We start from the raw sequence: 144,179 nt of genomic DNA, 5'->3' as shown, positions 1-144,179 counted from the left end.
TTCTATTTGTGATGCTTGATGCGCTGCAACTCTCGGCTCTCCCATCTCCTCATTGGTTTTTAGGAGCATATACCCACATGGGTGATTGAAAGATGAACTGAGGTCCACACTCCAGTTCAGTAGCTAGCTAAATTGCCACGAATGTTTAATGCTTTTCGACCTGTCCCCAAATTAATATAGTTGGTTCAGAGTTCGTTTTGATATTTCAACCTGTGTGTCCTGATCGTGTCTAATGTGGATGGACAAAATCAACTTGCGCGCGATCACAGATGCACGCGCACGTCCGGTCTAGTTTTTCTACTTGCACGAACGCACGCACACGCACAAACACACACACAGAAATCAGAACCATGCAAAGCCACATCATATTTAACTTACGTTGATTGGACTTAATAATTTTTGGTATCTTTTAGTTGTCACTATATTAGACTAAGCAGAGGTGATTTGATGATGTTGAAGTTGAAATGGTGCTGGAATAGTGGAGGCAGCTGTCACGTTGTATAAAGGATTGGAGACAGGCGCAGGAATACGTAATAAGGGGGGTTTAATACTCCACCCAAAAATACAACATGTCATGAAAGGCAAAGGGACGAAGCCCAAAACAAACACGTATACAAAAACACAGGGATGTAACCCAAACAAAAGATCGAGGTTAAACCTCTAATAAATACACGGGTCAGGTCCAATTAGCAATGGCCGACCAATCAGCTGCTTGGGGGAATTCAGGAAACCATCCTGAAACACACACATACATACAAATACACAAACCACAACACAGAAACTGGGGAACGTAACAAAGAACTTGACTGGCCTGCACAAAGGCCTGACCTCAACCCCATCGAACACCTTTGAGATGAATTGGAACGCCGACTACGAGCCAGGCTTAATCGCCCAACCTCACTAATGCTCTTGTGTTTGAATGGAAGCAAGTCCCCGCAGCAATTTTCCAACATCTAGTGTAAGGACTTCCCAGAAGAGTGGAGGCTGTTAAAGGAGCAAAGGGGGGACAAACTCAATATTAACGCCTAAATCTCTTAAAAAGCACTTGAATGCACGCATGTTGTATAAACGACTTCACCAACTGGGAAATACGAGATTCCGAAGAGCATTTGAAGGCAGCATATGACTGCCATTGATGACATGTTTTTAATGATATACGATGATATTGTAGTGGCAACCTTGTGTTGTGTAATTGTAAATTGGAGCTAGAGTTTTGTTAATGTCCTGTATTGAAGAGAGAGCTTGTTCTACTTCTGCAATTTGATAACACACACACACACGTGAGATGTATGCAGACTCCTACTTTGCAGAGAGCTCCACCCATGTATTATCTGTCAACCAGGAAGTAGTAGAGTTCACAACGGAACCACACTGTAGCATGTAGCTATTCAGTAATGCTCGCAACATTCGGTCTAAATGATTTATTTGCCTTATCTATGGATTTATAATTGTTGGAAATAATCAACATTCAAATAACCATTAAAGATGGTTGAAGAAACAGCATAATCTACTATACATTGTGATTTCCAAGTTCTACTGACCTCACTGCTGTAAGTTTCCAAAAGTGAAAGTAAACCTCAATTCCAGAAGCCATCACAGAAGAGAGATGGTGGTGGTGAGAAAATGGCATCTAAACCTTCCCTCCCAGAGGAGGATCTCTGCTGTACTGTGTGCTGTGACATCTTCAGGGATCCGGTTTTCCTGTCATGTACCCACAGCGTCTGCAAAGCCTGTCTGAAGGAATTCTGGAAACAGAAGGGATCTCGAGAATGTCCAATGTGCCGGAAAAGATTGTCAATGGATAACCCCCCATGTAACCTAGCTTTAAAGAACCTGTGTGATGCCTACTTACAGGAGAAAGGTCAGAGATATTCAACAGGGTCAGAGGTGTATTGCAGTCTGCACAGTGAGAAACTCAAACTGTTCTGTCTGGATGATAAGCAGTCAATTTGTGTAGTGTGCCGGGATTCAAAGAACCATAAAAAGCATGACTGCATCCCCATAGATGAAGCTGCACTGGATCATAGGGAGGAAGTTAAGACTGCACTGAAGCCCCTAAAGGAGATGCTGGAGGTCTTAAATGAAGTTAAACTGACCTGTGATCAAACAGCAGAGCACATTAAGACACAGGCCCAGCACACAGAGAAGCAGATTAAGGAGGAGTTTGGGAAGCTTCACCAATTTCTACAGGATGAAGAGGAAGCCAGGATTGCTGCACTGAGGAAGGAAGAGAAGCAAAAGAGTCAGACGATGACAGAAAAGATTGAAGAGATGAGCAGGGAGATATCATCACTTTCAGACACAGTCAGAGCCATAGAGAAAGAGCTGGGAGTCGACGATATCTCATTCCTGCAGAACTTCAAGGCGACAGTCAAAAAAGCAAAGTGCACCCTGTCAAATCCACAGAAGGTTTCAGGATCACTGATCCACGTGGCAAAGTACCTAGGCAACCTGCAGTTCAGAGTCTGGGAGAAGATGCAGGAAATAGTTAAATACACTCCAGTGATTCTGGACCCCAACACGGCCCATCCGCATCTCATCCTGTCCGAGGATCTGATGAGTGTGACATACAGCAAAGACGCACTGCAGCTTCCTGATAACCCAGAGAGGTATGACGACCTCTTTGTGGTCCTGGGCTCTAAGGGCTTTAACTCGGGGACACATAGTTGGGACATTGAGGTTGGAGGAAATAAAGCCTGGGCTCTGGGTATAGCTTCAGAGTCTGTCCAGAGGAAGCAAACGATTGGCTTCAGACATGGATCCTCTGGTGTGCAGTGTAAAGACGGGGAATATACTACACATTCCTTGTCGGACGAATGTACTCCGTGCACTCCCCTCAAAGTGAGAAAGCCCCAGAGAATCCGAATGCAGCTGAACTGGAAAAAGGGAGAGCTTTCGTTTGTTGACCCAGTTGATAACGCGGAACTTCACAAATTCACGCATCCTTTCAAAGAGAGAGTTTTTCCGTACATGTCTACTTTACGTTTTAATCCTCTGAGGATCTTGCCAGGGAAGGTCTCTATATCAATTGGTTCAGCCTCTGTCTAAACCAGGTGTTAACATGCTGTAAATGAGTCAGTAAAATATCATCTTATTCGGTAATGGACAGCACTTCTAGCGACTTAAGTCTTTATGAATACAGGCCTTGATAGTATAGTTTTCTTCGACATGAGTGTGTTTTTTTTTTAAATTGTGAGTGACATGGGTTCATGGTTTGCCTGTCAAATCATTGAATTTTAAAGGGAAAGAAACAAGTACCATTATCCCATGGGGAAATGTGGGACTTAAGAATGCTATAGCATCCAGAGACCCAATAGCTGAAGAAATACGAACAACATCATGATTTACCTCCCGTAAGGGTGGGGTCCTGCTAGTGTAAATATGTTGCATTACATTTGCCGTTATCATGGGGATTTACATTGGCTGTGTGTTTTTGTATTTTTTTGTATTTTTTTAAATTCACCTTTATTTAACCAGGTAGGCCAGTTGAGAACAAGTTCTCATTTACAACTGCGACCTGGCCAAGATAAAGCAAAGCAGTGCGACAAAAACAACAACACAGAGTGATAGGACATACATTGTAGATTTGACATCATGACATTGTGACAGTGTGAGGCATTGTTCAAGCCTCATTGATCTATTCACAGTAATACCTATTTGTATGTTGGTATTAATATATCCTTAATCGTTTTTTATTCATTATTTTCTTCTTATATATACATATATAACAAATCTGTCCACACTTTATTTAGCACCTGATGTTCATGTCCCAATAAACAGTGCCTTCCTAATACATTTAAAATAATAAACAAAGCTCTGTGTTTTCATTCTCTTGCAAGAGGCAGTAAGAGGTGGCAATGGTTTTTAAGAGATTCATGTTGATGGGAAATGTCGAGATTAATGAGTGATCAGTGGCAACCCGTCATTCAGGGCAGATGGGGCACAGCTTTTAAGCTGTTTTGCATGTTTTCTTTTACATTAATACATGTCACATATCAGTTTGCAAACCATGTAGAAAATGCATAAAATAATCATTGCTTTCTTGAGTAAGGCGGCTCCAAAACACAGGTGTTTCAGCCTAGCTCAGTACTTTCTGTGTTGATGGGGTAGCCAGCAGAAAATACGGAGTGTAGGGGTTGGTAATGTTCTCTAGTTGCACCGTGATTGGGTAATGTTCTCTAGTTGCGCCGTGATTGGCTCAGTGTTCTGTCACTCATAGGGACACTACATCACCGCCAAATCTAAGGGTAGAGCAAAAAAATTCAAGCCCCTTGGGTGCTGACATGGAGTTATATTAGAAGTGCCCATCCAAGAAAGCTTAAGGTCATTGGCCACAGATAAAATTACGTCAAATCACATTATACAGTGCCTTCGGAAAGTATTCAGACCCCTTGACTTTTTCCACATTTTGTTATGTTACAGCCTTATTCTTAAATGGATAAAATAATTTAAAAATACTCAGCAATTTGCAAACAATACCCCATAATGACGAAGCAAAAACAGTTTTTTCGATTTTTTTGACAATTTATAAAAATAAAAAACAGAAATACCTTAAGTATTCAGACCCTATGCTAAGAGACTCAAAATGGAGCTCAAGTGCATCCTGTGTCCATTGATCATCCTTGAGATGTTTCTACAATTTTATTGGAGTCCACCTGTGGTAAATTCAATTGATTGGTCATGATTTGGAAAGGCACACTTTTTATTTATTTAACCTTTATTTAACTAGGCAAGTCAGTTAAGAACAAATTCTTATTTACAGTGACGGCCTACACCGGCCAAACCCTAACCAGGACGACGCTGGGCCAATTGTGCTCTGCCCTATGGGACTCCCGATCATGGCCGGTTGTGATACAGCCCGGGATTGAACCAGGGTCTGTAGTGACGCCTTTAGCACTGTGATACAGTGCATTAGACTGCTGCGCCACTCGGGAGCCCACCGGGATCCCACATGTCTATATAAGGTCCCACAGTTGACAGTGCATGTCAGAGCAGAAACCAAGCCATGAGGTTGAAGGAGTTGTCCGTAGAGCTCCGAGACAGGATTGCATCGAGGCACAGATCTGGGGAAGGGTACCAAAAGAAATTCTGCAGCATTGAAGATCCCCAAGAACACAGTGGCCTCCAAACGACCACCCCTCATCACTGTCAAACGCTCCCTAAAACACTTCAGCAAGCAGGCCTTTCTAATCGACCTGGCCCGAGTATCCTGGAAGGATATTGACCTCATCCCATCAGTAGAGGATGCTTTGTTATTCTTAAATAAGCATGCCCCATTCAAAAAATGTAGAACCCGGAACAGAGCCCTTGGTTCACTCCAGACCTGACTGCCCTTGACCAGCACAAAAACATCCTGTGGAGTATTGCATTAGCATCAAATAGCCCCCGTGATATGCAACTTTTCAGGGAAGTTAGGAACCAATATACACAAGCAGTTAGGAAAGCTAAGGCTAGCTTTCTCAAACAGAAATTTGCATCCTGTAGCACAAACTCAAAAAAAAGTTCTGGGACACTGTAAAGTCCATGGAGAATAAGAGCACCTCCTCCCAGCTGCCCACTGCACTGAGGCTAGGAAACACTGCCACCACCGATAAATCCACGATAATTGCAAATTTCAATAAGAATTTTTCCATGGCTGGCCATGGTTTCCACCTGGCTACCCCTACCCCGGTCAACTGCCCTGCACCCTCCACAGCAACTCGCCCAAGCATCCCCCAATTCTCCTTCACGCAAATCCAGAAAGCTGATGTTCTGAAAGAGCTGCAAAATCTGGACCCCTACAAATCAACCGGGCTAGACAATCTGGACCCTCTCTTTCTAAAATGATCTGCCGAAATTGTTGCAACCCCTGTTACAAGCCTGTTCAACCTCTCTTTCGTATCATCTGAGATCCCTAAAGATTGGAAAGCTGCCGCGGTCATCCCCCTCTTCAAAGGGGGAGACACTCTAGACCCAAACTGCTACAGACCTATATCTATCCTACCCTGCCTTTCTAAGGTCTTCGAAAGCCAAATTAACAAGCAGATCACCGATCATTTCCAATCCCACCGTAACTTCTCCGCTATGCAATCTGGCTTCCGAGCTGGTCATGGGTGCACCTCAGCCACGCTCAAGGTCCTAAACGATATCATAACTGCCATCGATTCATCAACCTGGCCAAGGCTTTCGACTCTGTCAATCACCACATTCTTATTGGCAGACTCAACAGCCTTGGTTTCTCAAATGATTGTCTCGCCTGGTTCACCAACTACTTCTCTGATAGAGTTCAGTGTGTCAAATCGGAGGGCCTGTTGTCCAGACCTCTGGCAGTCTCTATCGGGGTGTCACAGGGTTCAATTCTCGGTCCGACTCTCTCGCTCTTGCTGCTGGTGATTCTCTGATCCACCTCTACGCAGACGACACCATTATGTATACTTCTGGCCCTTCTTTGGACACTGTGCTAACTAACCTCCAGACGAGCTTCAATGCCATACAACTCTCCTTCTGTGGCCTCCAACTGCTCTTAAATGCAAGTAAAACTAAATGCATGCTCTTCAACCGATCGCTGCCCACACCTGCCCGCCATCCAGCATCACCACTCTGGACGGTTCTGACCTAGAATATGTGGACAACTACAAATACCTAGGTGTCTGGTTAGACTGTAAACTCTCCTTCCAGACCCACATTAAGCATCTCCAATCCAAAATTAAATCTAGAATCGGATTCCTAATTCACAAACAAAGCATCCTTCACTCATGCTGCCAAACATACCCTCGTAAAACTGACTATCCTACCGATCCTCGACTTTGGCAATGTCATTTACAAAATAGCCTCCAACACTCTACTCCAAAATTGGATGCAGTCTATCACAGCGCCATCCGTTTTGTCACCAAAGCCCCATATACTACCCACCACTGTGACCTGTACGCTCTCGTTGGCTGGCCCTCGCTTCATACTCGTCGCCAAACCCACTGGCTCCAGGTCATCTACAAGTCTTTGCTAGGTTCACTGGTCACTCAGTTCACTGGTCACCATAGCAGCACCCACCCGCAGCACGTAGGTATATCTCCAGCAGGTATATTTCACTGGTCAACCCCAAAGCCAATTCCTCCTTTGGCCGCCTTTCCTTCCAGTTGTCTGCTGCCAATGACTGGAACGAACTGCAAAAATCGCTGAAGCTGGAGACTCTTATCTCCTTCACTAACTTCAAGCACCAGCTGTCAGAGCAGCTCACAGATCATTGCACCTGTACATAGCCTATCTGTAAATAGCCCATCCAACTACCTCATCCCCATACTGTATTTATTTATTTATTTTGCTCCTTTGCAGCCCAGTATCTCTACTTGCACATTCATCTTCTGCACCTCTATCACTCCAGTGTTTAATTGCTATATCATAATTACCTCGCCACTATGGCCTATTTTATTGCCTTACCTCCCATATCTTACCTCATTTGCACACACTGTATATATACTTTTTTTCCTACTGTATTATTGACTGTATGTTTGTTTATTCCATGTGTAACTCTTGTAACTCTGTATTGTTGTATGTGTTGAGCTGCTTTGCTTTATCTTGGCCAGGTCGCAGTTGTAAATGAGAACTTGTTCTCAACTAGCCTACCTGGTTAAATAAAGGTGAAATAAAAAAATATATAAAAAATTCTTAAATGGAAGAAGTTTGGAAACACCAAGACTCTTCCTAGAGCTGGCCACCTTGCCAAACTGAGCAATTTGGGGAGAAGGGCCTTGGTCAGGGAGGTGACCAAGAACCCGATTTTCACTCTGTCTCTAGAGTTCCTCTGTGGAGATCGGAGAACCTTAAAGAAAGGACAACCATCTCTGCAGCACTCCACCAATCAGGCCTTTATGGTAGAGTGGCCAGACAGAAACCACTCCTCTGTAAAATGCACATGACAGCCCTCTTGGCGTTTGCCAAAAGGCACCTAAAGACTCTCAGACCATGAGAAACAAGATTCTCTGGTCTGATGAAACCAAGATTGAACTCTTTGTCCTGAATGCCAAGTGTCACGTGTGGAGGAAACCTGGCACCATCCCTACGGTGAAGCATGGTGGTGGCAGCATCATGCTGTGGAGATGTTTTTCAGCGGCAGGTACTGGGAGACTAGTCAGGATCGAGGGAAAGATAAACAGAGCAAAGTACTGTCGTGGAAATTTCCTGTATTACTCAATAAAGAGAGAGAGAGAGCCAACCACACACAAGTCAGAGTTAAATTATATATTCCATCTTTAATATATATATACAAGCTTCACCAAAGCCCTTTAATGACTCTCAGATCAATTCAGTGTCTATAAATGAATTCTCTGAGAGTCCTTATGAAACAATTCTTAGTTTCATTTATAGCCAAGATACTCCCCTCTCAACTTACAAAGAATCCTTTACCCGAAAGAGGAGTATCCTATCGCTAGACAGCATCAGCTATAAATCATCGTTCAGTTTGATCTCCCAAGACAAGGTTTAAATCTCATGCTTGATACTTCACTGTCTACCAAAACATTACCTCATCCAATGGCATATATCAATTGTCATTTCTAGATACTCCCAAACCTGGACAAACTCAAAATCAGACAGTGAGCCCCTTAGGTCAAATACTAGGTCAAGATAAGGGCAACCTCAGAGGGGACATACAATGGTTCCAAACACGGCCAAACTCCTTCCCCCTATGAGAAAAGTAGGGAGTGACTGGCGTACAGACATTGTATGAGATAACTAACTGGTTTCCCAATTAATAACTCCATCCCATGGTTTAGGAATAGTTACAAACAACGTTCCCATAAGAAACCAACATTCCACTCTGTCCTCCTCCCCTTCTAATATTCTACTTAGCACCACATGGTTTAACAGATACATTGACATATGAAGACAAGCCTGACCTCTCCCCTCTCTGGCCCCAAGTTACCAATCCCTAGCTCAGAAGATTCTAATGACAAGTATCTCACAAGCATATGATGAAAATAACATCTTATCTATCTATGTTACTGAGCTAAATCTGATTCTGCCACGACAGTACCGAGAGATCCTTGATGAAAACCTGCTCCAGGGCGCTCAGGACCTCAGACTGGGGCTAAGGTTTACCTTCCAACAGGACAGTGACCCTAAGCACACAGCCAAGACAACGCATGAGTGGCTTCAGGACAAGTCTCTGAATGTCCTTGAGTGGCCCAGCCAGAGCCTGGACTTGAACCCGATCGAACATCTCTGGAGAGACCTGAAAATAGCTGTGCAACATCGCTCCCCATCCAACCTGACAGAGCTTGAGAGGATCTGCAGATAATATTGGGAAAAAACTCCTCAAATACAGGTGTATTTGAATGCACTGTATCTACAGTAGCTCTGATTGGACATCATACTTTCAAAATCTTAGCTAGCAAGCTAGCAGTCATCATCATGAATCAAGTCGACAATCTACTGGCAAATGCTTTTTAATCCCTGTCATATGAAGAGAAATAATGAAGAGGAATTATAGATAGAATGTATCGGTGATCATCGGCCATTGGACAAACATTGCACAAAATCGCAAATTCAACAATGAGTGGTTTGGAAGGAATCAGTGGTTAACTGCAAGCATTGCATAGAAATCACTAGCCTGCTATTCAGTGGACTGGGTGTGTGGTACCAAGTCTGGGTTTCTTTTTTCCAAATTTAATAGGATAAACATTCAACATTAGCCGTGCTCTCAATCCAGCATGACTTCTGCCACACTCAAAACAACTGGAAACTCAGAACTGGGAAATCTGACTTCAGTAAGTTCAAGACAACTGGGAACTCTGGAAAAAAACGTGCTCCGACTGGGAAAATACATTTGGAATGGTCATCCAACTCGGAATTGTAAGTCGGGAACTCTAGGCTCTTTCTAGACCTCCAACCTGAAGATCACTGACGTCATCATGATTCAACCTTGTTTTTTTCAGAGTTCCCAGTTAACTTGAAAGCACCATAAATCCTGAGAATGCCAGACTTTTGATCTTCCTGTTCAAGTGAGCACAGCACAACAAGTTGGGTCCAAAAATGTCTTGTATGCTGCTGCATAAATGATATGCCAGGAAGATATGTATACTGTAGTTTAGAAAGTAATACTAAGTGTATGTTGTGTAGTAAGCTGTTAGTAGCCCATGTGCCTCACCCTAATAATTTGGTTCCTTTACAGCTCTTAATTTCGCCTACTGTTCTGACTTGATGGTGCACTTGTAGCCTATAGCCTGTTTTAGAGAAATGTAATCATTGAATATTGTAAGAGCTTTCGTTGTCTGCTTATATGCCCCCTTTATTTATGCTACGATTCTGACTTACTGTAAGAACAGCCCATGTTCTGAATTCTGTCTCTGTACATTTCAAAAGTGCTGAACAAATATTCCTAGCACACTCATTAATGTCTTAATCGAAATTACGGCTTGCCTCTTATCCGCTTGTCGTCCCCTTATGCCACAGTTTTTGCATCTCAATTGTCCGTAGAAACAACATTTGTTTAAGCAAGTCAGCCATATCAGCTATGTTTTTTTAAAGGCGGTAAATGAATGAACTGTTTCGCTGCCAGACAAGGCTCCGCTGATAACCAGGTGTTGCAGTGGTAAGGTGTTGGGACTGCTGTTGGGACAGCTTTATGTAGACCCGAACAGTTTGTGGGAAGAGTTTGTCATCATTATAGTGCAATTAATGTATTGTTTAGTGTTGTGTTGTGTAGTGGCTTTTGCTGGCATGCATCTAAAAAAAAAGAAGTACTTTGCCCCACCAATATTTACATGCTAAAATCACTGTAAGTGATGAATTCCATGTCGTTACAGACCGAATTGAAAGTTACCTCATTATAGAAATAAATTGAAATTCCTGAGCACAGGTTACCTCTGCTAGTTTATTGTCAACATTTCAGTCTGAGACTTTTTTAAAGACCTGAGTGTTGGCAGGGTTCACCATAATTTATTTTCAGAAGAGTTGTCCATGCACTGACACTGTCATTCATTGTCTATTGTCAGGTTTCAGCGTCTGTCTCTCTTCCGACCCAACCCCTCCCCATGTTTAACTAATGAATGACCAATGACCAGAGGCCACTGAGAGGCGGGAAACAGTTGCCAGGCAGCCACCTCATGGCCTCATAAGTGTATGACCTACAGCAGCCCTCTCATTAGATATCTGAGAGCAGAGCACTATACAGTATATAATCATCCAAACAGAATGCCAAAATGAATTTGGTTATGAATGTGGGTTTTGAGTTTCTCAATTTAGTACAGCATCTGTTTGTTCTTCAGTGTGTGTGTGCCACTGAGCCAAATTGACCTGTATTTGTTAAGGTAAATGAGCTCTAAAATCATCTCAGATTGTCCGGATCAAGAGAATGTGCATTTAGGTAGAGACTTTAGTACTGGAGGTTGACTTGATTACAGTTTATCTCAGTCTCCTGTTTGTCTTGGCCTGAGCACTGCTGGCTGATGAGCCAGACCTGTTCCCCCACCCTCTCTCTCTGGTCGGACTACTGACGATCTCTGTTCGGAGGCATCTCTCTTCCTAATAAAGACTGAAGCAATCTTTGCACTGATGTGTTTACCTAGTGTACTGTACGGTGTTAGCTGTTACGTCTTCTCTATTGTCGGCAAGGTAGATTTATGATTCAGTGTTTGAAAACACTTAGGGACGGTTTCCTGGATACAGGTTAAGCCTAGTCCTGGATTTAAAAGTGCTGTCAATGGAAAATCTCCATTGAAAATGATTTTTAGTCCAGGATTAGGCATAATTTATGTCTGGGATACCAGCCCTGTAAATTGACCATGTGTACTGTATCTTTCAATAGATTGTTTTCCGATTTGATTATAATTCCTTCAGATAGAGGTAGGGCTTCAAAAACAATGCAGTTAACTCTCATTACTCTCCAGAAAATGCTGTCCTGAAACAAACATATGCTTCATGTCAAATAGTCTTAGACTGTGTTCAGACTGGTCACGAATTATCACATCCAGTTCTTAAAATGACATCTTAGCTGACCTCTTGTGGACACTTGGGGTCAGGAAATTAGTCTGTTTATTGCACTACTGTAAGAGGAAGAAATGTAGGTGTTTTACGATCTGGTTGTACCCTTGGGTTTTGTCTGGAAACTCACTCAAATCTCTTTGTAGGCTTAATTTCAGGAGGTTGTCATCGAACCACAACTGTATATATATAGAGAGAGAGAGAGAGAGAGAGAGAGAGAGAGAGAGAGAGAGAGAGAGAGAGAGAGAGAGAGAGAGAGAGAGAGAGAGAGAGAGAGAGAGAGAGAGAGAGAGAGAGAGAGAGAGAGAGAGAGAGAGAGAGAGAGAGAGAGAGAGAGAGAGAGAGAGAGAGAGAGAGAGAGAGAGAGAGAGAGAGAGAGAGAGAGAGAGAGAGAGAGAGAGAGAGAGAGAGAGAGATCTGAGTCTGTTAACTGAATTCCAATCTTCTCTACAGCCGGGCAATATAAATGGGAGTGTTCTGAGTGTCTCTTAAATCAGTCCTCAGGGCGATATACAATGGAGGACTCCCTGGAAGTGTTTTGTGGCCTTGGTGTTGTTCTGCATGCTCCAATGATGCAGCTTGGATTAGCATACTGTATGTCTTGTTCTTCTTTCTTTCAACCAGTCCTGGAGGACACATTTAGCTGTCGCACAAGGGACTCGTTTGATGTGTTCCCTTGCATTGAGTATCAATAGCAGCACTGTCTACAGTGGTAGTACGCATCACTGTAGTATTGTTTGTGTACTTAATCATACCGCTGCTGACTAATGAGGTGAACCCCCTCTATGTGATGAACACATACCTTCCTTGGCTGCTCATTGTTCTGTGAGAATTGGATATGCAGTTTCACATGTGAAAATCTCACTTTCACATGTGGAATTGCAAGTATATGTATAGCCTAAAAACATGGTTAAAACTATAATATTGATATCATGGATGGTCAGTCCTGGCATCCATAGCGAATCGATGGATTTGAGAGTGGTTGTATCTCCAGCCCCTTCCCTCAGCTTTTTACCGAAACTGTGGCGGGGAATACTTTCTTAATGTTTCAATTAAGGATTCCGGCTTTAAATACCTTTTAATAGAGTCATAGAGTTAATATATGGTGCAATCCTCTCGCGAGTGAGTTACTTTCGTGCCATCGAGAACAGCATTCTTAGTATTGCAAACAAAAATAATGATATTGAAAGCAAAACATGATCCCAAAAGTATTGATAGCATAACAAAATATTTCTAGGAAATATTTTTTTCTTTGTGAAAATAGTTTTCAGTGATTTTTGTTTATGATAATGCAGTTTAATACAAATGCTTTCCTCTTTCCTGCAAGTTTCCCTATCTTTGGATTCGTTACCCTGGCCTTTGCGTTCTCTGCCTTTTTTTCATTTGCAAGTTTTGGCATATTCCTTCCAGCAACATAGCACCCTGCATCGCACTCTCTGCCTGGCCTTTGCTTTCTCTGCCTTTTTTTCATTTGCAAGTTTTGGCATATTCATTCTATCAACATAGCACCCTGCATCGCACTTCTGGTTTGCTTCTGAAGCTAAGCAGGGTCTGTCCTGATCGTTCCCCGAATGGGAGACCAGACGTAGCTGGAAGTGGTGAAAAATAAACGTGTAATTTTTTTTGTTGCGTGACACGTCACACGTGTCTGAAAACCACGTGTCTGACTCATGTGAAAATGTTACATTTATATTATATTGTATGCATCAGTACCAGCAGCACATATTGACCTACAGTTCATCATGTTAAAGTGATTAATTCAAATAATTAAATAAGTATGATCACTTTCTCCATCCATGTAGGCCTATACAATGTTTGCAAGTGTTTTTTTCCTTCATCTTCAAATGCATTAATGCTTGTTCCCACCATACCCCAGCCTATTCCTGCCAATAAATAAAATGCTGCTCAGACTTCCTGCACTCTCACGATGACCCTAAAAGAGCTGACCACTATGCTGTAAATTAATACATTTTTTCTCAAATCTGCTTTGCTTTACAATAACTCTCTCCCTCTGGCTTTCTTTTGTTCCAGGGCTGTCCAACAGAGGGCAGTGTGAGATTTGACCAATCCCACAGTAAGTTTCATCCACTTCTTTTCCTCATACTGTATCTCTCATTGTACTGCATAGCTCCGTTCTGCTTCCAGGAAGTGCACTGTAAGGATGAAGGAGATCGAAATAGCAAGAATCAGGGCTGTCCAGCAGGTCTCCTATATGGAAGCAGTGCAAATGGTTGAAGGAGGGAGTGGAAATGAAGAAGAAATGGCAATGGATGCCCCGCAGCCTGCAGAAACTCTTGTTCATCTGTTAACAGATCCAGAAATACTATAGTGAAGGAGGTAGATTGGTTGCGTTTATTACACAGGTGATACTGCACAGGCCAACAAACAAACAAGAAGTCAAAGACAATGGACATAGTTGTGAATGCAGCCTAAATGTTTTTGGATCTCCAGGGCTTCGAAGCTGAAACATTCCAGGGAATATTGTCTGAAGATGTTTTTCCCTTTCAGGCCCCAGAGCCTGTAAGGATCTGAGTAGACATTTGAATCTTACTAAAGGAGTAAAAACATATTATTATTTTAAAAAATTGGGGGGGGGGGTGAATAATATGAGTATGTTTTTTCACCCATTCCTTATTTTCCCGTGTTGTTTTCTGCGTTAAAGTTTCCCAGTTTTCACCGCAGACAGTAGGTGGCGGCATGCACCTCTAACATGTGTTTGCGGACCTCCATAATACCATAGAAGAGAAGAATAAGCTCTGCTGTTGCAGAAGGCTCTAGTGATGTTTAGGGTATTTGATTGTTGAGTGTCATTTTTTCATTTAACCTTTATTTAACTAGGCAAGTCGGTTAAGAACAAATTCTTATTTACAATGACAGCCTACCCTGGCCAAACCCTAATGACGCAGGGCCAATTGTGCACCGCCCTATGGGACTCCCAAACACGGCCGGTTGTGATACAGCCTGGAATCGAACCAGGGTCTTTAGTGATGCCTCTAGCAATGAGTTGCAGTGCGTTAGACCGCTGCGCCACTCGGGAGCCCTCAATGATTAAGTTAATTTGTATCATTGCAGCAGCTTACTCATACAAGAAATAGGCCAATCAAATGGTACACCACTCTAACCATACATTCCAGTCAATCAGCTAAGCATTGAGAAACAATCAAAAGCAGTGAACAACAACGAAAGTGCTTATTTATGATGGAGGGCTGACATACAGTAGGCTACATGTTAGCATGGGCAGAGTTTGTGATTGCATGCGTTTGCGGCATTGACAGCTTAGGTGGAGGGGACACAAATACTGTATTCACCCACTATTCATCATCAGAGGGAAAGTTGCATGGCAACATGCAAGATTTCATCACAATTCTGTATGTGATGTAGCTACGTAGTTGATATTCCAGTAAAGTAATCAGCGACAGCATCTGTTACTGTACACTTGTAGTTCTGTTCTCTGTCGGGAAAAGGACAGTGGCCCACTGTCTTTTTATGTTTCCAAAGGTCATTGTTGCAGCAGTGTGTCCCTATCTGCCACTATCATCTCCTCCCTGCAATCTGTCTTCCAGCTCCACTTTCCTCACTGTGTCAACACTTCTCCTCGCTGCTATCTGTCAACTCACGGGTGTTATTTATTTCATCAGGACGCTGCGTATGTCGTAACATACAATGTTAAGTAGTACAGTGTTCATCAGCTAATGTCCCAAAATATGTTGTAATAGAAAAAGACACAGGTGTACTATAGCTCTATTTTGCTGACCATTCCTTGCTGAGGTTCACTTACACCCAGGGGTTCAGTTCAAGTGTTAACACAAAGACATCCGCTTTGTTTTGCCCCTTAATGCCAATGCAACTACCATTGCTAATGTTCACTTTGGAGAATTTGCCCCCAGCTTACACTTGTACACTGTGTCTGTCTGTTGTTTTGGCAGCTCCTCCGGTCCCCTCAGGTCCTCGCTGTGTGTCTGCAGTCAGAATCACCCCTCTGACAAGCATGAAAGGCTCTCCTGATCTGATTCCGTCTGCAGGTGAACACACTCATTAACTCCTCTGCCACCTCCTCCTCTTCTCTCATCTATCTTTCATCAGCCTGAACTCTAGGTCACCTTCGACGCACTGGATATGCAGAGGAGGATCACTTGTTAACCATCTGCATCCATGTTAAACAACAATAAGCTACTATAGTGTCTCTGCCAGTGTTAAAACACAGTTGTACTAATTGGATGTAGTGACTGACTCAAATCAAATAAATTTTTTGGGGGTCACATGCACATGGTTAGCAGATGTTATTGCGAGTGTAGAGAAATGCTTAGGCTTCTAGTTCCAACAGTGCAGTAATATCTAGCAAGTAATATCTAACAATTCCACAACAAGTACCTAATACACACCAATCTAAGTAAAGGAATGGAATAAGAATATATAAATATAAATATATGGATGAGCAATGTCAGCAATGTCAGAGCTGCATAGGCTAAGATGCAACAGATAGTATAGAATACTGTATATACATTAACGTTCCAAACTTTGGGGTCACTTAGAAATGGCCTTGTTTTTGAAAGAAAAGCAAATTTTTTTGTCCATTGATATAACATCAAATTGATCGGAAACATCTGTGTAGACATTGTTAATGTTGTAAATGACTATTGTAGCTGGAAACGGCAGATTGTTTTATGGAATGTCTGCATAGGCGTGCAGAGGCCCATTATCAGCAACCATCACTCCTGTGTTCCAATGGCACGTTGTGTTAGCTAATCCAAGTTTATAATTTTAAAAGGCTAAATGATCATTAGAAAACACTTTTGCAATTATGTTAGCACAGCTGAAAACTAGAAGGCTAGCATCCCGGAGTCGCCTCCTCACTGTTGACGTTGAGACTGATGTTTTGCGTGTACTATTTAATGAAGCTGCCAGTTGAAGACTTGTGAGGTGTCTGTTTCTCAAACTAGACACTCTAATGTACTTGTCCTCTTGCTCAGTTGTGCACCGGGGCCTCCCACTCCTCTTTCTATTCTGGTTAGAGACAGTTTGCGCAGGGTTTTCTAATGATCATTTAGCCTTTTAAGATGATACATTTGGATTAGCTAACACAACATGCCATTGGAACACAGAAGTGATGGTTGCTGATAATGGGCCTCTGTACGCCTATGTAGATATTCCATAAAAAATCAGCCGTTTCCAGCTACAATTGTCATTTACAACATTAACAATGTCTACACTGTATTTTATTTTTTTATTTTTTATTTTTTTTACATTTTATCCCCTTTTCTCCCCAATTTTCGTGGTATCCAATCGCTAGTAATTACTATCTTGTCTCATCGCTACAACTCCCGTACGGGCTCGGGAGAGACGAAGGTCGAAAGCCATGCGTCCTCCGAAGCACAACCCAACCAAGCCGCACTGCTTCTTTAACACAGCGCGCCTCCAACCCGGAAGCCAGCCGCACCAATGTGTCGGAGGAAACACCGTGCACCTGGCCCCCTTGGTTAGCGCGCACTGCGCCCGGCCCGCCACAGGAGTCGCTGGAGCGCGATGAGACAAGGATATCCCTACCAGCCAAACCCACCCTAACCCGGGCGACGCACACGACGCTAGCCCAATTGTGCGTCGCCCCACGGACCTCCCGGTCGCGGCCGGCTGCGACAGAGCCTGGGCGCGAACCCAGAGACTCTGGTGGCGCAGTTAGCACTGCGATGCAGTGCCCTAGACCACTGCGCCACCCGGGAGGCCCTTCTACACTGTATTTCTGATCAATTTGATGTTATTTTAATGGACAAAAAATTTGCTTTTTTTTCTCCAAAAACAAAGACATTTCTAAGTGACCCCAAAATGTTGAACGGTAGTGTACATATGAGATGAGTAATGCAAGATATGTAAACATGATTAAAGTGCCATTATTAAAGTGACTAGTGTTCCATTTATTAAAGTGGCCAATGATTTCAGGTCTGTATGTAGGCAGCAGCCTCTCTGTGCTAGTGATGCCTTTTTAACAGTCTGATGGCCTTGAGATAGAAGCTGTTTTTCAGTCTCTTGGTCCCAGCTTTGATGCACCTGTACTGACCTCGCCTTCTGGATGGTAGCGGGGTGAACAGGCAGTGGCTCGGGTGGTTGTTGTCCTTGATGATCTTTATGGCCTTCCTGTGACATCGGGGAGTGTAGGTGTCCTGGAGGGCAGATAGTTTGCCCCCGGTGATGCGTTGTGCAGACCGCACCACCCTCTGGAGGACCCTGCGGTTGTGGGCGGTGCAGTTGCCGTACCAGGCGGAGATACAGCTCGACAGGATGCTCTCAATTGTGCATCTGCAGACATTTGTGAGGGTTTTAGGTGACAAGCCAAATTTCTTCAGCCTCCTGAGGTTGAAGAGGCACTGTTGCGCCTTCTTCACCACACTGTCTGTGTGGGTGGACCATTTCAGTTTGTCTAATGGTGTTAGCGCGTAATTAATTATATGGATGAGGGGAGTATTAAAGTGTTGGCCTGGATTTGACATTTACATTCTATTTTTATAATTTGGGGCGTGAAGTAACATGGATTCCCTCAGGACCTGAGGCAATGGAACTGTGTCTCATGGCGATTACTGAAGCTCACTCTGAGAATAGAGTCAAACAATGCGTGTCTGTGAGGATGTTTCACACATCTTTTTGCCTCTGAACAATGAGTGACTGTGAAGATCCAATGAAAGTCTGGTGCTAACATCATTGTGTGTACCTGTCCTATCTATCTATAGGGCTGGACCCTACAAGGGTGTGTAAAGGGAAGGGGGTCGTGACTCTGAGGGCCACTCTGGTCCACATAGACGACGAGGACTGCGTCAGTGAAGAATCAAACGTTGACACGGCACCAAGTAAGTCAAAGAGAACGCTGAAGCTGCTCTCTAAACTCGTAGATGTTACAGAGCATGTACATATGTACAGTATATCTAATATCTCTGGTATTGTGTGGAGTTCTCCTTCGAATACAGAGTCGAGGGAAACGCCAGCATAGCTCGGTGAAAGGGACAAGTTGGAGGCCAGATGTATAGCTGGAGTAATATAGCTGATGAGGCAAACTGGAAGGAAATGTTCCCGTTAACAAAATAGCACATTGTAATATCTTGATTATGTCATAGTATGACTCACTAGCAATAATGACTATTTTGTCATTTGTTTTGCTATCTTAATGCATATGGAGGGAAATTGCCTGTATTGCCAAGCTTTTCTGTTCACAGAAGTCTTAACATTCTTGAGATACTGTACTTCAAGTACAGCTGGACTCACTTATGCACATATTTCTGTTGTTTTGATATTAAAGTGAGATAACTTGTCACATTTGAAAGTGTATTTATATTTGGTTGCCCAGCACAACAGAGAATCGTTGACAATGATTGCTCATATTTTCCAGTGTTTTGTCAAAAAAAACTTTCGTTCGGACCTGCCCACACTGCACTTTGGAAACAGGGCCTTAATTGTGGACTTGTTTGTTGAATTCAGCACGTTACAACTGGGCTTTAAACTGGCCAAGGCTTTTGGGGAGATGCTTTAATTGTTGTTGAGACTGAATATAAAGGCCATTGGAACAAACAGCCTTTATAGACCACTGAATAGGCGCCTTGTTCTGATAACAAAGTCCACAGATTGTGGGAGAATCATTGGGTTTCTTTCTCCATGGAGATATTAGCATCTCTGTCCGGGAAAAGCGCTATAGGAAGCGTTTGGTCACCGCAGGATCAGCGGGAGATTGATTTAATTGAGGATTAATTGTTTCCTGTTTGTTGTTTGGTGTTAATCTCTGAAACGTGTTAATTGCCAAGAGACAAAGATTGCCAAGAGTACAGTGGTTTGTTTGTGTATCTTTCAGTATTGTTAGGTTTCTGGTCGTCTTGCACTGTTATTCACTGGCCAAACTGAGATTCTTTTGGGATCATTTCAGGTGGTTGGATTGGCCAGATCAATGGAGACGGCTCTCAAACGGGATTGGCTGATGGACGCTTCCACGACATCACAGCTGATTTACCTACAGTCAACAGAACTCAAGCCCAGGTGCGTTATCATCTAAGATTTGTGTTAATTCCCCCTATTTTGGGCATTTATGGGATAATACATTTGATAATTGCATGCTTGTTTTAATGTGAATAAAATCACATTTCAGCATGATATAAATAGCCGTATTTGGTGTATTTTTGTTGTTTATCATGTGTCAATTGAAGTTATTGCCTAAAAGCTGTGTTTTTCTTAGCTAACCAGAATATGTTCCTGCTCAACTACTCTCAACAACTCCAGTTTATTATTATTATTATCAAAAACGTGTATATAAGAGAGGAACAAGCATCGCTCACAAGTGTTCTTCACTCATTACCAGGGAAGTTCACCTGTGAAGACAGAAGAGCCCCAGATTCCTGCCTCGTTTGACATTCAGAACTATATTTTGTCCACAAAGGCCACCTCTGCCTACCCATCCACCACTAACACTGTCAACCCAACCATAGTTCTGCTACAACACAACAGAGGTAAGCACCCCTGATTCTGGGTAGTTCTGTATGTGGGTTACGGATGAAATTGCCATGAAATCTGTTGAGTGTGGACTAAATTCTGAATGTAGGTGCCTGGAATAGAGAGTCAAGTGAGACTGTCTGGAAGGCTGATTGGTCTTTTACTGTATGTTTCCCAGCATGGATTGACCAGCTCAAAGCAGCAGACTTGACCCCTTTGATTAGCATTGTTACATTGTCCTTTGTCCATCTCGGTCCTCTCCTCACAACAGAGCAACAGAAGCAGCTTTCTAATATGGAAGGTATGCACTGGAGCGTCTTGTGTCTTGTCCACTGCTTCCTCTTCTCGATCTTAGTTCCTGCTGGCCGGCTTCAGTTTCATTACCTGATAATATGGTCGATTTTAGCTCGTTTGTTGGTTCAAAATCGCCCCTACCTGTTTCAGTCCATCTTCTTCCGTGTAGTCAGGATCCATCTACTACCTTCACCCCTTGCTGCCTGAACAGTGCCTAAATATGTTTGCTGTCAGCCTCGTGTCGGCCCAATGTGATACGTTTTCATGCTCCTGCTCTGAGATATTGGATCATTTTTCATACTTACATAAGAAGAGTACTTCATAACAATACCAAGCTATCTTATAAATTGCTGCACTTATTATATTTTTTGGGGGGGGTTACATTTTTCATTGTAAAGCATTTTGTAATTCGTTATCTCAATTGCTGTGTGTATTTTCGTGTCATCTGTTCATAATCATGTTTTACCATTGAAATGACTGTATATCGTTTGCATAGTATGCTTGTGGATCGTATGGGGTATGTAGAGCTATTTGCCAGGGCAGATTTTGACTGGTAGGACCCACTGTAGCACTTCTCTTCCCTTTGACACAGCAATGTTGGCTTTTTCAGACCCCACCCCAGAGAGGGACAAATCGCCTGATCCGGGACCTGTAGTTGGAACAGAGAGAGAACTGAGCCAACATCCAGATATGGACGGCAAGAGGATGAGGTACTCTCAATCGCGTGTCTTGGTCCCACTGAACCAGCCCATCGTGCCAGTACGGGTAAGAAAACAATATGAAGTTACTGTATAAAGAGAGGACAGTAGCATGCCTGGTCCCAGATCTGTTTGAGCTGTATAGCCAACTCCTATGGTCGTATACAGCACAAACAGATCTGGAATCAGGCTAAGAAGACACACCTATGAGTGTACAGTCCAGATGTTATGAGTTGTGTGTAAAGTGTAAGTCCCTTTTTTTTCCTTGTGCCTTTTTTAAATAATCTGTAGCCTTTTAATATTTTTTTTATTTAACCTTTATTTAACGAGGCAAGTCAGGTAAGAACAAATTCTTATTTACAATGACGGCCTATCCCGGCCAAACCCTAACCCGGATGATGTTGGGCCAATTGTGCAGCGCCCTATGGGACTCCCAATCACGGCCGGTTGTGATACAGCCTGAAATCAAACCAGGGTCTGTAGTGACGCCTCCAGCACTGAACTGCAGTGCCTTAGACCGCTGCGCCACTCGGAAGCCCCCTTCACAGGGCATTTTTCATTTAATGCTTAGGTAGGGAGTACAGTGGTGAAAAAACGATATGCCTCACTGCCAAATGCCAATCCATTTATATATTTTTGTCAGAACCCCTGTTTGTTTTTAAATATGATAAATAACATGAATATGTTTTTTTCCAGAACACAGATAAGTCCAAGGACTGGTACAAGAACATGTTTAAACAGATACACAGAATTCCAGGTAAGGGGATCATAACAAAAATCGGACTCCCTGTTCTCATGTGTGTGTTTTGATTTGATGTTGACCCCACGTGTCTGTTGTTTCTGTCAAGCCCGTTGTCTTTGTGAGTCTGCGAGTGTGTTCGTTGTTGTCACGTTGTGTGTGTTTTTTGTCTCCGTCGCCTCGCTCAGAACCTGTTGAGGAAAACCCATATCGCCCCACCTACATATTCCCTGAATCCTATGATCCTAGGCAGATGAAAACAACAGGTACCCGATAGCAATCATGGCTCCACTTCCTGACTTTACTAATCATGTATAATCCCTTCATTATAATGCCCTTATGACTGTGTTGACTCTCCTTTTGTTTGATAGAATTGAAAACGGGTCAGTAATTGGACCACTGGTTTGCTCAGTAAAACTAAGAGTGAGATTAATACAAGACTACGCCATGAATACACTTGAACTAATGTTTAACATGAATACCGTTTTGCACGACCTAATTCACGGACCATATATTGTGAGCTCTGCTCATCTTTTCATATGAATATATTCATGAACAGACATTTCCTGGCATTTCAATTCTTCCCGATCAAAAGACGCAGTACTGGAGATAGATTGGGAACGTTTGAGACACTAGATCAGGGATGGGCAACTGGCAGCCCTTTTTGTAGGCCCGTGGATCAATTTAAAATGGAACTCAATCAGGGTCCCGACTTACTGTTGAGAGTTAGAATCGTAGAATACGCAAGGTGCAATTTCAAAATGTGGTTGTGCATCAGCAGTTGTTCTCGTGGTTTGTTAGTCAATGACAGACATTCAATAAGCCCATGCCATCGATTGTTTTATGTATTGGTAAGCTAGTCTTTAGTCTAGCCAGCTATCTAAACTTGTAGTAATCATGGTCAAATTATGGACCTGGTGGGGGGGGGGGGGGCATTGGTTTGTATGTCACTTTCACTCAGATATCATATTAACATGTTATAAGTCAAGGCAAAATGTGTAGAATTGCAGGAAATTAGCTGTAAAACTGCAATTTTTCTCTCTGCCCCATGGAAAAATCTGTAGAATCGCAAAATTGCTAAATTTTCTCTAAGCCCCATTGCAAAATGTGTAGAATTGCAGGAAAGTAATTCTAAAACGTTATATTTTTCTCTCCACTGTCAAGAGAAGAGAAAAACCAAAATGTGCTTAGGGCCCCCAAAAGCCTAAGGCAGGCTCTGACTGCATGTGTAGGTAAGGATGTGGGTACGCAGAACCGCGAGCCACTGCGGCCCCTCATGATGAGTTCAGATTTTATGTGGCCCCTACCCCCAATAAAGTTGCCCATCCTTGCACTAGATGGTGCTCAAGTGCTATGTATTACAACAACCAAGCATGACAGAGAGGCTCTGTATGTACTATCCAGGCGGTAGTAGATCACACTGTCTGTGTTCCATGTACAGTATATCAGCATTTTTACACTATACTAAGTTGTAAACCGGTCTAGTTGGTGCAAAGCCCTCTATTTGTGTGTGCATGTGTATTCACTTATTCTGTATTGACCCACTGAAATAATAGTTATTAACCTGTTTGTACTATCTAACAGTTGACAGTTGTTTTTAAATCATGAATGCCAAGCATGTCTAATGTAGGCCTACATCACCTTGCATGCAGTTTTGTACAGTATACACTGAGCATACAAAACATTAGGAACGGCTCTATCCATGACATAGACTGACCAGGTGAAAGCTATGATAACTTGTTAAATCCACATCAATCGGTGTCGATGAAGTGGAGACATGGATTGTGTACGTTTGCCATTCCGTGGGTGAATGGGTAAGACAAAAAAAATGTATGTGCCTTTGAACGATGTATGGAAGTAGGTGCCAGGCGCACCGGTTTGTGTAAAGAACTGCAACGCTGCTGGGTTTTTCATGCTCAACAGTTTCCCATGTGTATCAAGAATGGTCCACCACCCAAAGGACATTCAGCTAACTTGACACAACTGTGGGAAGCGTTGGAGTCAACATAGGCCGGCATCCCAACTCAGTATTAGGAAAGTGTTCCTAATGTTTGGTGTACTCAGTGTATGTGCTGTGTGCAGATCTACTTATTTTCCCTTTGTTTCTGCTCATGTCTGCTTCCAAGCAACCTGATGTCTGGTTATTTACTGAGTCAATCAATTTATCAATCGAATAATTGATCAAAGAAAGTGTGTACGAAAATTGGACGCTATTCCAAGATTTCCAAGAACAGCATTACTTATTCATGAAGATATGTTATGCGTCTTCCAAAGTGCTTTGTCTGACAGCCTCTGAAAAGCACTCTGTTTACAGTGTGTTTGAAGAAGTGTAATAGCTGACCTGATGGAGTAAAGGGCGTACTGTACTGTGCACCAACAGAGGAGGAAGAGACGCGTACTGTGCCCTTTGAAGAGCTGTACCCGGCCTTACAGCCTTATATTTGGATGTATTATATACGGCTCTGGCTGTACCCTGCGTTACAGCAGAAATGTATGGAATACATACAGTTGAAGTCGGAAGTTTACATACACTTAGGTTTGAGTGATTAAAACTCGTTTGACAACCACTCCACAAATTTCTTGTCAACAAACTATAGTATGTCAGCATAATGTATTTGAATTAACAATGAATATTGATTTTCAGGTATCGTGATTAGAGGTTTTTAAAAACTATACCGCCCCCCCCCCCCGGAAAGCTATTGTTGTAGATGTCTTTTTGGTCTACATTTAAAAACATTTAATTGCTATTATTAATCTCACTTCTGTTTTAGATATCTTCGACGATGCGTTAAGGAGTCCGTCTTGAGCAGTTGATTAACGTAGTAAACACATACTTGACTTTGCCGTTCCACAAGTGCACTGCTTGTAACATTGCTATAGTAAGCAGTTCACAGAATTCTGTCATTTATAGTGTGGCACTGCTGCTATCAAAGCGACCTCTACTGGTTGTACTGAGGATCTTAATATGTAGCACCACTATATCAAGCCTATTAACAGACAATAGATGGGGTCACCCACCCTTGGTTAACAATGCATAGCATAGACGTGTACAAGTGGAACTGCCAGTGGAGCAGGCTAGTATGTGCATGTTTATAGTCTATCTATAATAATGGTGTTTCTCTCTGTTGCAGATGAGGGTCACTCGCCCTGTGGTTATGTGGAAGATGGTGCGTTTTGTCATCCCCTTAGATTCAGAAATGAATCATAAGAATTGATTTAACTTGTATAGCGCTTTTTATTACAGAAAATAATCTCAAAGTGCATTAATAAGCCAAAACACAGACAAACGACACGTTTAAATTGAGATGGTAGAGATTGAGATTGAATGTCTCTATATGACTTTGGATGAAAGACTGGGAGTCGAGGCAATTTGGATTGGATATTCTATTATATATACTGTGTATATATATATATATATATATATATATATATATAACAGAATATCTATAATGTGATCTCAATAGCGTGGTTTTTGGATCTTGTTTAAATTTGGCTGTACAATCAAATTGTGAGGACGAGCCCCTACACGAACACTTTAGACACTGAGAAAGATTTCCATTAATTTCGGTTTAAGCAAAACATTACAAGCCGCTGTCATAGCAGGGTCTGGTGTTCTTGTGTGTTTATTTTTCAGTGAAAGCGGTCCCACGGTCAAAAGGTGCTGCCGAAGTTGACCATAGGTCGTCTATGCCTGTGCCAACACGGTCCTCTTCCCTCAAACCTGCCAAAAGGTAAGTCCTTTCCTATTGCCGCTCCTTTAAATATGGACAGGAGTATAGTGTGTCCTCGAAGACCTCTTAACCCAATGAACGTACTCTTCGTTATAAATGAATTGCCTTTGCCGAGCTGTTCACAAGGGGATGCGTTTTTGGTAGCACTTTTAGACGAGGGACTGTAATGAGATCCAATAAGAGGTATACGATTATATTCATTTTAGCTAACGTGTCTGGTATGGTACTGTATATTTAATAACGTAAAATGTAACTGACACACTTGACTACACACTTGTCATGGATTCAAGAATTCTACTTTTCTGGTTATATTAGATGTTTTTCAGGAATCAGAAGGGCATCTACAGTAGATGAGTACAAGAGCAGTAGGAACAGTACTTTGTTCCTCACCTTTGACATTGACTCATGCTAACCTCATGGTTACCTTGTCCCCAGTTAGGTCTTAACCTCTACTACCTCCTGTGCTTGTCACACTAGATGTGATTAGACAACCTCCTCGCCCCTCCCCTTAAATGCTAGTTCTGGCAAAGAAAATCCACTCTCTAAGGCAGGGATCATCAATTAGATTGAGCCGCGGGCCGATTTCTTCTTCAGCAGATGGCCAGGGGGCCGGAACATAATTACAAATCATTTGTAGACTGCACATTGAACACAAGAAGACAAACAGATATAATATTTGACTGAAACATAATCACTTCAAAACCTATTTTCATTTGTATACGATCACATATATGTCTCTATTATACGTGGTAATATTTTGGAACAGATTTCCAAAATTAAAATCACTTGGAGCTGATTTGCTGGTGTTTTAAATATATATATTATTTTTATATTGTAACGGTGTAACGGTATTCCTCCTCCTCTACAACCGAAGAGGAGGAGTAGTGATTGAACCAAGGCGCAGCGGGTTGTGATGACATAATTTTAATAAAACAAGACGGGAAAAACACGAAACGAAACCACATAACCCCCCCCCCCCAAGGTGCGAACTCCGGGCGCACCAGCACAAAGTTTAGGGGAGGGTCTGGGTGGGCATCTGACCACGGTGGTGGCTCAGGCTCAGGACGAGGTCCCCACCCCACCATAGTCAATCCCAGCTTGCTAATCCCCCTCAGAATGACCACCCCTCTCTTCCACCCACCTAATATAGGCAACACAAAATAAAGGTACAGCTCCGGGACAAGGTAGCTCAGGACATAGAGGTAGGTGAGAATAGAGAGGTAGATAGAGAGGTAGCTCAGGATAGAGGGGCAACTCCGGACTGAAAGGCAGCTCCGGACAGAGAGACAGCTCTGGACTGAGGGGCAGTTCTGGATTAATGGCCGCTCTGGGCTGAGGGGCAGCTCATGACTGGCTGACGGCTCTGGACGCTCATGGCTCGCTGACAGCTCTGGACGCTCATGGCTGGCTGACGGCTCTGGACGCTCATGGCTGGCTGACGGCTCTGGACGCTCATGGCTAGCTGACGGCTCTGGACGCTCATGGCTCGCTGGCGGCTCTGGACGCTCATGGCTCGCTGGCGGCTCTGGCAGATCCTGTCTGGTTGGCGGCTCTGGCAGATCCTGTCTGGTTGGCGGCTCTGGCAGATCCTGTCTGGTTGGCGGCTCTGGCAGATCCTGTCTGGTTGGCGGCTCTGGCAGATCCTGTCTGGTTGGCGGCTCTGGCAGATCCTGTCTGGCGAATGGCTCTAGCGGCTCCTGACTGACTAACGGCTCTGACGGCTCGGGACAGACGGGCGGCTCTAATGGCTCGGGACAGACGGATGGCTCAGACGGCGCTGGGGAGACGGATGGCTCAGATGGCGCTGAGGAGACGGATGGCTCAGATGGCGCTGAGGAGACGGATGGCTCAGACGGCGCTGGGGAGACGGATGGCTCAGACTGATCCTGTCTAGCGGAAGGCTTTGGCTGCTCCTGTCTGGCGGAAGGCTCTAGCGGCTCCAGTCTGGCGGAAGGCTCTGTAGGCTCATGGCAGACGAGCGGCTTTGCAGGCTCATGGCAGACGGGCAGTTCATGCGGCGCTTGGCAGACGGACAGTTCAGGCGCCGTTGGGCAGACGGCAGACTCTGGCCGGCTGAGACGCACTGAAGGCCTGGTGCGTGGTGCCGGAACTGGAGGCACCGGACTGGAGACACGCACTTCAAGCCTAGTGCGGGGAGCAGGGACAGGGCACACTGGACTCTCAAAACGTACTATTTGCCTGGTGCGTGGTACCGGCACTGGTGGCACCGGGCTGAGGGCACGCACATCAGGACGAGTACGGGGAGAAGGAACAGTGTGTACAGGGCTCTGGAGACGCACAGGTGGCTTAGTGCGTGGTGCCCGAACTGGAGGCACTGGGCTGGAGACACGCACCATAGGGAGAGTGCGTGGAGGAGGAACAGGCTCTGGAGACGCACTGGAAGCCTGGTGCGTAGTGTAGGCACTGGTGGTACTGGGCTGGGGCGGGGAGGTAGTGCCGGAAATACCGGACCGTGCAAGCGTACTGGCTCCCCTGAGCATTGAGCCTGCCCAACCTTACCTGGTTGAATGCTCCCCGTCGCCCGACCAGTGCGGGGAGGTGGAATAACCCGCACCGGGCTATGTAGGCGAACCGGGGACACCATGCGTAAGGCTGGTGCCATGTAAGCCGGCCCGAGGAGACGTACTGGTGGCCAGATATGAAGGGCCGGCTTCATGACATTTGGCTCAATGCCCAATCTAGCCCTACCAGTGCGGGGAGGTGGAATAGCAAGCACTGGGCTATGCACACGTACAGGAGACACCGTGCGCTCTACTGCGTAACACGGTGTCTGCCCGTACTCCCGCTCTCCACGGTTAGCCTGGGAAGTGGGCGCAGGTCTCCTACCTGCCCTTGGCCCACTACCTCTTAGCCCCCCCCCAAGAAATTTTTGGGTAGTACTCACGGGCTTTTCGGGCTTCCGTGCCAGACGCGTCCCCTCATAATGCCGGTTCCTCTCTCCCGTTTCCTCCGCTCTCCGAGCTGCCTCCAGCTGTTCCCATGGGCGGCGATTCACCTCCACTTTAGCCCATGGTCCTTTTCCTTCCATGATCTCCTCCCAAGACCATAAATCCTGCTTCGTGCGCTGTCCGTTCCTCCCGTTACACCGCTGCTTGGTTCTGGTTATTTGGTGGGTGGTTCTGTAACGGTATTCCTCCTCCTCTACAACCGAAGAGGAGGAGTAGTGATTGAACCAAGGCGCAGCGGGTTGTGATGACATAATTTTAATAAAACAAGACGGGAAAAACACGAAACGAAACCACTTGAAATAATTAACAAAATAACAAAACAAATGTAGACAAACCTGAACTATACGAACTTACATATAACACTAAGAACGCACGAACAGGGAAAATAGACTACACAAAAGGAACGATGTACAAACAAACCGAACAGTCCCGTATGGTGCGACAAACACTGAAACAGGAGACAACCACCCACAACGAACACTGTGAAACAACCTACCTAAATATGACTCTCAATTAGAGGAAACGCCAAACACCTGCCTCTAATTGAGAGCCATACCAGGCAACCCTTAAACCAACATAGAAACAGAAAACATAGAATGCCCACCCAAACTCACGTCCTGACCAACTAACACATACAACAAACTAACAGAAATAGGTCAGGAACGTGACAAACGGCTTTCTTCCATAGGTGAAGGAGAGGACCAAAGTGCAGCGCGGCTAGTGTTCAACATGTTTAATAAAAGAACAAGTGAAACACTACAAACAACATACAAAATAACAAAATGTGCAAAAACCGAGACAGACCTATCTGGTGCAGACAACCACAGAGACAGGAAACAAACACCCACAAAATCCCAACACAAAACAAGCCTCCTATATATGATTCTCAATCAGGGACAACGATTACCATCTGCCTCTGATTGAGAACCATATTAGGCTGGACATAGAAACAGACAAACTAGACACACAACATAGAATTCCCACCCAGCTCATGTCCTGACCAACACTAAACAAGCAAAACACATAATAACTCTGGTCAGGACGTTACAGTACCCCCCTCCTGAGGTGCGGACTCCGAACGCACCCCTACAACTCAAGAGGAGGGTCTGGGTGGGCATCTGTCCGCGGTGGCGGCTCCGGCGGTGGACGAGGACACCACTCCACCACTGTCTTTGTCCCCCTCCTTAGCGTCCTTTGAGTGGCGACCCTCGCCCACGACCTTAGCCTAAGAATCCTCCCCAAGGCCCCCACATGATTTTGGAGGTAGCTCAGGACAGAGAGGTAGCTCAGGACAGAGAGGTAGCTCAGGACAGAGAGGTAGCTCAGGACAGAGAGGTAGCTCAGGACAGAGAGGTAGCTCAGGACAGAGAGGTAGCTCAGGACAGAGAGGTAGCTCAGGACAGAGGGGCAACTCCGGACTAGTGGCAGCTCCGGACTGAGTGGCAGCTCCGGACTGAGTGGCAGCTCCGGACTGAGTGGCAGCTCCGGACTGAGTGGCAGCTCCGGACTGAGTGGCAGCTCATGACTGTAGGGCAGCTCATGACTGTAGGGCAGCTCATGACTGTAGGGCAGCTCATGACTGTAGGGCAGCTCATGACTGTAGGGCAGCTCATGACTGTAAGGCAGCTCATGACTGTAGGGCAGCTCATGACTGTAAGGCAGCTCATGACTGTAGGACAGCTCATGACTGTAGGGCAGCTCATGACCGTAGGGCAGCTCATGACCGTAGGGCAGCTCATGACCGTAGGGCAGCTCATGACTGTAGGGCAGCTCATGACTGGCTGACGGCTCTGGACGCTCATGGCTGACTGACGGCTCCGGCAGATCCTGTCTGGTTGGCGGCTCTGGCAGATCCTGTCTGGTTGGCGGCTCTGGCAGATCCTGTCTGGTTGGCGGCCCTGGCAGATCCTGTCTGGTTGGCGGCCCTGGCAGATCCTGTCTGGTTGGCGGCCCTGGCAGATCCTGACTGACGAATGGCTCTAGCGGCTCCTGACTGACGAACGGCTCTGACGGCTCGGGACAGACGGGCGGCTCTAACGGCTCGGGACAGACGGATGGCTCAGACGGCGCTGGGGAGACGGATGGCTCAGATGGCGCTGGGGAGACGGATGGCTCAGATGGCGCTGGGGAGACGGATGGCTCAGATGGCGCTGGGGAGACGGATGGCTCAGATGGCGCTGGGGAGACGGATGGCTCCGATGGCGCTTGGCAGACGGCCAGCTCTGACGGCGTTGGGCAGACGGACAGTTCAGACGGCGTTGGGCAGACGGACAGTTCAGACGGCGTTGGGCAGACGGGCAGTTCAGGCGCCGCTGGGCAGACGGGCAGTTCAGGCACCGCTGGGCAGACGGCAGACTCTGGCCGGCTGAGACGCACTATAGGCCTGATGCGTGGTGCCGGAACTGGAGGTACCGGGCTGAGGGCACGCACCTCAGGGCGAGTGCGGGGAGGAGGAACAGGGCTCTGGAGATGCACTGGAAGCCTGGTGCGTGGTGTAGGCACTGGTGGTACTGGGCTGGGGCGGGAAGGTGGCGCCGGATATACCGGACCGTGAAGGAGGACACGCGCTCTTGAGCACCGAGCCTCTCTAACCTTACCAGGTTGAATGGTCCCCGTAGCCCTGCCAGTGCGGCGAGGTGGAATAGCCCGCACTGGGCTATGCAGGCGAACCGGGGACACCACCTGTAAGGCTGGTGCCATGTACGCCGGCCCGAGGAGACGTACTGGAGGCCAGATATGTTGGGCCGGCTTCATGGCACCCGGCTCGATGCCCAACCTAGCCCTACCAGTGCGGCAAGGTGGAATAGCCCGCACTGGGCTAAGCACGCGTACTGGGGACACCGTGCGCTTTACCGCATAACACGGTGTCTGACCAGTACGACGCCCTCTCACACCACGGTAAGCCCGGGGAGTTGGCTCAGGTATCCAACCCGGCTTCGCCACACTCCCCTTTAGCCCCCCCCCCCCCCCCCCCCCAAGAAATTTTTGGGTGAGCCTCTCGGGTTTCCAGCCACTCTGCCTTGCAAGCGCCTCATAATGCCGCCTCTCCGCTTTTGATGCCTCCAGCTCCGCTTTGGGACGGCGACACTCCTCTGGCTCTGCCCAGGGTCCTTCTCCGTCCAGAATCTCCTCCCATGTCCATTCCTCCTTGTACCACTGCTGCTGTCGCTGCTGCCCGTTGCCACGCTGCTTGGTCCGGGTTAGGTGGGTGTTTCTGTAACGGCTTTCTTCCATAGGTGAAGGAGAGGACCAAAGTGCAGCGCGGCTAGTGTTCAACATGTTTAATAAAAGAACAAGTGAAACACTACAAACAACATACAAAATAACAAAATGTGCAAAAACCGAGACAGACCTATCTGGTGCAGACAACCACAGAGACAGGAAACAAACACCCACAAAATCCCAACACAAAACAAGCCTCCTATATATGATTCTCAATCAGGGACAACGATTACCATCTGCCTCTGATTGAGAACCATATTAGGCTGGACATAGAAACAGACAAACTAGACACACAACATAGAATTCCCACCCAGCTCACGTCCTGACCAACACTAAACAAGCAAAACACATAATAACTCTGGTCAGGACGTTACATATATTCATTTTCTTTGCTCCGAAAACTTGCGGGGTCAAATTTGGGGAACCCTGCTCTAAGGCGTTTGGAGGAATGAGTGATGGAGAGAAAGAAGGAAGACAGGTGATGGAGGATAAACTGCTGCTCACGGAAGCTGCAGATGGCATGCCATATTAACTCAAGCCCTTTCCTTGGTGTATACAGTGCAATGACTTTTTCCACATTTTTTTACGTTCCAGACTTATTTTAAAATGGACCCCCCCCTAAAAAAATCTCATCAATCTACACACAATACTCTATAATGACAAGTCAAAAACTGGTTTTTAGACAGTTTTGCAAATATATTACAAATAAAAAACGGAAATATAACATTTACATAAGTATCCAGAGCCTTTACTCAGTACTTTGTGTGAAGCACCTTTGACAGCGATTACACGATTACAGCCTTGAGTCTTCTTGGATATGACGCTACAGGCTTGGCATACCTGTATTTCGGGAGTTTCTCCCATTCTTATCTGCAGATCCTCTCAAGCTCTGTCAGTTTGGATGGGGAGAGTCGCTGGACAGCTATTTTCAGGTCTCTCCAGAGATGTTCAATCGGGTTCAAGTCCGGGCTCTGGCTGGGCCACTCAAGGACATTCAGAGACTTATCCCGAAGCCACTCCTGCGTTGTCTTAGCTGTGTGCTTAGGGTTGTTGTACTGTTGGAAGGTGAACCTTCGTCCCAGTCTGAGGTCCTGTGCGCTCTGGAGCAGGTTTTCATCAAGGTTCTCTCTGTACTTTCATGAAGGTTCTCTCTGTACTCTCTGTTCTTTCTGTACTTTTCTTCGTTCGTCTTTCCCTCGATTCTGACTAGTCTCCCAGTCCCTGCCGCTGAAAAACATCCCCACAGCATGATGCTGCCACCACAATGCTTCACCGTAGGGATGGTACCAGGTTTCTTCCAGACGTGACACTTAGCATTCAGGACAAAGAGTTCAATCTTGGTTTCATCAGACCAGAGAATCTTGTTTCTCATGGTCTGAGTCCTTTAGGTACCCATTGGCAAACTCCAAGCAGGCTGTCATGTGCCTTTTACTGAGGATTGGCTTTCGTCTGGCCACTCTACCATAAAGAGATGGTTATCCTTCTGTAAGGTTCTCCCATCTCCACAGAGGAATTCTAGAGCTCTGTCAGAGTGACCATCAGGTTCTTGGTCACCTCCCTGACTAAGGCCCTTCTCCCCCGATTGCTCAGTTTGTTCAGGCGGCCAGCTCTAGGAAGAGACACAATCCTGTCTCGGAGCTCTACGGACAATTCCTTCGACCTCATGGCTTGGTTTTTGCTCTGACATGTACTGTCAACTGTGGGACCTTATGTAGACAGGTGTGTGCCTTTCCAAATCAATACATTCCGAATGCACTGTACATGTTACCTCTAGTTACCGCTAGCGTGTAACCCTGCTGAGACTGCATTTGTGATGGCTATCCATTTGTGGAACACTCTGCTCTTTGACAATGACGTTTGTAACATTTTTGTCACTACGATAAGCAGTTTGATCCATAAGTAATGGGGGTAACAGCCTCCTGAGGCCCCCCCCAAAAAGTGTAGATTCATTTTATTTATTTTATTACATTGTTACATAACATACAGTAAGTGTTTGGGGTATAAAAATATAATTTAACCAAGAAAACAGTGTGAAAAAATATTGTTATTTCTCTTTTATTGTAAGTGCAAAATTAGGACGTAAATATGAAAACCGTGACATTACAGTCAATGGGTACAGGAGATGAAACATAGTGAGTCCTCCACAGAGGACATTTCTTGATAAGCTCTTATTTAGCTCTTATTTAATGTGATCAAAATTATTACACAGTCCTGACAACTCACTTAACAATTCCTGAGATATTCACTTACTAGAAACCATTTGAATATCAAAAAAGTATCATTAATAATTACACACACTTCTTTTCAAATGTCCATAAAATGTGCTAATTTTGACGGCAGACATTTCTTTTAACAACCAGGACGATAAAGTTGTCCCTCTCAAAGGGACAACAGGACTTAACACAGTGGCTTGCATGGCCTCAGAGATACGGACCAAGAACTGATGTCCACTAGACAGGAAAACATTTTATTGCTGGGTCTCAGTGTGATAGAAAGCATTTGTTTCCGTAAAAGTATTTAATGCAACACCAGGGCCAGTTGTTTTAATCTGAAACACAACCAGAAAAATCTGCAAATGCATCCAACAAGTTTGTAGAGTCACAAACTTGATGTAATCATTGCAAACTAGGATTATGGGACCAAATAGTAAACTTTTGACTACTTTAATCCACATATAAGTGAATTCCTCCCAATACTTTTGGTCCCCTAAATTGCGGGGACTATGTACAAAAAGTGCTGTAATTTCTAAGCAGTTCACCCGGTATGGATGAAAATACCCTCAAATTAAAGCTGACAGTCTGCACTTTAACCTCATAGTCATTGTATCATTTCAAATCCAGAGTACAGAGCTAAAACCCACAACAAAATTGTCACTATCCCAGTACTTTTGGAGCTCACTGTATATTCTGAAGCAAATTCATTAACCACACTTTTTATATACACTGCTCAAAAAAATAAAGGGAACACTTAAACAACACAATGTAACTCCAAGTCAATCATACTTCTGTGAAATCAAACTGTCCACTTAGGAAGCATCACTGATTGACAATAAATTTCACATGCTGTTGTGCAAATGGAATAGACAAAAGGTGGAAATTATAGGCAATTAGCAAGACACCCCCAATAAAGGACTGATTCTGCAGGTGGTGACCACAGACCACTTCTCAGTTCCTATGCTTCCTGGCTGATGTTTTGGTCACTTTTGAATGCTGGCGGTGCTCTCACTCTAGTGGTAGCATGAGACGGAGTCTACAACCCACACAAGTGGCTCAGGTAGTGCAGCTCATCCAGGATGGCACATCAATGCGAGCTGTGGCAAGAAGGTTTGCTGTGTCTGTCAGCGTAGTGTCCAGAGCATGGAGGCGCTACCAGGAGACAGGCCAGTACATCAGGAGACGTGGAGGAGGCCGTAGGAGGGCAACAACCCAGCAGCAGGACCGCTACCTCCGCCTTTGTGCAAGGTGGAGCACTGCCTGAGCCCTGCAAAATGACCTCCAGCAGGCCGCAAATGTGCATGTGTCAGCATATGGTCTCACAAGGGCTCTGAGGATCTCATCTCGGTACCTAATGGCAGTCAGGCTACCTCTGGCGAGCACATGGAGGGCTGTGCGGCCCCACAAAGAAATGCCACCCCACACCATGACTGACCCACCGCCAAACCGGTCATGCTGGAGGATGTTGCAGGCAGCAGAACGTTCTCCACGGCGTCTCCAGACTCTGTCACGTCTGTCACATGTGCTCATGTGCTCAGTGTGAACCTGCTTTCATCTGTGAAGAGCACAGGGCGCCAGTGGCGAATTTGCCAATCTTGGTGTTCTTTGGAAAATGCCAAACGTCCTGCACGGTGTTGGGCTGTAAGCACAACCCCCACCTGTGGACGTCGGGCCCTCATACCACCCTCATGGAGTCTGTTTCTGACCGTTTGAGCAGACACATGCACATTTGTGGCCTGCTGGAGGTCATTTTGCAGGGCTCAGGCAGTGCTCCACCTTGCACAAAGGCGGAGGTAGCGGTCCTGCTGCTGGGTTGTTGCGCTCCTACGGCCTCCTCCACGTCTCCTGATGTACTGGCCTGTCTCCTGGTAGCGCCTCCATGCTCTGGACACTACGCTGACAGACACAGCAATCCTTCTTGCCACAGCTCGCATTGATGTGCCATCCTGGATGAGCTGCACTACCTGAGCCACTTGTGTGGGTTGTAGACTCCGTCTCATGCTACCACTAGAGTGAGAGCACCGCCAGCATTCAAAAGTGACCAAAACATCAGCCAGGAAGCATAGGAACTGAGAAGTGGTCTGTGGTCACCACCTGCAGAATCCGTCCTTTATTGGGCGTGTCTTGCTAATTGCCTAAAATGTCCACCTTTTGTCTATTCCATTTGCACAACAGCATGTGAAATTTATTGTCAATCAGTGTTGCTTCCTAAGTGGACAGTTTGATTTCACAGAAGTGTGATTGACTTGGAGTTACATTGTGTTGTTTAAGTGTTCCCTTTATTTTTTTGAGCAGTGTATATATATTTAATTTTTTTTAAATATTTATTTAACTAGAACAAGAACAAATTCTTATTTACAATGATGGCCTACCGGGGAACAGTGGGTTACCTGCCTTGTTCAGGAGCAAAACAACAGATTTTTACCTTGTCCGCTCAGGGATTCGATCCAGCAACCTTTCAGTTACTGGCCCAACACTCTAACCACTAGGCTATCTGCCACCCCTACCTTGTGGTCTATTCTCTCAGGAAATGCAGCTAGGGTCTTTGGTTCAATCTAGTTAGCTAGCATGATTTGATTCGTGCCTTGACATGACCGTACATTTTATTCTTTATTAAATAATCTCTTAAAACAGCTCTGATGGAGAGAGCGCGAGAGAGAGAAAGAGAGAGAGGGAGACTAAAAGAGATGGAGAGTGGGAGGGGCACGAGCTTTACTGTACAGGAAAACACTGTTGATGATGGAGCTGTCACCCAAAAAACTAGCCCCAGCTAGTTGCCATGGAGACTGCTTGACTTGATAGGGATTTGCTCTCCCCTCCCCCCTACAGGAACGACTGGGAGCCCCCTGACAAAAAGGTAGACACCAGGAAGTACCGTGCCGAGCCCAAGAGCATCTTCGAGTACGAGCCAGGAAAATCGTCGGTGCTGAAACTGGAGAGAAAGGTACGACAGCCATGCTCCCAATGCCACGCGTGTGATTCTGTGTTTGCCTCTGCAGTCTCTATTCTACGCATGTTGTGTAAGCTGTTTCCCTCTAAGAGCTTAGGTGGCTGCTTCACTAACTAGGGCAGCTCTAGTAGGTAACGTATGTGTAGACTGAATTGCCATGTGTACAACATTCCTAAAGGAGGATACTATTACAATGACAGATGACCTAGCTGGTGGTGTGGACAAGCCTTGGCCATTGTCTTGCAGTGTTTCAACAGCAAAAATTGGCTTGAATCTTCTTGAAAAGAAGTCTGACACAGTACACAGTTTATGGACAAAAAATGCTATGGATATTTTTCATTATCTTTGACAGTATGAATACCTGTAGATCAGTGTCCCAATACAGTGTATGCCACCCGGGTTCAACTGAAAGGACTGAATCCGGGCGGCATTAAAGACCCACTGTGATAGGGGCATTAATGGCCCACTGTGATAGGGGCATTAAAGACCCACTGTGATAGGGGCATTAAAGACCCAATGTGATAGGGGCATTAAAGGCCCACTGAGGTAGGGGCATTAATGGCCCACTGTGATAGGGGCATTAAAGACCCACTGTGATAGGGGCATTAATGGCCCACTGTGATAGGGGCATTAAAGGCCCACTGTGGTAGGGGCATTAAAGGCCCACTGTGATAGGGGCATTAAAGGCCCACTGTGATAGGGGCATTAATGGCCCACTGTGATAGCGGCATTAATGGCCCACTGTGATAGGGGCATTATAGACCCACTGTGATAGGGGCATTAAAGGCCCACTGTGATAGGGGCATTAATGGCCCACTGTGATAGGGGCATTAATGACCCACTGTGATAGGGGCATTAATGACCCACTGTGATAGGGGCATTAATGGCCCACTGTGATAGGGGCATTAATGACCCACTGTGATAGGGGCATTAATGGCCCACTGTGATAGGGGCATTAATGGCCCACTGTGATAGGGGCATTAAAGGCCCACTGTGATAGGGACATTAAAGGCCCACTGATATTTACAGTCAATTTTTTTCCGATGACATACACCCATTGATTCTTAAACAGTATCACTTATTAATGTCTCATGAGATTCATTAGTGAGCGGGCCTTTAAACAAATGCTGCATATGGGTTTTAGCTGACAGTTGGTTTAGTTGATAGCCTCTTTGTGTGGCTCATACAGAAGAGAATAGAGATGCTTCTCTACAGTACAATAGTTATTTGATTATATCATAATGTAATCATTGTTTGTCTGGAGCTCAGTTATGGTGAGCTGTTATGCGTTAGGACCCATCCCAGTGGCACCACATACTGAACAGTAGAGATCAAGGCCTTGCTAATGCTTTCCACCATTGTCAGACAGACACTGTCTGTGACGTGACAATTTCTTTAATTACAGGACACGGTCTGTGGTTCTGTGTCAGGTTCCTGGCAGCATTAGCAGAATGCTATTCGGTCTCTTATTTTCATCTAGCCTAGTATATCTGTTGTTCTGTGAATTATGGTCTTCCTTATTGCCATTGTGGCTCGATGGTTGAAATATACTATACATAAACATGTTAGGAGATACATTCACATTCAAAGAAGTAGAATAATACGATTTCAGTAGGGATACAATCATAAGAAGCAGATGGGACCTATGAAAGCACACGTCTGTGTTTTCTCTTACACATGTGCACAGACTGCACACTGTAGTCGAGTACGATTCTGACGACTGCTTAATATTATTTGCTGATGTCACACGTAATATGCGTTCTACGTCTTTATACATTTGAGAAATGTCCATTTGTTTTTTCGCCTTGGATAACTCACCTGTCATAAAGACCAATCTCCAGGAATTCCTTTGGATTAGGAAATGTTTTGTTTAGAAATTCAGCATGTCGGGAATGTGGGAGTGTTGTCTGGATCACGTCAAGAATGTGTCAAAGCCTCACTGCCTGTGTCTGTAAATTCTGTGCTGTCTGAACTGTATTCTCTGTGTCTTTCTCCTCCTTTCCTTTTTGCCATGCCCCTGTAGACTCAGCACATTAGCCCAGAAGATGTAGATATAGAGAATGAGCCTTGGTATAGATTCTTTTCAGAGATGGAGTTTGATAAAGCGGTAAGTGGTCGCTGTCTTAAAGTGACAGTGTATTTAAACGATGCATGTGGTAATAACATCCATGTTTAAATGCCTAAACAAACTACTGAACAAAAATATAAAAGCAACATGCAACAATTTCAACGATTTTACTGAGTTACAGTTCATATAAGGAAATCAATCAATTGAAAATAAATTAATAAGGACCCAATCTATGGATTTCACTTGACTGGACAGGGGTGCAGCCATGGGTGCGCCTGGGAGGGCATAAGCCCACCCACAGGGGAGCCAGGCCCAGCCAATCAGAATGATTTTTTTTCCGACAAAAGGGCTTTATTACGGACAGAAATGCTCCTCAATTTCATCAGCTGTCCGGGTGGCTGGTCTCAGATGATCCCGCAGGTGAAGAAGCCGGATGTGAAGGTCCTGGGCTGGCATGGTTACACATGGTCTGCGGTTGGACGCACTGCAAAATTCTCAAAAATGATGTTGGAGGCGGCTTATGGTAGAGAAATTAGCATTAAATTATCTGGCAATAGCTCTGTTGGACATTCCTGCAGTCAACATGCTAATTGTACACTCCCTCAACACTTGAGACATCTGTGGCATTGTGTTGTGTGACAAAACTGCACATTTTAGAGTGGCCTTTTATTGTCCCCAGCACAAGATGGAAAAATGCTCACTAACAGGGATGTAAGCAAATTTGTGCACAAAATTGAAGAGAAATAAGCTTTTTGTGCATTTGAAAGATTTCTGGGATCTCTTATTTCAGCTCGTGAAACATGGGACCAACACTTTACATGTTGCGTTTATATTTTTGTTCAGCATATGTCTGTCTGTAAGGACTACTCCAACAACTTTACCTCACATCTGCAAACCTTTACTGAATATAAACAAACTGTTATCCCCTCCTAAAAATCTCGCAATGCGACCTTACCTTGAGTAATTTGCCTGCGATCACTTTTCCCAGCTCTATAGTTACTCAATGAACTCTAGATATAGCTCTGTCATTGTATATACAACCCATTTTTACATTTTTCTTTCTACTCTCAGTCAGAAGTGTGAAAGACAAGTGGGTCTGTGGCAAAGCAACGCAGTTCATGGCTATTAGGTTGTTTGCAATGCTCATGCCATCATCGCTATCATTGCTTGTTATTTTATTTTGCACGTTCTATACGTTCTGGAACAACTCCCATCTTTTGACTTCAGTAACACCCGAAAGTGGGCTGTCTTTTTAAAACGCTGTTCTACTTTCATCCTGATAATATTGCCACCTGCTCTTCATCTGTGAGGCTTGCTGAGTTTGGATTGTAACTTAGCTATATCAACTATGTTGGCAGCTGAACATTGTATGACGACCTAACAGTAGCAATGGGCCTTATCCGGTGATTTGATGATTTGCAATTTTACACATTGTCCATTTGCGAGGCTAATTATATATCCAATACAATTCGGGTTAGGTGTCCTACTGCCACTGTATATGATAAGGAAGAATACATGTAAGTTATAAATCCCACAGCTGTTATGGCTGTATCAGGCAGAAAGCCATCTTTGCATTTTGTCCCTTACAACAGGATCCTCTTGGCTATGCCAACACTTGCACCATGCCCTCTGTACCATGTCATTAACTCAGCACCCATGTGGAACTTTTGTGTTTGCATTGATGGGAAGCCTACAAATGGGTACACATAGCAAACGCCAGAGTCCTGGGCATGGTGATTCAACTGTGGTAACACCCTCAGATCAAAACTGTTATAACCTTTTCATACTTACATGCTGATCCGAACTGTATTGTGCTGGCTCTGATATTTTCCTTTCACATGGTCCTTTCCAGTACAGTGTCTGACAACTATACAGTCGTAGTATATAAAACCAGGCCAGCACAAAATGGCTTGGCTCAGCCCTATAGCCTGAAAAGGGTCCAACAGTACCCATGCAAGCATTACACGACAGCCCCTATTGAATCAGGAGTGCTGTCTAGACTGGTAAATTCACTATAGTATCTTTTCCAAGGGAGGGCATGTTGTCAAGGTTGATTCAGAAGTTTGAGATACGGTGGGTGGCTTTGATAAATACCGGTAGGCTACATGCCTCAGGCATCAGTTGGCACCAGACAAGTATTCAGACTCACTGGCTGCCCACAAACAGATGTTCCGTCTCCTTGCCGTCTGCTCAGTCAGTCAGTCAGTCAGTCAGGGCCAACCTCCACCTTGGAGTCTGCCTGGAAACCACACCTTCTCCTCTTCCCAACCTTCTCTTTGAGTCACAGTGGCATCCATGGAAAGTCTTGTCCGTCTGAGACTCCAGCAACTCCTGTCCGGCGACTCCTGGTTGGTTATATGAGGGTTAGGAGTGGGTAGTACTAGAAACTTTGGCCTCCAAGCGAGATGTCTCAGGGTGCGTGGATGGTTGCCAGATTAGCTCAATTTGATGATCTACTGACTCAACGCTCCAGATACACCTGGTATGTGTAGTATTTGACCCTCAAGGGGTGGGCTAGACACCTTGGCACATTGGGTTTAAATTGGCATATCTCGTCTGGATTATGGCGACTCAATCTATGAGTTCTTAGCGTGCTCATGGGATGATGGCTCCTTCTTGGAAGGTCTAGCTAGTCTAGACTCCATGTAACACATGATGATCAACCTAAGGAGGAAACCTGAGTATTCTTTCACAATATTTGTTCTTAATATTTTTCCCAAAGTTAAGTCCAAGAGCTGAATGGTTTCTTGACAGCATAATGATCTAACAATAGATAAAGTGATTTTCTGACCTCTTATACTTGTAGGACATTGTCTTATAATCACAATCCCTGTTGCTCCAAAAACCTGGTCATAACCAGTATGGCTGGGAATTGCCAGGGACCTAATGAGCCGACATTATCACGATACTTAGGTGCCGATACGATATGTATTGCGATTCTCGTGATTCTATACTGAACAAATATATAAAACGCGACGTGAAACAATTTTTTGTGTGTATAAAAAATGTCAGGGATGTTTTATTTCAGCTCATGAAACATGGGGCCAACACTTTACATGTTACGTTTATATTTTTGTTCAGTTTATATGTATTGTGATTCGATACTGTGATTTTATTGCGATTCGATGTTCCAAACAAACGTTGAAAACAAATTGGCTCCCTATTTAAAAAGAAGATGGAGAACAAGCTATGACGGAAAAATACTGGAATTTTGGTACAGGTTACAGCAAACTAGCGCAAAAAGAATATTGAAATATTGTCAAAACGACACGATATACCGTCAAAAATATTATCCCGATATGTATCTGTATCGATTTCTTCCCCCCCATCACTAAAACCAGATAGATGCAGTGATATTATTGTTTAATCACATTAACCATTAATACATCTCAAAGGTCACAACTTATGTATGAGGTCACAGTCAGAGGTCTGGCCATTCGTATGATCACAGTTACGTTCAATCACAGCTCTGTGGATATACAAGGCGGAACGGAAGCCAAAATGCCATACATATTTACGGTTAGGAAGAACATTTTGGCCTTCTGTGTTCCGACTGAGTGACTCCGTCAGTGACTAGTCTGTCTAGTGAACGCTGTCACTGAGGGGGCAGCTGCATGTGGGACCACTGATAAAGTGTCTGACTCTAACCACAGTCTTTGCACTGAGTCATACCCTGACTGATGGGTGCATCCCAAATGACACCCTATTCCCCATATAGTGCACTACTTTGGACCAGGGCCCTATAGACCCAGGTGGAAAGTAGTGCACAATAATGGGAATAGGGTGCCATTCCATTATGATAATCCATCACAACCTTAATGTTCGCCCGGAAGTAACCCATAATCCCATCAGCTCATTGTGTTTTCATATATGACCTCTGTTATATACCTAAGCAATAAGGCACGAGGGGGTGTGGTATATGGCCAATATACCACGGCTAAGGGCTATTCTTAGGCTCAACGGCTGGATACAGAGGTGCCTTATTGCTATTATAAACTGGTTACCAACGTAATTAGAACAGTAAAAATAATTGTTTGGGCATACCTGTGGTATACGGTCTGATATACCACGGCTTTCAGCCAATCAGCATTCAGGGTTCGAGCCACCCGGTTCATAATGAACCTTTATCTCTAAGCACTTTATGTAGGAGAGGGTTAAGGATACAGCTGTAACAACATGCTAGGGGAGCCAGTGTTTTTATAAGAACTTGTCTAAATGAGGATTCACGGTACCTTCATCCGCCCAGATTGGTAAACCGCTTCTAAAATGATGTGTCCCATAATTTCCATTGAAACCACACATTACACAAAGAGACGTCAGATGTCTGCAATATCTGTCCGAAATCAATGTTTGACTTCAGGGATCTTGGCATGCTAGTGACAGTTGTTCATGCACATGAACTTTCCATCTTCAGTGGCGTTCTTTTGTAGTCCACTTTTTATGGAATGTTTCTGATTGAAGGGTTAATCATATTTGGCATCCAACATATGGGTGAACCTTTGCAAAGCATGTCTGTTTCTGTTCAACGTTTTATTGTTCTGTCAACCTGCCATAGACTATACTGTATCAGTGCCGTTTTAGATGAGGGAGGACGATAATATTTTTAATGAGCATGGCCTTATTTCTATTACAGCATATTGGATGACTGTCATTCATAATCCATTTACCCATCTAAATGTAACGTCGATAGGTTTAGGCTACTACATTATACTCTAATTTTCCCTATACCCATCATGACATTGCTACAACCTAGCCTATGAATGAAAGATCCATTATTTTGTAATCAAGGTGACAGACAGTGACACATTCAATACTGCCTTGCACACTCTTGCCTGCATCTAGCTGATCTAGGGTGTAATCATTAGTCCAACAGTTGCAAACAAGAGTTTCTATTGGACATATTCTGCTATATTTATTCCCGCTTCGTTCCGTTTGCTTCCATTTAAGAAAAGTTTTTCAACAGAATCGGCAGAATGAATACACCCCTGAACACACATAAACACAGTTCACTTTCATAGCAGCCACATACAAATAGCATGATCACTTTGCTTGTTAATTCCTTCTCGCATCTACGCGCTCTCCTCCTCTCACCTTCTCTCTTCGCTTGTGGACTTCAGTGTACAACACATCAGCTGTCTGTGACCAGGCGGAAAAAAACATTCAAAGCCAAACCTTCAAATCATAACCGCTAACCGCTATACACAGCCTACATCATTGTCACCATATTAGCTAACATCATAGTCAACATAGCTGCTAGAACTAATGCATTAGTAAACCCGCTACAATCATGCAGTACTGTGTACAGTCAGCAAGCAGTTTAGCAGTTACACAGGCAGGTCCCGGTGGCAATGAATTAATAAAAACAAAAGCTTACCTTGACTTGGAAAAGTTCCAGTGCTGGATAGCCAGAGCCAGCTAGTTAACATGGAATCTCTCTCTGTTTGAGCCGGGTGTTTGAGTAGGGTAAACTAGCTAGCTGTATTCACTAGCTAAAACGTGAAAGAGAAAGTGAAATATAGCTATCTCTCTCTCTCTCTCTCTTGTTTCTCCTTCATTTCTGAAGAAATTAATTTGTTTAAAACTGTTCAACTATTGTCTTTCTCTCTCTTTGAGTCAACTACTCACCATATTTTATGTGCTGCAGTGCTAGCTAGCTGTAGCTTATGCTTTCAGTACTAGGTGGACAAAATGTCAGTTCATGCTGCAAGAGCCCTCTAGGTTGGAGGACATCCTCTGGAAGTTGTCAAAATTACTGTGGAAGTCTATGGATGGGGTTGAGAACCATGAGCCTCCTATGTTTTGTATTGAAGTCAATGTACCCACAGGAGGACGGAAACTATAGCTGTCCTCAGGCTTCACCCGGTGCTACTCCACAGAGTGCTGTTGAGGCTACTGTAGACTTTCATTGCAAAACAGTGTGTTTTATTCAATTATTTGGTTCGTGAATATATTTACTATAGATTTATCTAAAAAGGATAACTTTTTAAAAGTTGTTCTATGCAGAAATCTCTACACCATTTCCTGGTTGCTATAACTCGAATAGTTTGCCTAATTTCAGTTTATGTGACAAAATAAGCTAGTATAGTGTAGAGAATCACTGCTGTGAAATATATTTCCCATAACGAAAAATATTGTTTCAGCTGTTTGAAGCTGGTGTAACACCGAAAGTAGAAGACCCAAAAACCAAGCATATAAATAGCACATATTGAACAGATCTACCGCTTCTTAGACTTACTTTCACATAGAAATGTGAGTTACAGATCTATAATTCTATGTGAATTTGGTCGGGTTGCCCAAAAAGTTACATATTGCACTTTAATGTTTCAATATTTACATTTTTCTGAAATTCACTGAGGAGGATGGTCTTCCCCTTGCTCCTCTGAGGAGCCTCCACTGGTATCTATACATCTAACGTACATTGCTGAGAATCCCCAGGCTTGTAAATCTCTTGTAAATAATCCGAATGAGATCTACTTCTTTTAGTTCAGATAAGCCTCTCACCTCTATTTCCTGTTTATTTTCCATCAGAGCAGCGTAGTGTCAGCTCAATTAACCACAAGTAGCACGAGAAACCATTCATTTCATCCCGTGTTGAGAGGGACTTGGAGTTCAGTCAGCAGACCTGGGTTCAATTTGAGCGCTTACTTTAGCCTGCTTGGAGTGCCAGATGGGTGTGGTATGCAGTTTTGCAGCTATTCTATTGGCTCCATTGTGCCAGGCAAGCTTAATCAAGTCCAGCTAAAGTATTTGAAATGATTATCAATACTGTTTGAACCCAATTCTGTCAGACAGAGAGGGATATAAGGACAAGAAAGTGAGAAGACAGACAATTCTGTGGCAGTGGCATGTTCTCGAAGAGGGGGTGAAGTGCCCGTGGAACATTTGGCTTTATAAATAGATTAGTCTATAGACCTTCCAGGCTGAATGCTGGTCTTATAAAGATAGGCATTCATTTTGAAAGGTTATTAATGATCCTCCTCCCCTGGCAACCAGAGGGAATGAATGTTGTGGGAAATAAGCCTGTGCCGTATGCTACTGGTCTGGTCGTCTGTTTGAGATGGGGCGGGTGTGAAGACGTGTGGTGTTACGAGAAGGACCAGGCTGGCGCTTGGGATTGTGCAATCTCATTTGCAAACAACACTTGTGCTTTTATTCATAGCCCGCATGTCATGTCTGTTATTTTGACACTCTGTGACGTCGCATGGAGAAAAGCAACAGAAACAGTGGGCTAAAATTAGAGAGCTCTAAACCATTCAAAATGCTAGCGGGTGCTACCCCCCCCCCCGTCAAATACGATAACGTGTGTTGTTAGCTCGCACGGCGCAGTCCTATAGACACCCCTTCCTTGTTTGTTTATGTATGTATGCTTGTGCTTATACTATATGTCATTGTGTTGGTTTTACTTTATTTGTTTGTTATTGTAAATGTCTGACACCGTTTCTAATTGCTTTTACTGTATTCAGGAATTGTTGTTATTTGCATTATACTGTGACGATATTTGTGTGTTTCTATGTGTATGTGTGTGCACGTGTGCGCGCAAGTGTGTGTAATTTGGCCTGCTTGCACCACCAGCTGGTTAATTGTCCCCCGGTCTGGTCCAGTGGTAATGAGAGTGACTCAATACCAGACAAAAGAGAGGCCCTCTGTGAGAGACACCAGCCTATTGGCTGAGCCTAGTAAGAGCCCCCTCCACGCATGGGCCCCCTCCCCTGACCGATGCACGCCCACCCCCCTGCACCCCTCCTCACTGCCGCTTGTTCTCCAACTTGCATGCCGGCCAAAACACACGCTTGCTCCTCCATGTAAAAGCTTCGTCCAGCAGAGCTAAGAATCGCAGGCGTTGGAGAGACTACAGACAGACACAGGAGAGCGAGAGAAGAGAACCTCACGACAGCTAATGCTCCTGCATCTGTTCTAGCTGGAAGAGACCTTCCTGTGGATTTATCAATGACTTCTTTGTTTGGTCTGTTGCAGAGTGCCCCCTCTTTCAGCCCTCTGGAAACACCCTCCGACCTACAGAAGTAGTAAGTCCATGCTTATCTTACCTCTATGCTTCTGTCTTATTGCTTATCCATTCCCAAACGTGTGTTTGTCTGTGTTTAGGGTACGTTTTTAGGAGTGCTGTCAGCAGGGATTTTTTTGTGTGCATTTGAACACTCTGTGAAGAGTTCCCCTGAGAGAGAGAGAGAGAGAGAGAGAGAGAGAGAGAGAGAGAGAGAGAGAGAGAGAGAGAGAGAGAGAGAGAGAGAGAGAGAGAGAGAGAGAGAGAGAGAGAGAGAGAGAGAGAGAGAGAGAGAGAGAGAGAGAGAGAGAGAGAGAGAGAGAGAGAGAGAGGCTCCTATTAACGAGGGTAAAAGCTGCCAGTACAGTGTGTCCTCTGTCTGCTTTGGAGAAAATTTGGGGGTGGGTGGGGGGGGGGGGGGGCATGGTTACTATGTGGCAATTTATTTAAAGCTGAAAGGAAACAGCCCCTGAGTCAAACCTGGATGTCATTTGTGAGTGGAGAGAGACAGGGAACTGCGCTCTACTCCACCCCTACAGCTACGTAACTTTACAGAAAACGTTATCCCCCCCAGAGTGGGTGTGTGAAGCGCCTGTATCGTATAACAAGAATAACTTTTATATGAAAGCGGGTGTTTGGTCATTAAGCAAACCAGCAGCGTTACGACTTGGATCACTTTGTTTTTGTCAGCAGAGGTTTATGTGCTCTATTTTTGTTTCCGCAATAAAATGTAAGGAATTCTAGCCCTCGCCATGGTGACTTTCTTGAGGTCCATTGGCTGAAAGTTGTCCCTCCATTTCAACATGGAATTTTCCATCTCTCTCCAAACTTAAAGTGCATTCGGAAAGTATTCAGACCCCTTGACTTTTTCCACATTTTGTTATGTTACAGCCTTATTCTAAAATTGATTAAATCGTTTTTTCTCCCTCATCAATCTACACACAATACCCCATAATGACAAAGTAAAAACAAGTTTTTAGACATTTTTGCTAATTTATTACAAATAAAAAACAGAAATATAACATTTACATAAGTATTCAGACCCTTTACTCAGTACTTTATTGAAGCACCTTTGGCAGCGATTACAGCCTCGAGTCTTCTTGGGTATGATGCTACAAGCTTGGCACTCCTGTATTTGGGGAGTTTCTCCAATTCTTCTCTGCAGATCCTATCATGCTCTGTCAGGTTGGATGGGGAACGTTGCTGCACAGCTATTTCCAGGTCTCTCCAGAGATGTTCGATTGGGTTCAAGTCCGGGCTCTGGCTGGGCCACTCAAGGACATTCAGAGACTTGTCTCGAAGTCACTCCTGCGTTGTCTTGGTTGTGTGCTTAGGGTCGTTGTCCGGTTAGAAGGTGAACCTTCGCCCCCAGTCTGAGGTCCTGAGCACTCTGGAGCAGGTTTTCATCAAGGATCTCTCTGTACTTTGCTCCGTTCATCTTTCCCTCGATCCTGACTGATCTCCCAGTCCCTGCCGCTGAAAAACATCCCCACAGCATGATTCTGCAACCACCATGCTTCACCACAGGGATGGTGCCAGGTTTCCTTCAGATGTGACGCTTGGTATTCAGGACAAAGAGTTCAATCTTGGTTTCATCAGACCAGAGAATTTCATTTCTTATGGTCTGAGAGTCCGTTAGGTGCCTTTTGACAAACTCCAAGTGGCCTGTGAAGTGCCTTTTACTGAGGAGTGGCTTCCGTCTGGCCACTCTACCATAAAGGTATGATTGGTGGAGTACTGCAAAGATGGTTGTCTTTCTGTAAGGTTCTCCCATCTCCACAGAGGAACTCTGGAGCTCTGTCAGAGTGACCATCAGGTTCATGGTCACCTCCCTGACCAAGGTCCTTCTCCCCTGGTTGCTCAGTTTGGCCGGGCGGCCAGCTCTAGGAAGAGTCTTGGTGGTTCCAAACTTCTTCCATTTAAGAGTGAAGTAGGCCACTGTGTTCTTGGGGACCTTCAATACTGCAGAAATGTTTTGGTACCTTTCCCCAGATCTGTGCCTCGACACAATCCTATCTCGGAACTCTACGGACAATTCCTTCGACATCACGGCTTTTTTGCTTTGACATGCACTGTCAACTGTAGGACCTTATATAGACAGGTGTGTGCCTTTCCAAATCAAGTTGTAGAAACGTCTCAAGGACGATCAATGGAAACAGAATGCACCTGAGCTCAATTTCGAGTCTCATAGCAAGAACCTGTTTTCGCATTGTCATTATGGGGTTGATTAATGAGGAATTATGTTATGCATTTTTGAATAATGCACTATCGTAAAAAAAAAAGAGAAAAGTCTAGGGGTCTGAATACTTTCCGAATGCACTGTATATTAGGATTTCACTGCATGATATTCCCTAACTCTTTTGAACAGTTTATTGTCATCCTAAATCTTTGACGTCATTCATTGTCGTCAGCTCGTTGGATATGAAGTATTCAGTATTCATTTGTAAAGCTTATTGATATTGCCATGCACTGTATTGCAGTAAGTTAATTTACAGAGACATCTGTTTGTACTTATTATATTATATGTAATTTTATGAATACTACATGCTTTAACTCATGCCCACAGTCTAGATGGATTGCTTAATGCATTGGTTCAGTCTAAAGCCTTTCTTTGTCAATAAATAAACATGTATTTGTAGAGGTCTAACAAATATGTATAGTAACTTGTTGCATCAACTGTCTACTCCCAAGTTCTGAAAATTCCCATTTAAAATGAGCAACAACGATTTGTTTCTGGTCAATAGCTAATCATAGTTGCACATTACTTTGACGAACAAAAACAATAATACCTGTCAGACCACTGGCTTCGTTGGCCCGAACCGCTTTGATTTGCTATAATGTTTAATCATGTTTGTGATGCGTCAAAACAGTTTGTGCTCTGAAGCCTATAGCCTGTTCAAGAAATGTGTTTCAAATAGCCATGAGCTGCTGAGACGAAGCTGTACGTCCCACATGCTTTCCTCAAGCGGATACGAGACACATGTTTAGGGCGTGAGAGTTTTACCGGGGTTTCTTTGAAATTGGAGGCCTAGCCTATATTCAAGAACTTTCAAGTACACATTTACCTCATTGTTGTGTACCACATTGCTTACTGTATACAGGCGTGTGTATAAACAAGGGACTCAAACAGATATTTTTAGCTCTGAGTGCAGTATAGGTCAGCAACGGACGTGTGCGCAAACAGGATTCAGTCATTCGACTGTTCACGATTGAATGAGATGCTATCAGCTGTAGGCTTTGTATTTCAAATATTGCCATTTTTCAAACAGGCTAAGCTCCTATCAATCTATTCTTAGCCTTGCAATTTTATCCATCATCAAACAATCAAGCTCTCTGAGCTCGATGCCTGCTGGTTAGATGTTATTGGGTCAGAACATCTTCAGTCGTATGACAGATGGGATGTTGGTTCCAAGGAGCTGTAGAGCCAATGTAGCCTGCTAAGGGGTATTTATTTGAATACTTGCATGTACCCTATAAAGTAAAGTTTTTTTATTGAATATGAAGGCAATATCCCAAATGGTTGGTTCTTCTGAGAACTATGAAATAGGTTCTTATTAAGGGGGTTGAATTAAAAAAAGGAGGTATTTATAATCCAACATTTGGTTCTTCCTGTTAAACTGTAACCAGGCACCATGTCAGAGTGCCTAACTCATTTGGGGAAAACCTGTTACTCTCCTCACGCCTCACTTCACTTGAGCCCTCAAATGTGTGTGTCTATTGTGTCCCCAAATGTTTTTTTATTGTTCATTTGCAGCACAGGAAAGTAGAATATCCGGCAATGGGAATTAAACTACTGTTGTGTTACCCTGTAAAGATACTGTCGGTGGAGCGATTCCTTATGCTGAAAAAAGTTGTTCTCAGGCTTTGTTTTATATTTCCACGTGACTTACTACGTTACTGGAAAATTGTCGTCAGTTTAATGGCCTCCACTCGTACACGGCAGCACAAATAGAAAGGCAGGGAGGCGTCAAGTTCTCTCCTCTCCTCGGAGCAATCCTGAGAAAAGTACAGGTGCATAGCAGAAGAGAGGCAGGAGCAACATGTGGTAACGTTCAGGCAATATTTTTTCGAAATCTCTCCAAACGGCCCCTGTGGAATGCTAAGATAAGGGTGGTGAGCACAAGTAGTGAGTGTTTTACGTCAAGGTCCAAATTCCAAGCATTCTTATATGAAAGCGTCGTTATACTCTTCATGTTCCCATAATACAAGTAAACAAAAAGGCTGAATCAACAAGTAATCAACCACAGAATGTTCAAAATAAGTCGAACCATATTGCGACTCGCAAAATTGCGTAAATACAAATGCAATGCTTCTTTATCCTTTCATAAAATGCATTTTATACAACATTTTTAACTCAGTTAGACTGCACTTAATTGCCCACACTGGCATGTACTGAAGCATGCTCCCTTCTAGCTACAGTAGCTGGTTGTGTAAACACGTAGTCCTGTTCTAATCAGGCTTTCTGAGTAAAGCTGCTTTTTAGGTTGAATCACTCTTTACTCCCTGTTTTTCTCACCCCATATCTAGCTCCGGGTGTAAGGCCGGACACAGCGAGGTGGAGAAGGACGAAGGATCGTCTGGCAGCGAGCCAGCGGCTCCAGAATGCGACCGCTATGTCTACAAGAGCATCCTGGAGGGCGGTGATATTCCCCTGCAAGGTCTGCGGGCCCTCAACAAGCGCCATGCCAGCACCTCCTCTAAAGGTAGGATTCCACCACTCAACACATGTTGCCAGTAAATCGTGGGGGGAACTGAACTGGCTTCACAGTGTGACTCTGAAAGTTTTTTGTTTTTTTTAACCACTCAGACAGAACCGAATGACTTACGGGGATGATGAACCATAAAAGTGTCTGTCAGGGATACATGTGTTTCCTTTTAACTCTGAATGTCCTTGAGTGGCTCACACATTCTTTTCACACCAGGGGCCAATCATCTCGCAGCATTTATTTTTTCTCAGATGTTTATTTGATTTATTATTGATATCACGGATCTTTCACCAAACTGTCCATATCCGCTTGGAAATCCATTGAGAGTTAGGCTGTGGAAGGTTTTCCCGCGAAATCAATGAATGAAGGCTATTAGGCTAACCTTGGGTTTTCCCCTCGTCTTCAGTTATTTGCCTCTGCGGGCCAGGCGGTCGTTGGAGAGGCTTAGGGGGCAGGGCTCCGAAGTGGTACTTAAGCCAGGGAGCAAAGGTCCAGGCGAGTGGACGGATGGGGAGGAAAGGGGGAGATAAACAGGACTCTGGTTTTCACGGCTGGGCCAGACAGGGGTGAGATAAACAAGAAGGACGTAGCAGGGTGGTCAGGAATGAGGAAGTCAGCTGTCAGAGGGAGTTCAGAGGGTGTAATTCCTGCGCACATGACCAGGGGAGAGAAATGCGATGGGGAGAGGGAGAGGAAAGCAGGGAAGGGGACGAGAAAGGAAGGGGCACAGCTAGGTGATGTTGCCCCAAGCCACCATCGCGCCAGTCCATTTGGAGTTTGTTTTAGTTTTTTGCCAGATGCACAAATGTATTCTTTATATTCTTATTTTTTTGTGAGCCTTCTGCCCTTCTCAGTTAATAAGAAATATTTGTTCTCAGCAGAATGATTTTAGATGGCTAGTAGGCCTACTGTATTGGGAAACAAAGTTACCAGATGACTTGACTGCAGTTCAAGTCCCTATCCTATAAAAGTCTTGACTGAAGTCCCTTTTCCATAACATTGTGGAAACTGCTGTAAAGAGAATTCCGCCCAGAGTTATCTTGAGAAGACTTAGTCAACTGACTAGCGCACTTTCTCATTATGGCTTGCCAGAGACACGCCACCTTAGCTCTGTGGACACTCAGTTACAGTACAAACAGAGCAAGATAAAGTGCAGACAGAGACAAAGAAACAACTTGTCGTGTGGCTCTGCTTCGTGCTCTTCCAAACAATAATGGAACACTTTGTTTGTCACCGAACGTTGCTTCCTGCAGGCTGTTCTAGAGGCTAAGATTGTAACGTCCTGTTATAATGTCATAGTCATGTAAATAACAGTAGCGTTCAACTTATTCAGTGTGTGGAGCTCAAACAGGACACTGAGGATATTGCAGGTCTGCCATATATGACTGAGCCAAAATGACAGACTCATAAGAATAATGCCAGTTAGAATTTGGAATCCTTGTAGAGTTACTTTCACGACAGCTGGTGGCAGTTATGTGTCATCATTCCCTACTGTGATGTGTCATTCCTTACTGTGGTAGAACCAGCACATACAGTACTTGGCATTACTAGCACATCGCTTACTTAGGTGAGAGTCAACCATAGCCTACTCATCACAGGGGTGTGCTCACAGGGGTGTGAATGACCCTGTCGGTTTTTACCGTTTTATTTGAGACTGTGTCCCGTGATGGTCCCTGAGAAGGAAGGGCTTTTTTGGGGCTTAATTCCTCAACGCTGAGGCTTATTTCGTAAGCATTGTGTTAAGTAGTGCGTAGATAGGCAAGTAGCTTATAGAGTCATTTTGTATTTCTTATGAACACGTACTGTATGAACTGTTTTTTTAATACCCATTTTCAAAGCTAGCTCTCTGTTGTGCGGTTCAAGAGGCAAATATTAGAAAACGAAGTCCAGTGTTTCACTCGAACAACAAGCTTACCAACATTACGTCCACATAGCATTTCACGCATGCCATACTTCCCTGCTCTTTGCCCCTTTCTGTCGTTTCATTTATTTTATGTTGCTGCTTACGATCACCACCAATTGAATTCCGAATGATTGGGATTGAATAAGCATATCAGATCCAATGAAAATACTACACACTAGGGTCAAAATCAACATTTTCACTGCTCCACTCAAAGCAAAGTGTTTTACTTCATTTTACAAGTATCCTTACTAATTGTATAACAAAGTCATTTGTTGTATAACAGTCATTTGTTACTTGATGTGAAATGAATCAAGTGTTTTTCTCCCTCCCATCAACTTTTGATGGAACCTTAGAAATGTGTTGACCCTGTCTTTTCTTCAGTGTGTGTGAATTTGTGACCACTGTAACCTAATGCGCTGTTTATTCTGTTGTTCTGCATGCTTGCCAGTGGATTATCAAGGTGGGAATGGCTATATAATTTCACCCTGCTCTTCTGTAAATAGTCGATCAGTTCTTGCCAGTAATGCCCTAGGTTACCAGTGTAAGAATAAGAAGCCCTTATCCGCCGCCAAAGCCTGCATACCCCAAATCCTCCCCTCGAAGTTCAAACCTAAGCTGATGGCCCCTAGTGGTGACAGCCAGGACAGGAGGACTGTGCCCGCCAGGCACCCAAAGGCACACAGCTGTGAGGATATATACACAGGGAGCACGGGAGCAGAGGCCCGGGAGAGCGGACTACACTCAAACACAGACTCAGACTCCAATGATCTCCCCCTTGACTCTGAGACTGGTTTTCAAAATGGCAACCCTGAGACTAGAAGGAGCACAGCAGAGTTCTCCACCCTGTACCGGAACATGCACAGCATCCAGAGACCTTCCTACTCGGCGGGCTCCAGCCCCCACGGGAGTGTCCGTAGCCTGACCTCCCTGTTTGAAAAGGTGGGGATCAATGAAACTGATGGGGAGGGGGACGAGGCAGGGGGGAACATTCCCCGGCGGGACGCTGTGTTGTCAAGGGTGTCGGCGTTTGAACTGATCATCCAGCGCTCCAGCCCGACTCCCACACGCTCTTCCTCCATGCCAACGCTACCCACTGGCCCCACCCAAAACCACGGCGCCGCCAACCTCTTCATGGCGTCTGCCGTCTCGGCTGAGTTGCTGCTGGTCACTGACCCTGGGCAGACAGAGGGCTGCCCTCTGGAGGACACGGAGGGCAAGGCAGCCCAAGACGAGGCCTCTCGATCAGGCAGCGAGATAGTGGAGGCGGTGGCATCCTCGGAGTACAGTGACACCCTGCGAGCCGAGTCTCTCTCTGGGACTGAGGTAGAGATAGAGCAGCACGGCTCCACAGAGAAAGCCCCAGTACCAAAAGAGAAACCCCCAGTGGTCACTTTCTCCAGAACCTCAAACAGTCCGCCAGCACCAGTCACTCCATCTGCTCCCTCACACAACTACCACCTCCACAACCACCACCACCTTAAACCCAGCAGCAAGTGCAAAGGCTCCTGCCCAGCCTCCTATACCCGGTTCACCACCATCCGGCGGCATGAGAGGCAGCAGCAGGCCTCAGCCCAGCAGGACAAACTCTCCACTCAGGAGAAAATAAAGAACTCCTCCTCTCTCCCCGCAAACCTCTTGCTCATGGGCCCTGCACCATTCATGGTGAAGAGGTCTCTCCAGTCTCACCGGGCCAAAAATTATTTCTCAGCCGCTAAGGTGATGGCAGGTCAAAGGTCACAGACCCATTCTAGTGAGCCCAGGCCCCTCATCCCACAGCGTCTCTCTTCCTTGGAGGTGCTGGAGAGGCTTGGCACTGGAGAGGGTGCGCCGACCGACAGTGACAACAACCTGACTAATGGGGGAGGCATGGACGCCAATGGGAATCTTCTGCAGCCGCTGACAGCTCATCGCAGAGGTGGCTATCTCCTCCCCATACTTTCACCTGAGTGCCACCCTTCCTACACACCCATGCCGATCTCTATGGCCACTCATTTTGTTTATTCTCCAAAACTTTTCTTCCTCACATTGTGTCTGTTTTTTTTTTCACAACGTGATGCTACCACCTTCCATCTTTTTAGTCTCTGTGGTTCGTGACAAAGTGACAATGCAGCCTCTCCATTTCAGTTTTTGGTGTTTTGGTTTTGGTGGTTTTTCCATTTTCATTTTTTTCCCCGTCGAAATTGTTTCCCCACCAACCCATCACAAAACACTTGAGTAACTGTGCATGACACCTTCATTTTTATTCAAATATATTGAATTTCGTGTAAAATGGCTTGCGTACTGTATACACCCTCAAGTAATGTGTTACCGTGAATTTTTTTAAGGCTTTGTGGATTTGGTTTTGGTCAGCTTTGAGGTAAACAAATGTGCATCCTCCATTCATCTGTCATCCTCCTTCTGACAGGACTGGCATTTCAATTAGAGACTATGTGCTTTCCCTCTTATGTCTTCATAGCTGGTATTGGCATTTCCTGTGTTTATTCTGTGTGATAAAACATGGATTTCTGTCACAAGAGGTTGGGAGTTATAGGGGTTTACTATGGTGCTTTGCTTGGAGGCACTGTGCAATGTCTATATTGGTAAAGGCTGGGTGGGAAGCAAGATGAGTAACATAGTACAGTTAGTGATGACTGGGATGAGGCATTAAACATGTCAGTGTGGAATTTTAGATTACTCATTGGTGATGGTGATATGTAATATGGGTAGTCACAGTATTGTATCTGCATGTTTTGTACAGTATTTGTTGCCTCTATAGCTGTTGACCTCTCTCTCTGCCTTTTTTTCATCAACAACACCCTAAAGCTTAGTCATAGTGTGTTGCTGTGTTTGTTGTTGTTTCGTGCATGCGGGAATATACGCTGAGTGTACAAAACATGAAGAACACCTTCCTTATAGTGATTTGCACCCCCCCCTCCCCCTGATGAATAACAGCTCATATTTGTCTAGCTCATCAACAATAACACATTTGAGCCCTCCTGATCCATCATGGAAGATCCACTCTCTTGATCCATGAACTGCTCTGCTGCTGACCTCCCCCATATACTGTAGATAGACATTCATGTGCTTCAAAAAAATACTTTGTGTAGTAGTTAACAATCACAATGACACACCGCAGCTACTATATACACTGTACAAGAATACAGACTGAGTGTACAAAACATTCAGAACACCCACAGTTGTGTCAAGTTGCCTGGATGTCCTTTGGGTGGTGGACCATTCTTGATAAACACGGGAAACTGATAAACATGAAAAGAAAACAGCAGCATTGCAGTTCTTGACACAAACCGGTGTGCCTGGCACCTACTACCATACCCTGTTCAAAGGCACTTAAATCTTGTCCATTCACCCTCTGAATGGCACACGTACACAATCTATGTCTCAATTGTCTCAAGGCTTAAAAATCCTTCTTTAACCGGTCTCCTCCACTTCATCTACATGGATTGAAGTGGATTTAACAAGTGACATCAATAAGGCTTTCACCTCAATTCACCTGGTCAGTATTTGCCATGGAAACAGCAGGTATTATTAATGTTTTTGTACATTTAGTGTATGTTTTTTCATTATTTTTTGGGTTGTGTGTGTATTTTTTCTTTATCATACTGAAAATGACACCTTTTCTTTGGAGCATGACTAGTTCTATATGGTACAATGTTACAAGTTCCCTTGCTTTGTCAAACTATGCTTTATACATCTATTGGAATTGTGGTATTGCAATGCGTTAGGGTTATTTAAAAAACAAAAATATATACACTACCGTTCAAAAGTTTGGGGCCACTTAGAGAAGCACATTTTTTTGTCCATTAAAATAACATCTAAATTGATCAGAAATACAGTGTAGACATTGTAGAATAGTGTAGACCGTGTAGAATAGCCTTAATTTCTCAGAACAAGAATAGACTGACTAGTTTCAGAAGAAAGTACTTTGTTTCTGGCCATTTTGAGCCTGTAATCGAACCCACAAATGCTGATGCTCCAGATACTCAACTAGTCTAAAGAAGGCCAGTTTTATTGCTTCTTTAAATCAGAACAACCGTTTTCAGCTGTGCTAACATAATTGCAAAAGGGTTTTCTAATGATCAATTAACCTTTTAAAATGGTAAACTTGGATTAGCTAACACAACATGCCATTGGAGCACAGGAGTGATGGTTGCTGATAATGGGCCTCTGTACGCCTATGTAGATATTCCGTTTCCAGTAACGATAGTCATTTACAACATTAACAATTTCTACACTGTATTTCTGATCAATTTGATGTTATTTCTTTCAAAAACAAGGACATTTCTAAGTGACCCCAAACTTTTGAACGGTAGTGTATATTACAGATATTGAGAGCAGCATTATTGATGAATTTTGTTATGTGAAAATGTTCAATCACTTGTAAGATTTTCAGGACATAATGAATTTATTTTTCGTACTAGATTCAGACTCGTTCCAGGCTTTGACCCAAGGAGACCTTGGTGACGGCGAGGATGAGGTGGTTAGGAGACGCCATGGAGACAAAGAGGTAACATTTCTTTATAGTTTTTAATAAATTCTGAAATGTTTCGTTTCTAGTCATCTCAACAAAACCTGATAGGGCTTCACTCTCTTTTTGACCAAGAAATAGAACTCTAAACGTTTCTGTGTAAACAAAAACGGTGAAATATTTTAACAATTTAAAAAATTGCTTTTGTATCCTCATCTTGAAAATGACTGCGGTCCTCAGAACTATTAATGTGGCATACAAGAACAAGTGAAATACAAAAAAATGTACTAGCAGATTATGGTATGTTTCCCTGACAGAAAATCTTGGAAGAGCAGCGGCGGCTGAAGAGGGAGCAGGAGGAGGCTGACACAGCATCGAGGCGACATACAGGAATCGTTCCCACCCACCACCAGTTCATCTCTAACGAACGCTTCGGAGACCTGCTCAACATCAACATCAACGACACAGACAAGAGGAAATCCGGATCAGAGGTACAGTACAGTAACATCCCTCTCATTGTGCAAAATGACAGCTATTTTGGTGGTGTGTGTGCGTAAGTGGTGCGTCAGCTGTTTGTTCACACACACCCGCCCGCAAATGCCAGTAACCCATCGGCAACCTTCCGACTACTGTATGTACTGTATATAAAAAATATATATATTCATTTTTTCTTCATAAAGGTAGTGTACTGGGCCTTTATTAGTCCTGTATTAGCGGGCCAATATACCCCCCCTCGCCCCAACATAGGTAAGCAGATCATAGGCTAACATTACTTGATTGCACAACACAGTTTTGAGCCCTCCCCCGTTATGTTTCTGTGGTTTACCATTTCAACATACCTCACTACAATACCATACACTACTCTATTTTCAGTGACCAGCTAAATAGATCTGCCAAACATATATTATCATCATGATAAACCTGCTGTTCACTGTGTATTCCCTGGCACACATTTAAAAGGGAAAGGGGGATACCTAGTCAGTTGTACAACTGAATGCATTCAACTGAAATGTGTCTTCCGCATTTAACACTGTCTTAATCGACATCTATTTCTTCGGCGCCCGGGGAACAGTGGGTTAACTGCCTTGCTCAGGGACAGAACGGCCAATTTTGACCTTGTCAGCTTGGTGATTCGATCCAGCAACCTTTCAGTTACTGGCCCAGCGCTCTAACCACTAGGCACTACGTTTTAATCAGTCAGCTTCCTCTGTTGGCAGTGCTCTATCTGTTTGACTGTAGCTCACAGTATTTACCACCGGACAGAAACAGAGTCACAAGAGCTGTTTCATTCAGATCATTGCTAGAATATTCTCAGTGGATCAGGGACACTGAAAGGGCACAAGTAACAACCAGATGAGCTCAGAGATGAAATCAAGCACTCAAAAACATTTATGCATTTTAACTACTTACCCTTGTACATAACCAGTACAAATTAGTACTCTGGATTATATTTGTTTATGTTTTTATTCCGTTTTGGAAGCATACAATAACAAAGTTAGTGTTCATTTGCAGTGCGTTATAAGCGGTGGAGAAGAAAACAAATGTATATTACAACTGGCATGTACAAGTGATATGTATTTTTTTTCTTCATGTGCCTTGACTTTTATGAATCAACAATGTCTTACTACAGGGCAGTGGTGGGAAAAGTACCCAGTTGTCATACTTGAGTAAAAGTAAAGATACCTTCATAGAAAATGACTCAAGTAAAAGTTAAAGTCACCCACTAAAATACTACTGGAGTAAAAGTCTAAAAGTATTTGATTTTAAATATACTTAAGTATCAAAGTAAATAATGTGTGTTTAGTGAGTCTGCCCAATCAGAGGCAGTATGGATGACCAGAGATGTTCTCTTGATAGATATGTGAATTGGACCATTTTCTGTCCTGCTAAACATTCAAACTGTAATGAGTACTTTTGGGTGTCAGGGAAAATGTATGGAGTAAAAATAAAATTATTTTCAATAGCTATGTAGTAAAGTACAAGTTGTCAAAAATATAAATTGTAAAGTGACTTAAGTAGTACTTTAAAGTATTTTTACTTAAGTACTTTACACCACTGTTACAGGGTATGAAGATGAGGGTATAATTGACTGTGAACATAAACCAGAAGATAGTCTTGTGTGAATCTTGCAAACTAGCATGCAAGACCAGCCTGAACTGAATAACCATCGTTTCGTACATGTCACAGGGCATTGGAGTCCAGTCTCCTTTATCCATGCTTATTTTCTAACAGTCCTTGCTTTGTTTGTTTACAGAGAACTCCAGCCCTGGCTCGGTTTGACTTCAGAGCAGAGACTCTAAAGTGGGTAAAATTCATTGGCACACATACCATAAGTGATTTCAAGAGCATGCACAAAATAATTTTAAGCTGCAGTGAAATATAAACACTGGTGTGTTGTAATCATGACTGTAACATGTAGGCCTATGTACCATTTGTGTGACTGATGGCGGTCTAGATGAATCTCGACTCTCACATAGCAATTTACACGTGGGGAGACGTCATTCTAAGTCTTTGAGTGAAATATTTAAAGTGGGTGATATGTGGTCATATTTCTGCAGTACTTTGTCATATTGCTCAGATGCCTTTGACATTATGCTCATATTGCATTTTGACATGAATGCATGTTGTTGAATCCAATAGCTAACCTATGTTTGTTGTTGCCCTTTTTTCCAGGGAGTTGCCATTTCAAAAGGGAGACATTGTGTACATCATTCGACAGGTGGATAATAATTGGTTCGAAGGGGAGCATCACGGCAGAGTCGGCATCTTCCCACGGAGTTATGTTGAGGTACAACCACTTCCTGTGTTTTGACTCAAAATGAACTCTGACCTTTTCTTGCTAGATGGAACTCACTATAGTACGGTACAGACGGACGTGCCAAATAGATTAGTCAGGGCAGGGTTATTATGATACCAGTCAATTCATCAGGGTTATGACACCAGTCAGTTCAGAAGTTTAAGTAAGAGTCCCAGTAATGATATTCACCGGAGTCATGTTCAGTAAGAAGAAACTGTTCTGAAACAGAGGGAAACAGGGAAGTGCTACCTGAACATGTCCATTAAAAACACAGATATGTGTTTCCTGTCGCAAAACGTTTTTACTACAGTGTGCCCTCCTGAATGTGACACTGGTACCTTGCATTGACTTTAACCGATACCCTCCTAAACTTGAAACTTGTTTCTAGCATTGGAATTGACTGATGTATTTTGTGGATTTGTGTGGATGTTTGCTCTAGCTCCTTCCCCCCACGGAGAAGGCCCAGCCAAAGAAGAGTGCCCCAGTGCAGGTGCTGGAGTATGGAGAGGCCATAGCACGTTTCAACTTCACAGGGGACACGGTGGTGGAGATGTCATTTAGAAAGGTAAACTGAAGAACGAGGTTTTAAAGCTATTGAGTTTAGGAGCAGTTGTAACATTTGTTCTTCTTTTTGCGTAATACAAAATGGAAATCGCAAAGTATTACAGCATAGTAACATCATAGTGTTATGATACAGGAAATACAGTATGTTTAACATAAATATTGTGCATGCTGGTGTTTAGTTTGTGCTTGATGTTATGTTATTCAATGCTATGCATCGAAATGCGCGATCATATGAGCTAACGCGATACCAATGTGTCTACAGGGAGAGAGGATCATCCTAATTCGCAGGGTCGATGAGAACTGGTACGAGGGCAAGGTCTCCGGGTCCAATCGCCAGGGTATCTTCCCCGTCACCTACATAGAGGTGCATAAACGACCCAGAATCAAGAATGGATTGGATTATCCAGACCCACCCATTGGCCAATCACCTCACCGCAGCCTCAATGCTTCCCCTCAGGTAATGGCACACTCTCTTGTAGACTTCAGTCTGTCCAGGAATACAACAATACTCTCCAAGTTTGTCTCTTTTTTTTGTTGTTTACTTTGGAGCTGTAATATTCCTTTTTTTCTCCTTTATTATCTGTGTTCATTTTTGCTCATGTCTAATGTTTCATCCTTCCTTTCCATTTCTGTCCCTCGCCCTCCCCTCTCTCTGGATGGCCATTTTGGTCTATAAGCTGAACCGTGTCCGTAGCAACCGGCTCATCACGTCCCCCCTGCCCCTCCCCCGCTCCCCCCGCCGCTCTGTGTCCCCCGAGGTCCACGCCATCTCCTCTGAGTGGATCTCCCTGACCATAGGGGGTGCCGGCCCCCCTGCTGCCCCAACCCCTCCTCTACCCCCACTCCCCTCCGTGTCTTATCGCTGGGGCGAGTACCTGCCCCCTTCCATGTCCGCCAGCCCCGTGCCCCCCACCTGCGGCAGCCCCTACTGCATCTCCCCAATGGCCTCCCCTTCAGCCTCCCCCCTGCCCCCACCCCGCCCTGGCTCGGCCACCCCTTACCTCACCTTCACCCCGCCCCAGGGGGAGGACTTCCTGCTCTCCCCTCCCTCTCCTCGTCTGTCCCGCAGTCTGAGCCCCTGTGGGGGGGTAGGCCTGGAGAGCTGGCTGACAGGGGCCAGTCCCTTGCGCCTCCTGGAGAGGGATTTGATGGAGGGGGAGGGGGCAGAGGGAGACAGGGGCACTGGACGCGAAGCCCTGGGCTACTGGCGAAATAGCCCTGCAGAGGTATCTGGCCTACTGCATGGTGTGCAGTGTTGCGTCTCAGGCTCACTGTGGCTGGAACTGGAGATCTGACCTCCATGAGCCACAATAAGAGGATGTTTCCATTGATGATGCCTCTAGATAGATAATTGTGCAAATAGACAGTGAATGATGACTAACTGTAATGTTGAACTAATGTTGACCCCTCCTCCAATGCAGTCACCAGAGCTTACACGACTCCTGTGTCATATTTTGGTCTGCATGTGTTTCTTGTGTGTTCCCTACTCACATGCACATGGTTGAGCGGGACATGATCTCCTCAGGCGTTTGGAATGAAAACCACGTGACTGTGCATGATTTGTATTTTTGAAATGTGTTGAATGATTCAGGGAGTTGTTGCAGAATCTTGACCCCCCCCCCCCCCACCACTATAGCATCATCTCACTGGGCACAGACGTCAATTCAACCTCTATTCCACGTTCATTGAAATGACGTGGGAACAACATTGATTCAACCAGTGTGTACCCAGTGGGATGTTGTAAAATATTGTCCTAGAGGAGCCAATTTGATTACTATTTGACGATCAAGTTTGATTTGGGAACAATATGAAACAAGTGTATGAATGTTTTTATAGAACATATACATTTTGTGATTGTTTTTTTTTTATAGAAAATTACTTTTGTTCGAGAGACACACTACATGACCAAAAGTATGTGGACACCTGCTCGTCGAACATCTCATTACAAAATTAAGGGAAATTAATATGGAGTTGGTCCCCCCTTTGCTGCTAGAACAGCCTCCACTCTTCTGGGGAGGCTATCCACTAGATGTCGGAAACATTGCTGCGGGGACTTGCTTCCATTCAGCCACGAGCAGTAGTGAGGTCGGGCACTAACGTTGGGCGTTTAGGCCTGGCTCACAGTCGGCGTTCCAATTCATCCCAAAGGTGTTTGAAGGAGTTGAGGTCAGAGCTCTGTAGAGGCCAGTCAAGTTCTTCCACACCGATCTCGACAAACTATTTCTGTATGGATCTCGCTTTGTGCACGGGCATTGTCATATTGAAACAGCAAAGGGCCTTCCCCAAACTCCAGGCATCCGCCAAACCCATATTCGTCCGTCGGTCTGCCTGCCAGATGGTGAAGCGTGGTTCATCACTCCTGAGAACGCGTTTCCACAACTCCAGAGTCCAATGGACTGCGAGCTTTACACCACTCCAGCCGATACTTGGCATTGCGCATGGTGATCTTAGGTTTATGTGCGGCTGCTCAGCCATGGAAACCCATTTCATGAAGCTCCTGATGAACAGTTATTGTGCTGACGTTGCTTCCAGAGGCAGTTTGGAACTCGGTAGTGAGTGTTGCAACCGAGCATAGTACATTTTTATGCGCTTCAGCACTCGGCGGTCCCGATCTGTGAGTTTGTGTGGCCTACCACTTCGCGCCTGAGCCGTTGTTGCTCCTAGAAATTTGATGAACTGACTTGTTGGAAAGGTGGCATCCTACGACGGTGCCACGTTGAAAGTCACTGAGTTCTTCAGTAAGGTAATTCTACTGCGAATATTTGTCTATGGAGATTGCATGGTTGTGTGCTCGATTTTTTTTTACACCTGTCAACAACGGGTGTGGCTGGAATTGCCGAATCCACTAATTTGAAGGGGTGTCCACATACTTTTGTATGTATAGTGTACGTCTAACCAAGAGTGTGAATTGACTTCCACTGCAATTCTGTTTACAGCACACGCTGTTGAAAATGAATTGCGACGTGTAGACATGAACTCCTATTTGCGATCCATGCATGAGTCTAATGTGTGTGTTGTTCCTCTTACAGCTGGTGAAGAATGAGAGTGACTACCATGGTAGAACCTCCAGGAGCCCTGTCATGTTGTTTGACATCCACGACAACAACATAAATGCTAACTCATTTGAGGTAAGGTGCTGGTTTGCATGTCGTGGGGCTGACGATACTATTAGACAATGTACGTATATGTTTGTTATTTCTGGATTGGAAATATGCGGTGGGGGTTCGTTTCTCGATGATCTACCGCGATCGTTTCCTTTAACTCATCAACGTCAAGATATTCATTTGACTTAACATCATCACTTAACGAATCGTTTATCCTAAACCGCATCACTCAGCTTCCAAACTTTTATTTCGATTTTCTGTAAAAAAAAAAGTAATAAATAAACAAGTCAATAAGATTAATATGACAGCATTCTTGCATGACCTTGCTGCCATCTGTTCTTCTCCATTGGTTGTGCATGTCTTCTTTTGAATGGTATCAGACGTTCACTAATATTTCATTGTGACTGTGTACATTCTACATGCCACTCACTCTACTGTCTTGCTCTTCCATGCGTACCCCTTTGCCGGACTCCAACACGATCTCTCCTGGTGTTTCACGGCTTTCCTAGTTTTTCCTGGTTTCTAACGGACCCCTCTCTTTCTGCCTTACTACTCACCGGACCTCCTACCTTCCTTCTTCCTGTACGTCCTCTAACTCCCTGCCCTGCCCCGCCCCTCTCCCCAACTCCATAATCTCTCCTCTTCTGGGCTGACTGGGAATTCTGTGGAAATTCTGGGAATTCTCCCTCTGACCTGACCACTGTCACTAGGAAGCGGTTTGTAATGAGATCATGAATATAGTTGAGACCTCGGTGAGGTACTGCCGCACTCTCTCCCCCCACCCCCATGACTCTGTCCTTCACCGACTCCTGCCCCCCCTTCACCCCAGTAAACAATCTCTCATCATTTCCCAGCAACCCCAGTCCCACAGCAGCAGCCCGGAGCCAGGTCGTCTCAGCTGTGGAATGTGAGTATGGCCGTCTGAAGTCTGTCCCTACGTCTAGTCTTAGCTCTGGATACACTGGTTACTGTTATACTGTTATACTCTGACTAAAGGATTCAAAGCCCCAGTTCAAGAGTCATGTTCATTAGGGCACGCAACGGAAAAAGTTTTTGAAAGCTTTGCAACGAAAAAATGAAAATTAGCGTTTTTAGGGGTGGGATAAGTCCCAGTAGTCCCTCTGTTTCAGTTGGTTTCAATCCGTTTGGTGCCTAATGAACACGGCCCTGGTTTGGTAAATACAATTCTTTTATCGTTTTTGATATTATGTCTCTCAAGTCCTTTTATGGTTGTATTTCTGACTTTATGTAGTGTTACCCTACAGTTTCCAGGCTTTGTACTGTTACGTGCCACAGAATGAGGATGAGCTGGAGCTGCAGGAGGGAGATCTTGTCAGCGTAATGGAGAAGTGCGATGACGGCTGGTTTGTTGGTATGTGCCTGGGGCCTCAGGATAGATTGCCCGAAGATATAGTCATAATCACTGTGTCACAGTATGTCACATCCATCCATATAGGGTTACAGCAGAGTGACAGCAGAGGGTTAAACTTCCATGTTTGTCATTTCTCAGAAATTCTCACATAGATGTTCAAACACATAGAGTTCAATAGAGTACACAACTTACATTGGTTCTGCCTGAGTAGGCACATTTGAGTGCAAAGACTAACAAATATTGTTGTTGTTTTTCATTCTCAGGTACCTCAAAGAGGTCCAAACAGTTTGGCACATTTCCAGGAAACTACGTGAAAGAGGTCAACTTGTAACCTGTCAACAAACATTTATAGTGTGAGGAGAACCCAGCTCTAACCCTTGGTTACCATTCAAGTTTTGGGAAGGCATTACTATTGCGCTTGATTGTTTATATTAGGATAGTCATTCAGACAGGTGAATACGTTTGTCTGGTGTAAGTGATCAGTTTGGTGTGAGGTATGTTAATGTACATGAGGCGAAGACAGGAGGATGCTTTGCTGTTGACTCACTGCCCAAACGTTAGTGTAGTGTATACGTACTCCAACCGTATCCTATACAGTACATGGCTGAATTTATAAAATAATATTCTGACAATGGAACTTGTAGTAAAAAAAACTCCTCTCAAAATGTCAACACATACAGACTACGTTTACAATAAGTTTACAAAACATTATGAACACCAGATTTTTCCATGACATAGACTGACCAGGTGAATCCAGGTGAAAGCTATGATCCCTTATTGATGTCACTTGTTAAATCCACTTCAAATCAGTGTAGATGCAGGGGAGGAGACAGGTTAAAGAAGCATTTTTAATCCTTGAGACAATTGAGACATGGATTGTGTATGTGTGACATTCAGAGAGTGAATGGGCAAGACAAAAGATTTAAGTGCCTTTGAACAGGGTATGGTAGTAGGTGCCAGGCGCACCGGTTTGTGTCAAGAACTGCAACACTGCTGGGATTTTTAATGCTCAATCTTCCCGTGTGTTTCACGAATGGTCTACCACCCAAAGGACATCCAGCCAACTTGACACAACTGTGGGAAGCATTGGAGTCAATATGGGCCAGCATCCCTGTGGAACGCTTTCAACAACTCAATATTAGGAAGGTGTTCTTAATGTTTTGTACACTGTCAGTATTCTTGTACAGTATATATAGTAGCTGCGGTGTGTCATTGTGATTGTTAACTACTACACAAAGTATTTTTTGAAGCGCATGAATGTCTATCTACAGTATATGGGGGGTCAGCAGCAGAGCAGTTCATGGATCAAGAGAGTGGATCTTATAACTTCCATGATGGATCAGGAGGGCTCAAATGGGTTGTTGATGAGCTAGAGAAATATGAGCTGTTATTCATCAGCTACCTTTCAGGACCTTTGTTGGCGAAAGCATTTTTCATTAACTTTGAATGCGGACACATGCATCTGAAGGTTACATGACATGCTAAGTCGTCTAGAAGACGAATGTTTTTCCTAGGTAAACCCGGTAACTAGCAGTGTTTGGTTAGACATACCATGGAGGTATCAGGCTGTGTGTGATGGCATATACTTGGACAGTGTCCAACAAACCATATTCCTTGATTCGAATTTCGAAAACCCATTGACCTGACAGTGAACTTCTAAAAAAAAAAAAAAAATTGTAGAATCATGGGATGGCTTGGTTTTATTCGCTCAGAATGCACTGAAAACTATAAAGCTATGTTTTTGACAATGTAGTCAATGTAGGCTTGTAGTCTTCGTAAAATAGCAGAGTGTTTCTTACCTCAGTGTAGTCCAAAAGCTTCCAATGCCATTTTAGTATTGCCTTTGTTTTCTAACCAAGGTGTGTACTATAATTCGAGCATGTTCATGTATATGATAGAAATCTGGAAATGCTCAAACACGTTAGCTAATATTAGCTAAGCTTTCTGTCAGTTGAAGTGATTAATACAATCAGGAAGACTGGTTGTGCTATGTACATACCTGATTAAGAGAGATCGCGCATGGGTATGAAGGAGTGTACGTGCAAGCAAGCGTATACGCCTGTGTGTCACACCTATGTGTCGCACATCTCTTATCAAAAAATGATTTTCTGTCATCTTGTACAGCATATCTGTCCCTTAAAATTAGAAGTAACATTAGCTGTCTGATCTTTTGTGATTCCTGTGAGGTAGCTGGTGGCAGACAGCTGCCTAAGCTATACTGGCTCCAGTGAAACCACAGGACAGGCGTGGTATGCCACTCTTTTTAAAGCACTTAACTTCCGCCCCGAGGTCATTTTTGAGCTTTCTCCTCACACCAATTGTATACTAATTCATTTGAAGTTTAAAAAAGCCTTTCGTGAACTAACACTCGCACTTTACTTTTTTCCCCCTTACTAGCTCTGACTTTGCTAATAGCTACTTTATTGAGGAAAAATGTACTTACTATGACTGTGATATGTGGTTGACCCACCTAGCTATCTTAAGATGAATGCACTAACTGTACGTCGCTCTGGATAAGAGTGTCTGCTAAATGATTAAAATGTAAATGTAACTCTTTGTTTGAGTAACGATTGATTTTAATTTGTGTGCATTTTACTTTTTACATTTGACAAATTATATATCCCAATATTGTTGGATACAGGGGCCTTTTATACACAGTAGGCTATGTGTAGCCTCAGTGTAGCATCTGAGAGTGCTAAGCTATTTAAGAGCATTAAACTATATCAATGCCATTATTATTTGGAGGCCAGCAGGTACAACCAGAAAAACATCACTCATTATCTTTGAACTGGACTGCTCCCTCAGTGAAGATTGCTTTGAATTCGGATATCAACGCATCGAAACAGTCTTCCTGTGAGGACAGAGGTCCTCAATCTGAGAGCTACATCAGATCACTACGCCGGTAACAGCCACCATACGTCAGAATATATCCTAAAAACGCAGCAGATTGATATAAGAATGTATTGTGTCGTGGCAGCTCTACTTTCTTCTCTCTTACTTTGTTCATATCAAATTATTCCTCCTTATGACTCACTGCTATGCGTTCTTCAAAGGAATCCTCAATGTCATGAGTGACAGTAGTCTGGGTTCACTAGGCAATAGAATTTAAACGTGTTTCTAAGACAAAAGAAGTATATCTGTCATAAGACTATCAACATCTAACTAGTATTATTACCTTTATAGTAATACTTCATCTACTTAATGATGACTTATGTTAAATATCGTTTAAAGCTATTAATGCCATGTTCACATTGTCAGTTTGAAGTGACTCAAATCCTATTTATTTTCATATCCGATTCAAATCTTTTCTTTGTCCTGCAGTCTGAACAGCCAAAAACCACATGGAATCTTGATATTTCAAGCCACATTTCGAAGGTGGTTTGAAGTCAGATACATATCTGATTCCTGGCCATGTGACTTGTCTTAATGGTCGAATCTGATTTATTTGCCCTCAAGTGGTTTTTAGACTTATTTGGCATATCTTGTTGCTTGCTAGCTACTTTGTTGACCGTTTGACAAGAACATGTGGTAACTAACTAGCTTGTTAATTGTTTACAAACAAATGAGTGAATGTTCTAGAAAGCTTAAACAGCTACCTAGCTACGTAGTTCGCTGCTGTGGTGAGCCCAAAAAATAATTTGTTTTGAAAGTTGGATCATCTTATCCTTTGAGGCTTTAAAAGTGTTCTTAACCTATGATTTTGAACATTCAAAGCAACTGGGAAACGTCCATGACAGGAATTGTTATCAACTTAGCTTGCTACATAGCTTCTGAGTGATAGGAAGCACGAGCACCACCACCAATCAGCCTTTACCTCTGAGCACACACCATCATTACTATGACAACTAGCGTAGCCATGTCACCAAATGACTGCCATCTGAACACACACACATCCGATTTAGTCCCTCACTTGTAACCTGCTGTTTGGACAGTCGGTATTCCAAAACGAATTTGAAAAACAAAACTGATTTGAGCATTAAGGCTTTAGTGGCTGCCACCTATCAAGTTACCTTGTGAGATATTTAAGTACAGTTCTGCCTGTTTACTCATCTTTCAGTTGTATTTGAAAGGAATAGAAAGCTTCACTCTGTCAAACTGTTACAGTGTTTGTCATCGACATGAGACAATACAACACCCAAACATTCAACATCATTGTTTTTCCCTAGTTTGTTATTAACTGCCAATTGCCAACATTGATGAGAATATAGTCTTGTGTGACAGTTGTTTTAACGAAACCAGTTACATTGTACTAAGTTGCTGAGTTTGTCTCTACATCATTCATATGACTATCAAGAAGTATTTTGCGGTACTAGGAGAACATAGATGAGGGTTTCTACTGTATGGCCATTCATGTGTTTGTAAATTTCGGTATTTCTCCCCTTGGTTCGCTGTACATAACTTCCATAACTTGTTTCTGAAGGATAATCCGAGTGGTAGTATTGTGACTAGAGATACAGTAGAGACGGTGTAGAGATACAGAACATAGATGATGGTTTCTACTGTATGGCCATTCATGTGTTTGTAAATTTCAGTATTTCTCCCCTTGGTTCGCTGTACATAACTTCCATAACTTGTTTCTGAAGGATAATCCGAGTGGTTGTATTGTGACTCAGCTGTGAGCTGTTTACCCCATAGAGATACAGTATAAAAAATGTGTTCTATTTAATTCTGTGGTTTCCACCATGCTAGCACTTGCGCTATAGCTATTACTACCCATCTCCAACTCAGAGACAATGGCATCCAAAGTCAAAGCAAAGCTTACAGAATAATGTCCCGAGACAATTGAACACGGAAAGGTCTGTTCCATGTCAAACTGACTGTATGATAGACTTTGGCAACAAGCAATCCCTCTTCTTGTGGTATCATATCCTAGCCTCATAAGTCAGTGTAAAATGTTGATGGGATAATGTGCTCCGTGAAGCATCGCAGGATGTATGAATGTACGATTGTGGAGTACTGTATAACACTCGTTATGTAACAAGGATCCGTGCTGTCAGCTTGAATTAACATGTTACACATTAAACAGCCTGGCACAATAAGAATTGTAAATATGTATAATAAAGAAGTATGCGATGCAAGCGATGGGAAAAGTCACATGAAGCTCTCTGTTGTTCTCAAAGGATTTTTTTGGGGGGGGGGGGGGGGGGGGGGGGGGCAAAGCACAGAGTGAAGAGTTATTGAGCACAGACCGTTTGATGCATATGAAGTAACGTTACGCTGCCATTTGATGAGGAACGTAAATGCCTTGTGTCAGATGCAAATTGTGCCTCATTTTCATTAGCTTTTATTGATTATCACAGAAATGTATCCATATGTCATATTTAAGGATATTACTATTGTTTCCCCCGTTGTTTTTTAGTATTTGTGATGGGAGAAGACATGTACTAAAGAACATGATAGCTACTGGACTAAAGTGTGACACAACGCTTCAAGTAAATTATTAATCATCATAAATATGTTTTCATTCGTTTTTCGAGACGCTCAACCTGCAACAGTTTTTGTTTGCTTATTTTTTGCGGTGCTGTTACCATGTCAATATTAAAATGAAGACAACACTATTTACTGCAGTGATATTATTGATATTTCGGTATTATGCAATATTTAATAAACTATATAAAGTATCCTGAAGTACCATGTGTCTTAATGTCCTGTGTTAAGGTTTAACTTTGAAACAACTGAAGTTTTACAGCTATGTGTACACGTTGTTTGACTTAGCTTATTCGGATTATTTTTTCACAAACACATGCACACCGCAGACTCACAGAACAGGTATACTCAAAAAAAGACATGCTGTAACCTAAAATGTCCTGGGTAACACTGATCATATAATGAATTATGGAGGCGACAGCACAGTCAGTAATGAACAGATGTTTGTTTAAATGATCATGGAAAAGTAAACAGTTTTGGCTACAGGGAGGCCGACACCACCAACTACATCCCAATTTAACCCCTGAGTGAAAGTGATCAATGCAGTCCAAAAGTTTTGTATTGCTATGAAGAAGGTAGCTAGCAAATTGTTCAAGCGGCAATCAGCAGTTGAAACAACAATAAAGCGTACTCCACACCCCTCTTTCGGTATAAAGCTGAGGGATGGGGCTGGAGAAATGTAACCACTCTCAAATTCATAGACCGAGCTAACGATGCAAGGACTGACAATCCATGATATCACAATTATAGTTTCAACCATGTTTTGAGACTATCTAGTATTTGTTTAAAAACATTGGCATAAGAAAAGCTTATATTTTGGGTTCTGATGGGGTACGCCAGCTGAACTATAAATTAATTAGAATCAATGGGTACATATCATTAATTTATAAGTCCAAAAATGAATGTAGCAACTGCAGATTGTCCCTTTAATGCTATTTTGTCTGTTTTTTTGCATTTGTAACTTATTTTTTAAACGTATTGTGTACATAATGTTGCTGCTACCGACTCTTATGACCGAAAATAACTTCTGGGCATCAGAACAGCGACTATTCACCTCGAACTGGAAGAAGCTTTTTCCTTTAACGAGTCCGACGAGAAGGATATACTGCTTTCCGGGGAACAGGCCCAAATCCCCATCATTTGCGTGAAGAAAAGACGGAGAAAAAGGGGGCGGAGGTCAGCTGCCTTCTGAGAATTCATAGGCGAGCGAGTAAACTCCCACTGCCATCTGTTCTATTGGCCAACGTGCATCATTGGAAAATAAAATCGACAAACCTACGATCAAGATTATCCTACCAACGAGACATTAAAAACTGTAATATCTTATGTTTCACCGAGTCGTGGCTGAACGACGACACGGATAATATAAAACTGGCGCGATTTTCCATGCACCGGCAGAACAGAGAAGCTACATCTGGTAAGACGAGGGGTTGGGGTGTGTGTCTATTTGTCAATAACAGCTGGTGCGCGATGTCTAATATTAAAGAAGTCTCAAGGTATTTCTCACCTGAGGTAGAGTACCTTATAATAAGCTGTAGACCACACTATCTACCAAGAGAGTTCTCATCTATATTATTCGTAGACGTCTATTTACCACCACAAACCGATGCTGGCACTAAGACCGCACTCAACCAACTCTATAAGGCCATAAGCAAACAAGAAAATGCTCATCCAGAAGCGGCGCACCTAGTTGCCGGGGACTTTAACGCAGGCAAATTTAAATCCATTTTACCTCATTTCTACCAGAATGTCACATGTGCAACCAAAGGAAAAACTCTAGACCACCTTTACTCCACACACAGAGATGCATACAAAGCTCTCCCCCATCCTCCATTTGGCAAATCTGACCATAATTCTATCCTCCTGATTCCTGTTCACAAGCAAAAACTAAAGCAGAAAGTACCAGTGACTCACTCAATACAGAAGTGGTCAGATGACACGGATGCTATGCTACAGGACTGTTTTGCTAGCACAGAGTGGAATATGTTCCAGGATTCATCCAATGGCATTGAGGAGTATACCACCTCAGTCATTGGCTTCATCAATAAGTGTATTGACGATGTCGTCTCCACAGTGACGTACGTACATATCCAAACCAGAAGCTATAGATTACAGGCAACATCCGCATTGAGCGAAAGGCTAGAGCTGCCGCTTTCAAGGAGTGGGAGACTAATCCGGATGTTTATAAGAAATCCGCTATGCCCTCAGACGAACCATCAAACAAGTAAAGCTTCAGTACAGCATTAAGATTGAATCCTACTACACCGGCTATGATGCTCATCGATTTGGCAGGGCTTGAAAACTATTACGGACTACAAAGGGAAACCCAGACGCGAGCTGCCCAGTGACGCGAGACTACCAGACGAACTAAATGCCTTTCATGTTCGTTTTGAGGCAAGCAACACTGAAGCATGCACAAGAGCACCAGCTGTTCTGGACGACTGTGTGATAATGCTCTGTAGACGATGTGAGCAAGACCTTTAAACAGGTCAACATTCACAAAGCCGCAGGGCCAGACGGATTACCAGGACGTGTACTCAAAGCATGCGCGGATCAATTGTCAAGTGTCTTCACTGACATGTTCAACCTCTCCCTGACTGAGTCTGTAATACCTACATGTTTCAAGCAGACCACCATAGGTTACCTTCGCTTCCTTGGGCACAGGGACTACCTAAATGATTACCACGCCGTAGCACTCACGTCGGTAGCCTTTGAAAGGCTGGTCATGGCTCACATCAACAGCATCCTCCCGTATACCCTAGACCTACTCCAATTCGCATACCGCCCCAACAGATCCACAGATGACGCAATCTCAATCGTACTCCACGCTGCCCTTTCCCACCTGGATGATAGGAACACCTATGTACGAATGCTGTTCATTGACTACAGCTCAGTGTTCAACACTATGGTGCCCACAAAGCTCATCACTAAGCTAAGGACCCTGGGACTAAACACCTCTCTCTGCAATTGATCCTGGACTTCCTGATGGGCCGACCCCAGGTGGTAAGGGTAGGCAACAACATGTCTGCCACGCTGATCCTCAACACTGGGACCCCTCAGGGGTGTGTACTTAGTCCCCTCCTGTACTCCCTGTTCACCCAAGACTGTGTGGCCAAACATGACTCCAACACCATCATTAAGTTTGCTGACAACATAACAGTGGTAGGCCTGATCACGGACAACAATGAGACAATATATGGGGAGGAGGTCAGAGACCTGGCAGTGTGTTGCCAGGACAACAACCTCTCCCTCAATGTGAGCAAGACAAAGGAGCTGATCGTGGACTACAGGAAAAGGCAGGCCGAACAGGCCCCCATTAACATCGACAGGGCTGTAGTGAAGCGGGTCGAGAGTTTCAAGTTCCTTGGTGTCCACATCACCAACGAACTATCATGGTCCAAACACACCAAGACAGTCGTAAAAGGGCACGACAACACCTTTTCCCCCTCAGGAGACTGAAAAGATTTAGCATGGGTCCCCAGATGCTCAAAAGGTTCTTCAGCTGCACCATCGAAAGCATCTTGACAGGTTGCATCACCGCCTGGTATGGCAACTGCTCGGCATCTGACCGTAAGGCGCTACAGAGTGTAGTGCGTATGGCCCAGTACATCACTGTGGCCAAGCTTCCTGCCATTCGGGACCTATATAATAGGCGGTGTCAGAGGAAAGCCCAAAAACTTGTCAGATACTCCAGTCACCCAAGTCATAGACTGTTTTCTCTGCTACCACACGGCAAGTGGTACCGGAGCGCCAAGTCTAAAACCAAAATATCCTTCTAGTGGTGTGGAGGCTGTGCTTTGGCAAAGTGGGTGGGTTTATATCCTGCCTGTTTGGCCCTGTACGGGGGTATCGTCGGACGAGGCCACATTGTCTACTGACCCCTCCTGTCTCAGCCTCCAGTATTTATGCTGCAATAGTTTATGTGTCGGGGGGCTAGGGTCAGTCTGTTATATCTGGAGTATTTCTCCTGTCTTATCTGATGTCCTGTGTGAATTTAAGTATGCTCTAACTCCTAACCCTAATCTGTAGCCTAGCTAATGTTAGCCAGCTAGCTAATTTAGCGTTAGCCACCTAGCTAACGTAAGCAACAACAAATTGGAAATTGTAACATTTCATCCATTTTGCAAATTCGTAACATATTGCATGTTTTTCAAATTTGTAACATATGTAACATCATACGAATTGTAATCACAAATTAATAATACCATACAAAAAGTAATATATCATAAGGAGTGTATCGGATTTTCATACACAATAATACGAAATTCTCTGACACCAGGTTGGCTGTGAAGACCCTACATTAATTTGCTTGTCTCCTATCTAACTCCTATAATAGAATTGTTGTCACATTGTTATTACTTACCATTCGTTTTGCAATGCATATGAAAAAGTTGAGAATGTAGGCCTACACACACAATGGGACGTTTCAGTTTTTGTCGGCTGTAGCCCACTTAGTGGAGCAAATGGCAGGAATTCAAGTTTAGGGAGCGGCACATTCCACATCCTGGGAAATGGGTCTTCCATAAATGGTAAGCTTGCATATAATATGGTGACGTAACGGTACATCCTTGAACTAACATAGGAAATCGATCTTATCAGAGTGAAAACATCTAAAACTATTCGCTCAGCTTTGCCACGGGAACCGCCCCTTTACTTCTAGCTACACAATACCCTCATCGAAGTTTGTTCACACATGTCATATTTGTCAGGACAAACACAGGCTGTCTAAGAATTATACTTTTTTTTAAACTCGGATTCGGCAAATTTGAAAGTAGGATATGCCTCTACGGGTTGTCGTGCAAGGTCCTGGACCTTGGGGATTCCGTCTAGTTGGTGGGAAGGATTTTGAACAACCCTTGACTATCTCGCGGGTAAGTGTTGTTTCAGAGAGTCTGTCACTTTTTATAATATATTTTTTTACAATGTAACCGCACCTGGCCCTGTCCGGTGGCGGAACTTTCACTTGCCGACTCGAACACACCATTTCCGTGAGGCACGAGGGGAAGCGTTCTTTCTCGCTGCTGTAAAGATTATTTTCATTACCTCACCAATAATCTATTGCCATTTGAGGGTCAGGAGAAAGTGACTTTTCGGGTCATTATGCCAGATGGCCATTCAATAAAACGTAATTGACTCTAAACGGCCTTTTCGGAGAAACCAGCTTCACGGTTTGTGTTGTGCAAAGTGTGCTACCATGTGCTACTGTTAAATTCGTCCATGAATTGGCCTAGTCTAGTTCTAGATGACAATCTTCCATTGTTTGGCCAATACATCCATCCAAGTCTGTATAGGTCTATGTTTATTTCTATGTTTATTTAGGTTATCTAGAGGGCATTAACAACCAATTCTATAGTGTTATTTTCTCAGACATTTCCGACAGTACAGCACATTTTGTGGGTATGCAAGATCACATCCCTTGACAGTGTTTCACCTACATTGTTTTAGGTGGGGCACTGAACTTCACTCTGTCTTCACCAACCTAACATTTGCCCTCAACTGGCCCACAATGTTTAGCCCTCCAACGTTTTCTCAGAAGTACATATTGAAGAAAAACTGGCAAGGTGTATTGAGGATTTCAATGCAATGGATTATGAACCTTTTGAAGTGTTGTAGATGTAACTGAATGAATGACTGCTATGCACAACACTCTTTGACGACAAACTATATTGTTAAGTGTGTTTGAAACCGATTCTTGTTATTTGTTAAATTTCTCTAAGACCTCCCTTTGAATCCTTAGTCACCATCATACTTTTCTAGTGTTACTAATCCTGTCTGTGAACTGAGACTGCACCCATATTTACCACATAACAACCTGCCATGGGACACTCAAGAGTTTAGCCAAAGGATCCTTGTCCTCCAGAAATGTCATAGAAGAATCCCAGATTACTCGATCCGAAATGTGAGAAGAAAGTTGAATATGTTGATGTACTGAATATTTCAGATCACTCCTGGCAGTAAGGCTGCCCAGGCCAATCTGAATGTCGGGGATCAGCTCCTGGCCATTGATGGAGAGCCCACTGAGAGCATGACTCACCTGCAGGCACAGAACAAAATCAAGGGCTGCGTAGAGGAAATGATCCTCTCTATCGACAGGTAGGGATTTGCAGTTTTCCATAGACTCGGATGGGTTCAAAAAGCACTGAGTCATGGAACATTTCAGCAAATGTGCACAAAAGTACAGTATCTCTGACACCTGATGTGGTTATATGTAAGGGATACTAAATTGTATGGTTCAAATGGTGAGAGGGAGGCAGGGACCTTGGATTTGTTTGTCTGAGGTTAAACGCCCACACCAGTAGAAATTCACTTTTTCCGAGCTGAAAGACGATGGCCAGAGCTTACCCATGATGTTGCACAACAATTTAAGTAATTGTTTTAGTCAAAGTAGGACATATTTGGGCTTGGAAGTGATACATCCGAACGGCCCACTTTGTGTAAATCCATGTGAATGTGGTGTCTCTTCCTGTGATATGACATACAAATTCTTTTCAGCCTACGTTTTGTTTCAGGGCTGGGTTTTATTTGAATGTTACCACAGCATGGCATTGTTTATTAATCAGAAACAGCTGAAAAGTTATTCCTCTTCGTGACAGAGATGAGCCAAACTGCCGTGTAGTCCACTTGGCCGCCTGAACCATGGAGCAAATTAAAATAGGGGGTGCAAACTTATGTTTTTGCACCTCAGCTTTTTTTCCCTCCTGAAAATCACCGTAATCCATTGGTTAATTTGTCAATATTCACTTATTTTTTAACTAGTCAGTATTTATTTTTTTGTGTGTGTGTGTGTGTATATACATTATCGTTCAAAAGTTTTGGGGTCACTTAGAAATGTCCTTGTTTTTGAAAGAAAAGCAAAAAAAATCAATTTAAAATAATATCAAATTGATCGAGAAATACAGTGTAGACATTGTTAATGTTGTAAATGACTATTGTAGCTGGAACTGCAGATTTTTAATGGAATATCTACATAGGCGTACAGAGGCCAATTATCAGCAACCATCACTCCTGTGTTCCAATGGCACGTTGTGTTAGTTAATCCAAGTTTATCATCTTAAAAGGCTAATTGATCATTAGAAAACCCTTTTGCAATTGTTAGCACAGCTGAAAACTGGAGCATCAGCATTTGTGGATTCGATTACAGGCTCAAAATGGCCAGAAACAAAGATTTTTTTTCTGGAGCTCGTCAGTCTATTCTTGTTCTGAGAAATGAAGGCTATTCCATTTGAGAACTTGCCAAGACACTGAAGATCTCGAACAACGCTGTGTACTACTCCCTTCACAGAACAGCGCAAACTGGCTCTAACCAGAATAGAAAGAGTGGGAGGCACCGGTGCACAACTGAGCAAGATGACAAGTACATTAGTGTCTAGTTTGAGAAACAGACGCCTCACAAGTCCTCAACAGGCAGCTTCATTAAATAGCACTCGCAAAACATCAGTCTCAATGTCAACAGTGAAGAGGTGACTCTTTGGCCTGAATGCCAAGCGTCCCGTCTGGAGGAAACCTGGCACCATCCCTACGGTGAAAGATGGTGGTGGCAGCATCATGCTGTGGGGATGTTTTTCAGCGGCAGGGACTGGGATACTAGTCAGGATCGAGGGAAAGATGAACGGAGCAAAGTACAGAGAGATCCTTGATGGAAACCTGCTCCAGAGTGCTCAGGACCTCTGACTGGGGCGAAGGTTCACTTTCCAACAGGACAGCTACCCTAAGCGCACAGCCAAGACAACGCAGGAGTAGCTTCAAGACAAGTCTCTGAATGTCCTTGAGTTGCCCAGCCAGAGCCCGGACTCGATTGAACATCTCTGGAGAGACCTGAAAATAGCTGTGCAGCGACACACCCCATCCAACCTGACAGAGCTTGAGAGGATCTGCAGAGAAGAATGGGAGAAACTCCCCAAATACAGGAGTGCCAAGCTTGTAACGTCATACCCACAAAGACTTGAGGCTGTAATCGCTGCCAAAGGTGCTTCAACAAAGTACTGAGTAAAGGGTCTGAATACTTAAGTAAATGTGATATTTCAGTTATTTTTAACAGTTGCAAACATTTCTAAAAAACCTGTCTTTGCTCTGTCATTATAGGGTATTGTGTGTAGATTGAGTATAACATAATTTAATTATTTTTAGAATAAGGTTGTAATAATGTGGGAAAAGTCACGGTCTGAATACTTTCCGAATGCGCTGTATAGTTAGTTACATGTCAATTGCGGCGTGCATGATCATGAGCAAAGTCATTGTAGCCTGTCAATTCACTTCCCTGTGAGAACCATGAGCACGGGCTGACTTGACTTGCCTACCAATAGCCAAAGCCTGCCAGCAGCCTGCCTACCAATGGTTGCGAAGTCAAAGACAGGCCAGGTCTTCGGAGGTGGAACCTAAACGTGCATCTCTAGGACAGGAAATTACGTCAATATAGGGCAACTTCCTGGGGGGGGGGTGTACCAACTTGGGCAGGACACTTGATGTGAGTGGTGCTTTCCAAGGGGCAATCTGTTTTATACATACTTTTTTACGTTAATGATATATATAGCCATTGATTCTTGGAGAATATAACTTGTATGTGCCTCATGAGCTTAGATCTACTGTCTAACCGCCCCAGAACACAAAGTAAAACGAGCTTCTATTTTGTTTGTAAATTATGTAATTGTGTACACTGTATATGGCCTCAAAATATGGTTTAATGTTCGACATTGATGTCATGGATGGACAGTCCTTGCGTTCATAGCTCTGTATATTAATTTAAGACTAGCTACATTTCTCCAGCCCATCCCTTTAGCTTTTAACCTAAATGGTGGTGGGGTGTCGCTTGGTTATTCTTTTGAACTGCAGATTACCCCTATAAAATATGTTCTTTTAGAAATGGTTGTTGTCTCATCAACAGGTTCGAGGCCTGTTCTGTCCACATTTGTATTCTCTTTTGGATATCTTTCATGTTTTATTGCATGTCTGAATATTTTTTTTTTGTATTGCAAGTTTGTGTATTGTCTTTTGACTCTTTTTAGATCAGAAACTAAAATCTGGTCACCGCTCTCTTCTGAGGATGGAAAGACCAACCCTTACAAGATGAATCTTGCGTCTGAGCCGCAGGTGTGTCTGTCTTTATATCCTACTTCACTCAGACCAAAGATATTAGGAAATGAGGCATTCATAAGGTGACTTAGAGGTATGTCCCTGCTCTATCATGGCGTATTAACTGGAAAATCCCTTACTCACAGATAGGAAATGGTCCAGTATCTGCAATCTTTCACATCCCCACTGCACAAACAAAGGCTTGGGTTTTGATACTGCAAACGATGAGGTCATTGTTTACTTCCCAACAGGAGATCTCCTAGGAGACCATGGTTTTATCAGCCAACCTCTGACGTAAGACTCAGTTCCTGCCTAGTGAATGGGAAATTGAGTCCAAAGTGTGAATTAATGTAGGAAGCGTGTGATTTGTCAGTCCTCCACAGCTTTCAGGGATGTGTCACAAACACAGTGCATTTTGGTCGCAGAATACATAGAAAATATGTTTTGCGCATTTATTTTTTCACTTGAGCTTTTAATGCTTTGCATGTCACCGTATTTTGTCTTAGTTGGCCCTGTGTTTACCTGTTATCATGAAGTACCGAAATAACCTTTTGACTATGCTATTCTTTACCTCTAATATCCACATATTAGTCAAGTAACTGTCATACTGTTTCTATCAAGGCGTGTGTGTGTGAGATGGCATTGAAAGTATTTATATTTGTAATATAACTGATTTTTGTCTAGTACTCATTACTTTCTTTATCCCTGGCTACACGCAACTTGCAGGAGGTGAAACCCATAGGTTCCGCCCATAACAGGAGCGCCCTGCCATTTGCTGGGTTTGGCCCCAACGTGGTAACCAATCAGTACAACAACCCCGCCGGTCTCTACTCCTCCGAGAACATCAAGGACTTTAACACGGCCGTGGATGACGTGAAAACCATTGCCACTGCTGCTAACGAGCCCAGCAACATGTAAGGATCTATCCCAGCTGGTTGCAATAATGTCATTGCGTCTAGTTTTACTCGCTGGGTATCATTCTTCAATTTACGATGTCTTACTAGAGCAGAATGTACTGCATTTTCACTTGTTAGATGCTTACAGTATGTGTTTGTTCCAAGTCAAACTCGACCTCAGCTGTGGCCCAAGGAAACATAGCAATGTTTTTGAGGCCCTCGATTTGACCACGCCTTTGTGCTATACGACTCATTGTATGTAAACTAGTATTGATTTGAAGTGTGTTCATTTGTTTTGCAGCCCAACAGTGGCAGACTCAGAGGTCTACAAAATGCTGCAGGAAAACCAAGAGGCTGATGAGCCTCCCCGACAGTCCGCTTCATTCAAGGTGCTGCAGGAGATTCTGGAGTCAGGTACTTATTCACACATGTATGCAGTTGATATTTATGTAGTGTTTAAGCAATGTGGCATTTACTTCAACATGGGTTTGTAATGCAACCATTTTGGGTTGCATCACACGGATTGCGTACCCAGTTGGTTGGATTATAACCCTGCATAAATTGCCACCGCTGCAATCATGTTGCACAATTTAGAGACTGAGAAATGAGTGTCTGTTTTGACACCAGCACTTATGTTTCGCATTGTCGAACCGGGTTATAACTTTGCCATGTTTGGAGTTTTAACATGATGTAATTGGCAAATTTTTTTGAATAGATTTGGTTCAGCTAAGTAGTGTTTAAGCGATCATTTTGATTCTATAGTTGGTAACAGACTGGTGACACAATGTATTGTGTCTCTGTGTGACACGAAGAGCCTTTGCTATATTTTACAAGGTTTTCCAAATATTTAATGGCAATTAAATTGGTAAGTGGCTTAACAAACCACGATGGCATGTCTCCTCTTGATTGCAGATCCTGATAAGCCCTCTGGGTTTAGGAGTGTGAAGGCACCCGCTGCAAAAATGGGCTCAACAGTGGGAAATGCAAACAAGTTACCAATCTGTGACAAATGTGGGTCAGGGATTGTGTAAGTACAGCATATGATTATTCAAACAGTTGTGATCTCATGGTAATATTGTGAACTTTGCATTTTGCTCACGGTGATTTGACGAGGAGATCCACGCCGATCTACTCTGAGACGATTTATGAATACAGGCCCAGTCTCGTAGGCTACGTTAACACAGGCAGACCAATTCCGATGGCATATTTGATACCTATAGTATTTTTTTCCCCCAGAATGTATAAACAGCAAAAAACACATGGAATCTGATCTTTTGAGTTCTGATGTATTCCACATTTATGTGGTTCTCAATCCTGATACAGTTACGATATGCGACCTCAATCTGGATGAGCAGATCAGATTTTATTTTGCTCTGAAGTGTTGTTTTGCACATGACCTGCCATTAACATGACAAGCATCCAAAAATTTAGAAGGTGGCTGAATTTTCTGGATGCCTCTTCAATAGCTAAACAATCTTACCTTCTGCGCATGTATGGGATTCTCTACTTCACGCACACATTTATTTACCTCGCTGCTGCTCCCTGCACTGCCGCTTTCCCCTCCCTCACCGATGATCAGATGTCTTTGTCTACTAACTTCGACGGGTTGTAGGAGCAGCGTGATCGACGGGTTGTACGAGCAGCGTGATCGACGGGTTGTAGGAGCAGCGTGATCGACGGGTTGTAGGAGCAGCGTGATCGGCGGGTTGTAGGAGCAGCGTGATCGGCGGGTTGTAGGAGCAGCGTGATCGGCGGGTTGTAGGAGCAGCGTGATCGGCGGGTTGTAGGAGCAGCGTGATCGGCGGGTTGTAGGAGCAGCGTGATCGGCGGGTTGTAGGAGCAGCGTGATCGACGGGTTGTAGGAGCAGCGTGATCGACGGGTTGTAGGAGCAGCGTGATCGACGGGTTGTAGGAGCAGCGTGATCGACGGGTTGTAGGAGCAGCGTGATCGACGGGTTGTACGAGCAGCGTGATCGACGGGTTGTAGGAGCAGCGTGATCGACGGGTTGTAGGAGCAGCGTGATCGACGGGTTGTAGGAGCAGCGTGATCGACGGGTTGTAGGAGCAGCGTGATCGACGGGTTGTAGGAGCAGCGTGATCGACGGGTTGTAGGAGCAGCGTGATCGACGGGTTGTAGGAGCAGCGTGATCGACGGGTTGTACGAGCAGCGTGATCGACGGGTTGTACGAGCAGCGTGATCGACGGGTTGTTTGACAAACTTCTTTGTCCATTGTAACAGTAGGCCATTACAAACATAAGCAGGACACCGAAAGGCAGTCGAAGTAGCAATTAAATTTTTTCAGGTTGAGAGTTATATGCAGCTCTCTAGGCAGCAAATCAAACATATGCAGGACACAGACGGGCTACCCTGGTGAATTGTAATATGCTGTCCATCAAAAGATACGGTGTTGCATGGTCATTGAGAAGCGAAAAAAGCCCATTTTTACTTTGCCCCAATGTAATGTGTAGAGATAATGTATTGGGCCTATAGCTTACTGCACAAACCTCATTGCTACAGTACTGTTTTTAATTGGTTAATGTTGCATAGGCTTACATTTTTTAAGTCATGTTAATAAAAAAACAGAGCGGTAGATATCGGCTTGCATTTTGACTCTGAAAAGGTCGGTGACCACTGATCTAATACATCCAGTGTGATTTCAGCAGATTTGTCAAATGAACAAATTGTCTTTTGTTGAATTTAAGGACATTCCAACCTTGTGATCTATTCCATTTATGGCATGATTCCACTATTTGTATTATTTGCATGACTTTCATTGAGAGACCTTTTTATTTTGAATGCAAAGCGCAAATTCCACTATTGTGACTAATCTTTATTGTGGCTAGCTTCACATGGGTACGACCACCTTTAATCAAACAAGAACTGTCTTATAAATTAGGGGTGTTTTAGGTGAGACTTAGCTAGGTATCTATAGCTACTGAAACAGATTGTTCTTCCCCAAAAACATAGCAAAATGACATTGTTTGCATCCATCAGCTAGCTAGCTTTTTTACGACCAGCACTGTCTCTAAAGCTTGGGGAAGTTTGTCTGCGTTCGTGCGGTACAGGCACCTTCACCAGCATCATAGCATGCGTATCGTTGTGACATATGACCGACGAGTGATAGTGTAATCGATGTGTAATAACTGTCAAATTAATGAACTGTTAAATTATTGTGACGTGCAGTCATATTCGCGTCCTGATTGGTCAACGAGCTTATTTGTCTTTTTTGACACGCAAAGCCCCAAACGACGTTCCATAGTAATTATCTCTGGCCCTCTGTGTGGCCTTATCACATGTAAAATTGAATGACAAAGCTGAAAAACATTAGCCTAAATATAAGCAAACTTAGTGAATACCATTTGTTTAATATGAGGGTTTCAGCATGAAATATCATTATTTTTTAAATATTTTTTTTACTATACTTAGTAAAATAAATTTATTTCTGTCTTGAATTTGCTTTTTTCATTATTTAGGCTATTTTTGAACCAAATGGTCTATCCGCTCGGAACTAATTGGCTACATTGACACGGATATAAACAAAGAATACTATATATGAATACATTTTTTGAAGTTATTCAAGTACAAATGACCAATGTTACTATAGATTGTCATGTTTTACCTGTTAGTTACTGAAGATTCCGATTTAACTTTTGTAAATTAGCGGTACCTTTGCAACCCTAGTCGCATGAGAAACAGTGTGGACAGTCAGAAAAAAAGATTGTACATAAAAATAATTCCGCATTGGGTTCCTAGGATGGCTGTGTAAATGCAGCCTCAGTTGCTACGCTAAGATGAAATACTGCATCTTAGTATTTTACTTATTTCCTTATTTGTCTCAAGTTTTTTTTTTATGGAATGTCACAGGACAAGTGTTTTGTGTCACGTCAATTAAATTGGCTGATATACAGCCATGCTGTGAGCATGCCGCCAACAGCTGTGTACTTCAGGGGTCGTTAACACTTGGTAATAAAGTGTTAAGACTTAAAGGGCAATTCCGCCACGTTTCATCCTCCTATTCATTAGCTACAGCACCAAACCAGTGTCTGTATATGTGAAAACAGCGTTTTTCCCCCCTATTATCTGTGGTTGAAAAGATAAGGTCCTGAAAAAGGCTTCTATGTGACATCACAGGGTAGGATTAAAAGTAAGAAAATCTGCAATGAGTTTCTAGCAAGAGGGAGGGTGTTTTCTGTCACCGCAAATCTGTGTTTGAAAATCACTGTTTTTAAAATGTTAACTTTTGATTTCATCGGGTATAACTTTTTAACAATTTTTTTATTTTTCTACAAAACGTACAAATACGCCGTATTCGCATATGTCAGGGGAGGGCGGCTCATAATAATGGCTGAAATGGAGCGAATGTAATTTGAAACGCATGGAAACGCATGTGTTTGAAGTATTTGATACCATTCCGCTCCAGCCATTACCACAAGCCTGTCCTCCCCAATTAAGGTGGCACCAACCTCCTGTGGCATATGTAGACACTGGTATTGTCCTGGAGATAATTACAATTAGGTTGAAAAGTAGTGGAGTTGCCCTTTTTTTAAGACACGCTCTTAAGTGTGCTTGGACATACCTACTGTGTGACCTCCACGGTGGATTGGGTGGCAAGATGAGGTGTTTTGTCTATCATGATAAGAGAAGATGGAACCGTGTTGTGGATTTTCCACACACGCCTCTATCTCAGTTTCTAATTGTCTTACTATTTTTTACAAAAATAAATAATTATGCTTCTAGGGACACTTGCAGTTTCACTTAACCATTTCTGCCTTTGTAGGAAGATAGTAAAGTATATCTGTTTTTAGAATGTATTTTAGACCACTTTTGTCCAACAATTTACATGTACGTTATAAAGAGGGTATGAAATGTTATCTCCTTATGCTCTATACATTATAAGGCACTACATAGATGTTTATAATCAGTCATTAAAGCCTATGACATTCATAGAGCATTATGACAAAGCCTGTAAAATGAGTTATTATGCCTCATGTGCAAAGCTCATTAGGAAATATTATGTTCTTGTCGAGGGGTATATTCAAATTCCCCTGCGCACCCTCTAACACATGTAAGTCTGTCTTGCACACCAATCATGATTGTAGAACCCCTCATGACACAAATTCCCAATGAGCTTTTTATATTGGGCATTATAAGACTTTGCTACATGGGGTATTATGCTGCCTGCTCATAATGCTTTATGAATGTTGTTAGGTGCTCATAAATATCTACGTAATGCATTATAACTGGGCAAATAATGCATTCTGAAGAGGGTTTTCATAGGAAGTTTCACAGATGTTTGATTTATTTGACCTAACCATTTGAGTTTGTGATTTCTTCTTTCCCAAACTCAGAGGGATGGTTGTCAAGTTGCGGGACAAGTTTCGTCACCCCGAGTGCTACACCTGCTCCAATTGTGACGTCAACCTGAAACAGAAGGGACACTTCTTCGTGGAGGACCAGATCTACTGCGAGAAGCACGCACGCGAGCGAGTGACTCCACCCGAAGGCTATGACGTGGTCACAGTCTTCCCCAAGTAGAGCTGTCTCGTTTGGAACACTGCACATGACCACATTAGTGTCTCCAAGACTCCGTGAGAACCATCCCCAAGACGTTCCAGCCTTTTTAAAGATGTCACATTCTAGACTGTAAAAATGGTATGTTTTATGCCTGGATAATGTTACTACCAGGCACGACATGTTAAGCTTCAATCAAGGTTTGCTATTCGTCAAATGATAATAATTTGCACATTATGCGTATACGTTTAGGAACCGAAGAAGGCTATGAATTGGTTGCTTACATGGTGTAGTCTGGGTTCAACCAATCTCTAAGAGGAATCCAAAACATTTGTATTTTTAATCAGTAGACTAATGTTTTGGGGTTTCTGTTTTTACCATAAATCTTTCACAAACATGCTGTGACCACGGATAGTTAAGGGACAGGCAGTAGCTACTTTACTTGGGTTTGATTTTATCATGGTGGTTAGATCCAGGCTTCTGGTGGCTCTGCTTCTGGGTGGATGTTCATAAACAGAAACTCTCTTCCAAAATGATTGCTGAGTGCCATCTTTTCGTCGTGAAAATGCTGTATTGGTGTTCCAAATTACTCTTGTCAATATAATTATTATGACTTAATAAATGTTTTCTCAAACCGTGTTTCTTTGTTTAGTTAGTTCATCAAGTTATCTGCAGAAAGGTTGGGTTTTAAGGACGATTAACGTTCTTCGCGGCTGTCTTTTTCAGTATTGTTAAAAGTGCGCTCGGCGTTGTTTCAACAAGCAACGGAGCAACATGTCTTGCTGTAGTCTCTTCAGGCACCCAAAGAGCAAAAAGAAGACCATTGAGGACGGAGACAAGAAGATGAATTGGATGACATAAAAGGATGGCGTAAGAGTCTGATCGAGGAGAAGTTGAGGGCCCATGGAGACCAAGAGAGACTTCTTGTCTTGGGGCGCCAGGGGTTGGGCACAGAGCAGTGTGGAGAGGAGACACTCCGAGGACCTCTAGGCCAGGGAGCTCATTAGAGGCGTTTAGAAGGAGATTGCGCTTCTACTGGATGGATAGGTGGGAGACTTCCCACCACTGGGGCTACCTGCCCTTTGGACCCAGCAGGAGATGGCACTGCCCTGGTAATGCTTCAAACGTCAGTTTTGTTTTAACGCCGGTAAAGTACTGTACTGTAATTGACCATTTCGTCCCTGTCACTCTGCTGGTCAGGCGCCGTGTCTACTTCATGTTATTCTGGTTTGGGGCACCACCTGCTGTTTTGCATGGTGACCAGCAGAGTGGAGAGCTGGATGCTAGTGGTGACCACTGGTCACTTAGTGACCCTGCTGCTCTACGTCTTTAATCTATGCTCTCGCCGAGTAGTCTTTCTAGTTTCAAGCATTACCACCTTTCATGAGACCAGCTATTTTGTTTAATGTTATACAGTATTACAAGTGACACCCTGCCCTACGGGCGATTAAAACATTGGATCTGATTTAATTAGATTCAATACAATTTTGTTTGAGGAATACAACCAGTCTTCAACTCAATAACCCCCCCCCCCCCCCCCCTGCAAAGCACACATTCATGCTACTAATAAGCTGTTCTCAACATCCCATGTATTTGAATTATTTTGGTTATTGTACTCACTGTCAATTTGCCTAAAATGTCACCACATGAGTGAATGTTTAATGTGCACCGGCAAATAATTTGGTTGCAAATAAAATTGGGGTCATGTAAATAATTGTAAGGCTACTCAAGGGTCCACCTTGTGTGACCATTAGTATGTGTGTGACTGGGCACAGTAAAATCATTTGGTTGCAGTTACTGCCTCACATCTATAGAAGACCCACTTTCACCATAGAAGTATAGTTACTATTGTGATGCATAGCCTAATTGCCATGGTAATTTTGAATGTTTAGTCAATTAGCATTATGAGTAATGTAGAGGTTCTACAGTTTCCAAATTGTCCTACAAATGCATAGGCCTACATCATATGCATTGTGACAGAACGGTATCCCAGGGATACACAGCGGAATAGAAAGTGGCCAATGGCACGACGTGCTTATTTTGAGTTTTTAAATTAAGAAAATCTGAAAATTGTAGGAGATTCCCCCACAGTTAAGTGGTTTGCGGTAAACAGCACTTTACCGGCGGTAAATCTTTGGAAATTAGTCATTTGATTAAATGCCATTCCCACTTCCTGCAAATCAAAAATGTGTATCTGTTTTGGTTTGTTGTTTTTATTGGGTAATATCAGTTATACCCGACACAACATTTCATTTGTCTCATTCTACGTGTCATGCCACTAAGAACTCATTTGTCTTTCAGGTCTATATCTTCATGGATGTCACACCTGGATGTGTGCACCTCTGCAGATGGACTCTGCTACATGCGTGGAAGACAAGCCATAATCAGTTTTGCCATTTTCTGTGGCTTATAGGTATTTAGTTGAGGGGGGAAAAATTGTGTGTATGTGCTAATGCCAAAAAGTGCTATGTTTGCATGACAGACCTTGTTCAAGTGGTATTACTGTAATCTGTTCATCACACAAGTATGTCTTCCAATATGTTGTTTGCTAGTTATTCGCATTCAGCTCAATTGCAAAGCCTTCCATCAACTACTATTAAAATTATCGTTGTAAAAAAAAAATGCCAGGCATCTTATCCCGACTGGTTTTCAGACCTGTCAATCACCTCTGTTTCAACCAATCAGGGCGCTGGGACGCACTCCAGGGGTCCAACCCGCACTCATTAGTTAGAGCATGTTCACCTGCCGTTTCAAGAAGATGCACGTTATGTTTGAGGGACGCACAACACTTCAAGATAGAAAACAGCATGTGGGAGTCCGTCATTACACAACTTGCATCTACTTGAGACTGCAGGTGAACACGCTCTAACTTGAGGTGTGTGGGTCGGAGCCCTGGAGTGTATCGAAACTAAAAGTCTATATTTCACATTCCTTATAATAATCAAACCAGACAACACGATTTTCTTGTTTAAAAAAAAAATATATATATTTACTGATAGCCAGGGGCACATTCCAATACTCAAGACGTAATTTACAAATGAAGCGTTTGTATTCAGTTAGTCCGCCAGATCAGAAGTAGTAGGGATGAAGAGGGATGTTCTCTTGACAAGTGCATGAATTTAACTATTTTCCTGTCCTGCTAAGCGTTCAACATGTAACGAGTACTTTTGGGTGTCAGGGGAAAATGTATGGAGTAAAAAGTACAATATTTTCTTTCGGAATGTAGTGGAGTAAAAGTTGTCAAAAATAGAAATGGTAAAGTACAGATACCTCAAACTACTTTAGTAATGCTTGTAAGTATTTTTACTTGAGTACTTTACACCACTGCGTGTGACGAAAGCATGCAGAGTCAAGGGTACTGTATGTAGCCGCCCTGTGAGGAAGGTACACAAAGGTCACAGTATTTAACTGCCCCATGCAGGGCCACAGGTGTGCCGAATGTCGAATGCCCAGTTCGACATTAATTTCATTCGATGCATTTTTGAGGACTGAGGACTGACAGTCAATCACCAGAGAAACTACAACTTAATATCCCCTACAGCCATTAAAACGTGGTGTTTTCTCTTTTTGGTCTCTGGAAATGCTGCTACTATTCTCAACTTCAGAGCATTGTGATTGTTATATTAATTAGAAACCTTGCTTTGTTTGAAAGGATTTAAGGGTTAGTTTAGGAGTTGGGAGAAACAGGGCAGCTTGCCATGAGATATGCAGTTATTATGGGATGCACACCATTTATCTCCAACAACTGTTTTGTAGAGCAATAGAGGTTTGTACCAAAAGTATTATTAAATATTTTTTATAACTATCTGTGGCATTATGATGCATGTACATGACACCACAATGGAAGCAGATATTATTGTGATGGGTATTCTATCCCCATGGCAATGATGATATATATCATCACCATTATGACGTTAACGCAAGCTTGCATGCCCAAGTCATTCACCATTAGGATCCACTCACTATGCTTTTATGACGTATAACTATGATTTGATGTCATATAAAGTTAGGCTGAACGTCAACAATACATCAACAGCTATCAATACTTTAATACTACCAATACAACGTGTTTTAAATATAAATAGACAGTGCTACTTCTGACCTCATTCTTAATGATCTTACTAAGGTACTTACCAAAGTTAGGCGCTTACATGCACTACAAAAAGCATTCTGCCACGATTAATTTCTAGACTAGCCTACTCGTATCGATACAACTATTTTACCTTTCCAAAGTGCGTGTGACTAACATGAACAAGTACAATAAAATTGTACGTGCTGATCAACATATTCAAATGAAATCAACATTTAAATATTACAACGAAATATGAAATCAAGCTTTGGTTTGATTCGATGCCATTGTCTTTCATCGATCATTGTTGATTGTGAGATAAAATGCAAAAGGAAAAGCGTTTCATTCCTCCTTTGTAAAAACCGTTTGACTCATCCCAATATTGCTTCTTATCTTCTCCGTGGTTGAAATCTACCCACGTGTCTGCTGAGTTCCCATGCCAAGAGGATGAGGTGGATGTCGAGTCCCACTCAGGGGAGATCACACTTGTTGGACTCCCAATGCAACCCTGTGATGCGGGTAAGTAGTGTTGTTGAAGGTAGTCAGGAATTTGACCGAAGGTGTCAGCCATGCGCAAAGTCTCAGTCAGTAACCAAATGTAATTGTGCGCAAAGCGCAGCGTTTCAATCTTGGTCAGTTGGGCATCGTCGGGCAGAGCAGGAAGGACGCTTCTCAGAACATCCAATGCTGAGTTGAGATTGTGCATGCGATGCCTTTCCCTGTCGTTTGCCTTCGTCCTACCATTTTCTCTCTGTCTGGGCAGTTTTAACCCCGTTTTTGGTTTCATTCGATTGGTGTATTTGTCCCCATGATGTGTCGTTTTTTTTCTGTAATTGCTGATGTTGATCATAGTGAATTCTTCTCCTGGCTTGACACTGACCTCTGAAGTACTTATGTCAGCCATCACTGCGTCTTTGGTTACGCTCCGCTCAACAGAGGTGCACAGCAACGTGGGTGACATTCTGCAAAATAAAAATGAGGAAATGGCATTGAGACGAAATCATGAAAATAGTGAGATTACATTAAATTATTACCAAAATAAATGGATGGCTTCATGAACAATATCCAAAATAGCCGTTACCAACATACACGGAGGAAAAATGACTCTGTGCTCTGATGCACAACATCACTTACCTATGACCGATGCAGCTTGGGTTGAGTGGGAAGGAGTTGCGAGTCTTTTTGCTCCACTTTGTTGATGCACTGCCTGGCTGCATTAATTGGTGACAGGCGGCTAGTCTCACGTCTCTCAGGGCTCTGTAGCCTATATAAGTGCTGCGAACAATGGAGAGTTGATGCGCACCTCTGCCATTTTATGTGCCCTTTATCTTATCTGTCTGTATGGAGTGCGCGTGGATCAACAGCACCTGCCAAGTGGCCAATCAGTGTTTAGGCAGCTCTTTTTGCCCTCTCCGCGCTCTCTTCGGTCACTTATTGCACTTGTGTCTTATTATCAATCTATACCTGCACATAATTCCGTTCTATTGATCGAGGTTCACGAGTTCCCTATACAGTAAAACATATTTTTCTCTGTCCTGAAATTATTTGTGATTTTATTTATTGTGGAACGATAAAATGCAAAATCCAAATATAAGTGAGGAAATTAGTTGGCAAAATATGAACGTATTTTGCTGTCATGATGCGAGTTCTATTGGTTGGTTAAAGTAACTAGAGTAGACCTACTAATCGAAGGCCTCATTTGTTTTGCTTGGAGATTTATAAGCAATCCCCTAATAATACGTCTAAAAATAGTTCATACAGCTATATAACAACGTTTTCGGGTGGTTCTTAATTAATCTAAGACCAGTGAGTGATGTACGTTTCGACCCATCTACACCCAGTGTAAATTGGCAAATGGTGAAACACACAAGTCCTTTGACCATGATTCTTGACCTTTACATAAGTGGTAGCAAATAACAACAACACAGAAGCTCTAGTATATATTTAATTCCATCACTTGGATAAAACCTGACGATAGGCATTTTTCCTCCAAATACACACATAACCAAAGCAAAATAAGAGTATTCACTCTGAAATGCCATCGTTTTTTGGTGTTTTCGTAGGTGAGTTCAGATCAGAATTGTTATTCAAATGTAACCACCATCCCGTATCATTTCATTCAGTTTTGATAAATTAGACACAGATGGGGAGCCTACATAGGCCTATATGGGAAATTATTAATTATGATTTGTTTCAAAGTTAATATGGAGCCTTTCTCTAATACACGAAATTACAGTGAACATAATTCCCCCAAAATCTCAAACATAATTAAAACTTCATTATTTGAACATTGAAGTGCTTGGAGACTCTGTAGGGGCCATGCGCCAAACTATTTGGCACTTTAGTTGAACCGTGACAAATAACAACTTTCCTCTAGCAGTTAGGATTTTTTTTTTTAAACAATTTGTCGCTTACCATTAATGCAAAAATCCACATCCACAAAAATCCATATGACACGGTATACAAATGATTAATGCATACATTTGCTTTCTAATATTTACTTTTTGAAGGAGATTGCGCTTGAAACAGGTGTTGTGGTGCGCGACATTACGCAGGGGCCCACCTCACAAACAATTAATGAAGAAGTGAAACGTTTGGTCTGTGGTGAAAAGACAAAGGGTCTAGCTCTTTGTCTAGTCCATAAAAGCTCTGTGTATGCTCTGACGTGGGAGTGATTCTGTGCGCTATGACATCTCCAAAATAACCAGTAACACCAGGAAGTCAAGAGCGCATTACATTTTTTTAAATAAAATATTTAATTAAAACATACTTCAATTGTATCTTCATTATCAACATATATTGTTCCAAATTTTGTGAATAATGTCGAGAGAGCTTGTGGTACGCCTGTAAAACAAACAGTAGGCCTATAGGCTAACTTTTTAGATTGCCTATAAGTGAACACAAAAGCACCCCTTAATCTTCTATCTAAATATGTATTTTGGGAGCCCTCTGATAACCATATGCTTTCAATAAAAAGGACAAATATGCCAAGCAGATAGGAGATGTTGCCTTGCTGTTATAAAAGGCACGAAAAGTCCAAAGTAAACTAAATATTACCCCTTTACAAATAATGCAAAATCCCTATCCATATTCCATATTCGGATACCATGGACAGATGAGTTTAAAGCTGTCAGTCTTGTCCCTTGATTTTTATCAGTGGCGTGTAGTGTCTTGCTTGTTATGCAAAGTATAGGCAAACATAGACAGCCCAGTTGCTGTGGAAATGGGAGATATCGGGAAAGAGTTGGTACGAAAGTGATTGAACAATATTTAACAATAAACTCCGCTAGCTCGAGAGCAGGTGATACCTGCCCCAGTCTCGTGATTAACACTTCCTCTACTACTTCGCTTTACAATCTGTTGTAATTATTTATTAAACGAAATCTATGTATTATTATTTTAGCAAACAGAAGTACCAGGTGGGGCTTTATTTTTGTCTTAAGCTGTTGTTTGAAGGACTTTTGGAGAGGGCAATCAAAGTCTAAAAACTCGCTGACCAGATTGTTGCCGTCCATTTGTTACAAACTAGCGGCGAACCTATTGAATTTGTCCCCTCTTGTTCAGACACGAAAAAGGGCTGCATACAAAGAAAAAAGGGAAACATCTCTAAGAAAGAAAAACAACTTAAAAAAACATTTAATTACAACCCGGAGGCCATATGTACAGCTTTTGTGTATATTTTAACAATGTCTCTCCTTTAGAAAGTAGTAGGTGCGCCTTTGGAGACGCGTGCGCTTTTGGAGAGGTGTGCGTATCTTGACCAGAATGACCCCTGAGCACACTTATCGCAAGAAGTAATTCGGTTTTGATGTGCTTTAGAGTTTTCTTTTCACATGCTATGTATTGTGTTCCAATACCTTAGCTTTTGATGAGAATATACACCAATTATAAAGGAATAGCAAACAGACTCGTGCTTGAACAATGTTCCTTGGGGTCTCAGGGTCTAATGAATACAGTTATTTTGTCCTCTTGTACAGGTTTGAGGCCCTGGGGTTTGAAATACAAATTGAACAGTATGACGATTGCTGCTCGATCTCGCTCAGTACTCAAGAAAACTGCACAGGTTCGTCAATCATTATTATAATGAACTTTGTGATTTCATCAAGTGTTTTTGTCCATCGTCGATGGACAAAAACATACAATTTGAATAAAACAACGATTTTGTTAGTCTTTCTGTACAACGAAAGTGTTTCATTACAGTGTTTTGGATATTTTATCTGATAAACATTATTCTTACCTGTCAGTATTGGATTCCTATACTAGGTACAGTGGAATTAATCATACTCTTTGTAATAATGAGCTTTAATAAAAGTCTCTATTTGATGTATACCTGAAATGTATGGATTATGCTTGACATGCTTGAAAAAGACTGAGCTGTATGTAGGTCTACCAGTCCTTAAAAATAATCCATAATCCAACCACGAGTAAGGGTCACTGTGAATAGGACTTAATAACGATGACTGTCAAATACCAACTTTTGTTGCTTTTGTAACCAAATCTGGCTAAATTAAATAACCAGAAAGAAAATGAAAATATATGTGATGTAATTAAATGTATTGTTATTGCTAAGGATTTGGGATGGAATCAATAGCCTGTACTTCTCTGCATCTCTAACATGAAGGCTGGGCTTGGTTTACAGTCATGGGAGACTATTTACTGTCAAGTTGCTGTAATGCTGTTGGTAAGGCCAGTAGGTGGCATTATTGTTCTCCCTCATTAATCATGAGTCAAATAGGATGTCAACGTCCCAATGCAGCATTGGGATGGCACACATTGAACGGTCATGTATTGTGTCCTTTAAATGCTTATATCAGTCCAATAGGCCTACTATTCTGGGAATAGTATAAATAGTATAAAAATAAAAGAGAGCGTGAGAGAAGGGTTAAATGCGTGTGTCTCATGGCCAATGTGTCAGAGTTGGAAGCTCTGATTAAAGTACTATTCTTCCACGATAAATTCCATTTTTTGGTGTTTTGTTGGTGGTGGTGGAAAACGCTGTTTCAGGCACCGCACTAGAATCTCCCATGAGTGTTCAATTGGTTTGAGATCAGGTGACTGAGACGGCCATGGCACATGCTTATCTAACCATTCAGTGACCACTCGTGCCCTGTGGATGGGTTGCCTGGCAACTCAAATTCCTTGCAAACGCTACGCCTCGCCCACGAACGTTAGTTTCTTCTCTGCAATAGAGCCCGCCAGTTTGTAGTCATAAAAAACAGAAATGAGTTACCTCTGGTTCATTCAGCCATTCCTATGTGGAAAATGAATGGGGAAATAATATGATTTTGGGATAAACGCCCAAAATAAGTTCTGAGGTTAACACAGGCTTAGGAGATCTTATATGTTTTGTTCTATGAGATACTATGTCAGTTAACATGACCTTTATGCAGTGGTGACCTGTCATTCAGGGCAGGTGGGTCAGAGCCCCACCTGTTTTGAGCCCCACCTGTTTAACAAAATATATATATACAGTATATACAGTGTATGTTTAATTTTTTTGTGTGCCTGTTTTGCATGTTATTTTGGCATTAATACATGTCACATATCAGTTTGCAAACCATGTAAAATAATAATAATTGAGTTAAGCAGGTCAGCTATATCAGCTATGGTTTTTTAAAAGGCAGTAAATGAGGCTGAATGAACTGTTTCGCTGCCAGACAAGGCTCCGCTGATAGCCAGGTGTAGTGGTAAGGATTCACCACATGGTTCTGAAAAGAAAGCTGTTGGGGCCGCTTTATGTAGGCCCTAACAGTTTCTAGGCACCGTTTGCCACCGTTATAGTGCAACTACATGTACATATTACCTCAATTACCTCGACACGGGTGCCCCCACACATTGACTCTGTACCGGTACCCTCTGTATACAGCCCCGCTATTGTTATTTACTGCTGCTTTTTAATTATTTGTTATTCTTATCTCTTACTTTTTTTAGGTATTTTATTAAAATTCAGTTGTTGGTTAAGGGCTTGTAAGTAAGCATTTCACTGTAAGGTGTAAGCTGTTGTATTCGGCGCATGTGACAAATACAATTTGATTGGATTGATTTCATGTATTGTTAGTATTGTGTTGTGTAGTGGTTTTCCTGGCATGCATCTAAAAAATAAAAAATAATTAGCCCCACCAAGATTTACATGCTAAAATCTCCACTGCCTTTACGAATTATGAAGCATTTATGTGCTTTCTGTGATTTTTTAAAATTACTAAATGCTTTAAAATTCACAAGAAGTGACGTTAGCTGATGAAGATGATTTCATAGAACAAAACATATAAGATCTCCTAAGCCTTTGTCTACCACAGACCTTATTGTCTGCATTTATCAAAAAACCCTACAAAAACTATCCATTAATATCCCCATAGGCTTTGTCCAACAAACCATAGTGGAGTTTGTGCCTAAAAAAATACATAATTACTATTGTTCTCCATGAGTCTGGATCTGAGAACCTCCCTAGCCTCTGCCGAGTCCCCAACAACTGAATGTTCCAGTTTTCAGGGGAAATGGAAAGTCGTGTGACTTCCGCTTTTGGACATGAACAAGGCGACACTCCATCTCGACTCCTCCTTCACATTTATTGGGATTGATTGAACAGCGCAGAAGAGAACCTCCCCCAAATGTTTTGCTGTTGTGCTCTTCATGACCAGTATGTATGGGATGTAGTTTCAAGTGTTTCTTTTAAGCCTGCTACGTTAGGTTAGTAGTACATCCTGACGATTTCTAGAATGAAAAATATTCTAGCCACTCTGATTGGTCCCAGAAACCAATGGGTTGGGCCAAAGCCAGAACACATGTGGATAAAGCAGCAGTTTGACAATTCTTCATTGGCTTTGATACTCTGATTGGTTAGATATGATACAATCACTGATTGCTTTGTTTTGCACAACACCCCGCATTTTGACATCACCACAAACGACTTCAATGATGGCAGTCTCAGACTGAAGTATGAAGCGAATGATCGAGCAACAGAAGAATTCAGTTTGAGTTGTCAGCCAAGTGAACGGGGGCATTGTCATCCTATGGGGGCATAGCCATGGTAGCCAAAATAATTGCCTGCCCAGCATTTTTATACATGACCCTAAGAATGACGGGATGTTAATTGCTTAATTAAGTCAGGAACCACACCTGTGTGGAAGTACTTAATTTCAATATACTTTCTATCCCTCATTTACTCAAGTGTTTCCATTATTTGGGCAGTTACCTGTAATTGAAAGTAACACCAGCTGTAGTAATAGTTGATGTGCTGTGAGCATCCCCACAAAGTCAATTGGACAACTGAAAGATGCCATGCAGTCCATGATTCATGTTGGACTTTTCAGGATGTGAACGTTTGAAAGCCTTATTCAGAAAGAGGATATTGGTGAATATTGAATAGAAAAATACTCATCCTTACTCTCAATTCCCCCAGGAAAAAAAGATTGCGACAGAGTGCAGTATAGCTGCAGTACAATGCAGTATAGCTGCAGTTCAACAATTCAGAAATTACTGCGTCCAAAATACCACAGTCGACTGCAGCAGTTACTGCACTTTTACTGTCGTTTAAAAACGACAGTCTTTTTTGTAAAATGTTTGTTTTACGCACAACATTTCCCTCTCCATTGTGTTCGCTATTTGCTGTCGATTTGGCTCTCATAGTTTATTATATAAATTATGATTTACATTATGGTCCATGGCCTTGTGTTATTATTGGCTACTGTAATGTATTGAAGGAGTCATGGGGTGGCGCACGTGGTCTGTAGCGCTCGAGGGCACTGTTCGCTCTCTGCTCCATCTGGTCAATGAAAACATCTAACGTCAGTACAAATGAGTCAAAAGTACAAATGCATTTCCGTTTGAGGATGTCGAAACCTGCTACATTATGCCATTATACACGACATTTGGGTGATTCTGCAACTACGGGAACTTCTATGTCCTCAGGGTCAATTTTTAGGATTGTATTAAAAATGTTTTTATTCTTTATATGTTAAGTTTACACTACAATCACTTTCGATGTTTGGGGCGGCAGGTAGCCTAGTGGTTAGAGCGTTGTGCAAATAACTGAAAGGCTGCTGGATCGAATCCCGGAGCTGACAAGGTAAAAATCTGTCTTTCTGCCACTGAACAAGGCAGTTAACCCACTGTTCCCCGGTAGGCATCATTGTAAATACGAATTTGTTCTTAACTGACCTTCCTAGCTAAATAAAAATGTTATACCACAATTTCACTGTATTGTGCCAGACTTTTGAGCTTCTACTATGTTTTTCTATGAAAAAAACCCATTAATAATTACACATTATATAATGTTATCTACTAGAGAAGGAGTCAATTAAATAAAATCTACATCAATATTTGTTGTGCATATAGCCTTTATATTGTTATTTACAAAAAATATACCTGTCCTTTGGTAGTGATGTCATTTCCACCACTGAGGGCACATTCCTCATTAATAAAGTTTTGTCAAAATAAAGTATATTTAGTTACCATGGACTCGTATTTTGACACAGAAGAAGATGGCTGCAGCAGGCAGTTATTCCAGATGTGATGTCCAGAATTTAAAGAAAAATCTAGGTAACTATTGCTTAACTGTGGTGGAAATGACAGAAAGTGGTGGAAATGGCAAAAATCCATTATGTTATTACTTTTGACTTTTTTTTCTTCTTTAGGCTTATTTAATCATGTTTTAAGTCTCTTTAATCTAGAAAATACTCCAAGGTGTGCACAATTGGAAAACTTAAGTAGTATTTTCTTTGTTTTTAGAAGATGCCACATAAAACAGCACAGATGTCACAGACATAGAAACAAAAACAAAAAAATGATCCTATATGATACCAGGAATATCTGCAAAAAGACAAGGAGAGATACTGGAAGAAAAAAAGAAGGAAGAAGGGAAATCTATCTCTGAGTTTACAATGTGAGAACAAAGCAAATGAAGGGAACTCTGAAGAACTTGAGAAGGATTGTAATTGTTTTTGAAATTCCATCATTGCAGAGTTAAAGCAACAGTATAACAAAATGTGCAGTGCCAAGGACAAACACGTGGCTTCAAAGATCCTCAGAGGCAACATCCTGAAGAAAGTATGGCCTGGTCAAAGCCGCAAACAGAGAATTTGGATTTTCAACAAAACCAATTAGGGCAAATGAAAACAGGCCAACGAGTCTTCAATACTCCAGGAAAAAGCAGTGTATAATGATTAGCACAGGCACAGAAGAGAAAATCACTCGATTCTATGAACGTGAGAACCTGAAGAAAGAGTGCATGTATAGAGAGTGCTCCCTTTGCCAAGCAAAAGAGCTTAAAACATCCGTCTTTGATGCTGGTGAGCAGACATGGTGGTTTGAGTGGAAAAACAAAGCTGAAGAGAGCGAGAGAGAAGAAAAAAACAGAGGGAAACATGGAGAAGTTCACAGTACATTTGATAGTAAAAGAAAAGGTGTGTGGCACACTGCAGATTCTACTGGAGGACTTCTCCAAAGCATTGAAAGAGAAGTTGGAGAAACACGTGTACACCATTCGACACCAATATTACAAACTGAGAGAATTAAATGAGAATCTGTGGAAAGAGGAAATCATCGTGCATATTGACTTTGCAGAGAACTCAGGGGCGCAACTTTCACTGGGGACAAGGGGACATGTCCCCCCCCCCCCCCCCCCCCCCCCCCGCATTCTGAAAAGGCATTTTTGTCCCCCCCAGTTTTATCATTGGAATGTGAAACAAAACGAGGCAACAGTGTGCTTTAGGACCATGCAGACGCCTCTGAGCTGTCGGGTAGGCTGTTTGGAGTGTTTATCCGACTGGATAAAACTAATTATAAATAATTATGTCCCCACCCCACTTCTAAAACCGAAGTTGCTCCCCTGATATAACAACCTGTGTAAATACACCAGTGAAATCCAGGCAGTTCACTTTGGTGATTCGCACAAGCATGTGACTTTCCACACCTGTTTTGGATATAACACAAATGATATCGTTTTACTTTGCTCACTGAGCTCTTCTATGCAGATGACCCCTCTGCAATCTGGGCTCATCTCTCAAAAACATCGGTCTACTTCCTTGAGCTCTGTACATTGGGTACTTTTCGAATGTTACTTTGTCTTAAATGAATTAAATGTTTAACAATGGTTGTTGTTCAAAATGTTTGCATTAAAATATGTCGGAGGAAACCCGGCCCGCCACAGGAGTCGCTGGAGCGCAACGAGACAAGGATATCCCTACCGGCCAAACCCTCCCTAACCCGGACGACGCTAGGCCAATTGTGCGTCGCCCCACGGACCTCCCGGTCGCGACAGAGCCTGGGCGCGAACCCAGAGACTCTGGTGGCGCAGCTAGCGATGCGATGCAGTGCCCTAGACCACTGCGCCACCCGGGAGGCCCTACCTCGTATTTTTTTTAGAGTTCCCAGTTGACTTGAAAGTACCATTTAAGATGGAAAGGTTGCTTGCTGGGAGTGTTTTCGGGTTTGAGAGCAATGGCGGAAGCAGAAGTAATGCTTGATTCTGTTGGCGCGAGGGAAGATAGAGGAAATTAGTGTAATAGGCTAGTGTAACATCTAAGAATGGAGCTAAAGTTGTAAATCAAGATAAGCCTTGGTATGATAATGCGTAATTCCTTGTTGGAGTGCGATTTATGAGCAAGGATGTTTTTGGGGGAAACCTGTTTGTGGTCACAAAGATAGTGAAGAGTGCATTGGACTTGTGGAGTCAGTTAGAGTGACCAAGAGTGGTATGATATTGATTTCATGTGTGTCAAAAGAACAAAAGGTCAAAGCACTGGGGATGTACAGCACTATCAACACATGAAGTGGAATGCTATGATTATCGGAGTAGGGCACCGATAAAAAGTGTCCTATCTGGCATCTCGATGGATATTGAGGCTTCGTGTAAGGCTGAGATATATGAGATATGCAGTGCAAGCTTATGTACAAAAGCCACTTCAGTGTCATAAATGTAAAACGTTTGACCACGTGACAAGTATTTGCAGACGGAATATTATTTTTGAATAGTCCACGATGGGAATCAAGTTCCAGAGTGAAGGAGGTCAAAGTAGGAAGGATCAGGGCTGTCGAGAAGGCCTCCTATGCAGATGCACTGAACATTGACGAAGTAGCGAGTAGAGTTCATGTAGCTATGGCCGTGGATGATGCTCAACAGTATGTGGATGTCAGTCAGTTGAAAGATTCTGAAACACTAACACGGAACCCAAACCGGCTGTGCGCATGCGCCATCGTGCATAAATTTATTTTGTCCCCCTACACCAAACGCGATCACAATTTGGGGACAGGTCGAAAAGCATTAAACTTGTATGGCAATTTAGCTAGCTTGCACTTGCTAGCTAATTTGTCCTATTTAGCTAGCTTGCTGTTGCTAGCTAATTTGTCCTGGGATATAAACATTGAGTTGTTATTTTACCTGAAATGCACAAGGTCCTCTACTCCAACAATTAATCCACACATAAAACAGTCATCTCTTCTCCTTCCATCTACACTTTTACCACGACAAATGGCAAAACATTTCATCTTTCAATCACCCACGCGGGTATAACCAATGAGGAGATGGCACGTGGGTACCTGCTTCTATAAACCAATGAGGAAATGGGAGAGGCAGGACTTGCAGTGCGATTTGCGTCAGAAATAGAAAGGAGTTCTATTTTAGCCCTTGGCATCACAGACGCTCGTTGGCGCGCGCGAGCAGTGTGGGTGCAGTAATTGAATAACATGATTTCTAAATTTATTTTGCAACACTCGGGCACGCAACGTGTCTGGTTTGGTCAGCATGTAATCCTTAAGAATGTTGATTTTGTTGCGTTTATTAATTGTACAGGACACACTAACGAAAAATCACTGTGAAAGCGGCTAAAGGTTCTTGGATCTGCAGGATTTCACTGCTGAAACATTGCAGGGAATACTGTCTGAAGATGCTTCCCTCTCTCAGGCCCCAGAGGCTGTGTACGGAGCTGACTACATTTGAATAAGTGAAGTAGTACATTGAATTTCGTTTTGTTTTTGACATTAATATGACTGTGTTTCATAAATGTTTAGTGAAAAAACAAAATCGTTAAAGTATCTCCGTTTTTACCCCACCCAATAGGTGGCGGCAATGCACCTTTTTGGATGTAGTCTGCCAATAAAACCTTGACGAAGAAGAAGAAGACGAAGAAGGTTGCTGGCTTTTTAGTTGCTTGTCACTTCCTGAATTTAGGATACGATTCTCTGTAATATAGTGGTATGTTTATCAGATCCTCGACCACAAAGCAAGCTATACAAAGATATTGAAGTGACTTTCCCTACTAAGAAAAAGTGAAGACAATCATTTGCTGAAGGCTTGCCTTGACACTAAACATGGACTATTGGGTAAGTGAATAATGGGCTTTTTTTTTTTTTAAATAGGATTTTCTTTCTTTCTCTGAATAAATGTAAGTATTGCTTGAGCCATTGTAACGTTAGCTAACTTCGTGTGTCAGAAAGCATACAAGCAGCAGGTCTCACTGATAAATTATTTACATTATAACAGTTAAGTTTACTGTGTTGCTGCAAGCGATAGTAAAGCGTCCAGACCAGTGGACCGAAGTTTGCCTACACAATCATGTTTCTTGCCCTGGAGCACTAACGTTACAGTGTTGACATAGTTCGCGCATTGTTAAAGTGATTATAGCACATATTCTTAGTATTTGAATAACACCCCTGGCATTTATAATTATTTTGACGTCGAACCTTTTTCAAGTGCGCGGATCATTTTTTTCAGGGTAGTTTATTTTGTATGTATTCGGAGGGAATAATGTGGCATAAATACAGATCAAGAATCTGATATGGAAAGGTTAAGATTCTTCTAAGATACATTTTGTCTCAACTGCCTCAACAACCATTCACACTTGCAGGCATAGCCTTCTAGTTGTAGGTTTGATTTTCTTTTAGTTTGCAGTATAATACGGGTTTTATGACAGTTATTAGAGTGAGTTACTGACCAGATGCGTTCTAGAAATGTGGCAAACCTGTCAGAAATGTCAGTGTTCTGAGTATGGAGTAGAGTCACCTGTAGCTTGACAGGTTCTTTCTTCACATTCAAATGATCCAGGTTCTTTCTCATATTCTAATGATATGACAACTTTATGATCAAAAACGGTTTCTCATTTGCAGTGATTTAAGACATCGAAAGGGAGCTTTTACTGCGAAGTAGGGGTGCTGAGGGTGCAGCACCGCCCCCCCTAGAAAAATCGGAATAAAAACAAAATATTTATAAAATTAAAAATATATGTTAAAAAATAAATAATAATCTTTACAAAAGTAGTGCACTGGGCCTTTACTAGTCTTGTATTAGCGGACATATATGGCTATAGACTTACACAGTATATAATACGGTATATACAGACATCAGCAGCCATACGTACTGTACGTCTTTGGACATCAGTACCTTCAACACTTTGTGCCATGGAAATGTGCTTTTTAATCACTTGCACTACAGATGTCGGATCTTAATTTGACCCGTTTAGTCGCAGGAGGAAAATAATCCTGCAGCAGGAGCATTTGAACATCTGAAGAAATATTTACAATCGCAGCCAGGGGGGTGTTTGTATATTAGTGCTGAGTGATTAAAACAACGAATGGAACGATACCGGTTAAATTATTTGAATTCCATTTCGTTCAGGGTTTTTTCTGTGAGCTCAATAAGCACATTTCGCAGTTTCTATAGAGATAAATCAGATCATGCTTGAACTGTGTAATGTAGTAGGGAGTTGTAATTTCCAACAGGCCAATATTCTACACAGTTTAATGCAGAAAACATGGTAATTAACTACAATGGCCATAATCCATTGCGCGCCTACTTGTCCGGTCTGTCTGTGTGTTTCTTTTATGCCTGCTATGAGAAGAGACCGAAGAATGCGCGATCGAGAGGGATTGAAAGCAGTTGCATCGCGAGGTATCTCTACCTGAAAATACATAATCTAAGTGATTGATTGTTGGTATTCAGCAGTCATAAAAGTATGCCTTATTTACTTTAAAGAACTACTAAAATAGTGATTTTGTCAGACAGCATAGGCAGCAGCTCTATATTGATTAGATTACTTGGAATGAAATAATTGTCATCAAATAAAACAAATGTAATAAACAAAACAAAAATATTTTATTAAATTAATGTAAATAGGTGATTATTAATAAGTGAAAAGTAGTAATGGGTAGTCACAAACATCATGGGACTTTTATTAATTTGACTTTTAGTGTTTTCAACCCACATAATGTATAGTGCGTTTAATGTTTTTAAAAAACGATTGAAATCGAAAACGTGATGATTTTTTTAATAATCGAACCGAAACCGAACCGACCTCAAGCTGGCATTAGTGCATAAGTCTAAGCTTTAAGAGCCTAACTATACGCATGGCAAATAGCCTATATGCCAATCGCCAAATGCTTTTGGGAACAGGCAGAAAAAGTTAACAGAGGCAAAAAGGACAATGTTAGAGTTCAAAAAGAGAAAAGCTGCAAAATGGAGAGTTGAAAATGAAGAGAGGGGAAGGCTAGAAAAGTAATGTTTTGGAAAGATTTGGTGAAGTGGTAAAATACGAAGATTGTAAGGCGCTATACATATTCAACAGTCACAAAACGGGGACTTCAAATAGGACTGGCACGTCAAGGGAACTGTGGCCTAATGTTCAGGTGGGTTAAATGGAAACTGAATTCTGGACACTAAATGTAGGTCTATAACCTCTCATGGAAGCCTTCATTTGAACTCCTGCAGAATTAAGCATTTCTTGCAGTAAAAGTATACAGCAAATGTTGGGTACATTTTTACTCCGGAACAGGAGTGGAAAAATATGATTTTCTTTCAGCATCTTGCGAGAATTGCGAATGCGCAGTTAGATACCATCTGTAGAGGTGCTATTTTTATCAGTATAATGAAAGCTGATAGTATTTCAACCACATAAAATATGCATCCAAGCTGAACTGAAATCTTATGAGAAACATGTTGGGTTGTTTTCACAGCTTTCTATTTTCTTACAACTTGTCATTTTGAACATTTTGCACAGAAAATCTTTACCGTTTTTCTTTGTTGAGTTATAGCATTTTCTCCCCAGTCCCTAAACGTCTTTGCTCCGCGAAAGAAGCAGAGATGACAGAGAGAACTTTACCAATGTCAACTAGATTGAATTCTATCGATTTATGACATTCTGGTGAGCAAGAGTTTATTTAGTCTTCTAGGGTAACATAGGCTAATGACAGTCACAGAAGAAAAGCTGCATGTGTTTAATTATAGACAAGTTGACTAACAAATAGAGAGAGAAAAATGTGCAGTTGTATGTTTTAGAATTAGCTTAAAAAATTTCAAAATTCTCTCAACCTCAATGTGTAGAATAGCGTGAGATTAGCTATAAAACTGCAAATTTTACTCTGCCCCAGGACAATATGTGTAGAATCGGTGGAAATTAGCTTTAAAACGGCAACATTTTCTCTCGGCCTCATGGCAAAATGTGTAGAATAGTATCAGATTACCAATAAAACTGCACATTTTTCTCTTTGCCCCAAGGCAAAGATACCGTAGAGTAGTATAGAATACACCATATACATATGAGATGAGTAATGCCAGATATGTAAACATTTCTAGTCTATGCCTATAGGCAGCAGCCTCTAATATGCTAGTGATGTCTGTTTAACAGTCTGATGGCCTTCAGATAGAAGCTGTTTTCTGGATGATACCGGGGTGAACAGGCAGTGGCTCGGGTGGTTGATGTCCTTGATGATCTTTTTGGCCTTCCTGTGACATCGGGTGCTGTAGGTGTCCTGGAGGGCAGGTAGTTTGCCCCCTGTAATGTGTTGGGCAGACCGCACCACCCTCTTGGGAGCCTTGCGGTTGCGGGTGGTGCAGTTGCCGTACCAGGCGGTGATACAGCTCGACAGGATGCTCTCAATTGTGCATCTGTAAAAGTTTGAGGGTTTTAGGTGACAAGCCAAATTTCTTTAGCCTCCTGGGGTTGAAGAGGTTCTGTTGCGCCTTCTTTCCCACGTTGTCTGTGTGGGTGGTCCATTTCAGTTTGTCGGTGATGTGTATGCCAAGGAACCTGAAGCTTTCCACCTTCTCCACTGCGGTCCCATCGATGTAGATAGGGGGGTGTACCCTCTGCTGTTTCCTGGAGTCCACAATCATCTCCTTTTTGTTGACGTTGAGTGAGAGGTTGTTTTTCAGGCACCACACTGCCAGAGCCCTCACCTCCTCCCTGTAGGCTGTCGTGTCATCGTTGGTAATCAAGCCTGCTACTGTTGTGTCGTCTGCAAACTTGATGATTGAGTTGGAGGCGTGCTTGGCCACGCAGTCATGGGTGAACAGGGAGTACAGGAGGGGGCTGAGAACGCACCCTTGTGGGGCCCCAGTGTTGAGGATCAGCGGAGTGGAGGTGATGTTTTCTACCTTCACCACCTGGGGGCGGCCCGTCAGGAAGTCCAGGACCCAGTTGCACAGGGCGGGGTTCAGACCCAAGGCCTCGAGCTTAATGATGAGCTTGGAGGGTACTATGGTGTTGCATGCTGAGCTATAGTCAATAAACAGCATTCTTACATAGTTATTCCTCTTGTCCAGATGGGATAGGGCAGTGTGCGGAGTGATGGCGATTGCATCGTCTGTGGATCTATTGCGGCGGTAAGCAAATTTAAGTGGGTCTAGGGTGGCAGGAAAGCTAGAGGTGATATGATCCTTGACTCGTCTCTCAAAGCACTTCATGATGACAGAGGTGAGTGCTGCAGGGCGATAGTCATTAAGTTCAGTTACCTTTGCCTTCTTGGGTACAGGAACAATGGTGGCCATCTTGAAGCATGTGGGGACAGCAGACTGGGATAGGGAGAGATTGAATATGCCCGTAAACACACCAGCAAGCTGTCCTGTGCATTCTCTGAGGATGCGGCTAGGGATGCCGTCTGGACTGGCAGCCTTGCGAGGGTTAACACGTTTAAATGTTTTACTCACGTCGGCCACAGAGAAGGAGAGCCCACAGTCCTTGGTAGTGGGTCGGGTTGGTGGTACTGTGTTGTCCTCAAAGAGTGCAAAGAATGTGTTTAGCCTGTCCGGAAGCAAGACGTCGGGCTCGGCGACGTGGCTGGTTTTCATTTTGTAGTCCGTGATTGTCTGTAGTCCCTGCCACATATATCTCGTGTCAGCCGTTGAATTGCGACTCCACTTTATCTCTATACTGACGTTTAGCTTGTTTGATAGCCTTGCGGAGTGAATAACTACACTGTTTATATTCTGCCATATTACCAGTCACCTTGCCATGGTTAAATGCGGTGGTTCGCGCTTTCAGTTTCACGCGAATGCTACCATCTATCCACGGTTTCTGGTTATAGGTTTTAATAGTCACAGTGGGTACTCCTATACACTTCCTTATAAACTCAGTCACCGTATCCGTGTATGTGTCTAGATTATTTTTGCAAGCTACAAGGAATATATCCCAGTCCATGTGATCAAAACAATCCTGAAGCGAAGATAATTGCATTTATTTCAATGTTTTCAAAAAGTAAAATGAATAGTCTGATGATTTATAAATCAAAGAAAAGTGTCTCAGCTCAACTAAATCGAATTTGGATAGGGTGGAATGCATACACATCTTGACAGTTTTTCAAAATGAAATAGTAGGGCCACACAATACAGGCTTTCAATCCACAACAAGGACGATTTAAAAATGCCAGCATCAAACTGAAAGTACAGTCGGTCTATGCTACTGTAGCTAGCGCATAACGGCTTAGCAATGGAAATCACACCTACTGTAAGAGCCATCCACTCAAAAGACCATAAGCATATTGATAAATTATACACAGCCTAACTATAAAACGTGGGCTAGCATCCACACTGGAGGAATCTTCATCGTTCTACAGTAGGCCTACACCTGTCAATCAACTGATGGCACAAATCAGCTCAACTCAGCCAGGGAAACACAAACAGTAGGCTATTATCGGTTTTCACACCTTTCGTTATGTGGCAATGGATAGGCTAACGAGTAGCCTACAGAATGTAGCATATTGGAATATAATCCAATAACAAGTGGCCTATTGCAACCATTGATGGCACTGTATTATTGTGAAGTAATGCCTCGTTAAACCATCAATAGGCTCAAAATTCACCCGCCCAGCTGATCTCAATTGCAACCATTATTGATTACCGCATTGCCGGTCCCTAAAATAGGATGTCGGGGTTACCTTAGTCCTGCTTGCAACCAAAGTCTTTCAAGATACTTATGTAAATATAGTGTGTGGACACCCCTTCAAATTAGTGGATTCGGCTATTTCAGCCACACCCGTTGTTGAGTGGTGTATAAAATCGAGCACACAGCCATGCAAACGCCATAGACAAACATTGGCAGTTGAATGGCCTTACTGAAGAGCACAGTGACTTTCAACCTGGCACTGTCATAGGATACCACCTTTCCAACAAGTCAGTCCGTCAGATTTCGGGCTTGCCAGAGCTGCCCCGGTCAACGGTAAGTGCTGTTATTGTGAAGTGGAAACGTCTAGGAGCAACAACGGCAATGCCGCAAAGTGGTAGGCCTTCAAGCTCAGAACTGGACCGCCGAATCGTCTGTGCTCGGTTGCAACACTCACTACCGAGTTGCTTCCAGAGACAGTTTGGAACATCAGCACAAGAACTGTTTATCGGGAGCTTCATGAAATGGGTTTCCATGACCGAGCAACCACACACAAGCCTAAGATCGCCATGTGTTTGCCAAGCATCGGCTGGAGTGGTGTAAAGTTCTCCGCCATTGGACTCTGGAGCAGTGGAAATGCGTTATCTGGAGTGATGAACCACTCTTCACCATCTGGCAGTCTGACGGACGAATTTGGGTTTGGCGGATGCCAGGAGAACGCTACCTGCCCCAATGCATATTGCCAATGTAAAGTTTGGTGTAGGAGGAATAATGGTCTGGGGCTGTTTTTCATGGTTCGGGCTAAACCCCTTAGTTCCAGTGAAGGGAAATCGTAACACTACAGTATACAATGACACTCTAGACGATTATTTTCTTCCAACTTTGTGGCAACAGTTTGGGGAAGGCCCTTTCCTGTTTCAGCCTCACAATGCCCCGGGGTACAAAGCGAGGTCCATACAGAAATAGTTTGTTGAGATCATTGTGGAAGAACTTGACTGGCCTGCACAGAGCCCTGACCTCAACCCCGTCGAAGACCTTTGGAATTAATTGGAATGCCGACTGCGAACCAGGCCTAATCGCCCAACATCAGTGCCCGACCTCACTAATGCTCTTGTGACTGAATGGAAGCAAGTTCCCGCAGATGTTCCAACATCTAGTGGAAGGACTTCCTAGAAGAGTGGAGGCTGTTATAGAAGCAAAGGGGGGACCAACTCTATATTAATGCCCATGATTTTGGAATGAGATTTTCGACGACCAGGTGTCCACGTACTTTTAGCCATGTAGTGTATGTGCTCCTTCTGGTTGGTATTATCATCATCGAAACAACTCTGACCTTTTTTAACAGACTAAGGGCGATTTATCTATTTGACAAGTATTCCGTACAATTGAAATAAAGTATTTAAAATCAAATCAAACTTTATTTGTCACATGCGTCAAATGCAACAAGTGTAGACCTTACTGTGAAATGCTTACTTACAAGCCCTTAACCAACAGTGCAGTTCAAGAAGAGTTATTTATATTTACCAAATAACTAAAGTAACACAAGAAAATAACAATAACGAGGCTATATACAGGGGGTACCGGTACCGAGTCAGTGTGCGGGGGTACAGGTTAGTTGAGGTAATTTGTACATGTAGGTAGGGGTGAAGTGATTATGCATACATAATATACAGCGAGTTTCAGCAGTGTACAAAAAAAATAGAGGGGAGGCGGGGGGGTCAATGTAAATAGTCCGGTGGCCATTTGATTAATTGTTCAGCAGTCTTGGGCTTGGGAGTAGAAGCTGTTAAGGAGCCTTTTGTTCCTAGACTTGGCACTCCGCTACTGCTTGCCGTGCGGAAGCAGAGAAAACAGTCTATGACTTGGGTGACTGGAGTCTGACAATTTTATGGGCTTTCCTCTGACACCGCCTATTATATAGGTCCTGGATGGCAGGAAGCTTGGCCCCAGTGATGTACTGGGCCGTACACACTACCCTCTGTAGCGCCTTAAGGTCAGATGCCGAGCAGTTGCCATACCAGGCGGTGACGCAACCGGTCAGGATGTTCTCAATGGTGCAGATGTATGACTTTTTTTTTTTAATCTGAGGACCCATGCCTAATCTTTTCAGTCTCCTGAGGGGGGAAAGGTTTTGTTGTGCCTTTCCTCATATACCACGGAAAATCTACTGTGGAAGTTTACCCGAACATTTTGTATGAATGGAAACTAATGTTGGTGTAGCCTACTGTTATTATTTAATTTGTTTCCTATTTATTTTATGCATCAAATACAATTGTCTTTAAAATGAAGTGTCTGGTATAGTAATTTCCTATCCAGATCTGGGTCAATTATCCCTCGACTGTCCATATTTTAAATGTGTAACTAAATTATGTCAATCCCCCGATTTTAGTTATTTATGCCAGAAGGGCGTGTGCCGGAATCGAACCCACGGTAGGTCTGTGTGCGCAATGAAGGCAGCGGGTCTAACAGCTAGACCACAAATGAACTCAGTGTTGACAGTTGACGCTCAGATCATGGTATTTGACTTCATTATTTGAAGTATTTGAATTTTATTTTCCATAAGATACAGACCTTGGAACTCTAAGAATTCATGACATGTGTTTGCCAAGCCAGTGTTGATACTAATGTGTATTATCACACTGTTTTCCCCTTGATGTCTCTCATAGCAGTGGCCTCCTCACACCCAGTACATTTCCATGAGAAATACGACCTCCCCTTAGAGACAACAAAGGTCTCCTTACAGAATACTGTTGGCCTGGGAAAACGGATGCATGGGCGTTTACACAACAATAGGGAGAACAAAATAAGCGTGGGCTTCAGGACTGCACTATTTCTCCTAATGCAAAGACGGCCACGAAAAAAATGTTTTGTGACTGACAAAGTATGTTATTTGAAAAATGTCAGAAAGAAATGTGTCGGATAACAAAGAGTACGTACGTGGCAAAGGGTTTATATCTGTTGCACCAGGACGTTCCTTTTGCCCTGACGCAAGATAACACAATTTAATCTCTCCAGTTTATGGCATATAAACATGTAAATGTGGCACTGGATGCTCAGCGCTGCTGTCTGTGCTACAGAAGCACTGAACTCAAAGGGAACTACAGCTTTTGCATACATATGTAAAAAGTCCTGACAAAACGTTCGTTTTTTTCACCTTTTTAGATGGAGAATGAAGCCTAATCCTATGATAATGCATTAAGATTAGCTGCCCATCTTATACATTGCCGCTGCTGGTCACATAGTATGTTTCTCCGGTTGAGCCCAACTCTGCGCTATTTATCTAACCTTGGCAGACCCGTCGGAGATTAAACCTAACAACTGTCGTCAGGGGGTGTATTCTTGTGATTGAAAGGCAAAGCTTTCATTCAGGTTCAACCATTGTAGAATTTGGATTTGTCATTACCATAGGCTAAACTACTGTCAGTACTCTTTATTACGTAAACTATTTTTTTTATGTCATACTGTTTCTTTTTTTTGCTGTGACTTTTACTAGACCTGGATTGACGTGATTCCATTTAAGCAAGTCGTCAGTCGTCAATTTAAAGCCTACGTTTCTAACGAAGTAACTAAAAGTGTTTGCTTTGCAACCAAATACTCTGCGTTGAGCATGGTTGGTTTCATTGATGTCATTGTACTGCATCACCAGTACCTATTATATTTTCCCCCCAAAGCTTTATGCGATGTTAGATTCAGTGGTTAGGAATAGTGGGTATTCAAGTTACTGTCTTGTGGACCTTAAGCTTTTCCCTATCTTATTGTTATCAAGCAGAAACGCATAGTGTTGTAAAAAAGTAGTGATCTAGAGATAAACACGTTTTACTGCACTCATGAAATTAATGAATTATTTACTATAACCGCTGGTTTGGAAATGGGCTCAATTTGTCAAATGCAGATACGGTATGAGCACTTTTTCTATATTCCACACCTAAAATAGTGTGTTCCTTGTGTTTTGTATTTGGAATACGTTAGTGATCCGTCTATCAGATAGTAATTTGTTTTTGAGTTGATTGATAATGAACACCTACCTGCACAACGTGATTTAATGAGCCATTCGCATGTTCACTGTACCGGCCGTGTGTACTTAGACTTGCATGGCTTAATCTTTGAGACAAGCATATGCTACTGGCAGGATCAACCAGGTAGCCACTCGCAACATAGCATGTTATTGCACTTCCTCTACACTCAAATTAACACACCAGTTAATTTGACTACAGTTCAGCATTTAACACCATAGTACCCTCCAAACTCGTCATCAAGCTTTAGACCCTGGGTCTCGACCCCGCCCTGTGCAACTGGGTACTGGACTTCCTGATGGGCCGCCCCCAGGTGGTGAGGGTAGGTAACAACATTTCCACCCCGCTGATCCTCAACACTGGGGCCCAACAAGGGTGCGTTCTGAGCCCTCTCCTGTACTCCCTGTTCACCCACGACTGCGTGGCCATGCATGCCTCCAACTCAATCATCAAGTTTGCAGACGACACTACAGTGGTAGGCTTGATTACCAACAACGACGAGACGGCCTACAGGGAGGAGGTGAGGGCCCTCGGAGTGTGGTGTCAGGAAAATAACCTTACACTCAACGTCAACAAAACTCGTGGACTTCAGGAAACAGCAGCAGAGGGTAGTAAGTTTTAAGTTCCTCGGCGTACACATCACGGACAAACTGAATTGGTCCACCCGCACAGACAGCGTTGTGAAGAAGACGCAGCAGTGCCTCTTCAACCTCAGGAGGCTGGAGAAATTCGGCTTGTCACCAAAAGCACTCACACACTTCTACAGATGCACAATCGAGAGCATCCTGTCGGGCTGTATCACCGCCTGGTACGGTCACTGCACCGCCCACAACCGTAAGGCTCTCCAAATAAAATTTGATTTGATTTGAGGGTAGTGAGGTCTGCACAACGCATCACCGGGGGCAAACTACCTGCCCTCCAGGACACCTACACCACCCGATGGCCATAAAGATCATCAAGGACAACAACCACCCGAGCCACTGCCTGTTCACCCCGCTATCATCCAGAAGGCGAGGTCAGTACAGGTGCATCAAAGCGGGGACCGGGAGACTGAAAAACAGCTTCTATCTCAAGGCCATCAGACTGTTAAACAGCCACCACTAACATTGAGTGGCTGCTGCCAACATACTGACTCAACTCCAGCCACTTTAATAATGGAAAAATTGATGTAAAAAATGTATCACTAGCCACTTTAAACAATGCCACTTAATATAATATTTACATACCCTACATTACTCATCTCATATATATATATATATATATACTGTACTCTATACCATCTACGGTATCTTGCCATCTTTATGTAATACATGTATCACTAGCCACTTTAAACAATGCCACTTTTATATGTTTACATACCCTACATTACTCATCTCATATGTATATACTGTACTCGATACCATCTACTGCATCTTGCCTATGCTGTTCTGTACCATCACTCATTCATATATTTGTATGTACATATTCTTCATCCCTTTACACTTGTGTGTATAAGGTAGTTGTTGTGAAATTGTTAGGTTAGATTACTCGTTGGTTATTACTGCATTGTCGGAACTAGAAGCACAAGCATTTCGCTACACTTGCATTAACATCTGCTAATCATATGTATGTGACAAATAAAATTTGATTTGATTTGAAAATATATTTTTTGTGGAGGAAAAGTGTCTATGATGTTTCTCTCCTCCATTGGCTACAAATGTTATGTCTAATGGATGACAGGGGCCGAGTGTAGTCAGCTGACTCCTAGTCTTCCACCTCACCTGGTCCTGGTTGTGGATTTTTTATTTTTTATTTCACCTTTATTTAACCAGGTAGGCCAGTTGAGAACAAGTTCTCATTAACAACTGCGACCAGGGCTACCTGTCAGTCTAAAGACTAGTTGAATTTTGAAGTAGCAGATTACCCTAGTCACTTTCTCTCTCTCTAATGTAATTTCCACATGCGTTTCTACAGAGCGAACGAAATTGAACCATTGCGTGACTCTTCTGGTGTAAGTACTTGTCATTAGTAGACTTATTAGTACTTGTTGGGTATTGTATTTCTACTTCCGCAAAGATTAAAGTTGACTGATGGTGTGTTGAACTGTATATGATGGAAAGTGTGACGTCAATTGATTACGAGGGAATTGCATTGTGACTTGTGTGTTTTAAGGGTTTTTCATTTCGATTTTGTGCACGGGATGTAAATCTGCTATTGGGGACATGATTACTCGTGATTAAATGACGGTGATATGCGGTGACAGTCGGTGTCTGTAGCTAGATTTCCATCCAACTGGCAACAGATTTTTATGTGAATATTCTAAAGTCCATATTAAAACATTATGCACATTTTCCCACCAGAGATGTTTTCATCAAATGTACTTGTTGTGGATAAAAGGCTGTGCGTGACGACATAGTGCACATAAAAATAACTAGTTTTTTTGACCAAATTGTGTACTGAACAAAAATGTTTCAAAGATTTTACTGAGTTCATTTTAGGAAATCAGTCAATTGAAATACATTAATTAGGCCCTAATCTAAGGATTTCATATGACTGGGCAGGGGTACAGCCTTTGGTGGGCCTTGGAGGGCAAAGGCCGAACCACTTGGCAGCTAGGCCCACCCACTGGGGAGTTTTTCCCCACAAAAGGGCTTTATTACAGACAGAAATACTCCTCAGCTCCCCCCACCCTCCTCAGATGATCCCGCAGGTGACGAAGCTGGATGGCCTACACAGAGCCCTGACCTCCAAATTACATTGCAGGCGCCTTATGGTAGAGAAATTAACATTTTAATTATCTGGCAACGGATCTGGTGGACCTTCCTGCAGTCAACATGCCAATTGCACACTCCCTCAACTTGAGACATCTGGGGCATTGTGTTGTGTGACACAACTGCACATTTTACAGTGGCCTTTTATTGTTCCCAGCACAAGGTGCACCTGTGTAATGATCATGCTGTTTAATCAGCTTCTTGATATGCCAAACCTGTCAGGTGGATGGATTGTGGATTGCTCACTAACAGGGATATCATTTATTTTATTTAACCTTTATTTAACTAGGCAAGCCAGTTAAGAACACATTCTTAATTACATGTCTGTGGAACTTGTTCAGTTTGTCTTTGTTGAATCTTGTTTATGTTCATACAAATATTTACACATGTTAAGTTTGATGAAAGTAAACGTAGTTGACAGTGAGAGGATGTTTCTTTTTTTGCTGAGTTTATGTGCATGTAGTCCCCAGGACCCTCCAGAAAATCCTCACATGTTGCATAGCAGTACAGACGGATCTACAATTGGAAATTAACAATGTCATCTCTCTATGTTCCTAGAGTGCCTTGGAGGTGTACAAGGAGATGCTATTGCTCTACCTGGAGGAAGGCAGGCGACTTGTGAACACCAACTGCGAGGAGCTGGAACCATGGCAGATCATTGGAGCTACTCTCATATCTACCCTAGGAGCAGTCTGGGTCAAAGGCTTCTTGTTTCAGCAAGAAAGTATGTTTTCCGATTATGGAATAAAGCATGTGTGTATCGTATGCATGGAAAACGTGATGAATGGGTGTTCTACATTATGGAAAGTGTTTTTTTGGTTTAATCAGACATGCTGCCTCATGATTCTTTACCCGTCTGAACGAGTATGCAATTATTCACTTCCCCTCATGGATTTAAAAGGAAAGGACTGATGTAATACTCTCTGTAGCTCATGCTTACGTCAATCCAATGTGCAGACTGGTAGAACGGTAAAGAATTGAGATGCAGGGTAGGTGTCAGCATTAAAGCACCTAGAGTTGGAACCGAAGTATGGCAGGGATTGACATTAAGGTTTGAAAGGCACTCACCCATTGGGCAAGTCAGGAGTATTTTGGGGTTGTCCGAGCCCCAAAATGTTTAGTAGATATTTTCACCTACACACAGTGGAGGAACCAGAGAGTCCAGACTACTGTAATTCTTTGTATTTTGGTTGTTGGCAGTTAAAATAAATTACCTGCCCAATGGGGCAACTGCTCAGGTCACTTGCCCCGGGCAAAATGGCAACCCTTAATCTCAATCACTGTATGGACTTGAATACTTTTTCCTGACATAATTGAAATATGTTTGAACTTGCAGTTTTTGTTCTTGTTCCACACTTCAGTTGATCTCTTTGTACATTTTCCAGCTGTTTTCCAGTTGTTACAAGTGACATAACCATGTTCAGACATGTTAGTGTTCTCACTGATGTTTGTGCATTTTCTAGAATACTACAGATCAATGATATTTCTATTCCAAATCAGGGGAAATTACGATTTGTTTTTTTGTTGTTGATGGCAGTAACTTGCTGTACACAAAATCTCATTTGGCAGGAAACTTTGTTCCAGTATTAGCTTGTACGCCAGCTGTTGGTCTTTTTTGAATTGTCTGCCCTTTCCAAGCAGCTGTATTATTAATATAAAAATTCCCAATTGAATTCAGCTTGTGGTTTTGTACTGTGCTGCTCATCTACCATTATTTCAACACAATCGCCTCTTTCTTTGTCGCTTAATAGCCCTGACATCCCGACTCAAGAAGCAGTGCTTTCGACTCATCAGAAAAATACCCTTTGTTGGCGCGACAGTAAGTTTCAAGCGGTTATTGTGTTCCTCTATTCCACAGATGTGCTCTGACTCTTCCTTGTCTGGCGTGGTATGAGTCACTCACTGATGACTTGAGTGTCGGCATGCGGGGGGGTGGTGAGACCTTTGACACAGTTTACATCATGGACTTGTGATAATGTTGGGTTACTGTTGGTCATTACAGAATGACTAAAACCGTATTTGGATTCAACTGAAGAGTGTGAATAGGCTGTACTTTAATCCGATGGTTACATCTAAATGTACATTATATAAGTTATGCAAAATAAGTTGAGTGCCGTCTAGCCACAAACATATTTGGATAGCATGCCAGGAAGATCTGGGCTATCACCTATACTTTCACAACTAGCTAGTTTTGATTGCTTTCATATATTTTCTATATTTCCCCGAGAACACTTTTAGATAAGTTGCGAACGCCAGTGTTGTAGCCTAAACACTCTCCTCAATGCTGCTGCTCCTTGGAAATGGTTTGTGTTGTCTGAGCGGTGATGTGTGTAATGTAACTAACTCGGTGTCTCTTCGCAACAGATCCAGAACCAGCTGAAAAAGGCCCTGGCTGACATGTCTCTCAGTCTTTGCACACTGAAGGAGGGCATGAGCTACACCAAACAGCTGCCTGAACAAGGGCTTAGCCAAGTTCAAGTTCTAGACAGGATCAGAGAGTATCAAACACTGAGTAAGTGGCTGAGAGTTTCCGGTTTCTGGAGCTTATTTTTCTACATTCTGTCTTTGTAGCCCAATGGGGCCGTTGACTTACTGCCCTATATATATTGTATTGACTATATCCTAGAAAACAAAATGCTGCGTAAGATGCTTTGGTATGTTCCTGACTGCGTTTTTTTGTGGAGAAATAATATAATGCAATGTAACGGCATAATATAATGGCTTATTACGGAGGAAATGACCTACGTGCCTTTTTGTATTGGCTACATGTGGCAAAATAAATGTGACATGTTTTGACAAGTGTGCCTGCTGCACAGGGTGTTTTTAGCATTGGTTTTATTTGTAGGGCAAGTTGTGAAATTCTAATATATACGGTAGTCATTTCCTGAGGTATGGCTGTTGTCTGCTCTTCACAGGTGAAGTGGATTGGGAGAAAGGCCGAGTTTCAGGCGCAGTGTACTGGGGAGATCAGACACTTACCAAACTTTTGGTGAAGGTATGTCTAGTCCACGAAACAACAGCCTTTGTCTCGTCTTGAATTCTTTGAATGAACAATCAAGTTTAACATCTGTGTGTAGTATTTTGAGTAATACATTTTTTAATTTAAAGCTCATACTACAGTCTTGTTTATATGACAAATCTCATCGCCTAGTGATTCCCTTTTTATATTCTTCCTTTTGTGGCTAGGTGTATGGAGACTTTGCATGGAGCAACCCACTTCACCCAGACATCTTTCCTGGTGTGAGGAAGATGGAGGCAGAGATTGTGAGAATGGCGTGTAGCCTCTTCAACGGTGGGCCCAACTCTTGTGGCACAGTGAGTTTACCTTCAGTACTCCCACAAGACTCACTGACCTAGGGTTTGGAAAATGTTCTTCTCAAGAGAATAATCAAAACGTATGCACCAGCATATTTTGAACACCGATTGCTGCTGCTGTTTCTGCTTTGTCCAGGTCACCTCCGGAGGAACTGAAAGCATATTGATGGCATGCAAGGCGTACAGAGACATGGCCTATGAGCGGGGTGTGAAACATCCTGAAATGTAAGTTCACTGTCAAAATCTAGTCCCAGATTATTTTTATTCTTGGCACACCAGATGGGTAAAATGGCGCCGGAGAGGATGGCAGACGTTTTACGTGCCCCCAGCCAATAGTTTTTTTTCTTCATTTATTTGCAACTTATTTTTTTACTTATTTTGTACATAATGTTGCCACTACCGTCCATCTCTTATGACCGAAAGTAACTCATCAGGACGCCGATTACTCACCACGGACTAGCAGAAACCTCTTTTTCCTTTCACGACTGATGAGTCCGATGCGAAGAATACACTGCTTCTTCGGGAACAGGTCCCGATCCCCGTAATCTGCGTGAAGATGAGGCGGAGAAAGAGGGGGCGAAGGTCGGGCTGCCTTCTGAGAATTTGTAGGCGATCGAATAAACCCCCACTTCCCTCCATTCTGCTAGCAAACGTGCAATCTTTGGACAATAAACTCGACGAGTTACGCGGAAGACTAAACTACCAACGGGACATTAAAAACTGTAACATCTTATGCTTCACGGAGTCGTGGCTGAACAACGACACTATCAACATACAGCTGGCTGGTTATACGCTGTACCGGCAGGATAGAACAGCGGTGTCTGGTAAGACAAGGGGCGGCGGTCTATGTATTTTTGTAAACAACAGCTGGTGCACGATATCTAAGGAAGTCTCGCGCTATTGCTCGCCTGAGGTAGAGTATCTCATGATAAGCTGTAGACCACACTACCTACCGGGAGAGTTTGTAGCTGTTTACATACCACCACAGTCAGAGGCTGGCACTAAGACAGCTTTGAATGAGCTGTATTCCGCCATAAGCAAACAAGAACATGCTCACCGAAATGCGGCACTCTTAGTAGCCAGGGAATTTAATACAGGGAAACTTAAATCCGTTTTACCAAATTTCTATCAGCATGTTAAATGTGCAACCAGAGGAAAAATAACTCTGGATCACCTATACTCCACACACAGAAACGCATACAAAGCTCTCCCTCGCCCTCCATTTGGCAAATCTGACCACAATTCTATTCTCCTGATTCCTGCTTACAAGCAAAAATTAAAGCAGGAAGCACCAGTGACTAGATCAATAAAAAAGTGGTCAGAGGAAGCAGATGCTAAGCTACTGGACTGTTTTGCTAGCACAGACTGGAATATGTTCCGGGATTCCTCCGATGGCATTGAGGAGTACACCATCAGTCATTGGCTTCATCAATAAGTATTATGTATTATTTGTTACATTGTTACCCCAGGAAATCTTAAGTATTATTACATACAGCCGGGAATAACTATTGTGTATATAAGAGCAACGTCAACTTACCAACATTACGACCAGGAATACGACTTTCCCGAAGCGGATCCTCTGTTCGGACCACCACCCAGGCCAATGGATCTGATCCCAGTAGGCGACCCAAAACAACGGCGCCACAGAAGGGGCAGACGGAGCGGTCTTCTGGTCAGGCTCTGTAGACAGGCTCACCGCTCCCGAGTATACTACTCGACAATGTACAGTCTCTTGACAACAAGGTAGATGAAATTCGAGCAAGGGTTGCCTTCCAGAGAGACATCAGAGATTGTAACATTCTCTGTTTCACAGAAACATTGCTCACTCAGGATATGTTATCAGAGTCGGTACAGCCACCCGGTTTCTTCACGCATCGCGCCGACAGAAAGAAACATCTCTCTGGTAAGAAGGGCGGGGGTGTATGCCTTATGATTCAACTCATGGTGTGATCATTACAACAAACATACAGGAACTCAAGTCCCTTTTTTCACCTGACCTAGAATTCCTTACAATCAAATGCCGACCGCACTATCAACCAAGAGAATTGTCTTCGATTATAATCACAGCCGTGTATACCCCCCCCCGCCCCCAAGCAGACACCTCGACGGCCCTGAAAGAACGGCGCTGGACTCTATGTAAACTGGAAACCATATAACCGGAGACTGCATTTATTGTAGCTGGGGTTTTTAACAAAGCTAATTTGAAATCAATGCACCCTAAATTTTATCAGCATATCGAATGCGCGACTCGAGCTAGCAGCATTCTGGATCATTGCTACTCTAAATTCCGCGACGCATACAAAGCCCTCCCCCGCCCTCCTTTCGACAAATCTGACCACGACATTTTGTTGCTCCCAGCCTATAGACAGAAACTAAAACAGGAAACGCCCGTGCTCAGGTCTGTTCAACGATGGTCCGACCAATCGGATTCCACGCTTCAAGATTGCTTCGATCACGTGGACTGGGATATGTTCTAGATCGCCTCAGACAACAACATTGATGTATACGCTGACTTGGTGAGCAAGTTTATTAGCAAGTGCATCGGTGATGTTATACCCACGGTGACTATTAAAACCTTCCCTAACCATTCATGGCAGCATTCGTGCAAAACTGAAAGCGCGAACCACTGCTTTTAATCATTGAAAGGCGACCGGAAACATGACCGAGTACAAACAGTGTAGCTATTCCCTCCGCAAGACAATCAAACAAGCTAAGCGTCAGTATAGAGACAAAGTAGTCGCAATTCAACGGTTCAAACATGAGACGTATGTAGCAGGGTCTACAGTGAATCACGGATTACTAAAAGAAAACCAGCCCCGTCGCAGACACCGACGTCTTGCTCCCAGACAAATTAAACAACTCCTTTGCTCGCTTTGAGAACAATACAGTGCCACTGACACGGCCCGCTACCAAAACCTGTGGGCTCTCCTTCACCGTGGTCAGCGTGAGTAAAACATTTAAACGCGTTAACCCTCGCAAGGCTGCTGGCGCAGATGGCATCCCTAGCCCCGTCCTCAGAGCATGCGCAGACCAGCTGGCTGGTGTGTTTACGGACATATTCAATCAATCCCTATCCCAGTCTGCTGGGCCCACATGCTTCAAGAGGGCCACCATTGTTCCAGTACCCAAGAAGGCAAAGGTAACTGAGCTAAACAACTATCGCCCCATAGCACTCACTTCTGTCATCATGAAGTGCGTTGAGAGACTAGTCAAGCATCATATCACCTCCACCCTACCTGATACTCTAGACCCACTCCAATTTGCCTACCGCCCAGATAAGTCCACAGACGACGCAATCACACTGCCCTAACCCATCTGGACAAGAGGAATACCTATGTAAGAATGCTGTTCATTGACTACAGCTCCGCATTTAACACCATAGTACCCTCCAAACTCGTCGTTAAGCTCGAGACCCTGGGTCTCGACACCGCTCTGTGCAACCGGGTCCTGGACTTTCTGATGAGCCGCCCCCAGGGGGTCAGGGTAGGAAACAAAATCTCCACCCCGCTGATCCTCAACACTGGGGCCTGACAAGGGTCCGCTCTCAGCCCTCTCCTGTACTCCCTGTTCACCCATGACTGCGTGGCCATGCACGCCTCCAAATCAATCATCAAGTTTGCAGACGACACTACAGTGGTAGGCTTGATTACCAACAAGGACGAGACGGCCTACAGGGAGGAGGTGAGGGCCCTCGGAGTGTGGTGTCAGGAAAATAACCTCTCACTCAACATCATTAAAACAAAGGAGATGATCGGGGACTTCAGGAAACAGAAAACAGAGGGAGCACCCCCCTATCCACATCGACGGGACTAGTGGAGAAGGTGGAAAGTTTTAAGTTCCTTGGTGTACACATCACGGACAAATTTAAATGGTCCACCCACACAGTGTGGTGAAGAAGGCTCAACAGAACCTCTTCAACCTCAGGAGGCTGAAGAAATTTGGCTTGTCACCAAAAACCGTAAAATAATTTTACAGATGCACAATTGAGAGCATCCTGTCGGGCTGTATCACCGCCTGGCACGGCAACTGCATCCGCCCCCAACCGTAAGGCTCTCCAGAGGGTAGTGCCGTCTGCACAATGCATCACCGGGGGCAAACTACCTGCCCTCCAGGACACCTACATCACCCGATGTCACAGGAAGGCCGAAAATATTATCAAGGACAACAACCACCCGAGCCACTGACAGTTCACCCCACTATCATCCAGAAGGCGAGGTCAGTACAGGTGCATCAAAGCTGGGACCGAGAGACTGAATAACAGCTTCTATCTCAAGGCTATCAGACTGTTAAACAGCCATCACTAACATTGAGTGGCTGCTGCCAACATACTGACTCAAATCTCTAGCCACTTTAATAATTAATAATTTGATGTAATAAATGTATCACTAGTCACTTTAAAAAATAGCACTTTATATAATGATTACATACCCTACATTACTCATCTCATATGTATATACTGTACTCCATACCATCTACTGCATCTTGCCTATGCCGCAGGCCATCGCTCATCCGTATATTTATATGTACATATTCTTATTCATCCCTTTACACTTGTGTGTGTGTATAAGGTAGTTGTTGTGAATTTGTTAGATTACTTGTTAGATATTACTGCACTGTCGGAACTAGAAGCACAAGCATTTCACTTCACTCGCATTAACATCTGCTAACCATTTGTATGTGACCAATAAAATCTGATTTGATTTAAGTGCAATGATTGATGTCGTCCCCACAGTTACTGTACGTACATACCCCAACCAGAAGCCATGGTTTACGGGCAGCATCCGCACTGAGCTAAAGGCTTGAGCTGCCGCTTTCAAGGAGCTGGACTCTATCCAGGAAGCTCATAAGAAATCCCACTATGCCCTCCGATGAACCATCAAACAGGCAAAGCGTCAATACAGGACTAAGATCGAATCGTACTACACCGGCTCTGACTCTCGTCGGATGTGGCAGGGCTTGCAAACCATTACAGAATACAAAGGGAAGCACAGCCGAGAGCTGCCCAGTGACACGAGCCTACCAGAAAAGCTAAACTACTTCTATGCTCGCTTCGAGGCAAATAACACTGTAACATGCATGAGAGCACCAGCTGTTCCGGAAGACTGTGTGATTACGCTCTACACAGCCAATATGAGGAAGACCTTTAAACAGGTCAACATTCACAAGGACCGCAGGGCCAGACGGATTACCAGGACGTGTACTGTGAGCATGCGCTGACCAACTGGCAAGTGTCTTCACTGACATTTTCAACGTCTCCCTGTCCGAGCCGGTAATACCAACATGTTTTAAGCAGACCCCCATAGTCCCTGCCTAAATGACTACCGACCCATAGCACTCACGTCTGTAGCCGTGAAGTGCTTTGAAAGGCTGGTCATGGCTCATCAACACCATCATCCCAGAAACCCTAGACCCACTCCAATTTGCATACCGCCCCAACAGATCCACAGATGATGCAATCTCCATTGCACTCCACACCTTCCTTTCCCACCTGGACAAAAGGAACACCTATGTGAGAATGCTATTCATTGACTACAGCTCAGCGTTCAACACGATAGTGCCCTCAAAGCTCATCACTAAGCTAAGGTCCCTGGGACTAAACACCTCCCTCTGCAACTGGATCCTGGACTTCCTGATGGGCCGCTCCCCAGGTGGTGAGGGTAGGTAGCAACACATCTGCTATGCTGGTCCTCAACACAGGGGCCCCTCAGGGGTGCGAGCTCAGTCCACTCATGCACTCCCTGTTCGCTCATGACTGCATGGCCAGGCACAACTCCAACACCATCATTAAGTTTGCTGATGACACAACAGTGTTAGGCCTGATCACCGACAACGATGAGACAGCCTATAGGGAGGAGGTCAGAAACCTGGCCGTGTGGTGCCAGGACAACAACCTCTCCCTCAACGTGAACAAGACAAAGGAGATGATTATGGACTACAGGAAAAAGAGGACCATGCACGCCCCCATTCTCATCAACGGGGCTGCAGTGGATCAGGGTGAGAGCTTCACGTTCCTTGGTGTCCACATCACCAACAAACTAACATGGTCCAAGCACACGGAAGACAGGCACACCAAGACAAAACCTATTCCCCCTCAGGAGACTGAAAAGATTTTGCATGGGTCCTCAGATCCTCAAAAGGTTCTACAGCTGCACCTGGTATGGCAAGTGCTCGGCCTCCGACCGCAAGGCACTACAGAGGGTAGTGCGAACGGGCCAGTACATCACTGGGGACAAGCTTTCTGCCATCCAGGACCTCTACACCAGGTGGTGTCAGAGGAAGGCCCTAAAAATTGTCAAAGACTCCAGCCACCCTAGTCATAGACTGTTCTCTCTGCTACCGCATGGCAAGCGGTCCCGGAGCGCCAAGTCTAGGTCCAAGAGGCTGTTAAACAGCTTCTACCCCCAAACCATAAGACTCCTGAACATCTAGTCAAATGGCTACCCAGACTATTTGCAGTGCCCCCTCACCCCCTCTTTACACCATTGCTACTCTGTTGTTATCTATGCATAGTCACTTTAACTCTACCTACATGTACATACTACCTCAAATAACCGGTGCCCCCGCACATTGACTCTGTATCAGTACCCCCCTGTATACAGTTGAAGTCGGAAGTTTACGTACACCTTAACCAAATACATATAAACTCAGTTTATCACAATTCCTGACATTTAATCTTAGTATAAATTCCCTGTCTTAGGTCAGTTAGGATCACCACTTTATTTTAAGAATGTGAAATGTCAGAATAATTGTAGAGATAATGATTTCTTTCATCACAGTCCGTGGGTCAAAGTTTACATACACTCAATTAGTATTTGGTAGCATTGCCTTTAAATTGTTTAACTTGAGTCAAACGTTTTGGGTAGCCTTCCACAAGCTTCCCACAATAAGTTGGGTAAATTTTGGCCCATTCCTCCTGACAGAGCTGGTGTAACGGAGTCAGGTTTGTAGGCCTCCTTGCTCGCACACGCTTTTTCAGTTCTTCCCACAAATTTTCTATGGGATTGAGGTCAGGGCTTTGTGATGGCCACTCCAATACCTTGACTTTGTTGTCCTTAAGCCATTTTGCCACAACTTTGGAAGTATGCTTGGGGTCATTGTCCATTTGGAAGACCCATTTGCAACCAAGCTTGAACTTCCTGACTGATGTCTTGATGTTGCTTCAAGATATCCACATCATTTTCCTGCCTCATGATGCCATCTATTTTGTGAAGTGCACCAGTCCCTCCTGCAGCAAAGCAGCCCCACAAAATGATGCTGCCACCCCTGTGCTTCACAGTTGGGATGGTGTTCTTCGGCTTGCAAGCATCCCCATTTTTCCTCCAAACAAAACGATGGTCATTATGGCCAAACAATTCTATTTTTGTTTCATCAGACCAGAGGGCATTTCTCCAAAAAAGTACGATCTTTGTCCCCATGTGCAGTTGCAAACCGTAGTCTGGCTTTTTTATGGGCGGTTTTGGAGCGGTGGCTTCTTCCTTGCGTAGCGGCCTTTCAGGTTAATTATAAGACTTGTTTTACTGTGGATATAGATACTTTATACCCGTTTCCTCCAGCATCTTCACAAGGTCCTTTGCTGTTGTTCTGGGATTGATTTGCACTTTTCGCACCAAAATACGTTTATCTCTAGGAGACAGAACGCGTCTCCTTCCTGAGCTGTTTGATGGCTGCGTGGTCCCGTGATGTTTATACTTGCGTACTATTGTTTGTACCGATGAACGTGGTACCTTCAGACGTTTGAAAATTGCTCCCAAGGATGAACCAGACTTGTGGAGGTCTATAATTTCTTTTCGGAGGTCTTGGCTGATTTCTTTGGATTTTCCCATGATGTCAAGCAAAGAGGCACAGAGGCCATGAATTACATCCACATGTACACCTCCAATTGACTGAAATGATGTCAATTAGCCTATCAGAAGCTTCGAAAGCCATGGTATCATCTTCTGGAATTTTCCAAGCTGTTTAAAGGCACAGTCAACTTAGCGTTTGTAAACTTCTGACCCACTGGAATTGTGATACAATGAAATAATCTGTCAAGAATTGTTGGAAAAATGACTTGTGTCATGCACAAAGTAGATGTGCTAACCGTCTTGCCAAAACGATAGTTTGTTAACAAGAAATGTGTGGAGTGGTTGAAAAACAAGTTTTAATGACTCCAACCTAAGAATATGTAAACTTCCGACTTCAACTGTATAGTCTCGCTATTGTTATTTCACTGCTGCTCTTTAATTACTTGTTACTTTTATCTCTTATTCTTATCTTACATTTTTTGAAACTGCATTGTTGATTAGGGGCTCGTTAGTAAGCTTTTCACTGTAAGGTCTACACCTGTTGTATTCGTCTCATGTGACTAATAACATTTGATTTGGTCTCAGAACAAGCTTGATTTGCATGCTTGAAATGTTTGCTGTCTCATAAATGGTAATTATGTCTGTATATAATGGTTCTATCACCTGTGAAATGCATTTTATACAGTACAGGGAATCATTTGTGCTCTATTTCCTCCCCTAATTTTGCAGTATTGCACCAGTCAGTGTCCATGCAGCCTTTGACAAAGCAGCAAACTACTTTGGAATGAAGCTTGTTCATATCCCTCTGGACAAGAAGACCATGAAAGTGGATGTTAAGGTGCAAATATTTATTTGTTCCTATTCTAATGGTTAGTCCAAATAATAACTTGACTGGAAAGCCAGTCCGTGTTCAATATATACAAAATGTCTGCATACACAAAAGGTCAGACTAAATGTAGGTTTGTTGGTTTACAAATTCCCAATTGTAACTGTAGCCTTGACCCCAGCCTACTTTAGGTAACAAGAATACGGTGTGAGGTCTTGCAACGTGACACTACTTTAACTAATGACTGTCACTGCCGTGACTGCCTGGGGAACTCTTCCTCTGTTTGGACTGTTTAAGATTACAATTTCAGACGTGACAATAGTTACAGGTATCGTCACAGCCCTAGTTTTTTTGCATCTCAATATTTTTTCCATGGCAAAAATGAAAACACGAAGCAGACTGAACTCTTTAAGTCCTTTTAAAAACCTGCAAACCTAAAATATTGTGTGATTATAGCTTGGAAAAATAAATACATGTGACTCTGGATAACAACATAGTGATGTTTGTTTCCAACATTAGGGCTGTTTTCCTAAAGAAGTTAAATCTGCTGCGTGTTTTGTTTCCTTGCCAGTATCGCAATACTGGTGTCGTCGCGGGCCTACAAAAAAACATGGCGGCAACAATGACATTAGAATGACTGGTTCTTAGTGAGGGTGGATGAGACTAATCATTTGTCTTAAAGCAATATCACGACACCTTTTAACTCCTGATAACTCCTAGTTGTTTTGTATAGGCTATGAGGAGAGCCATCAACAAGAACACAGCCATGCTTGTATGCTCCGCACCCCAGTTCCCCCATGGAATCATTGATCCTATTGAGGAAGTAGGAAAGGTAAATTGTCTCGTTGTTATCTACTTCTCATTCTAAGTCATGGGAAAATGTATTTTAAAAACGGGTCATTCTTACATTAAGTTGCTTGTGTACCTGTGTAGTAACACTGTTGCATAGTACTTTACCTGAAATGACCTAATCCATCACACATGGTGTTTTCCAGCTGGCTGAAAAGTACAACCTCCCTCTGCATGTGGATGCTTGTTTGGGAGGGTTTCTAATAGTTTTCATGGCCAAAGCCAATTACCCACTGGCTCCCTTTGACTTCAGGGTAAAGGGTGTGACCAGCATCTCTGCAGACACACACAAGGTAAGAACAGGGTGTGGATCCCAGACAGTCTTACCTAACATTTTCTCCATCTTGCTTTTCAATCATAAGATGCTCATTGTTCCATAAACATCTCGTTGTTTTGGTTGTTGTGTTGACTAATTTATAGTTTTTTGATCTACCTCTACTCCAGTACGGCTTCGCCCCCAAAGGTTCATCAGTGATCCTGTATAGTGACAAAAAGTACAGGCACTACCAGTACTTTGTGGCTCCAGACTGGCAGGGGGGCATCTATGCGTCCCCATCAGTGGCAGGTTCTCGGCCAGGCGGTATCATCGCAGCGTGCTGGGCCACCATGATGCACATGGGAGAGGATGGCTACATAAAGACTACTAAGAAGATCATTGACACTGCACGTACTATCAAGACAGAGTAAGAGACCCATCTTTTACTGTAGTCATTATCAGCCTTGATTTTCGGCTTTCTCTGTTAAAAACCTCTTAAGGATCGCCTAAAATGACATACCCTAATCTAACTGCCCTTAGCTTAGGACCTGAAGCAAGGATATGCATATTCTTGATACCATTTGAATGGAAACACTTAGAATTTTGGGGAAATGTGAAATGAATGTAGGAGAATATAACACATTAGATTTGGTAAAAGATAATACAAAGAAAAAAACGTGTATATTTTTTTTTGTTTGTACTATCATCTTTGAAATGCAAGAGGAAGGCCATAACGTATTATTCCATCCCAGGCGCAATTTAGATTTTGGCCACTAGATGGCAGAACTGTAAGTGCAATGTTTTATACTATTCCAATGAACCATTGCCTTTCTGTTCATCATTTTGTATCAAAACTGCTCAAATGTGCCTAATTGGTTTATTAATACTGTCACAAGCCGGCTCATAGCCTGTGACAAAAATGAGGGGACACGAACAACAGGTATAGGCCAATTAAAAGTGTTCTTTATTATAAACAAAACTATTAACTTAAAACTAAGAAAAAGGAATGAGGTGTGGAAGTATTATAATGTAAGGTGTATGTAAAGTGCATGGATGCGTGAATAAGTGTGTGTGAACATGACTGAGTGAAAACTATGCAAAACTACAAAGGAACAAACAAATCATGAGCATACCTGGAGGAGCAGAGAGAGAAAAACCCACACCGTGACACCCCCCTCCTTAAAATGAGGGTCCCACCCTCAACCCAACTTCCTCCAACATATTCAAAATAATTCAAATTTCCCCAAAAACCAAATAAACAAAAAAAAGATACCAATCCCGGCTCCTAGCAGTAGCCCCGTGTCCCCCAGCTGACTGTCCGCCCCTCAAACTCAGCAGCCCTGGTACCTGGGGAGCAATTTAAGAGAAAAGAGGCGCAGACAGCCCATAGGGGTCAGCAGAGAAAAGATACAAGCTAGGTTAAAGGAGCACGGGACAGAGCATCAGCAATGATATTATCCTTACCACTAATGTGCCTAATATCAAGGTTGAATGGTTGCAAGAACAAAGCCCAACGCATCAGGCGCTGGTTGGGGTTTTGCAGGGACCTCAGAAAAACAAGTGGGTTGTGGTCAGTGAACACAGTTAAAGGGGTCAAACCAGAACCAACATAGACCTCGAAGTGCTGTAAAGCCCAAATGAGACCTAAAGCCTCCTTCTCAATTACAGAATAGTTTTTCTGATACTTATTAAATTTCCGGGAGAAGAAACTGACTGGACACTCAACCTTGTCATCATTCTCCTGGAGAAGCACAGCCCCAGCACCGATTTGACTGGCGTCTACCTGCAATTTGAAAGGTTTCCCAAAATTTGGTGCTGCCAACACAGGTGCCAAACACAAAAGAGTCTTAACTGCATCAAATGCCTCTTGACACTGGGTGGACCAGATAAATTCAGCCTTGGCCTTCAACAGATTGGTCAGTGGGGACACTACTACCGAAAAGTTTTTACAAAAAGCACGGTAGTACCCCGCCATTCCCAGGAAGCGCATCAGTTCTTTCTTTGTAGAAGGCTGTGGGAACTGCTTCACAGCCTGAACCTTGGCTTCCACGGGACAGACAAATCCCTGACCAACAACCTTGCCTAGGTATGTGACTGTGGCTTTGGCAAACTCACATTTTGCCAAATCAATACCATTGTCCAACATATACTGCATCTCTGTTTCCAATTGCAGTCTCTTCTCCTCAGATACACGATGAAATCTCTGTTTGATAGGCTTAGCATCTCCGATGTCTATATCATGCTCAATTAAGTGGGTTTGTGATGGAGTGTCTTGTAAGACCTGGTTTGGCTTACTTGTGCGCTGACACGTATGACAAGTTTTAATAAACTGAGCTACATCCCGCTTTAAACGTGGCCAGAAAAAATAACGAAGTATGCGATCATAAGTTTTACGAACACCCATATGACCTGCCACATCACCATGTGAAGTTTGCAACACTTTATTTCGCAAGGTAGTTGGTACAACTATTTGAAAGACTGGTTCTCCTAGACCCTGATCATAGTGTGGAACCCATTTCCTGACCAACAGCCCATCAAGAAGAAAATAACACTGAGCACTATTCCTCACCACTGAATCAGGAACCACTTTATCAAACAGATCAGCCAAAGTAGTATCGGCTTTTTGCTCAGCCATCAATGAATCTCTAGAACTAGTCAACTGTTCTGTCTGGAGTTTGACTGGCAACTCAAGACTTTCTGGCTTACTCTCAATCTCCTTACGAGAGGCTGCGCGGGTAATCGCACAAACTGGAAATACCTCAGGAGACACACAGTTCTGATCCGGAGATTCCCTTGCAGGGGACACTGAAGGTTGCTTCTTACAGATGTTTAATTTGCCATCTGCCCACACCTTACTACCTGCCAAGTCATTCCCCAAAATCATGTGTACTCCCTCTACTGGCAACTGGGGTCTAACCCCAACATCTACATCACCCTCCACTAGACCACATTTTAGGGTAACTTCATGTAAAGGACAAGAGAATGGAACTAAACCCATACCACATACCATTACACAACGGCCAGTATCAGACTCTTTAGAGAACGGCAAAACAGATTCCAGAATAAAAGAATCTAAAGCTCCAGTGTCTCTTAGGATCTTGATTTTAACATTCTGGTTGCCATCTACCAGGGACACTACACCATCTGAAATAAAGGCTGAAAAATCACAGCGGGAAGACTGAGAATCAAACTCAACTAGTGGCTGAAACAGCTCACCCTGGTGGTCAGAGGCTGTAACAGGAGCTGCCATCATAGCAGGTTTAACTTGACCTGACTGTTTTGAATGAAGCCGAGGACAATCTTTCTTCCAATGTCCTTCAACTAAACAGTAGCGACAAGTATTAGCATTAACCGGTGCTTTAAGTCCTCCAGACCCAAACTTCTGCCGAGGCCTTTGGAAAGAAGCCCCCAAAAAAGGTGACCTACTATTCCTAGGAGTAAAGTTATTTTCATGGTACATGTCACTGTTTGACTCAAAATGGCTTTTATGTGTTAGCCTGTACTCATCTGCAAGGATGGCTGCATCACTTGGAGACTTAACTTTACGTTCATTCATGTATGTAGCAACCTGGTCAGACACAGAATTTTTGAACTGTTCTAACACAATCAAATTAGACAGACCCTCAAAAGTACTAACTTCAGAAGCTGTACACCAACGATTAAATGCAGAAGTCAAATCACAAACAAACTCAGAATAGGTTTGTGAATCTAACTTTTTCCTGTAACGAAAACGTTGACGATATGCCTCTGGCACAAGCTCGTAGACCTTCAGAACTGCTGATTTAACTTTAGCATAAACTTTACTGTCAGCTACACTCAGTGCTGCAAAAGCCTCACATGCTTTACCTGTAAGTACACATTGCAACAACATAGTCATGTCCAAATCTGACCAAGCTCTAGCTTCCGCAATACGCTCAAATAAAGTAAAGTATGTGTCTGGATCTGACTCATCAAATTTAGGCAACAAATGAAGATTCTGTGAAACATCAAACTGTGGTAGTCTTTCCGGTCTATTAGCATTTCTCAATCGCTCTATCTCTAATTGCATTTGCAACAGTTCCCTCTGCTGCTCAAAAGTTAATGAAGGGCTAGACTGAAAACTTGCACCCTCACTACTAGCAGACTGACCGCCAAAAACACCCATTTCCCTAAGACCCTGCTTTAAGCTAGTTTTAACAGTCTCTTTAATTTTTTTATCAACAATCTCAATCTGATAATGTTCAGCAATTTCAATTAACTGCTCCTTAGTACACAACTCTAAGGCTACCTCTGAAGGAGCTTGAACAAAACTACTCAAAATGGAAGACATTTCTCAACCAATACAACTATTACAAATGCTCAAAAAAACACAACTCACCTGCTGTCAGTCTGGGTTCAAGGACAGGAGCCACACCCCACTATCCTCCAAAAACTACTAACTAACTGGCCCTGGTCTTCGTGCAGTCACATGTGGTGGGGTTTTATGCACACAAAACCAGTGGAGTGGAAAAGACAACCAGAAACTGGCGGCCCCCCCATAACCACGGAGGTGCTCCCGAGCCGATGTAGGGGAAAAGGGAAAGGGATGCTCTACCCACGTTCACTGCCACCTAAAACAAAAACACCACAAGCCTCCTATTGACACTCGCTGATAAGCCTGAACAGGAGAGGACTCCCACCTGAACAAAACCCAGAAAAACCCAGTGAATTGCTTAGCTACGAAGCTAACTGAACCAAAAGAACACATGGCTCTCAACGCTCTCTTCAACAAAATTGGCCCAACCAAAACATCCCCTCAAACAAAAAAACATTTGGCAAACTAAACTAAACTAACCCAAGTTAACTACGATCCCGGACGAGCCCCCACTTGTCACAAGCCGGCTCATAGCCTGTGACAAAAATGAGGGGACACGAACAACAGGTATAGGCCAATTAAAAGTGTTCTTTATTATAAACAAAACTATTAACTTAAAACTAAGAAAAAGGAATGAGGTGTGGAAGTATTATAATGTAAGGTGTATGTAAAGTGCATGGATGCGTGAATAAGTGTGTGTGAACATGACTGAGTGAAAACTATACAAAACTACAAAGGAACAAACAAATCATGAGCATACCTGGAGGAGCAGAGAGAGAAAAACCCACACCGTGACAATACATTTTCAAGTTCATAGCTGCGCACTCTCCTCAAACAATAGCATGGTATTCTTTCATTGTAATAGCCACTGTAAATTGGACAGTGCATTTAGTTTAACAAGAATTTAAGCTTTTTGCCAATTTCAGGTATGTCTGTCCTGGGAAACTTTCTTGTTACTTACAACCTCCTGCTAATCGCATTAGCCTACGTTAACTCAACCTTCCCGAGGTCGGGACACCGATCCTGTGGAGGTTTTAACCAGATTTGGATATGTGGTAAAGCGAAACTATTATAGGTACAATCAGAAACATTATGGTTGTTTTTTTGTTTGAATCGCTTTCTGTTGGTTCCTAACCCATCTTTTAACCTTTTTACAACAGGCCCAGAATATTGTTAGATTTCACTGTTTCTAAGAGCTCGTTGTAAGCAAATTGAGATATCAATGTTTTTGGATAGGATAAATATTTGAGGTGTGTTGGTTTTGTTTATTTCTGGATAGAATCCGTAAGATAAACGGAGTGTTTGTGTTTGGAGACCCTGAAGTGTCCGTGGTGGCGATAGGCTCTGACGTCTTCGACATTTTCCGTTTATCCAATGCACTGACGTCGAAGGGTTGGAATCTCAACACGCTACAGTATCCATCCAGGTATGTTTTCCTAAACTTTTTCCCATCTTTGAAGTTCAGTCATGCTTATCAAATATAATGTATACCTTTCGTAGAATATTGACTATGCACTGTATGCTGAGGTAATACCAGAACACAAAGTCACGATGTGGACAAAATATCTAATTGCGATTTCTTTGGGTCAGATATTGCGAACACTTGGGTGAAAACTTGGTAATTCCATCGGATATAGTTAAAACAATTGTCAGGGTAGAGAACATCACTTCTAACATGAGATCGTATGGATGAATACACAACCAAATGAAACAAATGTTTTCCAACGTTGTTATAGGCTAGATAGGATTATTCCACCTACATATTAACAAACGTAAATGTTTAACATGGTCATCAAAATGTAGTACGCTGTAAGCGCAGCACTTATTAATGAATGAATTATGAGTTCCTATTTTACCATTGCATTCTTAAATAACCTAAATTAACCATAGGCTGTCGATGGAATAGGAAGCTTATGATTGTGTAATTATGTATAAGTAGGCTTAATCATTATTAAATGTCAAAAGTGCCTTAAACATCTAACACGAAGCCTACCGATTGCAAGGTGAATCCTGTCCAAAACATTGGCGTCTGGTCCAGTAAATCAATGTGACATGTTTCAACTTCTCCCTTATTTTTGCTATACAGTGTAGGATTCTTGTATCTCCTGTCCAGCTTGTTTATCATCTTCTTGGAGCTGTCTTTGTGGAATGTGTCAATAGGAACCATGTCTTTGGCTAGGGGATAGCCTCAGTGATTTCTATGTGTCTGCGGGATGTTTCTTTTGTAGGATGTTACACTTGAAAACGCATAGGCTATCAATGCCAGTTTAAGGTAGGTGGCTGAGGGGTTTTGTAGCTGTCGGGCACTTTTTTTCCAGTGGTGTAAACTACTTAAGTAAAAATACTTCAAAGTACTACTTAAGTAGTTTTTTGGGGTATCTGTACTTTACTATTTATATATTTTTTTACAACCTTTACTCCACTACATTCCTAAAGAAAATGTATGTACTTTTTACTCCATTAGGGCTGTGCCCGACAAAGAAAAATATTGGTCGACCAAGTCAGTCATCTGTTGTTTTTTTAAATGTGCATTGTTTCCGTATATAGACACATCCTATGTGTTTTAATCAAATCAACTATATGCACTGTGCTTAAGGCTGTTACGTATTACCCCCAACACCAGCAGTTATGAGTCATGACTCAGTTAAATTCCATGTGACCGTTGAGTCACGGTAATCTCCTCTTACGCAATCAGGACATGCGTTGAGAGTACCCAACTCATTAATGGCCTGGTACTCAGGGCCTCCTATTGTCCTTCTAACCACTCGGACATCAATGCAATTCAAACACTTATCAAAACACTTATCAAAACAGTATTGTGCTTTTTAAAACTCACCTCACTGTCATTGATCAATGTGAAGAAAGAAGGTCAACAACAGGTTGAAACGGAGTCAAACATGGTCATTGTGGATGTTGTTTCAAAGCCTAACAATGAATTGAAATGGACAGCGCTTTCTACGGTGATGATTAATTCAAACACCCATACACATATTCAAGCTTATACATATACATAGGCTACATATGAGTCTCGAATTAAAATAATGATTGTGAAGCTCGTTGTACAATACAAATCCTACCGCATATTACGCACTGCAGAAAAACAATTAGGACAGTGTAAACAACACTAAATTAATTAGGTAAAAGTGCATAGGCTATCAATGCCAGTTTAAGGTAGGTGGCTGAGGGGCACTTTTTTTCCAGTGGTGTAAACTACTTAAGTAAAAATACTTCAAAGTACTACTTAACTAGTTTTTGGGGAGGCTGTTTGAATGTGGGGGGGGGGGAAGTGTAAAGCCTTTATTACAGCATAGCAAAGATTTTAAAAAGCTGGGTGGCCAGCTCTAGGAAGAGAAATGTGTTGGTACCCTTCCCCAGATCTGTGCCTCAACACAATCCTGTCTCGGAGCTCTACAGACAATTCCTTGGACCTCATGTCTTGGTTTTTGCTCTGGCATGCACTGTCAACTGTGGGACCTTATATAGACAGGTGTGTGCCTTTCCAAATCATGTCCAATCAATTGAATTTACCACAAGTGGACTCCAATCAAGTTGTAGAAACATCTCAAGGATGATCAATGGAAACAGGATGCACCTGTGCTCAATTTCGAGTCTCATAGCAAAGGGTCTGAATACTTATGTAAAGCTATTTCTGTTTTTGTTTTTACTAAATTTGCTAAAATTTCAAAACTTTTTTTGCGTTGTCATGATGGATTATTGTGTGTAGATATGAGAAAAAAAATATTTTTAATCTATTTTAGAATTAGGCTGTAAGATGTGGAAAAAGTCGAAGGCATAGTGCCTTCGGAATGTATTCAGACCCCTTGACTTCTTTTGCTGAGAGACCGAATCACTAGATCATTTATTCTGGTTTTGCCCCTATGTAGTGTGTTTCTGGTCACAGGTTCAGGAATGGTTAAAAAAAATCCCCAAATTAACCTTACAAGTAGCGGTGTTGGGCGATTTTGGGAAACCATAGTCAATCAATAATATAATAATACTCATACTAAACACTTTCATCTTCAGCTCACAATCTGTGGATGCAATGCGATTTAGAAAGGTTCAGAATTCATGTTAAACATCACAATTTCAAAAATATGTCACATGGAAACCAAACGAGGATGGTCTACTGTGATGGGTGGGATTTAAAGAGCTCATGTTTGGTAATGTATTATTGTCATGTGATTGCTATATATAAAAGTACCATGCATGTCAAATGTATATGTAAAAAGTGATATGTAAAATGTATGCATATGTAGCACAAAAGCTGTAAAAACCAAAAAATACATGTGTGTCCTCCGAAGAGGTTAATAAAGAGTTTTAAAAAACACTACTATTATAGTTTGATAGTCAGTAATGGAGTTAATCGCCTCATTCTCGTCTGACTTCCAACTTCCTGACTAATGTTAGCTAGCTAGCTAGCTTGCTACACACAGGGCTCGAGAATAACTTTTTTTTCATCACCTTCCCAGAATTGTCCCAAAGTGCATTTCAAACCGTCCCAACATGGTTTTACTCATTGGACCTAGGTCATTCACGGTGATTTTTGAAAAGGCTAATAAGGGAAGCCTACTACTGAAATAGATACATGGGGCTGTCAACTGAGGCAGGAATTCACCACCGTGCCTCTATATAAAGACCAACATTGGAATAATATTTAGCATAAATGTACATAAATAATTAGCCTACATGTTAAAGTGTAGCTTGGGTTATTGGCTACAGCCTCTCATGTCCACACCGATGCTGACGTGAGGGAGGCGCCAGAAAATGTAGCCCTTTTTTTTCTCCTGAGACTTTTAATTACATCAATATAAGCTAAAAGGCAGTCATGTTTGACAATTAGAATGTTGGTTAACATTAACGTCTAAAGGCTTGATTCAGTTGACATACTCGGCATGGTTCGTTTAGATCAAATGGTCACGAGCGGAGAGAAAGGCCAGTGCCTGTTGCACACCGCACATCACCCACCTTGCAGTCTGAGTAGAGGCAACCATAAACCTGGAGGTTTTATGTCATTTTGAGGCATGTCTTGTTTCAAAGTAGCCTCGCCAAAATCAGACCTAAGCATGCATTTTCTATTCTATTGGTTTTCAAATCAACTTTCTTTCATTGTTCAGCAGGCGAAGACACAATCCTAGTCATATCAGCAGCCCATGCTAGTTGTTGCATCTTTAGATCTCCCCTCTTTCTAAATTTCTAATGGATATTTTCATCTGTCTCATGAAACCGCTCGCGTGTGCAGTTAGCTTTTTAGAACGGTGTGTTCCCAATTTAATTTTGGAACATTTGCGCATAGCCTACTGCCGTGTGTGCATTGCTGCCCTTCTAATGTGAAGAAATAATATATATATTTTTTGATGTACAGTAGTTCTATGAATTTTGGATCTATCGTCCCAGAACTGTCCCAGAGTCTGTCTGAACCGTCCTAGACATCTTTTTTTTTTTTTTTGTGCGTCCCCGGGCCGACCTTAATTTTGAGCCCTGTCTACATACCCAGAAAGAAAGCACATTGTTCGATCCTCTCTGTCTCTCTCTGAAACTGTTAGACAATTATTTGCTGTGTTGGCTCTAGTAATGATTGGTAAGACTGGGGGCGGTCAGGCCACAACAAACGAGGCAAACAGGAATTATGAGGGGAAAGTATGTAGCTAGCTAGTGCTAGTTTAATTAGTTTGTTGTTCTCACATCACTTGTCATGACTGCCTGCTGCAGCGCTCTCTCAAGACCAATGACTGTGCTCAACACACACACCCCACCGGTCCTCCCTCCCTCCCTCCCTCCCTCCCTCCCTCCCTCCCTCCCTCCCTCCCTCCCTCCCTCCCTCCCCACCACATACTGACTCACTCACTCACTCAGCAACAGCCTGTCTCACTTGCCTGATAGTCGTCAGTAGCAGGTCACAGTGAAATGTATATATTTTTAAGAGAAATGCAATTTAGAAGTAAAATTTTCACCTGCGACATCGTTTTCAAAGTAGCCCAATTCTGCATGCAAAGCAGAGAGTGAGCTGTCTCTTGTGATTAGTCAGCATCCTCTGTGCATGTAGAGAGTGAATGAATGAATGAACAGAGTCTAGCGAATCTCATCGGAGTAGGTACGGTAGTCTAGTGTCAACGAAAGGAGAAAAATCACAGCCTCTTGAGATATGCACATTTCAATATCGCAATTTGGATCGGAAATTTGATTAATCATGCCGTCTACCCCAGGCACCATAGCACCATTTTGAATAATGTTTTAAGTACTTTTGTGTTTTTAACCAACATTCTCTCTGTCCCACCGCAGCATCCATATCTGTTGTACAGTACTGCACACACAGGAAGGTGTGGCCAAACAGTTCATCAGTGAGGTCAAAGAGCAGGTGGCTCTCATTTTGAAGAACCCCAATGAGAAGACCACTGGAATGGTGAGTGTTAATGCCGACTCCGTTACCTGGAATAAACTTCACAGCATTGCACCAATAGTCTAATAGAAAATATCAATTGTATGAGATTTATTCACACTTTTTAAAAAAATAGTTTTCTCTCATTTTATGTTCTCTAAAGTGGCTTCGCTTGCAAACATATTTGTTTATATTTTAATTTGCAAACTTATTGGATACATGGCTCTACATTCATAAATGTTCATGTTCTAGGGAGCGATCTATGGCATGGCCCAGTCCATCCCTGACAGATCCATGGTGACAGAGATCTCCTGCGGTTTCCTGGACTGCCTCTACAGCACAGAGGAGCCCAGGTCATCTCAGCCCCAGAAGACTCATATAAATGGCAACAGCAACGGCAAGGCCCACTGAGTAGGTTGGCTGTGGCTTGGACACACACCTGGGTCATGTTCATTAGGGCACGCAATGGAAAGCGTTGTAAAACGTTTTGCATCGGGAAAAGAAAATAAGTGTTTCTTGTTAGACAAGTTCAAGTAGTCCCTCCCTGTTTTAGTGTGTTTCTTTCCGTTTGGTGCCTAATGAACACAGCCCTGCTTACCAGCCTGCTTCACCTCTGGTCCACCCATTGCATTACTCAACAGTTGCCTTATCTTGCCCACCTTTTATCTATCTACACACCCTTTTTCAGATATCTTCAGAAGCACAAGCCATTGTTTTTAGCTACCGTGACATTTTTCAAATATGTGGAAAGTGAAAGCACATATGTAAAATATGTAGAATAGCAGCTCAAAACATTCAGATAAAGTTATGTATGGTTTTGTGATAACATTTTTTTTATGTAATATAATTTTGTTTTTTAAATTCTATAGAGCACTTGACGACGGTTTTATTCAAGTGGTAATTTCAATGTCTGTTCTGTCTCGAGATTTTCTGTTTCAGTTAGATGCTATGAACTCTTTAATTTACAATATTCTGATATCTCTCTCGCATAATTGTCTCGATCTGAAGTGGTGATTAACATTTTTTATCTAGAATATTTTCAATAGAAAAACATTTTAGCCTCCAAGTAATGTTTGGCGAGAGCAAGACCACAATCATAAGTCGGGGAGAACCCCTCTACTGCCCCCTACCAGAAAACACGATTTACTTCTCAGTACTCATGTTCCAGGTACTTATGTCTCTGTTCGATTAATCTACAACAAGTAACAGTTTTCACAGAAAATCATTCATTTCCTAGTGAAATAAATAATGACCCAATGAACAGTAATGAATGATAGAGGAGCAATCATATCTGCATGGATTTCTAAGGACAACAAACTTGAGTCATTTTTAAGACTTGAGCTCCTTTTGAATTGAACACATTACCTTCCTAGCCACTTATTGTACTATAGTGCGTATATACATGTATTCCTAATTGTGGTCCGTCTGTGGCTAATTGCAACTTTCAGTAATAATTCAGGCAGCAGGAAACCCTGGCTGCTGTAGTACACTACCTAGTATACTGTGCACCGCCAATATGTTAAGAATCTGAGACTTACAATCCTTTTGATTTGACAACATATTCATTACCCCTTTCTATTTGAGTCAATGGTTTAGCCTTGGATCGAATGGTTTAACCTAGAATTGATCTCAAGGAACAGAAAACAACTTATTTCGGCATCTTTATAGGCTGTTTTAAGTCTCCATGAACTCAGATTTAATCATTTTTGATGTGCTCTTGTAGTAAATTAATCAACTTATCTTCTAATTATATCTACCTCAGTTTCTGTTCAATGCAATTGTGTTGCTTGTTCACCCAGTAACATCGTTATAGGGCTAAAGAAGACAGGAAAAGCCTGTCAGTTTTTCATATGTAAGGTTTAAACATTTCAGACTAAACTGTTATGGCATTTGATAAACTGTTCTTAAAAGCAATGCTACTGGGATAAAACTGTTTGCAAAAAAAAACACCCCTACTGTACACTTGGTAGGCCACCCCCAAAAAAACTTTGATCTTTCCCCTCAATATTTCCCATGTGCTTTCACGTTAGTGTTTGTAGTCAAACTTAAGTACGTATCAGTTGTTTTCTTTCCATGTCTGTGTCGTAGATGTTTTCCCGTTCTGGAGTCATAAGAAGGGAAATAGTCTGACAAGGATGATGTGATGACTTTTAGCCTAGTCCTGGTGTATCATTCTTAAGCATTGACCATGTGACCACTGTTTTTTCTTTTTATTAATCACACATTGTCTCATGTCACTTTTTAAAATTTTTGTTTTCTTATCTTCAACCATTTGTGTTTTTATTTTCGACTGTAGGGCAAGCACAAGTTTGGGGGTCAATTCTGGTCTCCGAGGCCTGCAGTTTCTAGTTTGTTCTTTGATTGATTTTCTAGCACCAATGCTTGATTTATATAGCAAGAATGAAAACCAATAGACAGGGTGGCCCTCAAAAAGGCACACAGTTGTCAAAGACCTGACAATGGATTCATCCTGTGGTTTCTATTTTTCGGTGGAGCCGTCAATGGGGAAACATCCACTAATATTTTGTGACATTTTAATAGCCAGGAGATTATATTCAATTGCAATAGAAACATGTACATGTCCTTATGCAAATGATTGTGGTAGTATTAGTACATGAGAAATTGCTGCTTAGTGATTACCCCACCATATAATCTGTAAATTGTACAGTGAGAATCTGTAAACTTTACAAATGTGCAGTGAAAATCTGAACGAAGCACCTTGCCCTCTAGAAGGTATGGTAGATCATGCCTTCTGTTATTGTTGTATGAGCATAATTTTAACAGCAATAGGCATTTACCTGTATGCCTTTATAGGTTAGATTGACGAGTACTATTGGATAACGCCAATGAATAGATCCATAAAAAAAACTTTATGTATCTCTAAAGAATGTAGATTATATTTCTATGTATCGATCAGCCTCAGGGATTTGGCTTCATAACATCAAGTTCAGTAAGGTCCAGTTCTCTTTTATACTGTACATGTAATTGTTGTTCATTGAAATATCATTAAATGTTTTAAAAATATATATATAGTGGCATGAGTTTGTAGCTATCTCGTGAGCTGGGCATAATTAAAATAATACTAGTCATCTTTTTATATACTGTATAAAACCCATTTAAAAAAGTTGCATACCCCAGGCCTCTGCCTGGGGCTGCTAAATCACTACATCCACCCCTGACTATTGTGTAATTGTTTGCTATCCTTCATTATTCCAGAGGAAACACCTTTTGAAAGCATTTGTTGGCCTTGACTACACTCCTTTTAAGCATAACAATTGATTCAAAAATACTTTCAGCACACCGGAAGCTAAGCAACATTCAAATTTCAGTAATCCTACAACAGCTGTTCCATTTGTCGTTTTTTTAGATAAATATATTCAATCTGATGAAACCTTGTTTATAATCTTGTGATTTTCTAGGAGGGGTGAAATATTCGGAGGCTGACCCCATTTGTCTGTAGGCCACTCTTTTGACAAATGAATAAAGACACACTGGTTATTCAAACAACTTTATTTGCCACTTACAAAACATTTGACAGAGGGAAACAGTTTGAGACAAATGGTAGGCACAAGTAGACTAGACAGACTGACAACAAAACGCAGTGTTTATGTTGCCACTATAATTTTAGAAAATGACGAATGAACAAGTGAAGGAATTTTCCCCAGTTCGTAGTCAGAGCTAGAGTCATATTACGTACCTTTTTTAATGCTTTTTATTTTTATTTTAGAGCACTTGATACGCTCAGCTGGGGATAGAGGAATGTTTCATTTACGGTGGGGTCCCGAAATTGACACTTGATAAAGATGAGCAATAATGACTGAATAAAATAAATAATTGAAATACTGAGCATATTTTGTATGCTCAAACAAATGTGGGAAATTATATTCATTTATACTACTACAATTGCTCAGAGAGATTTTGTTTAACAAGTAATATTCTTTCTTCAAAAAGGTAAGGGTCAAAATGATTGACACCCCTACAGATTCTTATAAATTAAAGTAGTCAAGTTTAGTATTTGGTCTCATATTCCTAGCACACATGACTACATGAAGCTTGTGACTCTGCAAACTTGTTGGATGCATTTGCAGTTTGTTTTGGTTGTGTTTCAGATTATTTGAATGGTAAACAATGTATTGTGTCATTTGAGTTACATCGTAAGTAATAATAGAATGTTTCTAAACACTTCTGCATTAATGTGGATGCTACCATGGTTACAGGTAATGCTGAATGAATCTTGAATAATGATGAGTGAGAAAGTTAGAGGGTCAAAGATCATACCCTCCAAGACATGCTAACCTCTCACCTTTACCAATAACGGGAGGTTAGCATGTCTTGGGGATATGATCCCTCTGCAACTTTCTCACTCATTTACAATTCAGTCAGGATTATTGATAATCATGGTAGCA

General features: G+C 42.8%; 4 protein-coding genes across 5 annotated transcripts; all 4 read left to right on the top strand.

Moving 5' to 3' along the window:
• Positions 1-1,377: 1,377 nt before the first annotated feature.
• LOC120017894 (tripartite motif-containing protein 35-like) lies at positions 1,378-3,785 on the top strand. The gene has a single exon (XM_038960849.1). The coding sequence runs from the start codon at positions 1,624-1,626 to the stop codon at positions 3,046-3,048; it is 1,425 nt and encodes a 474-aa protein (XP_038816777.1). The 5' UTR covers positions 1,378-1,623; the 3' UTR covers positions 3,049-3,785.
• Positions 3,786-15,943: 12,158 nt separating this feature from the next.
• LOC120017386 (sorbin and SH3 domain-containing protein 1-like) lies at positions 15,944-67,000 on the top strand. Its single transcript, XM_038960136.1, has 25 exons — positions 15,944-15,977; positions 18,675-18,791; positions 19,856-19,965; positions 20,285-20,432; positions 20,687-20,716; positions 21,320-21,474; positions 22,104-22,164; positions 25,278-25,313; positions 25,781-25,877; positions 37,111-37,225; positions 39,255-39,338; positions 47,109-47,323; positions 51,829-52,004; positions 54,359-55,825; positions 58,329-58,414; positions 58,693-58,866; positions 60,630-60,676; positions 61,049-61,163; positions 61,612-61,737; positions 61,999-62,225; positions 62,431-62,962; positions 64,766-64,864; positions 65,695-65,747; positions 66,106-66,212; positions 66,476-67,000. The coding sequence occupies exons 1-25, from the start codon at positions 15,944-15,946 to the stop codon at positions 66,541-66,543; spliced, it is 4,479 nt and encodes a 1,492-aa protein (XP_038816064.1). The 3' UTR covers positions 66,544-67,000.
• Positions 67,001-76,236: 9,236 nt separating this feature from the next.
• Positions 76,237-87,755, top strand: pdlim1 (PDZ and LIM domain 1 (elfin)). The gene is made up of 7 exons (XM_038960336.1): positions 76,237-76,510; positions 77,581-77,732; positions 80,642-80,726; positions 81,435-81,622; positions 81,906-82,018; positions 82,517-82,631; positions 86,954-87,755. The coding sequence occupies exons 1-7, from the start codon at positions 76,418-76,420 to the stop codon at positions 87,138-87,140; spliced, it is 933 nt and encodes a 310-aa protein (XP_038816264.1). The 5' UTR covers positions 76,237-76,417; the 3' UTR covers positions 87,141-87,755.
• A 15,547-nt stretch (positions 87,756-103,302) lies between these two features.
• sgpl1 (sphingosine-1-phosphate lyase 1) lies at positions 103,303-142,797 on the top strand. 2 transcript variants are annotated; one of them, XM_038960334.1, is made up of 14 exons: positions 103,303-103,503; positions 116,593-116,758; positions 117,786-117,853; positions 118,399-118,546; positions 118,950-119,029; positions 119,221-119,349; positions 119,486-119,574; positions 127,863-127,971; positions 128,693-128,791; positions 128,955-129,101; positions 129,253-129,491; positions 134,677-134,823; positions 139,677-139,797; positions 140,026-142,797. In XM_038960334.1, exons 1-14 carry the CDS (start codon positions 103,492-103,494, stop codon positions 140,182-140,184), a joined length of 1,713 nt encoding a protein of 570 aa, XP_038816262.1. In that variant the 5' UTR covers positions 103,303-103,491; the 3' UTR covers positions 140,185-142,797. The 2 variants fall into 2 exon arrangements, with proteins under 2 accessions (XP_038816262.1, XP_038816263.1); XM_038960335.1 differs by lacking the exons at positions 103,303-103,503; positions 117,786-117,853 and having other exon boundaries at positions 116,661-116,758.
• Positions 142,798-144,179: the final 1,382 nt, after the last annotated feature.

Source organism: Salvelinus namaycush, chromosome 22 (assembly GCF_016432855.1).
Source record: "Salvelinus namaycush isolate Seneca chromosome 22, SaNama_1.0, whole genome shotgun sequence".
Classification (NCBI taxonomy): Eukaryota; Metazoa; Chordata; class Actinopteri; order Salmoniformes; family Salmonidae; genus Salvelinus; species Salvelinus namaycush.
The sequence above is the reverse complement of the archived record's forward strand: the minus strand, read 5'-3'. Positions and strand labels throughout refer to the sequence as shown.

What these genes read in the sequence shown, in the direction of transcription:
- LOC120017894 (XM_038960849.1), top strand. Translation starts at nt 1,624, where the DNA reads ATGGCATCTAAACCTTCCCTCCCAGAGGAGGATCTCTGCTGTACTGTG.
- LOC120017386 (XM_038960136.1), top strand. Translation starts at nt 15,944, where the DNA reads ATGAAAGGCTCTCCTGATCTGATTCCGTCTGCAG. An exon ending in TTCAGAGCAGAGACTCTAAA is followed by an intron (nt 60,677 to 61,048) that starts GTGGGTAAAATT and finishes CCTTTTTTCCAG; the next exon opens with GGAGTTGCCATTTCAAAAGG. An exon ending in TCCCACGGAGTTATGTTGAG is followed by an intron (nt 61,164 to 61,611) that starts GTACAACCACTT and finishes TGTTTGCTCTAG; the next exon opens with CTCCTTCCCCCCACGGAGAA.
- pdlim1 (XM_038960336.1), top strand. Translation starts at nt 76,418, where the DNA reads ATGCCTCTACGGGTTGTCGTGCAAGGTCCTGGACCTTGGGGATTCCGT. An exon ending in ATCTTGCGTCTGAGCCGCAG is followed by an intron (nt 80,727 to 81,434) that starts GTGTGTCTGTCT and finishes CGCAACTTGCAG; the next exon opens with GAGGTGAAACCCATAGGTTC. An exon ending in AAATGTGGGTCAGGGATTGT is followed by an intron (nt 82,632 to 86,953) that starts GTAAGTACAGCA and finishes TCCCAAACTCAG; the next exon opens with AGGGATGGTTGTCAAGTTGC.
- sgpl1 (XM_038960334.1), top strand. An exon ending in CTTCTTGTTTCAGCAAGAAA is followed by an intron (nt 116,759 to 117,785) that starts GTATGTTTTCCG and finishes GTCGCTTAATAG; the next exon opens with CCCTGACATCCCGACTCAAG. An exon ending in CTATTGAGGAAGTAGGAAAG is followed by an intron (nt 128,792 to 128,954) that starts GTAAATTGTCTC and finishes GGTGTTTTCCAG; the next exon opens with CTGGCTGAAAAGTACAACCT.